We start from the raw sequence: 144,179 nt of genomic DNA, 5'->3' as shown, positions 1-144,179 counted from the left end.
TATGAATTTAAGCGCCACAGTGGGGCTTACTTAAAAAAAATAATAATAATTAAATGGATTTTTTACATTTTATCCTTGGATGATGAGTGGCTGATCTACATAGCCATGCCCACACACTTAGAATAAGGTTGCCTGTAACAAACATGACCTTCAGTAATTACAAAGAGAAGAAGGAACTACTCCAGTGGAACATTGTAACATTAGAACTCCCCAGTGTTTACAATCTACTATTCCTTGCTTCCCAATAGTTAGCAAGGAAATCTTTAAAACACAAAAAGGGCCTGGGTACTTATCTCAAGAAGAGACTAGGAATAGCATGCTAGGGAGATTGCAACCAATTTAGATGGAGGGCAGATGATGTGTGTTAAACAAAAAGCAGGCTCAGTTCCTGGAGCATAAACCAAAAAAAAAAAAGTTAATCAATGGGCCTGGCCTGGACCTAAGAAGGTGCTTTGGTGTAATAAATCAGCAGCCTATCTGGCTTATCAACTAAGAAAACAAGTCCTGTTCATCTCTGGTCCAGCATCTAACCGTCATCCCCAAACTGCCTACCACAGTATGGAAGCGGGAGTTCCAGTAAAACCTTCATACCCAAGTTATCTTGGGGAGTGAGAGGAGGTCGGAGGTGGATCTGAAATATCACCCCCCACCCTCCCAAATAAAAGTTTCTGGAAAGCACCTTTCTCCTTCAATTCTGGCTGAGCTTGGCAAAAGTTACTACCTAGTAAGGAAAGAGACGTCAACAGAGAAACGCACAAGAACCGTTTCACTTCAACACTGATGCACGCATTAGCCATGCCACATTCATGGAGCGCCTGCTATATACTAAGTAGGCGAAAGGCTACATGTCCCAGGGATGCACATCATTGGAAAAACACATCAGGGGCTCAAGGACAGTCAGTCAAATAGTTAACACCACGTAGTCAGCACCTTCACGGACTGGGTCACCAGCTCAGAATAGAAAGGTAATCAACAGTTCCTACAGTCTGGCAGAACTGATCAGAGTTACCAAACCAAGTAGGAAGGAAGAGATTCCAACACAGAGGGATGGGTGCGCAGTGGCAGGCAAAGACACTGGAACTGTCAGAACCACCATGGAGCACCGGCTCGGGCCCAAGGGCCGCACAGCCATCAGCCCAGGCCAGGGGGTCCTCCACCGCAGGCCTGGTCCTGGAGGCCGGGAAGCACAGGGAAAGCAATCCTCGGTCTAGCCAGAGGCGACATCTACATGAGTAAGTCACAGTTCCCATCCTCAAAGACTGGGCCCTTTAGTAGGAAGCTCCCCCTTCACTTCCTGCAGGAAGGTTGCCAGGTTTAGCAAATAAAAATGCAGAACGATCGATTACATTAGAACTTCACATAAAAAGCGAGTAACTGCCGAGTCTAAATAAAATCCGCGCAATATTTCGGATAAACTAAGACTAGAAATTAATCGCTGTTTATCTGAAATCCCAATTTATTAGACGGGGCGGGGGGGGGGGCGGGAGGTTCCAAGCTCCCCCAATACCACAACTCGGGTGTTTTCGAGGGAAGAGTCACACGATCCGTAAGAAGGCACTACGGCTTAGGGCATCATTCACCGCCTACACTGCCCGGGCTCCCGCCGCCCTCCGAGGACCCACCCGGCGCCGGGGAAAGAGGGGCCCGCGCCCACGGCTCGGTCCAGACCCTTGCGAGGCCTCCGCGCCACGCCGAACCCCCCGTGCCCTGCCCGCCGCGCTCGGTACCCAGAGGCCGCAGCTCCCACTACCCCGCCGAACCGGCCCGCCGAGCCGCTCCCGCTCCGAACCAGCCTCGTCCCCCGCAGCGCAGCGCGGCGCCAAGACATGGTCCGAGCGCCCGGACGCCGCGAGCCGAAAGGGTGCGACCGCGGCTGGAGAAAGCCCGCCTCCGCCGGCCGGCTCTGCCTCCGCACGCCCGGCCCCTGCGCGGCCGGTCCCGCCTCTCCCCACCTCTCCCCGCCCCCCGGGGCTGCCCGAGCCGCAGCCGGTCTCCTCGTCGCGAACGCGTGAGTCCTCCCGACGCAGGCGGCCCGGCGGCCGGAGCGCGCAGAGCAGGTGTGCGGGGAGAATGCGGCACACGAGTGGTTAAACTGCCGGCCCGGCCTACGCGGACGCCTCACCTGTTGGCTTCGAGGTCTCGGCCCAGCCCCGCTCCTGTCTTTAGGGGTTAGGGACGCTCATAAAGGCCCACGGGCCGGTGGAAACGACGCGTGGGGACTGTGGCCGACATTCTGGCGAAACGGAGAAAAAAAATGTCCGAAAGAAAGACTCGAAATGCCTGGGATGTTTACATGAAGGTAGTAGCGTCATCACAACTTCCGGTCAGACAGGTGTTTCTGCCGGTGAAGTAAGAGCCTAACTATGTCATCTTAAAATTAGGCGGCTGATCCACAGCCCGTATAAATCGTGGGATTATTAGATTTTACATCCAGAATTAAAAGAAAAAAGTACTCCAACGTAGAACATTCCTTCCAAAGAAAACAAAATTTGTGTTTATAAATGAAAATGCAATTAGAAAATAAAACTTGAACTGGCCCGGAGGAGTTTTGCCATGGCTGTGAAAATAGCTGAGTGCTAAGGACAACATTGTGGCACTCGTGGTAATGACAGGGCTTTGTGCGTCACTATATAAGAAGGGGGGGTAGGTCTTTATTTACTGAAGACATTGAAATCTAATTGTTAAGGTCAGAGGGCAAATATGGTATTTTTAAAATTCTAAACAATTATTAGAACAATCCAGACCTTTTTTGATCCTTCATATTCAACTAGCTAAATTTAAGATTCGCGTTACCAGGTTACAAAATTAGAACGTCTTGTTTCTGATGGGGTTTTTTTCCCCCTATTTTCAAGTGAGTTGTTTCATTACTTCATAAACGGATGAAAGTTAGTTACAAAAACAAATACCCCAAAAGGTGTGAAGTCACTCTTCATAAATCCAAAATTAAAAATTTAAGATATGTAATCTGTAGTGTTGTAGGGTTTAGTTTTGTTTTGAATCAAAGATAGCTATTTAGGAAATTTACTGTGGGATTTTTTTTTTAAGATTTTATTTATTTATTTATCTGACAGAGATCACAAGTAGACAGAGAGGCAGGCAGAGAGAGAGGGAGAAGCAGACTTACCGCTGAGCAGAGAGCCCAATGCAAGACTCGACCCCAGGACCCTGAGATCATGACCTGACCCGAAGGCAGAGGCTTAACCCTCTGAGCCACCCAGGGGCCCCTATTTTTGTTTCGAAGTAAAATTTTACCTTATTGTTGTAAACTGTCTTACAAAATAGAGGCCACTATGAAGTGAAACACTCATGTCACAATTTAATTTCCATATAGTACAGCCTATGTTAAGTACAGAATTCACTGGACAGATTTTGAAAAGGGATTCCCAAATGAAAGTACTTTAAACAAAAGTATTATGTCTGAATTAAGCATAATGTATTTATAACCTTCAATTTCTTTGTGCTTCATTGATTGGGTAGCCGCAGAACTGATGATTCTTGGTCGTGATTGTGAGGTCTATGATAGCGCTTTTACAAGTATGCCTGCTGGCTATTTTCTTAAATGTATGGTGTGAACACAAGGGGGGATAGCCAGTATAGGTAGATAAAGAATAAATTATTAAATACAGTCTTATGAGTTCTATACTTTTTTTTTCATGACTGAACAATTAAAAGAATTAACATATCTTGGGCGCCTGGGTGACTCAGCCAGTTGGGCCTCTGGCTTCGGCCAGATCATGATCCCAGAGTCCTGGGGTCAAGCCACAAGTTAGACTCTCTGCTCAGTGGGGAGCCTGCTTCTTCTCCTTCTCCCTCTGCCTGCTGCTCCCCCTGCTTGTCCTATCTCTCTCTCTCAAATAAGTGCATAAAATCTTTTTTTTTTTTAAAGATTGTGTGTATTTATTTGATAGAGAGAGACACAGTGAGAGAGGGAACACAAGCAGGAGGAGTAGGAGAGGGAGAAGCAGGCTTCCGCTGAGCAGGGAGTCTGATGCGGGGCTTGATCCCAAGACCCTGGGATCATGACCTGAGTCAAAGGCAGACACTTAATGACTGAGCCACCCAGGCGCCCCAAATGCATAAAATCTTTATTAAAAAAAAAAAAAGAATTAACATATCTTTAGATATTCTTTCAACTTGTTTTTTACTGCTTAAATTGTCAAGTAAAGCTCATACCTTTTTTTTTTTTTTTTAAACCTCAGAACAGGTTTATCTCTAGGCTAGGGTTGAAAGCTACTGTTGAAACAAAATTCAGGGGCGCTTGGGTGGCTTAGTGGGTCAAGCCTCTGCCTTCGGCTCAGGTCATGATCTCAGGGTCCTGGGATCGAGCCCCACATCGGGCTCTCTGCTCAGCAGGGAGCCTGCTTCCCCCTCTCTCTCTGCCTGCTGCTCTGCCTACTTGGGATCTCTGTCTGTCAAATAAATAAATAAAATCTTTAAAAAAAAAACAAACACAATATTCAGCTGAGTAAATTTGAAACTAACTGGCTTTATTCAATGATTCATAAATTGGGCAGCATCTTATATAGCAAACAGAAAGGAGCTCTAAGATGCTATACAAAATGGAAGACTTTAAAAGGCAGTGAGGTAGGATAGGAAGTCATAACGAAATGAAAGGAATATTTCAGGCATTATCACCTGTCTTTGGGGAAGAAAAGGTCTATCAAGCAGATAACCTCACTGGTTCTCACCAGGAAACTTCCAACCAGTGGTACACCTGAGTGGCTCAGTCAATTAAGCGGCTGCCTTCAGCTCAGGCCATGATCCCAGGGTCCTGGAATTGAGTCCCACGTTGGGCTCCCTGCTCAGTGGGAATCCTGCTTTCCACCCCCCCTCCCTCTGCATGCTGCTCCCTCTGCTTGTGCTCTCTCTCTGTCAAATAAATAAATAAATATCTTTAAATAAATAAATAAGTAGGAAATTCCCAACTAACCTACTAATAGTATATTCCTGGGAAAGGCTAAAACTGCAATTAGGTTAGGTATTAAGTATTCTCAGTTTGGTGACAACAGCTTAGCACAAGTGACTCCATTTTGGACCTGTGGGGGGTTTTTTGTTTTTGTTTTTTTAAACACTGCTAAGATCAATAAATTAAGAAATCTTTTCACTTGAAAGGGCACTTATGGGAGGTCCTCTATACTGGGTCCAACCTGTGGACCTTAGCCACCTGGGAACCTTTATAAATTCTCCTTCCAAAGAAACTTTTCTAAAAAGAGCATGACTGTGAGCCCTCAGGGGTCAAATATTATATTTGCATCCAAAAGCTGCTGTAACAAATTATCACAGATTTGAAAGAACAGAAATTTATTTCCTCACAGTTCTGCAAACTAGAAATCCAAAATCTGGCAAGGCTGTCTCCTTCTAGAGGCTACAATACAGGAGAATTCATTTTCTTCCTCTTCCACCTTCTGGTGGCCCCAGGTGCTCCTTGGCTTCTCTGACTTACGGCCACATCACTTCACTCTCTGCCCGTATCTTCCCTTTGCCTTCTCCTGTGTCTCTGATGATGAGATTTAGTCCACACTGGAATAATCCAGGATGCTCTCATCTCAAGGTCTTTCACTAAATTGTATCTGCAAAGAGTCAGTTTTCCAAACAAGGTAACATTCACAAGTTCCAGGGATTTGACCTGTTTATTTTGGGGTAAGGACCATGTTTTAGCCTATTACAATGACAATACTTAAAACAGCCTGGAGAAATCCTGATATTCATTAAAGTCTTGGGTATTTTGTTAAATTCTGTGAATGTTTTGTTATAGTCATTTTCTGTTTTTGTTTTACCATATTACTTCATTCCTCCTTTACTATGTCAGTCACTGGTCAGGTATAGGATACAGACTACGTCCCTGCCTATAAGAGATAAAACTCCATCTTTTCTCCCAATTTTTTGAACATGGTGTAAAATTCATGGTTCATAAAGATGTGTCATATTTTGGGGCCCCTGGGTAGCTCAGTCGTTAAGTGTCTGCCTTCCACTCAGGTCAGGATCCCAGGGTCCTGGGATCAAGTCCCACATCAGGCTCCCTGCTTAGCAGGAAGCTTGCTTCTCCCTCTCCCACTTCCCCTGCTTGTGTTCTGTCTCTTTCTGTCAAATAAATAAATAAATAATCTTAAAAAAAAAAAAAAAAAGATGTGTCATATTTTTAGTTTGACATCACTGTTCAATACCCCCATCTGAAAAGATAAAAAAAATTTATGTGCGCCCATGCATTGTTTTAGACTAAACAATGTCTCTCCTTTTTATCTGTTTCCCAAATACACTGCAGCTATAATTAAAATCACATTAGTTTAAAACCATTACTGAAGGGACACCTGGGTGGCTCAGTCAATTGGGCATCTGATTCTTGGTTTCTGCTCAGGTCATGATCTCATGAGTTGTGGTATCCAGCCCCGAACTGGGATCCATGCTCATGGGGGAGTCTGCCCCTCCCACCTAAAATAAATAAATAAATCTTTAAAATATAATTACTGTAATTTATTATAAGCCTTTTATCACTATAAAGTTTCTCATTCAACAAGTACAAAAGTAGAAAAATTAAAACACATGATTTCATAGGAAGACGTAAGAAGGACTGTTTTCTTTTCCAAACAACAGCCAATTTTCCAAAGCTCTCATATCAACTGAGTGTTCGACAGTTCAATTCCATTCTAACACAAACTACCTGGAGATAGTATAGACCCCACAGGTTAAGGGCTAAATCCTTCAACACCAGCCACAAATGGGATGTCCTAAGTACCTGCATTTCTGCCTGGTCAACTACAAATTGGGGCGTTATCATGACCTTCCCTCAGGTTCAGTAATTTGCAAGAAAAACTCCTGAAACTCAGGAAAATGCTATACTTATAATCACAGCTTTGTTATGAAGGATACAACTCAGAAACAGGCACATGCAGGAGATGCATGGGGCAAGGTTGAACAAGGTCAGGTGCAGAACTTCCATATTCTCCTCAGGTGCGCCACCCTCCAGAAAATCAATGTTTACCAACTCAGAAGCTTCCCCCAAACTTTGTCATTCAGGAGTTTTCATCAAAGTGTCATTGCTAGGCATGACTAATGAAATCATTTGCCCTTGGTGCTTGAACTCAATCACCAGTGCCTTCCCCTCCCCTGAAGGGTAAAGGGTAGAGGATGGAGGGAGAATTGGAAGTTCCTTAAGGATAGCCAGCTCCTCTCTTGAAACTAAGGGACATCAAGAATCACTTAATCACCATAAACACAGATACAAGGGAAAAAAGACTTGCTATGAATAATAAGACTCCTCAATCCTTAAGGAAATTCCAAAGGTTTTAGGAGCCAGCGACAGAAAAACCAAGTATAGTGGTGCCTGGCTGGCTCAGTTCATGGAGGGTGCAGCTCTGGATCTGGGGGTTGTGAGTTCAAGCTCCACACTGGGTGTAGAGATTACTTAAAAATTAAATCTTAAAAACAAAACCTTAAAAAATTAAAAAAAATTAAAACCCAGATATACATTTTTATTATACTACAAGGACCTATCTGGTCTTTTTATGGAAACAAAGGTAGTAGTAACAAATGGAGGTGTTGGATATTATTTGAAGTTCTTATACTCAGAAGGCATATAGTTTAGGTTCCTAATTCAAGAATGAAAGGAATAAAAAATACTTTGGTGGGTAGAATATCTGTCAAAATAGTAGGAATGGGGGCGCCTGGGTGGCTCAGTGGTTAAAGCCTCTGCCTTCGGCTCGGGTCATGATCTCAGGGTCTTGGGATTGAGTCCCGCATCGGGCTCTCTGCTCAGCGGGAAGCCTGCCTCCTCCTCCTGTCTCTCTCTGCCTGCCTCTCTGCCTACTTGTGATCTGTCAAATAAAATAAATAAATAAATAAATAAATAAATAAATAAATAAAAATCTTTAAAAAAATAGTAGAAATGGAAAGGATTATCTAAGGATTTCTTCAGAATTTTTAAGTGTCAAATTGAAATATACTTAAATGATCCAAGCCCAGTGAACAGGGGAAGGAAAACTAGATAGTATTATATATCTATATGGAAGAATTGGGAGCAGGATATTCCTGAACTAAGAATGTTCTATATGTATTTATGAAGGAAATGAAAGATATATCATAGATTAGGGGAAGTTCTGTTTAAAAAATGTGGTAAGTTTACTAGCTCAATTCACTGAAGAAATAGCATCCAGTATATTCTAACGAAAATATTTATCTAACAAGTTTTTTATTTTTTACCAAGCACATTTCCTTCCTTTTTTTTTTTTTTTTGTTAAGATTTTTATTTATTTATTTGACAGAGGGAGAAAGATCACAAGCAGGAAGAGCAGCAGGCAGAGAGAGGAGGAAGCAGGCTTCCCGCTGAGCAGAGAGTCTGATGTGGGGCTTGATCCTTGGGGCTTGATCCCAGGACCCTGAGATTATGACCTGGGCCAAAGGCAGAGGTTTAACCCACTGAGCCACCCAGGCACCCCTATTTCCTTCCTTCTGTATCGTTTCTATATCCATAAGATATATGTTCTTAAGTCTTTGGGTCAATAGACTTGGAATAATAAGACCAGAAGATATGTTTTCTTTTGAAGTGTGAGCAAATTACTTTTTTAAAGATCTCGGGTCTGTAAGGTCTGTAAGCCTTGCACTAGACAAATTTATGACTAACTCAGAGTGCCATCTGGTGTTGAACAAAAAGCATTTTGCGATAGATGTTTACTAACCTTTGCATTCCGAAATTTTGTCTCTTCAATCTCTATGAAGAGGTCAATGTTGCTTTGTCCAGTCTTATTTTCTTTTTGTCAAAGGGAGGCTAAAGTTGTGTTTTTATTCTTACTTTTCTTACAAATTCAAAGAGAGAGAATGAGTGGGAGAACTATGTTTTCAGCTTTACTGATGAATATAATCATATTTGAGTCTAAAAATTTACCTAATATTATGGAGAGTTTTAACTATTGATGCAGATGAATAAAAGATGTCTTGCAAAATCTAACACAGACACATAGTAAGTAAATTCATGTTCATAATTTAGTAACATTATTTCGTTCAGACTATAGATTGAGAAATATAGATTGAGAAATTGAAAAAGAAGAAAAAGCTATAGTGGTAGTTGGGTCCCACCAAGTCTCTTTTTAGGATTGATACAAAAGTATTAGGGAACAATGCAACAGAAGTGCATCTAATCAAATTCCCTTAAACCTAACCTAATTCCCCTTAATTTTAGAGGACTTTCCTGCTAAACTTATCCAAAATAATACTTTTACTCTGCTTAATTTTTCTCTGAGACATTTATCACTAACTGGCTTTGTACATGGGTATATATGCATTTATTGTCTCCTTCTCTGTGCGAATGAAGGCAAGATAGGGCAGAAAATCTGCTTTGTTTAGTGCTAAATTTATTTAAGAAACTGTTGTTCTGAGGGCTCCTGGCTGGCTCAGTCAGAAGAGCATGCAACTTTTGATCTCAGGGTCATGAGTTTGAGCCCCATGTTTGGTGTAGAGATTACTAAAAAAAAAAAAAAAAGAAATTAAAAAAGAACCTGTTGAGTTTTCACTATAGTTGCAGGAATAAACAAAAATCTGTACATTAAAAACTTTGTATGATTTAAAATTTAAAATAGTAAAATTAATAAATGTCACAAAATACAGTATAAATAAATTTACATTGGAAATGTAATAATGTTTGGTCAGAACAGTAGGTTGATAGTTTTCAGAGAAGAAAATTATGATGATCTTATTACTCATACTGAATTAGCTAATTTAAAGTTTAATGGTTTCTACAACAATATGATATGGGAGAAAAGAGTCCAATCACTTAGGAAGACATCTAATCAAATTTAAATCAAATTTAAATCAATCCATTCTAGCTCTTTTTTGAATATAATGAAGCAGCTTATCAGAGAGGTCTTCCCCGATAATACTATATGAAATAGTTAACACATCTTGCACTCCCTATAGTTCTTACTGGTTTATTTTCCTTCAGAGCATTTATCATTTCCTGACATGTTATATCTGTTTGTATTTATTATCTGTGTTCCCCCAAAGAAGGTAAGCTCCATGAAGGCAGGGGCCTCAACGATTTGGATTACACCAGATTCCAAGGTGTGCTAGAACAGGATCTAGCATGCTATAGATATTCAATAAATAAATGATAAATGCATGAATTGTTTCATTATATTTGAATGCAGAATATAAAATTTTATTTATATTTTATATAAATAAAATTAAAATTTTATTTATATAAAAATGCAGAATATAAAATTTTAATTTAGTGGTCATTAAAATAAATTCATAGCAGTCTTTTGAAAAATAATATAATTTTAATGATAATAGTTCATATAGTATAGTTATCTCATTATAATTAATCTAATATTTCTACTGTTCCTAATTTACAAGTCATAGAAAAGAAAGTATTTGACTCTAGCATTTCAGAAAAGAAAATCCTCTTATTTTCTCCTCTAAACTAGATCCTCTGACAATTCCCATTTCAGAATGTGCAAAGTGTTTTAGAGCCATTAGTAGCTGTCTGATCTCCTCTTAAATTGCAAAAAATAATGTTAAGAACATACAGTTGCAATATATACATATATCATAGGATTGTATTATACAACTTAAAATGAATACAATATTATTTGTCGATTATATCTCAAATACATATGTACACATTGCTTATTACTCTTCATCATTCTTACCATTTAGAATTGGAATAAAAATGTGATGCTTTAGAAAGAGATTATGATTTTGTTATGAACCTGAAGTTATACTCAAGTGAAAAGATGTTAAGCATATGTGAGATGGGCTCCAGAAGTAAGCAACTGCGTAATTCTCAAACTAAAATCTGCTAGTATGAATAAAATTTCAAGATACAAATTCTTTAGTGATAATAGCAAAAACATTTCATTGTGATGTTTTCCTTTCTTTTTATAATTCTTATCATCACGTATATTTGATATGTTTGTGCATATTTCCCTTCATATAAAGCAAATTAATTTTAGTATGGGCTCTTTATGTATTTCATTGCATTTCCTATGTTTCCCCCAAACCATTTTTCTTTTGTTTGTTTTCCCAAATAATCTAATTTTTAAAAAGTAACCCAGGGGCGCCTTGCTAGCTCAGTCAGAAGATCATGCGACTCTTACTTTTGGGGTCATGAGTTTGAACCCACACAGGGTATAGAGATTACTAAAAAATAAATAATTTTGAAAGTAACCCAAAAAAATAGAATAGAATGAAAACAGTATTTTTTTAAAAGATACAATTATAACTGAAAACCAGTCTGCACTCAGAAAATAATTTCCCACCGTAAGAGTAAATGAAGACTATCCAAATGAGAACAAACAGATGCTATTTATTAACAGTTTGCTATAGTAAGGGAGTGAGCACTTACCACTTTGGCGAAACTCAAAGGCAGACATGGGAGTGGGAAGCTTTGTCATGGGAAAAAAAAAAAAAAAAGGTTTCAGGTGTGCTCTGATTAGAGGTTGTTGCCATAGGGAAACTGCAGGCAGGCTAAATGGAAGCAAGACATGGGATTAGGGAGCATGTCTGGCTTTTCCTGGTTAATCCTAAAGCACAAGTGTGGGCAAAAATTGAGAAGCTGGCTGTCATTAACCAAGTCCTGATTGTTTTGGCTGTTTGCTGCAGTTATAGTTTGACTTCCTGGATTTGGTGTTGCAGAGGTTGTGAGTCAGAGTTCTATTGTCATATATAGCCTGGCCATTGTCCATTTGTATATTCAGTCTCTCATCACTAAATGATGGGAGTTAAACTCTTGTTTTCCTGCACTCAGTACATTTTATGTGCTCATGACATGCCAGGCACTGCAATGAATAATATAGAAATGGTACTAGCATTCACAAAATCTAGGAGTACACATAAGAAGGCAAACTAGGTTGAATTTGAGTAATAGGGAAGGTATACCAAAAGGTAAACCTTCTAATTCAAGGTTTCTTTTTTAAAAAATATTTTATTTATTCATTTGACAGAGATCACAAGTAGGCAGAGAGGCAGGCAGAGAGAGGAGGAAGCAGGCTCTCTGCTGAGCAGAGAACCCTATGCAGGGCTCAATCCCAGGACTCTGGGATCATGGACTGAGCTGAAGGCAGAGGCTTAACCCACTGAGCCACCCAGATGCCCTTAATTCAAGATTTCAACAAGAGTAAGAATTATCTAAACAAGGGGGAGGTGGAAGGGAAATGAAGAAGAGGAAGAGGCTCTAGGCAGTGGAGAAGACAAAAGATACCACATGCTTTCTATTAAAATACTTTTGATATAATCAGATTTGGATTTAGCCATTGTGCTTTATTTTAATATGCTGATTAAAAAAACAAGCATGAGTAGTTTTCCTGTTTGTATATTCCAAACTGCACTGAAAGAGCAATCAAACCAACAAATCCAGTTTTGTCATGTGCCTTACTTTTTCCCCCTCCTTTCTTTTCTTTGTTTGGCAAACACTAGTCATTAAATATTCTTGCTGGTGTGAAAGTTCTGACTGAATTGGGCTTTGCAGCTTCTTCCTGTTGGAAATCCGATACTTCATTCTTTTTAGAAAAATTCATTCTTGTGTTGCACTAGTAACCAACCAGATAGAGATGAGACCATCATCCTCCCTCACCCTCACTTCCAACAGATCTCTGATATTTCTTGGAGCATCCTGAAACAATTATCAATAATTGTTTTGTGCTAGGAGACATACAGTGTGTGCATTTTCATAGCTCAACTCAATTCTGGAAAAAAAATTGTGATGGTTAATTTTATGTGTCAACTTGAACTAGGGCATGAGATGCCAGATATTTGCTAAAAAATTATTCTGGGTGTTTCTGTGAGGGTATTTCTGAATGAGAACATTTATATTGGTAGACCAAGTAAAGCACATTGCTCTCCATAATGTGGGTGGGCCTTGTCCAATCAGTTGAAGGCCTGAATAGAGCAAAAAACTGACTATCCCCAAAGGCAGAGAATTCTCCTGCCTGATGGCTTTTTTTACTGGAACACTGGATCTTCCTGCATGACAGCATTTGAGCTGGGACATCAGCAGTATATATTTTGGACTTGTCAGCCTCCATAATCCCATGAGCTGATTCCTTATAAGAAAACACACATATATTGTTTCTCTGGAAAACCCTGAACTATTACAATATCCAACTGTTTTAGCAAAGATAAGAACATTGTTCAACTCTTTATTAGTTGTTTGTTCAAAATTACTTATGTCTTTATGGTTCCCCAAAACCAAAAGTTTAAATTCAATGAGCCTCATATTCCTTTTCTCTATAAAATTCCTGAACCTTGCCAATCACTAACTATACAAATCAATGAATCAAATTAGAATCCATTCTGCAGGGAATTTTTACAGCACTCAGTCATTTCATTTTAAATATTTTATTATTTATTTATTTATTAAAAAGATTTTATTTATTTATTTGATAGAGATCACAAGTAGGCAGAGAGGCAGGCTGAGAGAGAGGAGGAAGCAGGCTTCCCACTAAGCAGAGAGCCCAATGTGGGGCTCGATCCTGGGATCAGGACCTGAACCGAAGGCAGAGGCTTTAACCCTCTGAGCCACCCAGGCGCCCCTCATTTTAAATATTTTAAAAGATGTATGTATTTAAAGAGAGAGGGAGCATGAACGGGAGGGGCAGAAAGAGAGGAAGAGAGAATCTGAAGCAGACACCACACTGAGCATAGAGCCCAATGCAGGGGTCGATCCCACGGTCTTGAGATCTTGACCTGAGCCAAAACCAAAGAGTCAGATGCTTAACTAACTAACTGTACCACCCAGGCACCTAGTCCTTTCGTTTTAAAAGATAAGAACAGTGTGGCTTAGAGAAGTTGTCTGAGCTACTAATGATCACACACTATCTGGAGGCAGCGAGCAGACTAAAACATCCATGTTCTAATTTCAAGAGCCAGTGTTTCAGCAGTATTCTTAAAACTCCTTTGTTTTCCTTTGAAATATATCTTTTTTTGTTTCTGGGAATCCTCACAAGAGAATACGGGTAGATTTATGGAAGGAAAAAGTTTTCTAAAAAAAAAAGGGCAGCCTCGGAACGCCTGCTTGGCTCTGTTGGTTCAGCTTCTGACTCTTGGTTTTGGCTCCGGCCATGATCTACTTACTGCGGGATAAGGCCCTTGAGCTCCAGGCTCAGTGGGGAGTCTGCTTCAGATTCTCTCTCCCAGGGCGCCTGGGTGGCTCGGTGGGTTAAGCCTCTGCCTTCAGCTCAGGTCATGATCCCGGGGTCCTGGGATCGAGCCCCACATCGGGCTCTCTGCTCAGCAGGGAGCCTGATTCCCTTTCTCTCTCTCTCTCTCTCTGCCTGCCTCTCAGCCTACTTGTGATCTCTCTCTGTCAAATAAATAAATAAAAATCTTTAAAAAAGAAAAAAAGGTTTTCTCTCCCTCTTCCTTCCCCTCTGCCCAACCCTGCTCCATTCTCTCAAGTGACTAAACAATATCTTTAAAACAAAAAAACAAGCAAACAAAAAAGGGTAAAGTCAGTATCAAGAGAGGATACATGTGAGCGAATAGGAACTCATACAGATTCTTAGATTCACAAGAAGGATATTGTTAACTTTCAAGGGATCAAATTCTCATGAATGGTCATGGAAGTAGTAGAATTCAGATCAGAAGAGCCTGATGAAGGGATTGATTGTGAAGGTGTGGATGTAGCAGGCCCAACTAACTGAGGAGAAAGAAAAGAAAAATGAAAAAAGGTAAAGGAGAAAGTCCCAAGATCACTAAGAATTTCACAGTGCTGTATGTCTGACTTAGGATGAAAGCAACTGGAGCCTAAAAAAGACATCCTTTTCTTCCTTTTTCTCCATTAAAGAACAATAAGGTCAATAGGCCTAACACTCTGCCAGGTCCCAAGGAGATTATCAAAAAGCACTTTGGAAGAGGAGGAAAGAACTCATATTTATTGACTTGTCAGATACTGCATTTGAATGATTCACATATAAAAACTCATTTAGCAAACAATAGCTTCCATGGGAATACTCTAGATATTTTTTTATTGAACTTCCTTAGCATCCCTATGAAGCAGGTATGTTCTTATCTCCATTTTACATATAAAGAATCTAGAGCACCAAAAGATTAAGTAGCTTGCCTAAAGTTATACAGTTGATAGATGGGGCTTTTAATCCAAGCAAGTCTGATTCCAGAGCCCAGGTTCTCAATATATTGCCTTTGCCACAAAATATTTCTATCTCTAATTAGGGATGAAATGGAAAGGAAAAAAAAAAAAAAACAACAACTAAAAACTAAAAAAAAAAATTAAAAATAATAAAGAGCAAATGACACAAACAAGGCTACACTTATTAGTTGGTGACATTGGAATTAGACTTGTGGTCAAATTCCAACGTCACCAACTTTTCATTGTGCTGTGAGGGTTAAACACAAAACAAAGATCTGTTTAACTCTTTGCTGTAAAGCGTGTATTTTTTTTTAAGATTTCATTTATTTATTTCAGAGAGGAGGGGAGAGAGCAAATACGAGTGGGGGGATGGGGAAAGGAAGAAGCAGACTCCCCACCAAGCAGAGAGCCCGACTCCAGGCTAGATCCCATGATGCCAGGATCATGACCCAAGCCAAAGGCAGATGTTCAACTGACCAAGCAACCCAGGCACCCTGTAATGTGCATATCTAGTAGGGCATTTGAGAGAGGCAATCAGGACAATAGTGGTGAGAGAAGTCAGTACGGCCTTCTACCTATTCACAAAGAGAAAAGCGCTCTCTCTCTCTCTCTCTCTTTTTTTTTTTTTTTTTGAAGATTATTTATTTATTTGGGAAAGGGTGCACGAGCAGGGGGAGGAGCAGAAGGAGAGGGGAGTAGACGCAGTGCTGAGCTGGGAGCCCAATGTGGGCCTTGATCCCAGGACCCTGAGTTCATGACCTGAGCCAAAGGCAGACACTTAACCAACTGAGCGCCCCAGGTGCCTCGAGAAAAGCTGTCCTTGATATCCAAGAGCTGGATTGGCACCAACAGCTGGGCCCATATGTTCTATCAAATATACAACAGCTGGGCCCATATGTTCTATCAAATATAAATAGTTTGACAGAACATCAACATCAAATGCATCTGACTGGGATGAGTTAAGACAAAACAAGACCACTCAGTCTTCATGTTGAACACATATGCCAAATGACCACTACGAGTCACTGCTGCTCCTTTGCCAATTATAGCTTTAACTTCACTTTGTTTTCCTACCTACTAGGTAAGACAAACTATAGACTTCTGGCCAAACTGGGCCTTGGCTGTTCTTGTACAGACTTTCAGCTAAGAATGGTTTTAACATTAAAAAAAAAATTTTTTTTAAGGAAAAAGAAGAAGAATATGTGAGAGAGACCAGATGTAGCCCGCAAAGCCTAAAATATTTTCCATCTGGTCATTTACAGAAAAAGTTTGTCAACCTCTATTCTAAAGAAAATTGGGATACCCAATGATAAAATTACCTTTGCTTTCTGATAGGGTCCAATAGAAAGCAAAGATCCACATCCTTGAATGCTCCCCAAAATTACCTAACATGAACCCAAAATCCTACACTAAGTCCTATTTAGTACCCTGTGACAGACAGAGATACTTCCAGATACAAATAAGGTATAGTCTTTCTTTCTTTTTTTTTTTAATTTTTAAAAGATTTTATTTATTTATCTGACAGAGAGAGAGAGAGATCACAAGTAGGCAGAGAGAGGTGGAGGAAGCAGGCTCCCCACGGAGCAGAAAGCCCAACTCAGAGCTCAATCCCAGGACCCTATCATTACCCAAGCCAAAGGCAGAGGCTTAATCCACTGAGCCAACCAGGCACGCTTTAGGTATGGTCTTTCTTATAGCAAACAGTCAATAAGTCCAACTTTGTTTGACTAATAAATGTATCAAGAACAATAGTCAGCAAACCCAGAGTCAGCCAAATCCCATATATCACCTGGTTTTTGTATGACAGTAAGAATGGTTTTTATAAATTAAAGGGTTGTTTCAAACAAACAATTGAAGAAAAATATGTGACAGAGACCACATGTGGCCCACAGACCTTAATGTATTTACTCTTCAGCCCTTTACAGAAGAATTTGCCCAGTCTTGGTCAAGAACTGTGAAGAATCATATTCTACTACTGTACTGGCAAACTGACAAGTTAATTTGGAACAGTTTCATGGATGATGACAAACTTATACATGAAATTTCTGGATCAGAGATGAAGGGATTTATTACTGGAAGCAGTAGCCAGAGTATCAGCGTATTTGCTCTGGTTTTCTGAGCCTCAATGCCCAAAGGGAGATGTGGAGGGCCAGATAATACCAGCATCTTCAATGAGTGGCTTTACAGGAGAAGAACCCAGGGCTGAGGGACCAGCACTTTTTGAGCAAGCAGCAAACATTATAGGATGATGCAATTACACCAGCTCCTCTCACCTGGGGACTGAGCAGTGGTCATGTTGCAGTTACCTTGGCATAGTTAGTTGCCTATAGGACTTTCTACAGCAACTGTTCAGGATCAGGAGATGGGCAGGTAAAACTTATAGTTTGACATCCTTAGTAAAAACACTCAGGGATGCTCAGGACCCATATGGACTGCTTCTTCCCCAAATTGGGCTCCAGAGGTCTCTGTTTGAAGGTCATGATGGAAGTGATGTTTCCACCAAGATTCAGCTGAGACCCTCACTGCCACAGACTGGCACCCTTGCCTCTCTAGTGTGGACATCTGAAATCTCTCATGTCTCCCTCTGGTGAAGGCCCTCATGCCTGGAGTGGGTGGGTAAATTTATGTTTAATTGAGCTCTGACATTTTATTGAAGTCCTTCGCATTGAATTTTCTTTTGTTTTTGTTTCATTTTGTTTCTTTCCTTGGGAATAAAGTCTCCTGGGATCTTTCTGTTATCTGACAGATTGCTATTGTTCCTTAGTGAAACTGTTCTCCCTAGCCTTTTAACATTTTCTCCTGTGGTCCGTCTGCTTGTCTAGTTGTTCATTAGAGGACAAGTCTATAGGAAGAGGACAGGCAAAGATCTGTCTATCCTTGAGCTGGCCCCAGGGGCACAGAAATTCAGGTCTTTAAATCAACTTTACTTTGAGTCTCCATTTTTAAAATTATCCAAACACTTCTTCCTTAGTCTTGTCTTTGTGCCCTGTTTTAATGTCATCTGCTTGGAAGCAGGAGTTTTGTCCAACCTGTGTTTGGTGACAGTTAGCCTTTGGCCAACTTGTACAGGTACCATCTTTAGGGAACACTGCAGTTCTCATAGGGTCTTCTTAATTGAAAATTGCTGCTTCCATGCCAAAACACTGCTTCTTTAATGCATTCACACTGTCACATTAACTCATATGCTTTTCTCCCTAATTGGCATAATTGTACCAGAAACATTTGGAATTGTACTGGTCACTTTAGCTACTTTTGACAAGAACAAGATTGTTCATTTAGGAGGTGCTTTGGAACAGAAAAAGGAAGAAACCCTGATGAGGAAATTGTCTTGTGTATACACAAAAAAAGAACTTCTTTATTTCAGGTAAGAAACACCCCCTCCTTCGTATGCATACTTTGAAGATTAATAAAGACTGGCTTTTTTAAATTGTATGGCTAAATATAATTGTCAAGAAGCCAAATTATCCTTTAAATTAACTATAATAGGAGCACCTGGGTGGCTCAGTGGGTTAAAGCCTCTGCCTTCAGCTCAGGTCATGGTCTCAGGGTCCTGGGATTGAACCCCGTATCGGGCTCTCTGCTTGGTAGGGAGCCTGCTTCCTCCTCTCTCTCTGCCTGCCTCTCTGCTTACTTGTGATCTCTCTCTGTCAAATAAATAAATAAAATCCTTAAAAAAAATAAATTAACTATAATAGAACTTGTGTGTATGTGTGTATGTGTTAAAATATTATTTCTATATCAAATTCTTCTTTCTTTGCATGGAAAATATAAATTAGCATTTTACAGTAGTTTTTCAATATTTGTCTGAAGCTGGTTCCTTAACATTTTGTTCTGTTTTTCTCTCTCTTGGCAAATGTAAAGATTAACTGATGGATTAAACAAAAACATTTAGTTATAATGTGCTCATTCTAGAAATATCTAGCCCAGATAAAGTAAAAAAAATCTAAAAGAAAAAACAATTGTCAAATTCTTACTGCTTATTTTGTGAACCCTGAAAAGCATATTTACTGAATAGCCCTTGTTACATAGTTACAAGACAAAATGACAAAGCTTTAGTTAGTTCCAAAATAAAGGAAGAGCTTTTGATATGATTGTTTTTTATATTTTAATTTCCTATATAAAAATTATGTCAATACAGTATTTTGTTTGTACAGGACTAAGGTTACATTTTTTTATGATTTAAGCTTTCTAAATTTCCTATGTTGGTTTTGTAAGTTAAGTAATTTATCATTTTTCTGTAACATGACTAAAATTACATATATGTATGTGCTACACATATATGTAAATACATAAAATACATGAAAATATAAATCTATATAATATATATAACTAAATGAAATAATATCTTTTGAAAGGTTAAATTTTATGAAATTTTTATAATACTATAAATAATGATTTAATGTGTTAGCTAAAACTGTAAATTCCAGATCCTTAACTAATTTTAAGACTTTAAACAAATAGTTAACTAACTAATCTTTTGATGTCTGAGTGGCTCAGTCAGTTAAGCTGCCAATCTTGATTTTGGCTCAGGTCATAATCTCAGGCTCCTGGGATGGAGCCCCACATCACATCGGGCTCCCTACTCAGCGGGGAGTCTAATTCAAGATACACTCTCCCTCTGTCCCTCCCCACTTGCTCACACACACACACACACACACACTCTCTCTCTCTCTCTCTCTAATAAATAAATCTTTAAAAAAGAGAGGTATTACTGCTTATCAAGATGTTAAATTTAATATGATGTATATATCTTGTTCTCAGTGAGGGTAGTGTACTTACATGGTGAAGATGGAAACTTCAAGGCCTCTTGAGGTCTGAACTTCATAACCTGCACAGCACTACTTCAGCCACAATCTGCTGGTCAGACCGTTTGGGAGAGAAGAGATTCTGCCGGAACAAGCTGATGCATCCGAATGACCTTAAACCTCAAAGTCGTAGCAGGGATCCTTCCAAAGGGGCCACATGCAAATGTTGCTGGTCACTGGATTTTGCCCACCATAGATGCTAGTGTCTTAGGTTTCCTGTATTGTTACTACAAGTCAGAGAGCAAATCCTCCTGAGACTGTGTGGAGTCAAAAAGCATATCCACTGGAAATGCAAGCTAGAGACGTGTTTGGAAGCTTCTCAAGGCCCTTTTCTCGAACCCTGCTAGGTGTGTGCTTCCCCCTTGGAGCCCAGATGATTGGCCAGACATCTACCCCAGAACTGGGGCCAGGGTCCTTTCTCTCTTCACTGGCTTCCACCAGCTCCTCTATGTTTCCAAACTTTGTTTTATAATTACAATCCATATGTCCTGGTGACATTGTCCTTTGGTATAAATGCCTGCTTTCCAATACATCAAATGAGTATTAGACATTCTTTTTTTTTTTTTAAAGATTTTATTTATTTATTTTACAGAGAGAGATCACAAGTAGGCAGAGAGGCAGGCAGAGAGAGAGAGAGAGAGGGAAGCAGGCTCCCCGCCGAGCAGAGAGCCAGATGCGGGGCTCAATCCCAGGACCCTGAGATCATGACCTGAGCTGAAAGCAGCGGCTTAACCCACTGAGCCACGCAGGTGCCCCAGAGTATTAGACATTCTTAACAGGGAAACATACTCCGTTTTTGAAACTTTTCTTTTTCCATTTTTATTTGAGGGAAATATATATGTATATAGATGTATATATTATATATATGTACGTATGTATATATTATATATACGTATGCATATATGTATGATATATATACATACATACTATAAATAATAATATACATATTTTAAGGCAATTGTTAACAACTTCAAATATTGGGGTGCCTGGGTGGCTCAGTGGGTTAAGCCTCTGTCTTTGGCTTGGGTCAGAATCTCTGCTCTTGGGTCAGGATCTCTGCCACGTCGCTCTCTGCTCAGCAGGGAGCCTGCTTTCTCCTCTCTCTCTGCCTGCCTCTCTGCCTACTTGTGATCTCTCTCTCTCTGTGTCAAATAAATAAACAAAATCTTAAAAAAAAACACAAAACTTCAAATATTAAGGCACCTGGGTGGCTCAGTCGGTTAAGCGTCCAGCTCTTGATTTCAGCTCAGGTCATGATCTCTGGGTCATGGGATCAAGTCCCCCATCAGGCTCTGTCCCTTCTCCTCTGCTCCTCCCCCCACTGGATCTCTTTCTCTCTCTCTGAAATTAATAAAATCTTTAGGAGCGCCTGGGTGGCTCAGTGGGTTAAGCCTCTGTCTTCCGCTCAGGTCATGATCCCAGGGTCCTGGGATGGAGCCCCGCATCGGGCTCTCTGCTCAGCAGGGAGCCTGCTTCCCCCACTCTCTCTCTCTGCCTGCCTCTCTGCCTACTTGTGATCTCTGTCTGTCAAATAAATAAATAAAATGTTAAAAAAAAAATCTTTAAAAAAAACTTGAAATATGTTAATTATTTGTATATTTATATGTTCATTTGTGCCTAAATACACACATATATAAAGGCATACTTATACATTTTACATTGACAATAGTCATGCAAATAATGTACAAAAAAAGTAATATTAGAATATGGGTGTTTTTTTCTGTAAGAAGATTCAGTTCTTCTGTGCCCAAATTAGTAGATGTTCCTTTTTGTCACCAAAACATTTGTTAATTCTTAGTGCTTTATCACATGTTCTTAAACCATTTAGAATAGACACCTCTTTACTTTTGAAAAAATTCAGCTCCTAATACCATTGCTGTCTATCGGTATGTTTTTACAATGTTGCCTATAAATATTCCTTGTATTTAGATACTCAGAAAATTCTTGTTTGCTCTAATAACTATTCTTAATTTTTCTTTTTCTCAGTTTAGTCCCCAGATTCAGAATAATACCTAATCTCTCATCAGGTCTCCCGAAATGGCCATTAGGAAATAGAAAGAATTGCTCCTTTACCCTACACATGAAAGGGCAATAAATATAATTAGGTTTTTCCAGAATTCTTCAAGTTTTAAAAAATTATTATGAGAAATTATTCTTTATAAAAGTTAGGGAAAGACTGATCATACAAAACAAGGTTCATCTTCTTAGGCTAATTATACATAAACAGAATGTATTAATAAAAATATTTTTGTGGATGCCTGGGTGGCTGAGTCATTAAGCGTCTGCCTTTGGCTCTGGTCATGATCCCAGGGTCCTGGGATTGAGCCCTACATTGGGTTCCTTCCTCAGCGGGGATCCTGCTACTCCCTCTGCCTGGTGCTCCCCTGGTTGTACTTGCTCTCTCTCCATCAAAAAAAAAAAAAAAAAAAAATCCTTAAAGAAAAAGAAGTACTTTTCTATGACTGTGTACTTTTCAAGTTAAAAGATTATCAAAAGATTTTGTTTCCAGGATCCTAGATCAAAAGTCCCTTTTATCTTTTTGTTCATGAGAAGTCTGAATAAGCACTAGATCACTGACTCTTTGGAAATTTATTACTTATTTCAGTCTTTCATTATATTCAGTAGGCAAAGTTAACCTGTCTTGGCGGAGAGCTATAACAATAGTAAAACACAGGAAAGCTTCAGTTAATTGCTATAGGGTCTCCACTAAACCGAATTGTTCCCTAAGCCACTCAAGACTCCCTCATTGACAAAAATCACTCAGCACTTCTCAGGTATAGAACCTCCTATAAAATACTCAGATATAGAACCTCCTATAAAATACTCGTTTCCCTCACACCACACTATACATGACTACAACACTAAATCCAGTTACCCTCTTTCCTTTACCAAAAGAAGGAGAATCTAATCATTGCTTATGTCTGTTAGGAAACTATCCATAATAGAACCCCTGAAACTCTCTTGGATGTGTCTGATTTAATTTTGTTTACCGATGGTTCCTGAATAAAAAGAATGATAAAAAACTTCCAATAAGGCTATGCTATCAAATACCCAAATTTACCCTTAAAATATCAGGCTCTTCCAGAATTAAATTACTTCAGATACCTAATTTCTCTTACCTAAATCTACCAGCTGACAAAAGGTAAGAGTATACACACACACATAAGTAAACATATGTATATATAGAGTTTTATATATTTCAAAAATTATAAGCTTAAATAATATGTGCCCTTCATCATCATAAAATCCTAATCTTCAAGCATGAAAGGTATTTATGTATATATATATATATATAATTGTGTATACATATATACATAGTTCTTCAAGCATGAATGTATATATATGTGTTTATATGTGTGGTGTGTGTGTGTGTGTGTGTGTGTATAATACATTTATCATCCCATGACCTTGGAATGCTTTGAAAACAGAATCCTTAACCTCTACGGTAGCCTCTCAAAATGAAAAAATTACAAATGTTTGGATGCTTTGCTATTATCTAAGGAAAAGATTTTAAAAGTGGATTATCATAATGCCTCATGATTAAACAATATAGCAGGGATAAACTGACAATGATGTGGAACTAACATTAGTGGGGATAATTGTAGAGATATTACTGAGCATGTTTTCAATGTGCATCTTATCAGCCTAAGACATAATCTAGCAGGACAGTAAATGTAGGAAATGGACAGAAGCCAAAGTCTTGATGTCCCTTTGAACACCGCCAAATGGATTTTACACAAATTCCTCTAGTAATGAGCTACGAACATGTTCAGGCTGTTTGTTTATTCTCAGGATTGGGCAGAAGTTTGTCCTTGTTGGGAAGCCATGGCTCCATATCCTTATCTTCCACAAACTTAAGGAAAATGAAACAGAATTAATGGAATCCTAAATTTAAAATTAACAAAGCTCTCAGAAAATTTTGAACTTTCTTGGCCTTAATTTTGACATTGGCCTTGGTGGCAATAAGATTTACTCTCTCTGAAACCTATAGATTATCTCCTCCTGAGTTAACAATTAACCCCGACCCCTTGCATTTGAAACATTTACTTCTAATCCTAGATTCTATCCATTACAGACTAACATGAATAAATACTATTACTGATTTATTGTGCCTCCAAAATGATCATTAGAAAGTTCAAGGTGCATTTCCAAAAACCTATTCAAACATACCCTTCTTAATTTAAAACCTGGATATTAAGTCACCTGCCAAAGCTATCAGAGTATAACTATCCTTGGAATTGATGGAAAGGATCTAATCAGGCAGTTACTGTTAACAATGGACATAGCGGCAAAACTCTAAGGTAATGATCTTTCATCCACGGTTTTCAACTACAAAGATGTACCACTGGGGCACCTGAGTGGCTCAGTCTGTCAAGCCTCTGCTTTCAGCTCAGGTCATGATCCCTGGATCCTGGGGTGGAGTCCTGCACTGGGTTCCCTGCCCAGGAGGGAGCCTGCTTCTCCATCTCCTTTTGCCCCTCCTCCCCACTTATTCTCTCTCTCTCTCAAATAAATAAATAAAATCTTAAAAAAGAATAAAAAGATGTACGTACCACTTTCTCCTTATTGCTAGACATTTATCCTATCAGGATAATTCAAACTGAGAATTGCTAGGAACTCTTTGGAAACTGATGACTGAAGAAGTGGACAGCTTTCACCCAAGACAAAGAAACAAGACTAAATTTTCCAATTTTTTTCTAGTTAGTTTCCTCCGTTCAGCTCTACTAATCTTGCCTTTTATTGTATTTTGGAAAGAACATCACTGAACTAATACTAGTAGGGTGACTGCATGGGATTAAAAAAAAAACACAAAATGATCTACATATTTCTTTAACTGTTACAAACAACAAATTACGAATGTCGTAACTCCTTACATCGAGTTTACAAATCACTACCCTCAAACCCACAATTTATCCTAAAAGAGACTAACTGGTCATTGCTATAGACAGACTGTTTGTGGTCACTCCCTTTTTCTCCCACCATGTGAGCCTGCAATATGAAGACTGAGGTCTATGAACCAGAAAGCAGTTTCTTAAAAGACAATGAATCTGCTGGGAACCTGACCTTGGATTTCCTCACCTCTAGAACTATGAGAAAGAAATTTATGTTATTTATAAGCGTCCCCCGCCCCCCACCAGTCTATGGTATTCTCTTACAGCAGTCTGAATGGACTAAGACAGTCATTGTTTGTGTATGAAATAAAATTAAGTATCATTTAAAGGAACTATGGCTAACTCTCCTACCCATCAAATCTTGAGTTTGTTAAACTCATCTATCCATTTATTAATTTAACATTTTCCAGGAGCCAATAACGTGCCAAATAATGTGCTAGACACTAGGATATGATGACACAGGTCTATTGCCCTTCAGTTTTGTAGGAAGAGGCCTGCAAGTAAATAAGGACCATCAAGTAATACTGGGTGCTCTCATACAAGCATGATTAGAGAGTGCGGGAGATTAGAGAGCAGTTAAGTTCTTTATACAATCTGTTTTTGCAGTGATGTCTACGAAAATACCACAGGGTATTTTCTCAATAGACAAAATAGACAAAATTTCTCAATTCACTTGCAAAATGGCTATAGATAGTATAGGACTCAAACCACACACTTATATCCCTCTGTAGTGCACATAATAAAACTGGATCCCTTTCAAAGCAGGTCAAGCTATTTGGTTATGTCAGTAAAGAAGATGCCTTCCCACCCTCTCTTTTCTGCTACAGTACAAGGAATAAAAAAATTATGGGCCTCACCAGATATTTGGCTTAAGGTATACAGGCCACAGTATATTGAATTTATTTCATTGTTTCCAGCATGGCAAGGACAGCCTTTAGCCTTCTGGGTGCCCAAAATCAATCAATCAATCAAGTAATCTTAAAGTATTCTAATTTTGACAGTTTGGAGTTTGGGTTTTCTAATTTTTTCTTTCTTTTTTTTTTTTTTTTAAGATTTTATTTATTTATTTGACAGAGAGAGAGATCACCCGTAGGCAGAGAGAGAGGCAGAGAGAGAGGGAGAAGCAGGCTCCCCGGTGAGGGGAGAGCACCATATGGGGCTCAATCCCAAAATCCCGATATCATGAGCCAGAGGCAGAGGCTTAACCCACTGAGCCACCCAGGAGCCCCATTTTCTAACTTTTTCATTAGTATCTTTGAACAGAGCCATTTAAACATATCTCTTTGGGGCTGGCAGGGAGAAGGGGCCAGGTTGGAAAAAGTCATCATCTAAAGAACTGAAGTGCAAGATTCAACATTAACGGTACTTTGATGATTTGCTAGATATTTTCTTTCATCTTATTCTCATCCTAACTCCTTTTCTCCAGTAACCAATGAATGCTGTGAGAAGCTAAGTGTCTTAGCCAAGGTCAAACAACAGGTAACAAATATAGGTGCCCGACACTGATCTTTTCCCGACTAGGTCTTAAACACTATGCGAATACACTAAAAACAAAACAAAACAAAACAACCCAAACTACCCCCCCACCAAACCTCACCCTTCTAAAGGGGCTTCATTAGATCACTAAGACTTAGAGGCCACTTAGTGGGTCCCATTTAGTTGGTACGGTAATTCCAGCATTCTGCAACTCTTCTGCCAAGCTCCATTCCCTTCAAGGGAGCGTGCCGTAAGCCTTTGGCTGCAATGAGCGTCGGCGATCACTCAGTGCAAGCTCGAGGGACGCAAACATGCCGCTTCCTCGCAGGTGCGCGCGCACCTGTCGCTAGCCGCGTGCGCGCTGCGAGGGACGAGGTACGTGTCCGTGCGCGTGCGCCCGGCAATATTCCCCCATACACGCGCCGTACGTGGGCGCCGTAACCCTGCGCTCGGAGTTTCGGGCCGCGATTCGGTCCCGAGCCGAGTGGAAGTCTGGGAGGGGCGTGTTCCTGGGCGGTCGCGGCTCCCCCTGGTGGCGGCCGCGCAGCGCTGGAGGCGCGCAGTCAGGCGTTCTCCGCGGGCAGCCGGCGGCGGGGCCTTGCCTTATAGCGCGGGGTCCTCGGCAGCCTGGGTGTCTACTGCCCCAGCTGCTGTCGTAGGCGAGGACCGCTGCTAGTGCGGCTGCTGTTGGTTCGCGGCGGCGGCGGCGGCGGCGGAGGAGGAGGAGGAAGAGGGCGAGGCAACAGGGGAAGAAGGAGGCAGGCGCGGCGGCGGCGGCTTCGCCCGGGGCCGGCGGCGGCGGCGAGGGGGGGGGAAGATGGCGGACGTGCTCAGCGTCCTGCGACAGTACAACATCCAGAAGAAGGAGATTGTGGTGAAGGGAGACGAAGTGATCTTTGGCGAGTTCTCCTGGCCCAAGAATGTGAAAACCAACTATGTAGTTTGGGGGTAAGTCCGGCTTGGCTGTGGCCTGGGGGATGGCCGGGCAGAGTTGGGCGCCCCCAGGCGACCTCTTTCCTAACCCCTCCCCCCGATTCCCTTTGGGGATGGAGGAGAAAACGGGTCCCTGGGTAAAAGTTTTTCCTAGAAAAGAAGTTAAACACTTTCAGGTGAGGAGGGAATAGGAGGAGGTGCGTCTTGAGTAGTCTATTTTCTTTAAGTCTTTGGGACGCCAAAGGGAAAGGTACCAAGGGAGTTTCTGACTTCTCTAGTTCATTTCTGCGGGTGCGTGTCGAGTGTTAGCTGTGTGTGTAGCTGCAGAAAAGGGCACACCGTCCGGTCCTGGAGACGTCTTTCTGTGTTCTTTAGTTTTTTTTTTTTTTTTTTTTCCTCCTTTCTCTACGAGGCTACCGTGTGTTTAACTATCCCTCCTGCCCCTTGCAGCTCCTGGTCTGTTTCTGTTTCTTTCGTAAAATTCCCTAAAGAAGAGAGAAGGTAACCAACTATGTGAAGTGAGAACGGGAAAAAGATTTGGTCACTTTGGAAGAGCCCTCAAAACCCGTGTTAGTTAGGGCCGAAGGCAGGAGTTTCCTCCTGTAACCAGGAGTTACTGGTGAAATGGGGTGAGCTTTACAGATCTAAGTAAGGTACTGAAGGTGTTGTGTGGTTTTTAGGAAATGTGTTTTAAAGAGAAATGTCTTGGAACGTTGGTCCACTCGGGGTTTTCTGAATTTAAGTCATTAAGGAAAATCTCTAGAAATAGGTCTGATAATCGTTTGGGGCCTTTGTAGTGATGTTTCTGTCATTGGTATTTCATTTGGGTAATTGGAAGCTTGGGCCAGAACTTCCATACTCATTTCACTTGATTGAATGGGAGCACTGGGCTTTATGAAGAGTTGATGAAAAGCTAGGGAAAATGTAGTTTGTTGGTTTCTAGTTTTTTGGCCTTGAGGGCTTATGATTCGATTAGCTTTATGAAATGTTGAGGCAGTGACATCATTAAGTTTCCTGCGTTTTGTCCTTACAGAAGAATTTGCACAGACAGTTACATTGATGGGAATTTTAACTGATTTATTTCTTTCTTTAAAAAATGGTTGAGGAATAGTCACGGTGTAGGGTGGTTCAATCTGAAGAATAGAAAAATTTCATAACACCATGGTTCCTGACTCAAAGGAGGTTGACTTAATCAGAGTGGATCAGATAAAACAGATTATTTGGTAAGAATTGCATTCTGGCCTTTAAGAGAGTAATCACTTATAGCTTGGGGTATTAGAATAGGTTTCACAGAAGTGTGTTTGGGATGTAGATGTGCTACAAATTTTTCTTGAACAAATGAATGAACAAATGAGTAAGCTTTAAAGAATGGGTAAAGAACTTGAGGGTGACATGATGGGTTAGGTCTTAAAGGACATGCTTAATGGCATGAGAGCTGGAAGGGAAATGTTTTGATAGTTCAACGAAGCTGGTAGTGGAAAAAGGACTGCTTAGAATAGATTTCAAACTCTAACAACAGTGAATCACACCAATAAATACATTTTTAGTTCATTTATTCATCTCTGTATGCATATGTACATACGTCCATAACTGTAAACAATAGTTATCCTTATTACATGCTGTACATTATGTTACTTTGCTTTTCTATATCATCAAAAAAAGTTACCTATATATTACATTTCATAGTACAATATTTGGTAATGATGTGTGATCTGAAATATATCAGTCTAGAGGAAAAGTGGAAATACAGGCTAGAGAAGTGTAGGTTGGGGCTGATTACTTTGGGCTGTATTCAGATGAATTTAAATAACACATTGACATTTTCAGGTGAGGAGTATGTAGTAGGAAGGGTGAGATTGAACACTAATATTGTTGAGCAAATAGTATTATGTGCTTTCATTAAAGAGCCTGCACCTCTAAACTGCATTGTTTTATCACACGTAGAATTCATTATGGTTTTGCATCATTAGTTTAATTTGAGGGATGTCATAAGAATTATACCTCTGAAATTCATTGTTGTGTTTACTGTAAGAATGTCATTAAGGATGCTGTTCAGCAGTATCTCACTTTAGGAGACATAGGATAAATTTCTTTTAAGTTGAGCCCTGGCAGAAGTTGTATTTCTCCTAATCAGTTTGTTTTCTCTTGTGGATCCTTTGTAACTGATTAGATTCCTCTCTCTATAGACGAAGACCAGAACCAAATTTGGGCCAGTTCTAAAAAGTGTATATAGTACCTTAGAGTATGAATAGGGTGTGCTTTCCTTCTTGCTTTTTGTCATTACCTACCTTTGTGTTCTTTTGCTTTAATGACAGTTCCACTTACAAAATTTCATACTTTATGGATATTTTTGTTAATCATGTTAAATTCATTGTTGGGTAGCAAAGTAAGTATAGATAAATTCGAACGAATAATTAAGTCCAAGGAGTTGAATTAAAATAGAGTATAAATCTTGTTTTAATTATTTCAGGACTGGAAAAGAAGGCCAACCCAGAGAGTACTACACATTGGATTCTATCTTGTTTCTACTTAATAATGTGCACCTTTCTCATCCTGTTTATGTCCGACGGGCAGCTGTAAGTAAAATTCATTTTAAAACTTTTTTTTATTTCTTTTTTATCCTTTTTGATGGTAGGAATCGTTATGTCATTGTGCACTAAGATTGGTGTCTGAGAACTTTATTTCAACATTTGGCGCCCAAACAGGGACCTCTTCAGGACTCCATAGAGTCCTTGTAAGCAGTGTGGGACGACATCATTTGGCATGAATCACTTCCCTCATGGGTTTCAGATCAAAAGAATAAAAGGTTTGTTTGTATGAAAGTCTACTGGAGGGTCAAAATTAGATCACTGTGATTTATGCGGATTTTTAAATCTGTGATTTTCATGTAAAATGTGGGCACTGTTTATAAGAACAGAAGTTTTGAAGGCATTTACAGTAATGTTTTAAGAAATTCATAAGCTTATGGAAGGACCCTGATATGCAGAACTTTAGTTTAATCTCAAGAAAACTTTTTTGGGAGCATCAAAAAGAATCAAGATTAACAGACAACTTTAAAATTAATTTTTTAACCAATTTAATAAACCTTTTTAATACCTCATTGACAAACTCATTTGTTTTCAGTTTTGCCTGCTTTCAGCATCTCAGTATTTGAACACCTCGTTTCTGAATAGGTTATAAATATTCAGCATCTACTACATATTGAAGAAGTGATACATATGGTAAAACTACTTGAGATGTTGGAAATAGTGGGATAAAAATAACAACGTTTCTGTAAACTTACATTACCTCATCTTAAATGTTTAAAAACTGAATTAGGCAGTAATGAGGATATTTTGTTGACTGTGTCCATTCATTTTGTGGTAATAAAGATGATCCAGGTACTAGCTTTAGATTTAGAAATTATATTATTGAGAAATGGTTGTAGCTGTAATTGTTACCTTTCTTCTCATGTGTTTTTCTTAAATACTTCACAGAAGTAAAATACTTCTATAATTTTAGGGTTTTACAAATTTTATTCTTTCCTCTTTTGTGTTATTTGCTCTTTCTTGTGAGCAGACCATTTCTGAAGTAAGTTTTCCTAAGCCATGGCTCCTTTTTTAATGTGTATAGACCTGTATCTTTCTCAGTTTCTTGTATTATGTCCATAATTTATTAGTAACCAAATGATGAAGTATGTTATCAGACTTAGAAACAGTAATTTAAAGAAAATTAAGTCTTTTAAGTATTTATTATATATCCCATGTAGGGTGGTTTTTAAAAATAAGCACACAAAAATCTGTAGGCTCTTAAATATTTATACTCATAGCAGAAATTAAAATTTAGCCTGCTCTTAAAAAAAAGTTAATTTTAAGTGATTCAGTATAGTTTATTTCTGTCATCAAGGAGTGTGTGTGTGCAGAATGGTGCAGTAGTTAGTATAAGATAATTAGCCAAAGGATTCTTGTTACTTCATTTTTGCTTATATAAAGTGACAAAGTGATTTTAATTTATAATCTTGCAGCCACCTGTCATTCCTGTACTCCGTTGTTGATATTATAAAAATGATACGGAAAATTGTGGTAATTACAGGATTTATTGAATTCATGGCCCGAAGATGACTTGGTGACTAAAGTATGCAGTTTTATTTGTTTTGCTTACCTCTTTACAAACTGCTAATATAGAAGCTTAAAGGAAAATTATCCATTTTACCAAAATAGATACATTTTCCAGGTTTAATTTTTTTAATCTTTTCCCCTTTCTTACAGAGTTTTGTATACACTCAAGGATAAAAAAGAAATGTGTAATATGGAAAGTATACACTCAAGGATAAAAAAGAAATGTGTGATATGGAAAGTAAACAACTGCCATTAATGTTTTCTTGTATAATCTCCTCTTAAGTTTTTTTCCCCATGCTTAAATAGCGCATACCTATTGTTATTATGAAAACTTAGGTTAATGGCTAAGATAGTGTATTTTGGAGTTCAAGTAGAATATTTTGAAGAAGTCTGTTTTGCGTTTGAGGCAAGAAGGCACTTGGAAATGTGTAAAGTGAGCAGGCAGTAGGACTAAAAAGATAATTACCTAAAGCATGGAGAGTATCATGAATAAAATAAAAAAATACTTAAGGTAAGCCAAGGGAACAAAAAAGATTGCAGTTGATATTTTGAAGAAGGATGGGTCATTGTTTTATTTCTACTGATTATTTTTTATATATCTTACTTGAATTTTAAGAATGAAGTTATTTAAAGTTAATATTCATAAAAATTTTCAAGACTTTTATTGGCTCTTTTAGCCTAACTCCCTAAAGATAAAATCTTAAATAAATATTATCAAGATATGTTGGAATGAAATTCATACATTACACCATGTTTGTCTTTATTATTCCTTATAATTGTGTTGTTTTGATAACTAATTTAAAATTTTCACTTCAGACTGAAAATATACCTGTGGTTAGAAGACCTGACCGAAAAGATCTACTTGGATATCTCAATGGTGAAGCATGTGAGTAATTTTTAACTTTCTCTCACTTTCATTTATTTATTTATTTTTAAAGATTTTATTTATTTACTTGACAGACAGAGATCACAAGTAGGCAGAGAGAGAGAGGAGGAAGCAGGCTCCCCACAGAGCAGAGAGCCCCAAGTGGGGCTCGATCCCAGGACCCCGGGATCACGACCTGAGCCGAAGGTAGAATCTTTAACCCACTGAGCCACCTAGGTGCCCCTTGCTCTCACTTTTAAATAGCCATTGTTTCTTTCCTTCCCCTGTGAAATAAAAAAGCAATGGGACGAGAATTTGTATTTCCACTAAAAAATTAACTTTCCAGCAGCATATGTTTGCATATGCTCTCCATTCTTTTCTTTTATGGTGAATGCACTATTTTTGCTTCTAAGGCCAGTCACACTTCTCTGTCTATAGACTCCATTTCCTTTCATACTCTGAAAGACTTTGCCTTTATGAATTGTTACTTCTTTCGCATCATCATCTTCCTCTTTTTCTCTGCATCATTCCCTTTACTGTAAGATCTCTCATTGAAAAACAGTTTTTTGACCCCACATTCCTAGTATCTGTTGAATTTGTCTTGAATTCTTTGTTAACAATTGTGTGATCTCACTGCTTCCCTCTTGACTCCACTTCAGTCTGGCTTTCCTACTCAACATCTCTAAAATCACTGTTAAAAGTCAGCACTGATTTAGGGGTTACCAGTTCCTTTCATCTCATATCCATATCTTGGCCTTTCAACAGCATTTGACACTGTTGATGACTCTTTTTTGGAAAGGCTTTCTTCACTTGGCATTTGGGGCACCAGACTCCTTTGATTTTCTTTCTATTCATTGTCCATCTCTCATTTTATTTTGCTTGCCAATCTTCAGCCCTGATCTATTCCTAAGCTCAAGTTATAAATCCACTGTTCACATCTTTCCTTGGATATTTAATAGGTATGTGAAATTCAACATACCTGAAATAGAATGCTGATTTCCTCCTTCCTTTCTCCCCTCAAACAAAACTAAAATAGCAGGTCTGGTCTCCCAGTGTTTCCATCTCAATAAATTCTTTCCCGTTCATGTAGTTGTTAAGGAAAAACCCTAGAAGAATCTTTGATTACTTTGATCAATTTCATGAGCAAATCCTTTTTTTTTTTTTTTTTAACTTTAAAAGTATGACACTTTTTAAAACATTCTATCCTATCCTGTTCCGTTCTCCCCCTTTAGACTTGCATAGCCCTCTTACAGGCCCCCACTCTGTATTTTCTGGTATAGTCTTTGTCCTACCCATTAGAGTGACCTGTTTGTGAAAATGCATATAAACTTAATTGTGTCACTTACCTGGTCAAGCCCATCCTGTGGCTTCCCGTCATACTTAGAATAAAGCTTACACTTCTTGTTCTTTTCTGACGTATGTGATCTTGCTTCTGCCTAAATCTCTGTGGCCTCATCTTCTTCCAACCCTCCTCTGCTTACGGCAGTCCTGTCTTACTGATTCTTTTAAGTATCCTAACTTTTCAAGTCTTTGTACTTGCTGTTTTCTCTGTGTTACTTCTTGTTTCTCTGCATTGTCATATGTCTTACTTCTTACTACCTCATTCACATCTGTGCTTATGAAGTCTTCTATCAGAAAGGACTTACCAGGGGCGCCTGGGTGGCTCAGCTGGTTAAGTGGCTGCCTTCAGCGCTGAGGTCATGATTCCAGGGTCCTGGGATTGAGCCCCACATTGGGCTCCCTGCTCAGCAGAGAGTCTGCTTCTCTCTCTCCCTCTGCCTGCTGCTCTGCTTATTTGTGCTCTCTTTCTGTTAAATAAGTAAAAATCTTTAAAAAAATAAGGACTTACCATTCTAAAATATAAAATAGTGTTTTGCCACATGTGTGCATCTATGTATAATATCTTCCTGATTTATTCATCAAATTCCTTACATTGATTTGAAATTACGTATTTGTTTATTTATATATTGTCTCCCCCAGTAAAGGGTAAACTCTAAGAGGGCAAACACTTGTTAAATACCCAGCATTTAGAACAGTGGTAAATAGTGGGTGCTTACCTGTATAAATGATATATCATTAATTTGCTGTCTTAAAAAATATGAGAATAAATATGTATAATAAATTGATATATAATATAAATTGATGAGTATGAATAAATTGATATAATCTTATAATAGTATGAATAAGTCAATATAATTCTGATTGGCCCTAACCTTTCTTGGGGTGGAGTTTACTACCTTTAAGTCATTAATAGCTATCTTAACACATATTGTGCTCCATGGCTTTAACAGTAAGATTGACTTGCACAGTCTCTTGCATAATGGAAAGACCATCATCAGGAGTGTCGTCTTTTTGTGTTGTCCTCACTGAACATTCAGCAAGCACTTACTGAGTGGTTATTCCTTTACTTTTTTTAGATTTATTTATTAGAGGTGGATGGAGGGAGGCAGCGTGCGAGTGGGCATTAGCTATAGGGAGGGGCAGAGGGAAAGGGAGAAGATCTCAAGCAGCCTCCCTGCAATCGCAATCTGAGCTGAAGAGTGGATGCTCAACTGATTGAGCCACCCAGGTGCTCCTTGAATGGTTATTCTTAAAGGCGTTGCACTTAGTGCTATATACAAAATGCAAAATTCCTTTCCTCAACATGTTTACCATTGGGAAAGACAGATAAAATAAGGGTTAAAATCTTGGGAGAGGATTGAGGAGGGATTCTAATTCTGCTGTGAGGAGGATGGAGTTGAGAATAGGCAAAGACTTTTTTTTTCTTTTTTCTTTTTTAAACACTATGGTGTACTTGTTAGAAAATGGACTTTTTTTTTGCTTCGGAAGATCTGGTATAGATTCTAGGATTTTCTATTTTTAAGTATCTCCGGTGAGCTTGATAAGTAGGCTGGTTAGTGGGGGAGAGTACTTTAGGGCAAATAAATGGTTTTTCTTTTTAGAGTCCAGAAAAAAGTTACCCTTTAATCATCCATGTCATTTCCTGTAGTTTCTATAGGACAAATAAATTTAGTCATCAAGTATATTCCTTTGGTATTTTTAAAACAAATTGTTGAATTAATGGTTTAATGAGCAAGTTGAGGAAATCTTAAGACATTCCATGTTCTTAGACAAGGAGACAGAACAGCTTAAAGATATCAGTTCATAATATAGATTACATATTTAACATGATCCCAATAAAAATCTTTAGTTTTTCTTGAGGGAGGGGTGGAACTAGACATGATGATGTTAAAATCCATTTGGTAAAAGTAGCTGTCATAAAAGTTTGGAGAAGAGCAATGAGAAAATACTGTTTTGGAGTGTAGAACTAATTATAGAGCCCTAGTAATTTATGTGAATAAACTGATAGAACAGTTTTTTATCTGTTAAATGTTAAATTATGTGAATTTGACACAATTAAAGAAGGATGTCAAATCAGTGGGGGAAAGATAGGATTATTCAAGTAATAGGTTGGTAAAAATTCAAGAGTTCTGTATTATTAAAGACCTGACAAGTTGGGAAAAAATATTTCAACTCCTGTCACAGTGAATTGACCGGTCTTACCGATAATATGAAGTGGTTCTATAAATACATGCATAAATGACCAAAAACCCAATAGATTATTGTCATACAGTTCAAAGAAAAAGTGATGAAATCATATAAAAAATGCTTATTTCACTCATAATTATAAATTGAAAGTATACATAGTATTTTTTTTAACCTCATTGATAACAATTTTTCAGTTTAATAATACGCTTAGGAGTCTCTGAGGAAACAGATATCCTAATGTATTTTTAGTTGTAGTGTCACTTGATGAAATTCCCACTGAAAACACTACATCTGGGACTTTATCCTAGAGGTATGATTGAAAATGCATGAACAATGTGTCATTGTTTGTAGTGACAAAAACTGGTTAGAACTGAACTGCCCATGGATAGATAGGGTACTAGTTAAATAAATTATAATTAATCCGTACAAGAAATACTATGTAGATTTAAAAAGAAAGTTAAAGAATGCTCCACAAACTGATATGTTAAAGCTCTGTTACTAGGTTAAAAAAAAAAAAGGTTCATGACAGTGTGTATAGTGTGCTGCCTTATATATTAAAAAAGGAGAAGAATAAAAGTGTATCTTTGTATTTCTTGTAACTAGAGAGAGAGACTAGAAAGATCCACAAGAGACTGACAGTAATGGAGGGTGGTGAGAACTAGATGGATAGGGACTGGTACATTCTTTTGTTAGTTTCATTATTTTGAACCATTCAAAAATTAAATGATTTAATTTAAAAAGTAATTATTATTTTTTTTACCAATTGTAACTAAAAATTGCATTTTTAAGGCGAATGCTAATTTAAAGAGTTTTTCTTTATATGTATATGTTTATGTATTTTAGATAACATTTTGTGTGTATGTGTGGTAATTAACATTAGAATATATGTTCTATAAAGTGACCAGTTGATTTTTCAGTCAGATTATTACAATAATTTGTAAACTAAATTATTAAAAATATTTTGTCCTTTTACAGACTTTTAAATACAGATTAATCTTTTATAATTTTTTAGAAAACTGCTTTAAAACTTATTTTTTTTCCTAGGGAAATCACTGTATTATATACAGTAAGAATTATTATTATAAGAATTATTATATGCAGTAAGAAATAACAAATATTGGGCATTTCTTGTAATAATGTCAAGTGTATGTGTTCAAATATTGGTCTTCTTACATAATTCTTTTTAAATCTCTAGCAACATCCGCAAGCATAGACAGAAGTGCCCCTCTAGAAATAGGTCTTCAGAGATCTACCCAAGGTATGTTTTGTCACATATTTATATTGAACTTTGAAAAAGTTATTTCAGAACTATGTACTTACTTACTTTTTTTTTTTTTCTTGAAGTAAAACGGGCTGCAGATGAGGTTTTAGCAGAAGCAAAGAAACCACGCATTGAGGTAATGGGACTTTATTTTAAATGTGAATCGTAGTATTACTACATTGGGTTTGTATATGAATAAGAATTCTTTTTCATAGTCGTCCTAGGAGCTTTTTTTCTGGAAAAATTGTTGTAGTATAATGAATGTTTGATTAATAGTAGTTTGAGCTGTAGTTTAAGATCTCTTACATAGAAGTTATGTGTTGGACAGATCACTTTTCTTTTATATCCTCATGAAAGTATTGGGCTAGGTCAGGAGTTGGAAAACTACTTCTGTTAGGAATCATTTTAGTAAGTATTTTAGGCTTTTTGGGTCATTTAGTGTCTGTTAACTACTCCACCCTGCTATTATAGTGCAAAAGTAGGAAGAGGCAATACTTACATGAATTGGCAAGGCTGTATTCCAATAAAATTTTATAAACTGGATGGTGAGCCTGCTTTTGGGTTGTAGTTTGCCTACCCCTGGAATAAGATGGTATGAGAATTTGCTTCACTCTTCAGAACTGTGAACATGAAGTGCTTATTACAGTTATTTCTTAAAATATTGGTGTGTATTAATATGCCCACCTGAGTGGCTCAGTCAGTGCTCCTGGTTTCAGCTCAGGTCATGATCTCAGGGTCTTATACTCAGCTGGTGTCTGCTTGAGATTTTCTCCCTCTGCCCCTCTGCCCTCCTCATCCTTGCATGCACCCCCTTCTCTCTAAAATAAATATTAAAAAAAAAAATACTGGTGTATTAGGTTGCATTTTTTTTGTGGTGTTTTATAGCCAGCAAGTGGAATACTAATATTGGTAAATAAGGGTAGGTCACATGAAATAGAAGCTGTATAAGAAATGCAGTTACCTTTAAATAGAAAAGTCATTGAACAGCTAGGGTACTGCATAAGAAAGTTAAGCCTTAGAAATTCTGATTTTATGATTATGAGGTTATTTATTTACATTTTTTAACAAATCCCAGATCAGATACATACAAAACTCCCTGACCATGGAAGATTATGTACAAGAAGTAGCCTTAAAATCTGAGAAATGGGGACGCCTGGGTGGCTCAGTTGGTTAAGCGGCTGCCTTCGGCTCAGGTCGTGATCCCAGCGTCCTGGGATCGAGTCCCACATCGGGCTCCCTGCTCAGCAGGGAGCCTGCTTCTCCCTCTGCCTCTGCCTGCCACTCTGTCTGCCTGTGCTCTCTCTCTCTGACAAATAAATAAATAAAAATCTTTAAAAAAAAAAAAAAATCTGAGAAATGACTGAACTGGTCAATATATCAATTAATAATATAGAAAATAGTAGTCATCACTAATGTTAACATTACTAGAAACCATAATCTTTTCCTTTCACACTTGTATAAAAATCAAATAGTTGTACCTTTTGCCTGCTACATAAACAGCAAAGCATCCATAGTTAAGGATAAAATGGTAACTTTTAAAGGGACAGGGTGGTTGGTAAGTATGTTCTATATAATCATTGACAGAATTTGATGTTAAAACAGTACAATTTTGTTTTAATTAATTTTAAGACAATTTTAATTAAGCATACTCTGAGACATGGACTTGTTGTTTCTTAGTTAATGATCATAGTAATAATTAGCTCATTGTTTTTCTTCTGTTCCTGGTGACTTTTGTATACTTTATGTATATTAACTCATGTAATCCTCAGCCACAACTTCCTGAAGTTGGCAGTACTATGCATGTCATCAATGAGCAAACAAACCCCTCAGAGAGCGTAAGTTACTTGCTGAGGTTCACAGAACCAGAATTAGAGCCCAGACTATCTGGCTTCTAGCCATTCTACATATACTGACTACAAATTTGGCAGCAGTACTACAGAAGTTTTCACCAGCTCTCTCTGTATGAAAGAAGGTTATGACCCACTGTGAACAGTGAGTGAATTTAGAAACACTATTTATTTGGAAAAACCTGAATTTACAGTTAAATTATTTTAAATAAGTAGAACATGTTGAAAGTACTAATTTGCTAGGCTACCATTAATTTGGAACATCAGCAAGAAATAGCATAATATAATTCTTTCCAGAGTATTTATAAAGTTACAATGATTTACATAAACAACTATGTTACATAAACAGTTTTCTGTTTAGTGTATATACTCTGGGCAACTACAAGGCACTGGGCTAGGAGAGAAACCTTGAGAGCAGAGATTCTGATCTAATCTGATTAATTTCTAGGCTGCAGTTGTCTTTAAAATGAGTAGTAGTTTCCTAAGGAACTTGAGTAATTTGTATTATTACTTTCATTACAAATGGCTAAAATTTAATGCAGCTTGCTGAAATACCATCTTTGCATTCATGTCAGCATGTTTTAAATGATGGGTTAGTATTAGAGCATGAATTGGATGGAGCACAACATCGAGTATACTGATGTTTTTTATACAGTACCATATTTTGTTAGCCACAGACACTGACTGTGATCCTTAGTTTTCTCATTTGTTGAATGTGGACATTGAACTAGATCAAGTTTTGTTTTGTTTGTTTTTAAAGATTTTGTTTATTTGACAGAGAGAGACACAGTGAGAGAGGGAATACAAGCAGGGGGAGTGGGGGAAGCAGGCTTTCCACCAAGCAGGGAGCTTGATGGGGGGCTCCATCTCAGGACCCTGGGATCATGACCTGAGCCTAAGGCAGACGCTTAAAGACTGAGCCACCCTGGTGCCCCTCAAGTTTTGTTTTTAATTGAACACTTTCCAGACTAAATTTCATCTGAAATTCTGACATGCAGGTTAGAGAAAAGCTGAGCTACCAAAGGTTGAACTCAGAGAAGTGACCGTGGGGCACTTTGTAGGTAATGCCTAATGTTCTAAGGAACATGCTTTGAAAACACTCAGGTTTTACTTCTTTTTTTTTTTTTTTTTTTTTTTTTTTTTTTTTTTTAAAGATTTTATTTTATTTATTTGTCAGGGACAGAGGGAGAGAGAGCGAGCAAGCACAGGCAGACTGAGAGGCAGGCAGAGGCAGAGGGAGAAGCAGGCTCCCTGCCGAGCCAGGAGCCCGATGTGGGACTCGATCCCAGGACGCTGGGATCATGACCTGAGCCGAAGGCAGCTGCTAAACCAACTGAGCCACCCAGGCGTCCCTCAGGTTTTACTTCTGATCCTCAGAAATCCTGATGGATTCAGGACCTGGGGCAACAGGTGCAAAAACCTATCTCCACAATGAAATTTTTGACTATGGTGAAGGCGTTTCATAAAATTTTAGTGATAAATTTTCCTGAAGAGAAGGAATTTATTTGTGGTATAATACCTTATGAATAAAAGTAGATATGATACATTATGGGAAGAACGTTTAATCATGGAAAAAAGTTGCTGAAGTTCTTTGGTAAGTTTTTAATCAGTTCTACTCTTATGTGATCCAACATGTTAAATACATATTATTGTCTTTCTGTAACTAGAAGTAATCTTAGAGTCGAGCTGACTTAAGGCCAGCAATGCTTGGAATGTTATAGGCAGGAATTTATGTAAGGAAAAGTTACATGTTTTTGTTGTTTCTCTACAAGTTAGGTAAAAATGTAAGATATTTACCAGTGATTATTTTCAGGATGAAGAGTGTGTGCGCCTTGATAAAGAGAGATTGGCTGCTCGTTTGGAGGGTCACAAAGAAGGGATTGTACAGACTGAACAGATTAGGTAAGATTTTCTGTAGTAGAAAGTGTTAAGTGTATATGGAAAAGGAGATATTAATACGTTATCTACATTTACCTTCACCTCTTGCATTCATTATATGGTATTGTGTCCTAAGATCAAAAGATGTGTGGGCATGTTTTATGGTAGAGGAGATTGAAAGTTAATTATGCTTTCTGGAAAGCCTTCTTGGTTCTCTTACCATATTGATCTTTCCTTTTTAAAATTACTCTATAACCAAGCCACTCATTTTGTGATATCTTTTTGATTTATAGCAGAGGTCAGCAAACTTTTTTTGTGTAGTGACACATATTAAATACTTTTCAGCTGTAAAGGTCACATGTGGGTTTGGTTGTTTTGTTTTCTTTTTTTTCTTGGTAACTGTTGAATGCTTGTGGTAGGGAAAGCAGTCTGTGATTGCTTCATTCATAAAAGAATTGGCATGGCTGGATTTGGCCTGTGGTATTATTTGGTGATCCCTGATTTTTACTATAATTAGAATCACTTTATGATTTTTTCTTGGCACAATATAATGCTTTGGAGTTCTATCCAAACTTAAAAATTCAGTGCCTATTTTTAAAAGCTTTATTCAAGGTGACTGACATAACAATAAGCTGCACATATTTAATATAAATTGATAAGCTTTCACGTATGTATACATCTGTGAAACCATCATCGTAATCAAGATAATGAATATAACATCACCCCTATAAATTTCTTATGTACCTTTATGATTCCACACTTCTATCTATCCCCATATCCTAGCCTTTCTAGGTAACCGTTGATCTGCTGTTAACATAAATTAGCTTTTTATAGAGTTAAGTATAAATGGAATTATGTAATATGTACTTTTTGGGGGGGTCTGGCCCCTTACTTAGCATAATCATTTTGAGATACATCCATATTATTGGATGTGTCAGTAGTTTGTTCTTTATTATTGCTGGGTAGTTCATTCTGTTTCATTGTATGGACGTAACACAGTTTGTTTTCCTAGGCACCTGTTTATAGTTATTTCGCTTGTTGCTGTTTTTTGGCCGTTGCAGCTAAAGCTATGTTCATTTTGTACAAGTTTTTTATGGACATATGTATTTATTTCCACTGAGTAAATACCTAGGAGAGGAGTGATTGAATTGTGTACTGTTCTAGATCTGCCTTTTTAAGAAATTATCAAACTTTTCAGAGTGATTGTACCATTTCACTTTTCTACCATTCCTACATAAGAGTTCTGGTTTCTTCACAGTCTTGCAAACACTTGGTGTGGTCAGGCTTTTTAATTTTAGCTATGCTAATAGGTATAGGATGGTATCTCATTGTGATTCTATCTTGCACTTACCTCATGATTAATGATACTATGAGTATCTTGTTGTGTGCTTATTTCTGTCTTACATCATGTTTGGTGAAGTGTGTTCACATTTTTGTCCATTTTTTTCTTACTGGATTATTTTCTTATTACTGAATTTTGAAAATCTGTTGTATATTTTGGTTAAAAATCCTTTTTCAGACATAGGCTTTGCAGGTATTTCTCCCAGTCTGTGACTTGTCTTTACATTCTCCTAGCTCCCTTTTGAAAAGGAGCTTGTTTTGTTTTAATTTTTAAAACATCTCATTTATCAACATGTTCTTTTTTGAATTGTGTTTTAGTGTTATATCTAAGTTATCTTTGCCTGAACAAAGCCAACAAAGATTGTCTCATATTCTTTTGTAGAAAGTTTTTTAGTTCTAGGTTTTATGTATAAGTCTGGGATCTATGTTAATATTTTGTTTGGGTTATACAGCATGGATCAAAATCTATTTATTTTTTTATGATCTAGATACTGAAGTTCAGTTTAGTGTATGTGGATAACCCACTTATTTCAACACTATTGGTTTCCATTGAGTTGTCTTTGCACTTTCATAAAAAATCAGTTCATGTGTAGGTCTATTTCTGGACCCATTCTGTGCTGTTGATCTAGTAGTCTTTTTGCCTATCCCAAACCATTGTAATGACTTTATAAGTTTTGAAATCAGATAGTGTTAGCTTTCCAACTTTGTACTTCTGTTTCAAGGATGTTTTTCTCTGTTTTAGGTTTTTTACATTTTCACATGAGTTTTGGAATTAACATGTCATTTCCTATAAAAAAGCTCACTGGGATTTTGATTGGGATTATAGTGAATCAGTAGACCAGTTTGGGGAGAATTGACATCTTAAAAATACTGTGTCTTCTGACTATGAATAAGATGTATTTATTTCCCTTTCTATTAATGGAAAGATATTTAGATCTTCTGTAATTTAACATTTCATAATTTTCAGTGTGTAGGCCTTATACATCTTTTTGTTGTATTTCATACTTTTTGATAACTATTGTAAGTGATAGTTTAAAAAATATTCCAATTCTTGATTTATTGCTAGTATAGAGATACAATTGATTTTTGGGTGTGGGTCTTGTATCCTGCAATCATGTTAAATTCATTGATTAGTTCTTGTAATTTTTTTTTGTAGCTATCACTAGCTTTTCTACATAGATAATTATGTTGTGTACACATAAAATAAATTTTTTCTATTTTTTCCCCTTTTTTTCTTTCTAAACTGGATTCCTTTTATTTCTTGCCTTACTGCACTGGCTAGACTTGCTGACTCCCCACTAATCCAATGTTGAAGAAGCAGTGAGATCAGACATTCTTGTTTTGTTCCTCATCTTAGGGGAAAGCATTCTTTCACCATTAAGCATGTTAGCTTAGGTTTTTTTTGGTTAGATACCCTTCAGTAGCTTGAGGAAATATCTTTTTCCTTATTTGCTGAGAGTTTATCAGAAAGGAATGTTGCTCTGGTCACTTCTGATTCTACTGAGATAATGGTATAGTTTTCTTGCTGATAATGATGAATTAAATTAATTTTTTGATGTTTGCATTTTATGGATAAACACTACTTCAATATTTTATTAGTTATCTTGCCGTATAACAAAATTTTTTTTAAATTTATTTCTTTTCAGCATAACAAAATTCATTGTTTATGCACCACACCCAGTGCTCCATGCAATCCGTGCCCTCCATAATACCCAACACCTGGCTCCCCCAACCTCCTACCCCCCACCCCTTCAAAACCCTCAGATTGTTTTTCAGAGTCCATAGTCTCTCATGGTTCGTCTCCCTTTCCAACTTCCCCCAACTCCCTTCTCTCTAACTCCCCTTGTCCTCCATGCTATTTGTTACGCTCCACAAATAAGTGAAACCATATGATAATTGACTCTGCTTGACTTATTTCACTCAGCATAATCTCTTCCAGTCCCATCCATGTTGCTACAAAAGTTGGGTGTTCATCCTTTCTGATGGAGGCGTAATACTCCATAGTGTATATGGACCACATCTTCCTTATCCATTCGTCCGTTGAAGTTGCCGCATAACAAATTAACCTGAAACATTGGCTTAAACTACACATATTTATTATCTCATGGTTTCTGTGGGTCAGGAGTCTTGGGGTGATTTGCGTATCTTCTTTGCTTTAGGACCTCTCACAGTGTTGCAGTTAAGTTGTTGGTCAGGGCTGTGTTCTCAGATGTAGGCTTGGTGGGAGAAGGATCTGCTTATAAGCTCACCCATGTGGTGGTTGGTAGAATTTAGTTCTTGACAGGTTGTTAGACTAATACTTTAGTTCCTCAGGTGTTATCTAGAGGACTCTTTTGGTCCTTTGCCGCCACATTTGGTCTCTCCATGGATTATTTCACAGAAATTACAGCTTGCTTCATCAAAGTGAGCAAGCAAGAGTGCCAAGAGAGCTGTGAAGCAAGATAGAGATTTTTTTCTTTTTTTTTTTTTAATATTTTATGTATTTATTTGACAGAGAGAGAGATGCAGGGAGAACACAAACGGGGAGTGGGAGAGGGAGGAGCAGGCTTCCCACCAAGCAGGGAGTTTGATGTGGGATTTGATCCCAGGACCCTGGGATCATGACCTGAGCCGAAGGCAGACACTTAACGACTGAGCCACCCAGGTGCCCGAAATTATTTCCTTATAGCCAAATCTTCAGAGTGACACCCTATCATTTGTACATCATTCTATTTGTTAGAAGCAAGTTAGAAGCAAGATTTAGCCTCCCCACTCCCACAGGAACTGGATTATACCTGGACGTGAATGCCAAGAGGTGGATATTATTAATTATTTCAGTGGCTGCCTACACAATCATACTGTATTGTTGAATTAGAGTTTTTAAAATTTATATAGAATTTTGTACCCATGTTATTGAGGTCTGTCGTTTCTTTATAATGTCTTTATGTTGTTTCCTATCAAGATAATTCTGGTCTCAGAATGAGTTGGAAAGTACTTCCTTTTCTTCATTTTCTGGAGAAGTTTGGAATTGGTATTTCCTCCTGCATTTGGGAAAATTTGATGAAGCCATCTGTACTATAGTTTTACTTATTTTCATGTATTTCAGGTAAAGTTTTTAACTGCATATTCAACTTGTTTAATAGTAATAGGTCTATTCTGGTTCTCTCTCTTTGAATGTTTCTTTGAAGGAATTTGTCCATTTCATCTACATTGACAAATTTATTTGCATAATGTTCATAATGTTCTTTTAAGATGTCTATAATCTGTAGCAATGACCCCTCTTTCATTCTTTGATATTAGTTAGCAGTTGATGTTTTCTGTTAATTTCCTTATTGCCTGGCCAGAATTGACCAGTTTTATTGATTTTCTCAAAGAACCAGATTGGGGTTTTCTCTTCAGTTTTTGTTGGTTTTTTTTTTGTTTGTTTGTTTTGTTTTTTCTTTTTTTCTTTTTGACTCTTCTGTTTCTGCTCTGATGATAACTTCTTCTGCTTACTCTGGATTAATATGCTGTCTTTTTTTATGGTTTCTTAGAGGGAAATTAATAATCTCAACTTCCATTCTAAGAACTACTTAATGGCATCTCATATTGCTATGTTGTGTTTTCATTTTCATTCAGTTCAAAATTACTGTCTAATTTTCCTTTTGATTTCTTCTTTTACTCATGGATTATGTTCAGTTGAGTTATTTAATGTCCAGGCATTTAGGATTTTCTAGAGATTTTTGTTACTGATTTCCAATGTGTTCCAAAGTATGGTTGTGTTTTATAGGACTTTGAATCCTTTGATAAGTATTGAAACTTGGTTTTTGGCCCCAAATAAGGTCTGTTCTATAGGCATTGAATGTGTATTCTGCTGTTACTTTGGAGTGTCTTAGTATAGTCAACATGGTTGATAGTGTCAGTAGAGTCTTCTATATCCTTACTTATTTTTTGTCTTATATTGTTAATTATTGGGATGGAATTACTGAAATCTCTGGCTCTGGATTTGGCTATTTTTCTTTGCATTTCTATCAGATTTTGTTCTCTTTGAATCTCTGTTATTAGGTGTAAATGTTTAAGGTTATGTTGTTATGATGAATGGATCTTTTTATCATTATGGAATGACCTTTACCTCTGGCAGTATTCTTTGTTAAAAAAATCTACTTTTTCTTGTATTGACCTAGACACTCCTCCAGCTTTCTTTTGGCTTGTTACCATAGTATATGTTTTTATCCTTTTACTTTAAAAAAACAAAATATGGTAAAAAACACATTACATGACATTTATCATTGTAGTGTTTTAAATGTGTAGTTCATAGCCCTAAGCTCTTTCATATTGTGTAACTGAAAACTGGAATCCTTTTACTTTTAATCTATGTGTCTTTATAGTTCAAGTCCTTTAATTGTATGTGTGGATCTTTTATACTTAATGTGATTATTGATATGGTTAGTATTAGTCCATTTTGCCTTTTTTTTTTTTTAAAGATTTTATTTATTTATTTATCACAGAGACAGCGAGAGAGGGAATACAAGCAGGGGGAGTGGGAGAAGGAGAAGCAGGGAAGCAGGCTTCCCACTGAGCAGGGAGCCTGATGCAGGGCTGGATCCCAGGATCCTGGCAGACACTTAATGATTGAGCCACCCAGGCGCCCCTTGCTTATTGTTTTTTATTTGTCTTTTCTTTGTCCTGTTTTTGGGCTTTGTATTTGGAATAAGCAAATATTGGTTATAATTCTATTTTTTCTTATTGGCTTATTGGTTATAACTGTCTTGTTATTAGGGCTTTAGGGCTTTTAGTATGCATGGTTTATAGCATCACAGTCTATCCAGAAGTGTTATACTCACTACTTCCTGTGTAGTATGGGAACCTTAAAATGGTACACTTATACTGTGTTGTAAGCACCAATATGCATTGTTCTTTAAAGTGTTATCCTTTAAAGAGCTTTAAATAAGAAAAAAATCTTTTTTTTTTTTAAATTTTATTTATTTATTTGAGAGAGAGAGATCACAAGTAGGCAGAGAGGCAGGTCGGACGGCGGCGGGGAGGGGGAAGCAGGCTCCCTGCCTATCAGAGAGCTGAATGCGGGGCTTGATCCCAGGACCCTGAGACCACAACCTGGGCCGAAGGCAGAGGCTTAACTTAACCTCTGAGTTAAGCTGAGCCACCCAGGCGCCCCAAGGAAAAAATCTTACGTATTTACAGATACCATTTCCATTGTTCATTTCTTTGTTCAGATCTATTTACCTAATTTTTTCCTTGTTCCTGAAAGATTTCTTTTAACATTTCTTTTTGTGCAAACCTGCTGGTGATTAATTCTTTGAACTTTTGTGTTGCTGAAAAGCCTTTATTTTGCCTTTTTTTAAAAAGGAATTTTTACTGGATATTAAATTTTAAGTTCCTTTTTTTTTTTTTTTAAGATTTTATTTATTTGAGAGAGAGAGAGAGAAAGTGAGCATGATTGTGGGGAGGGGAGAGAGAGAGCAAGAGAAGCATGCTCACTGCTGAGCAAGGAGCGCAACCCTGGCCTTAATCCCAGGACCCTGGATTCATGTTCTTTCCTAAAGGCAGATGCTTAACCAGCTAAGCCACCTAGGTGCCTCTTAAGTTACATCTTAAGTACAGGTCTTCCTTTTTTTTAAATTTTTTTTAATTTTAAAGATTTTATTTTTTTGTCAGAGAGAGAGCATAAGCACAGGGGGAGTGGCAGGCAGAGCAGGCAGAGGAAGAAGCAGGCTCCCTGCTGAACAAGGAGCCTGATGTGGGACTTGATCCCAGGACCCTGAGATCATGACGTGAGCCAAAGGCAGACATTTAACCAGCTGAGCTGCCCAAGCATCCCAAGTACAGGTCTTCTTTGACTTAAGATGAGTTACATCCTGATAAACCCATCCTAAGTTGAATATATTGTAAACCAAAAATGTATTTAATATACCTAACCTTCCAAACATTGTAACTTAGCCTAGGCTACTTTAAATATGCTTAGAACACTTTCATTAGCCTATAGTTGGGCAAAGTTATCTAACACAAAGCCTATTTTGTAATAAAGCATTGAATATCTCATGTAATATATTGAATGCCATACCAAAAATGTAACATAGAATGGTTGTATGGGTACAGAATTATTTTGAGTGTATTAATTATTTATTCTAGTGATTGCGTGACTCACTGAGGTCTGTAGCTTGCTTCCACTGCCAGGCATAATGAGAGAGCATTGTACTACATACCACTAACCTGAGAAAAGATCATAATTTCAAGTATGGTTTCTTTGGAGTGCATATCACTTTCATACCATTGTAAAGTTGAAAAATGATAAATCAAACCATTGTAAGTCAGGACCATCTGTACTTATTAAACGTTATACCGCTGCTTTCTCACTTGCATTGTTGCTGAGAAGTCTGCTGTCATCATTTTCTTAAGTTTTTAAATTTTTTTATGAAATGTTACCTTTCTCTTGCTGGGTACTTTAAAAGTTTTTTCTATTATAGGTTTTGAGCTGTTTATCACATAACTTGGCCTTTTCTTCATGGCTCTTATGTTTGAAGTCCATTGAGCTTTTGGAGGGAATTTTTGTGTTCATAATTTTTACTGAGTTCAGAAAGTTTTTGGCCTTGTTTCTTAAAATATTTGGGATCTTTTTTTTCTATTCAGTGGATAGTTTCTGTAGTTGTGTCATTCACTAATATTTTTTTCTTTAATTATATTTGTGATGTATTTATAGTCTCCATTGTAATATATTTTTTTTAATCTCTGCAGTTTCGTTAAATGTATAGTCCATATCTCATTTAATTTGTTGAGTATATGGAATAGAGTTACAATAATTATTTTAATGTCTTTGTTTGCTAATCTTGTATCTGTGTCAATTTATAATTGAGTTTGATTTTGATTTTTCCTCATTCTGGCTTATTTTTTCCTGCTTCTTTACATGTTTTGTGATCTTTGGATACTAAACATTTTGCATTTTACCATATTGAGTGCTAGGTATTTCTGTATTTTACAAAACTGTTTTGGGATATAGTTAAATCACTTGGAAACAGTTTGTTCCTTTTATGTCTTGATTTAAGATTTGTTATTTGTGCAGGATTCAGTTAGGGTAATTATTCCCCACCATTGCTTACACAAAACCATTCTGAGTACTCTACATAATGCCCAGTGGATGTGAGGTTTTCAGTTTGGCTAGTAGGAATAAGAACTTTTCCTCACCCTCTGTGAGCTCTGGACATTGTTCCCCTCTAATCCTGTTGGATGGTTTCTATACCCAACTTTTGTTTTCTCATAGTCCTGTGCTAATCAGTATTCTCCCAGAATACTTGATGGGCATCTTCATTGCAGCTCTTTCTTCTCAGGTACTTAGGCCTATGAATTCCAGCCACCTTGGTTTTGCTGGACTCTCAGCACCATTTCTCAAATCAGGTAATCCACTCAGTTTTGCCTAGATTCTCCTCCCTTTGCCATTTTGAAAACTTACAAGGCGGCAAACTGCAGCATCTGTAGGGCTCACTTCATCTTGTTTCCATTTGTCAGAGATCATAGTCGTTCATAGCTTGATACCAGGTATTGCGTAAGCTACTCTTTTATGTATTTTGACTGGCTCTTTGGAAGCAGGAGAGGTTAATCCAATCCTTGCTACTTCCATTTTTTAGCTGGAAGTAAAACTCCCAATGATTTGAAGGTCCAATTCACATTTGACTATGATTTAGAGAAGTATTTTAGTTCTATTTAAGATATGCCAGTTTGCTGTAGAGTTTAAGGAGAAAATGCATAGCATTATATAAAATGAGTCAAATACTAGATGTATATTGAGTATCTACTATAAAGTTCCTTCATACCTTATATAAATAAACTAGTATACTATATAATACTACCATATTTAAACCTGCAGGAATTCCTGTCCTTTTTCCAGATGTTGTTTAAACATATTTCAAGATTGTCACCTTGTGATTAGAGTAATAATTTTGTCAACTCTTAAGGTACCCAAACCCTTTTTATTTTTATTTTTTAAATATTTTATTTATTTGAGAAGCATGATCAGGGAGAGAGGGAGAAGGAGAGGGAAAAGCAGACTCCCTGCTGAGCAGGGAGCCCAACATGGGGCTCAATTGCAGGAGCCTAGGATCATGACCTGAGCTGAAGGCATATGCTTAACTGACTGAGCCACCCAGGTGCCCCCTCCTAAGCCCTTTTTAACTTTTCCTCATTTTGTGAAAAACAAGACTAAACTTACCTTAATGAAGTTTATATTTTGTGTTAAATCTTTTTTTTATACTTCTCAAAGTATACTCCATGTTTGCTATTTTGCCTGTTATTTGAAAATCAGGTAAAGAAAAGAAAAAGAAAACTGCAAAATACGGTTTTATCTTACAGATAGTAAAAGGAATATATGTTGATACGGCATATAAAAGCCTCCTTCGTGTATAAAATGGGTATGTTACGTGCATTATGAAGGTGTGACACCTTGAAATAAAATTTCAAGGAAAAGCTAAGCTTTGAATTCTTTACAGAATGAGATTTCCACACACAACCCCCCTAGGTGGGGTGTGTTTTTGTGTGTTTGTATGTACAGTTTGTGTGGATAGAGAGGCATTGGCAAATAAAAGTCTGAGAAAACGTTAAGGAAAGCAGCTATATTAATGGATTCTGCCTTTGGGGAAGGGAGCAGATAAACACAAGTGCAGGGATTTTTGTTGCATTGATCCTTCTAAGAAGTTACTGATTTGCTTATAGAGTAATATTTCTACATGGACTCTTGATCTTACATGATTATTAAATCTCAAGTATGTAAGTTTTAGATAAGAAGAAAATCTTAATTATTGCCACTTAAGGTTATTTTTACCAAGAACTTATAAATGTAACAAAATATATTTATGATGTGCTTGAGATCTTTGCTATGAAAATTTAAAAAAAGGAAATTGCTTTCAGGTCTTTGTCTGAAGCTATGTCAGTGGAAAAAATTGCTGCAATCAAAGCCAAAATTATGGCTAAGAAAAGATCTACTATCAAGACTGACTTAGATGATGACATAACTGCCCTTAAACAGAGAAGTTTCGTGGATGCTGAGGTAGATGTGACACGAGACATCGTCAGCAGAGAGAGAGTATGGAGGACACGAACAACTATCTTACAGAGCACAGGAAAGGTAATCAAAGTTTTTCACTCCTTCATTAGAGTATGAATAACTTGTCTGTGAGTGGTTACAGAATTGGCTGAAATTTGGTATTACTAGCAATTTTCAAGTTTTATCTCCGAAAGATCAGTAATAATGTAGATTTCTAAGTGGCCATATTTACCATTTAGTGGTTGTTGGTCACCAAAGAAACTGATGAAAATGTCTGAATCACAGTGCAGACCTCTTGATTTGTACCTCATTTGTAAATCCAGTGAATAGCCCAGTTTTCTTGTTGATGAGATTTTTGCTTCAACCTAATGAGGAGGGAATGTTGATGGCCAGCTTTGTGGTTATTAATATTGTTATTAATTTTTTTCCCCACAAAGTAGGATCTTATGAAAATCAACATTTATTTATGTATTTTATACATTATATTCTGTTGTGTGGATGTAGCAATATTTATTTATTCTTTATTAATGGCATTGGGTGGTTTATTTGTTTTTATAGTTATAGGATTGTGGAATTTTTTTCCTCTCCCTTTTCCTCCTTTCTTCCTCTCTGTCTCCCCTCTCTATTCACAATTACAAGTAATGCATTAAAAAAATCCTTATACATGTACCCTTGTGCATTTATGTGCATACAACCAAAAGATTAATTCCTAGAAGCAAATTTCTGGTTAAAGGTGATGTGTACTTTAAATTTTGAAATATAAAAATTTGGAAGATTCTGGATATTTGGTATCCTAATGCATCTCCAGAAGATTGCTTTGGTTCTCTTTCACTGCCATATTTTCATCTATCTTTCCCTCACCTCCCAATTTTCTCTGAAAGAGTGTTGAAGTATGTGAGGTTACCAATGAAAGTGAACTTAAACTTTGGTCAAGACAGACTGGTTTTATTTGTAGATCTGGATTCTGGTCTTAAATTTACTATGCCATGTTAGTAGGATTCAGGTTACTTGAAAAGAGTAATATGAGGGAAAGAACTTTCCTCCTTTTGTACTTTGTCCTATTTTACAAAGTATTTGAGGTTAAGTTTAGGAATTATTCCTCAGAGCTTAGAACTAGAGAAATCTGAGGATATAAACTTCAGTTTTTGTATTTACAGTAAAGTGATCTGTTGATACTCATTTCACTGCATAATGTGGCTAATAGTTGAATATTACAACCTGCTAATGTTCTACCAGTGTTCATTATAATAGCCCCCAAATTTGAATCTTATAGTAAAGGAATAAAACATACCTTCTGTGCTCCATCTTACTTTTAGACCAAACATTAAATTTTCAAAATCTGAGATGAACAATTTTCTTTGAGCTCTAGGTGGCAGGGTTTTACCATCATTTCAAAACTTAGTGCTCTAATTTAAGTTAGTGTTGTTGCTATCACAGTATAATTTAAGAAATAAATTATAGTTTAAGAACTGTTTGGTAGCTGTTTGGTTTACTTCTGTGAGCATTAACATTTTTTAAAACCAGAAACAACTGTTTTGACTGATAGTCTTTCTGTATATGGTTTTCATCTCCTGAACACTAAAAACCCTTTTAGGTACTCAGTCTTAATAGATCTTATGATTTTAGATAAATGTTTATTATTACTGGGGATTAGGACCTTCTTACCTTCTAAATTTCTGGAATAAAAAGTTGATGAGAAAAATAAGTATGTTCCTATATAATTATATTATTGTTGTAAGCAACCCATATAAAGCAACCCAGTTTTATAATGTCATTAAGAGTGTGACTTAAGGTAGTGTTCCTTATTGAAAAGTTGATTTAAAAGAGATCATTAAAAGGAAGATTATAATCACCTGTAATTCTACCACACAGAAATAGCTGATAACATGGATTCTTCTAGATTCCGTGTCTCTTACACAATACTTTATTATTTTTAAAGTATGGGATTTGATTTTCATACATTTTTAGTGATTTTCATAGTAGGATTAAGACTTTGTTTGCATTTCACTGTGTTGACTTCTGTCCTGCTGGTGCAAAAGCAGTGGTTGGTTAACTCCTGGTATTTTGCCATGAATCAAGTTTTTAAAAATACTTCCCAATTTGAAAATCTTTTAAAAGTATGCAATAACTCCTAACAAAGAGTATTTTAAAACCTTCCACATCTCATATAAATTGTAGCAATCTGAGATTAGCACTAGAGTTTATTATACCTAGAAGAAGATAGAATTGATTTCTTTAAAAATTAAGAAGCCTCTTGTGACAACAAATCTCATTTTTACTTCAATAGCTTGTTTCCTAGCTACATATTTGAACAGATGCAGAATATGAATACATTTATAGCCAATTAAACAGTTTAAGTAAAATAAAAATAAATGGATAACAGTGTGTTTATCATATTTGGTTTGGGGATCAATTTTTAGTGGTAGATCGATTTTTATTTGTGTGTATAGTAAAGAACACCTCAGTGATGTAGTAGAGAAGAACTAAAGGAAGAAAAGTCTGAAATTATTTATTAAATAAACTTACTGCCTTGAATACTTAATTTTAAGTGGACTGATTAAGATCCGTTTATATTTTAGAATTTTTCCAAGAATATTTTTGCAATTCTTCAGTCTGTGAAAGCTAGAGAAGAAGGGCGTGCGCCTGAGCAGCGACCGGCCCCAAATGCAGCACCTGTGGTATGTTTTACTGCTTATATGTTATTTTTAATGAAAATGACTCTTGTTTTTCAGTAATGTAATTTTGAAAACATCTGATCTTAAAGTTCTTAAATCAGTACTTTTAAACCTTTTCCTGCTTCAGTATTCTTGAAATATGTGAAAATTTTCCCCACCATTAAAGCTTATACAGTGAGATCTCACCTCACACAAATTAGATTGGTCATTATCAAAAAGACAGAAAGTAAGTGTTGGCAAATATATGGAGCAGAAGGAACCCTTGTGTACTCGTGGTGGGAATGTTAATTGGCATAGCCACTAGGAAAAACAGCATGGAGGTTGCTCAGGAAATTAAAGAAAGAACTGCTGTATGAACCAGCAGTTCTCCTTCTGGGTATTTATTTGAAGAAAATGAAAACACTAACTTGAAAACTAACTTGAACATCTTAATGTTCACTGCAGCATTATTTACAGTAGTCAAGATATGGAAACAAGTGTCCATTGATGGATACATGGATAAAGAAATTGTGGTATATACATACAATAGAATATTATTCAGCCATAAAATATAATGTAATTTTGACCTTTTTTTTTTTTTTTAAAGATTTTATTCATCTATTTGACAGAGAGAGAGAGAGAGAGCACAGCTAGGCAGAGCGGCAGATAGAGGGAGTAGGAGAAACAGGCTCTCTGTTGAGCAGGGAACCTGATGCGGGGTCAATCCCAGGACCCTGGAATTATGACCTGAGCCCAGGGCAGCCTCTTAACTGACTGAGCCACTCAGGCGCCCCTAATTTTGACTTTTGTGACAACATGGATGGACCTTGAGGGCATTATGCTAAGTGAGATAAGTTAGAGAAAGACACATTCATTACCTTGCTATCTCTTTTATATGTGGAACCTAAAAGCAAAGCAAACTTACAGATACAGAGTACAGATTGGTGTTTACTAGAGGTGGGGGTGGGTGAGCAATGTGAGAAGTAGATAAAGGGAGTCAGAAGATAACCAACAACAACAGTAACAATTAAAAAAAAAAAAACCAAAAAACGAAGCAACCAAAACAGGAGAAAAAAAGTTACTTAAGCAATAGTTCTTAGAGATGTACTTGGATGAGAATCTGAAAGGGGTAAGTTAGGAAAAGCCCTCTGAGAAGTTGTATAAAGTAAGGAACAGACCTATTACTCGTTGTTGCTTGGGAGAATCATTACCATTGTTAGAGATATGAATGTTACAGTCCATTTTGGAGCTTTTTCTGAAATCATTGGTATCTGTGACTTCCTGGTAAATGTGTTTCTCCTCATCTCATAGATCATTGGTTCTTTCATGGTACTTTAGTTTCAGCCATTTGGAGAGTTGGCTGCCTCACTCATTATCGAGTTGCCACTTAGGACCCCTCCAAAGTAAATTTCATGTATGACATATAGCCTATATTTAAACTCAAACATGTTCTCCAGTTTTGTTGAAAATCCTTCCAGCTAGTTTCATAGCATCCAACAAAGGTAATAAACATAAATAAAATTGTTTTTATGTTATATAGTGTTTTTTTTTAAGTATATTAAAATTTGGAAGAGTGCTAATATACTCTTTGCAAAATCTAGTAGTTTTACTTGTTCATAAAATCATTAGTATGTAATTAAGAGGTAGGGGACTTTTATTGGTATTTAGGTTAATACTTTGAGTATTGTAGGAATGTACAAATGTACAAATGTAGGAGATACCTGTCCTCTTTGAGCTTAAAGTCTAGTAGGACATAGAGATGAGTAAAAAAAAAAAAAAAGCGAAACATATACTGTGATGGTAAAACATAGGGTGCTTATGATTATGAATTGGTTGATTTGAATAGCATTGGTAGGAAACTTATGTCAGATCTTAAAACAGTTAAACCATTATCCTTGTGATTGAGTTTTTTCTGTATTTCTGTAATCATTAAGATACATAAAAATTTTGGGCGCCTGTGTGGCTCAGTGGGTTAAGCCTCTTGCCTGCGGCTGGGGTCATGATCTCAGGGTCCTGGGATCAAAGCCTGCATTGGGCTCTCTGCTCAGCAGGCAGCCTGCTTCCCCCACTGGAGCCCAACGTGGAGCTCAGTCCCAGGACCCTGGGATCCTGATCTGAGCCTAAGGTAGATGCTTAACTGACTGAGCCACCTGGGCACCCCAGACTGAATTTTAGATAAAGTATTTGTGAATTAAGTTGACATCATTAGATTGACAACTTATTCTAAGTATTTTAACAAGTAACATCTTTATTAGCTTCAGTCTTATCTTGTGCATTTATAGTGGGTATATTGTCATAGTTGTCATATTTATTTAAGTATCAAGAACAATTTGGAGAGTAATTTTGTTAAAACGCTCTAAAATATCAGTTCAGTAAACTTTGAATTAAGTTTTTTTTTAAAAATAATTCATAATTGGGGATTTATTATTTCATGAAGAAATTTAGGTAATAAGAATGAAATTATTAAGCACACCTATTTTATTTCTGCAGTTTTGTGTTTTGCCATGATACAGGTTTATTTGGAGTCCTTTGCTCTTGTCCCTGATGCAATGATAATTTTCTACCAGTAAATAATATCTTGAAAATAAACATCAAATGACTCCCCACTTTTGTCTTATTGCCTAGTGTAAGGAAAAAGCTTAGAAAATAATACACTTATTTTTGGTTCTTATTCTGAGTTTTAAGTAACAATTTAAAATATTAACATGTAACTCATAATTAATTTTTCTGCAGGATCCCACATTGCGTACCAAACAGCCTATCCCAGCTGCCTACAATAGATACGACCAGGAAAGATTCAAAGGAAAAGAAGGCAAGTTACTTAATTTTTTATTCCCCTTAACTGTGGTGGTGCTGAATGTGAGAGGTAGTATAGCTTGATGTTTACTACGAGCAGGTGTTGGCAAACATCTGCAGGCCAAGTCTGGCCCAACACATATTATAAATAAACTTCTGCTAGAACACAGTGGCATTCATTTATGGATTATCTTTGGTTCCTTGGTGCTGTGACAGCAGTTGAGTTGTGACAGAGATTGCGTGGCCTGCAGAGCCATCAAATACTATCTGGTCTTTTACAGAATAAATTTGCCAACCCTTGGGGTGCCTGGGTGGCTCAGTTAGTTAAGTGTCTGACTCTTGATTTCATCTCAGGGCGTGATCTCAGGGTTCTGAGATTGAGCCCCATGTTGGGCTCCACAATGGGTGTGAAGCCTGGTTGGGATTCTTTCTTTCCCCACCTTCCTCCCTCCCTTATCTCCCCCACCCCCACCCATGCTCTATTGTGCGAGTGCTCTCTCTCTCTATCTTTCAAAAAAAAAAGAATGCCAACCCCTGGTTTAACTTCATGGATTCTGGATCCAGATTGCCTGTATCACAGTTAATTTTTGCGTGAATTTCAATAAATTAACTTCATTCTGTTTTAATTTCTTCGTTGTTTCATTGCAATACTACTAATAGTGGTAGTATCTATCTTTTAGTTTCATTATGGGGATTAGACTAGTTAATAATGTGTCTAGAATAGTGACTGGTATATAATAAGCTATCTATAAATATTTCCTGTTATTTACTGTTCTGCTTCTCAGAAGTTCAGACTGGAGATTCTGTATATCAGATCATGTTTCTGAAGTTGCAATGTATACATTAATGTACACATTAATGTATACATTAAGAAGTTGGGAAGTGTTGATTTTCGTAACTATGTGAGGGCTTATTTTGGGGTAGCCTATGTGGTATACTGGCTAATGCAATAGTGAATCATTTCCATGTTACTGTGGTGGTTAGTGAAGTGGTACTAATGTCATTGTAATTTCTCTTGGGATCTTCATTTATTTTGATTTGTGGGAAAAAATGAGGTAGAAGCAACTGGAAGTTTAACTTCTCCATTTAACTTTCATTAAAGGATATATTGCTTCTGTACTTTGTGTGCTGACTTCGTTTACTGGTTAAAGGCATGTTCTGTGAACACATGCTGTAGAAATACAGTGGTTCATTCTTTTATTCACTGTAGTTTTTCTTGTGGAATGAATTATGTAAAGTAGGGTTTGGCAAATTACAATCCTCTGTGGGTCAAATCAGGCCATGCCCATTTGTTTACATATTGTGTTTATCTTTTCCACTTATGTGTAAAATCAGCAGTTGTGATAGAGACATATAGCTTGCAATGTGTAAAATATTTAATATAATTGTATTGATATAATATGCCTTTACAGAAAGGCATTTTTAGACTCTGTCCTGGAACCTTAATCACTATTTGCAGCATTGCTTTTATACAAATTATGTGTCATATGCCTATGATTGTAATTTTAAAACAGAACTTTTCATAATTTAAGACCTTCTCACGATACTAGAAGCTTTTAGTGCTACTGTGAAGGAGTATTAGAAGTAAATAATTTAAGGTTACAGAGTACTTTATTCAGTCTAATTTTTGATATTCCCAAAATATCAAAACTTTTGAACACAATTGTAGAAATAGTCTTAACCAGCTTCTACAAAAGGCCTCACTGGCATGTATTGAATATATTTTTGGGACTAGTACTGCTTTTAAAGTTTTTATCTTCATAGGCATGTAATTTAATTTTCTATGAATAGTACATTTGATGCTTTGTTACATTATTAAGATGTCAGATTATAACACAGATTATTACTTTAGTTTTGTTATTGATCACGAAATGCATAAAATCTAATAGCAAGCCCCCTTTCTTTGTAGAAACGGAAGGCTTCAAAATCGACACTATGGGCACCTATCATGGTATGACACTGAAATCTGTAACGGTAAGTCACTTTAACTGCAGAGGTTCTTTTGTTCTGGGCATTTTATGTGAGTAGCAGATGTTGAAGAAAGTCTTTGTTCTCCATTATTTTCTGTTTCAGACATTTATCTTTAATGAATAATTGTGCTGATACATCTGTAGGTTGGTTGGTTGATTTGTGGATATCCTTCTTTTGGTTTAACTGAGTTGAGTTTGTTTAAATAAAAGCTGTTTTGGTTAACTTGCAAGTAGGATGGATGCTCCCTGGTTAGAGTATTTAATGCTAGGGAGGAGTTGCAAGGTCCAATTTGGAATTATTTTCCATAGTATCTTATGTTTTTTTAAAATGTAATGCCTTATGCTCTTTTAAGAAAACAGATTGTAATGGTTGATGTAATATTTACAAAATGCGTACTTACCAGAACCAGGTACTTAGAGGTCCGCACTTAAAAGCCTTTGGCTCACTTTTGGCAGACTTTCTTTTATATATATTTTTTTAACACACTGAAAATGGTTATTTCCGGATATTCTGTTTAGGCTGTATTTAACACAATTTTTATTTAGTCAGTGATAGATAGGACTTGGTAATGTAGAACAGGAATTCTATTAACCTTATTTTGAGTATTTATATTACAGATTATTATTATACTTGAAAATACTGTGTGTATGTATTAGAGTACCACTAAATTTTAAAGCTAATACCAGACTTACTTTGTCTTTGTTTACGAATCATCAGATCTTTGAGGACTCAATATGACATGGAATCTTCATATATTTGCTGTGATATCTCAGAATTAAGATATATCTTGCCATGCCTTCCAGAGCAGATAGCAAATAAACGTGGAGAATCTGTTATTAAAAGTTGACCCTTTTTTTTTTTTTCCTTCTCCTGGACTTCAAATTGGAATTGAGTATTAGATATTTTGCTAATACACTTGTTTTTTAAGTTGTCGTCATATTTGTTTTTGTGTGATTGAAATTGTATGTGAGCTCATTAATTCATTTAACAAGTACTTACTGAGCGCTTGTGTCAGACTCTGTTCTAACTGCTGGGATTATAGCTGTAAATAAAGACCAGACAAGGGTTCTGTAGAGAGAGTAGTCAGAGAGGCCTCTTTGAGCAGGTGACACTTGAGCACAGCAGACCTTGCAGAGAACATTCTTGGAAAGACTGCTCAAGAGTCAAGATTGAGGCCCAGTAGAACATAAATGAAAGCCAGTATCTCCAGTGCATAGTGAATGAGGGGAAGGTGGTAAAAGATGAGACAAACTCATGAGATCTGCCTAGTTCTTCTGACTTCAAAATGTAGCTCATGGCTGTAAGATTAAATTTTTAAAAGATTAATTTATTGACCTTTTCTTGGGAATAGAACTTGCCTACTGGCCATTCCCTAAGTGAATTATCATGGAACTGCATTTGTTATCCTTAGGTAACCATCAGGGGGACTTTTTTGTGGTTGTGGTCATTGTTGTTTTAACTTTTGTCTCATCTCAAATGCCATGAAACTGGTTTCACTACTGAGCTTCCGTGCAAATAGTAAAATCAGTGATAGTTTTTATAGTGATGCTTTTTACAGAACAGTCTTTCTAGAATCCAAGGACAGCTTCTTAATTAAACAGAGTGATACGGCTCTGCTTCCTCATTAGACTTTGCTTCTAAATATACTTACAATAGAGGTGAATTTAAACAAATTTATGGCGTTTGTTTTTACAGAAATAATCACATACAGACATTGTGTGGGAATGCAACAGAAAGACTGAAAATGATCAAATTGTTGGTACTTCCCATATTTTAATACCCCGTTTGAATCTCTGTACTGTTTGTTGTTAGAGAATGCATGCAGAGGTTGACCTTGAAAGCTTTGAAGTTGTTCTGATAATTATTTCTTTTTACTTGAATCTCAAGCTTATGCTTCCAGTGTAATGTTTTTTCCTTGTCTTTTTTTCTTTTGAAATTACTAGTTTCACTAACTTTGTCTTGTTCTCCAAGGAGGATTTCTCTTGTGATATCCACCCAGACACACAAAAGCAGTTAAAAGTATGTTAAAGGCTTTGTTGCACTGATGTGACTTCCTTTCTAGTTTACATATGAGCTCCTTTTAGGTACCACTGTTTTTCAGGGTTTTGACATGTGTAGGTGATCTGCATAGTTACTAAAATTGTACCAGTCTATATTAGGATTGGTCTGTATATCTTTTAAGTTCAAGACACCAGAGTCCTGTTAGATATAATATTAAGTTAATCAGGTTGTGCAGATGTTTAGAAAATTTTTATGTAATTGATTTTTTGTCTTCATTTGTTATAGAGAAAGGGAGTATGTGATTTGACAGTATTTCATAAGAGTCATGTTATTGAAATTTATGTTTATGAAGGCAATAATTTATAGAAGTTCAATATATGAATAGAAGCCCAGGTATTTTTAAAGTTACAAGTTTATATAGTTGAATCTGGTTAACTTTTGACATAGGGCAAGAAATACAGTAGCATAAGACATGGATGTTGGAGTTGCTAAAGGGCTTTACGAAGTTGGTAGACTTTCCCCAAAATGTGTTAGTTGGGTTATATAATGTTTAAGAAATAATAGATTAAATGGATTTTTGTGGTACAGGAATTTTGTCATTTCTAATATTGTATATCTAAATTGAAAAACAAGAGTATGCGCTCTTTCTCAGGATTGTTTGTCCCTTTTCTTCCTCCTTTTGAGAACACTGGAAAGAACTAGAATTGTGTAGAATCAGTTTAAGTGAACTATTTTAGTCATTATGGGTTGGGATCGGAAACCATTTAGTATGGGGAATACCAGAATGTATTTGCGAAGATACATTTTGTGAAAGGAGCCATCTTAGACTAAGAAAGTGCCACTTGACAGTGCTTTTCGTTATATATCTCTGTGTTGGCAGAGAACTTATCTGTGGTTCCACTAGAGTAGGAATAAAAAGATACAGTCACAGTGCACTCTTGTTATTTGTGAGGATTTGATAATTGAATTGAGGACTACTTCATTTTAACCTCCTAATGTAGCTTATTAATGTTCAGGTAGGAAGGTAACATACTCTAGCCCCCACTTATTCTTTTCTTAGTTCTTACTGAATATCACTGACTCTCAGTTACCTTGCTGTCTTCATTTTTGAGAATATTTTACACTCTGAAATTGTGCAGATCAAAAGCTTTCCTTTAAGATTGTTCTTTGATTTGACTCCAGTAGAATTATAGTTTTTATAATAAGCCTTTTCTTGGGAGCCATTTTCCCAATAGTAAGTACAGTTGGGTGGATATTCAGTATTTACAGTAGAGGTATAATCATCATCAACTTTCACTATTAAATAATATCCAGAATCTCAATCTCTCAGTATAAAGTTATATTCTTAAGCAGGAGTGCATTTATTAGTAACCTTCCAGTTCCCATTTTATAAAGTTTCCATCATTCTCATTTGGTTTTTGATTAATTTGTTCATCTTTGCTTGGAGTGTTATGGGAGTGCTCTAGTAGTAGTAATGCTCTAGAGTTGTGTCTAAGAGTCCAGGCTAGCAGGAGATGGAGACAGTTGATTAAGACTTGACTAGTAAACACTCTTCTTTCCTTCCCTTCTTTTCCTTTAGCAAATATTTTTTGAGTGCTTATTATAATAGTTGTTGTGTAGATTTTAAGGGTGCCTATGGGAAAATTTCTTCTCAGAGTTAGATGCAGCATGTCTGTTTATAAATGCTAGTGCACTGACATCATATGCCTCTCTTAGCATACTTCTGGGATTATTCATTGTGCCAGTCTAAATGTGGTCCCACATATGTTTTATTAGGCATCTGCTATCATTTAAAATTTTATTTTACGCAGTAAGATTTAAAAATAAAAATATGTCACAAAAAGAGTCTGGATTTTCAGCTTCTTTTGAAAAGATATCTGGCTTTTGGTAGCATAGTTAAGTCCTGGGTAGTCTAGTATAGTAAGAGTCACATGGATCCAATGACTGCCTTTAGATGGGATGTTTTCTTTAGGTGGTCCATAGACCTCACTGCCCTGTTGTCTTTGATAGTCTTTACTTATACAGTTGACCCTTAAACAACACTGAGGTTAGGGGTACTGACACCCCATACCCCCTGCAGGCAGTTGAGATTCTGCATATAACTTTTGACTTGCCTAAACTTAACTACTAATAGCCTATTGTTGAATGGAAGCCTTATAGGTAACATACAGTCTATTAACACATATTTTGTATGTTAAACATATTATATACTGTATCTTACAATAAAGTAAACTAGGGAAAAGAAAACATTTAGAAATAAAAGGAATATATTTATGATACTGTACTACTAAAAAATCCACATACGAGTGCATTTGTGCAGCTCAAACCCATGTTGTTCAAGGGTCAACGGTACTACCTTCTTAGACCCTACTGGCCTTTTAGTTTGAAATCCCTGATCTGAATAAAGGCGGTGTTATCTTATTAAAGAGAAGGTAATCAGTTGAAAGCAGTATGTATTTCAGGGTTCGAAGTCAGTTCTGGCTTTGAATCCCAACTCTTCATTCATTATGCCACTAATGAAGGTGAGATTATTTAACCTTTCAGTGACGGGTTTTGTTTTTTTTTTTTTAATAAAGAACTCACATCATAGTCTTGTTGAGGACTAAAAGACACTATGTAAAATGCTTATTAGCACAGGAAAGAACAGATAAATAATGGTTACTTTTATTAATGAATTTATGATTTTATATATAATTTCACCTTAAGTGCAGCTTTAGTGTCACAGGTGTATTTATTATTACATGTTTAATGATACCTTGTTCATTCAAAGTTATGAAATGAATTTATTTAAATATTACGAAAAATCGGGGCACCTGGGTGGCTCAGTGGGTTAAAGCCTCTGCCTTCAGCTCAGGTCATGATCCAGGGTCCTGGGATTGAGCCCCACATCGGGTTCTCTGCTCAGCGCGGAGCCTGCTTCCCTTCCTCTCTGCCTGCCTCTCTGCCTACTTGTGATCTCTATCAAAAAAAAAAAAAAATTACAAAAACTCTTTTCTTCTATAGTAATGGGAATATTTTTACTGTGGCTGTGTATGTTTATCTTAGTGTTCTTTATCCTGTGAGAGAAAATTGCTGCAAAGAAGTTATCTGGTGGGTAAGAACTTAGCTAGGTTAGGCCTTTCTGTCTACTTGTTGAGACCCATATATAAAAGGAAATGAGGGACGCCTGGCGGCTCAGTTGGTGGAGCATGTGACTCTTGATCTCAGGGTGGTGAGTTCGAGCTCCACATCTCTAGCATAGATTTTACTTAAAAAATTTTTTTAAAGACATTTATTTAGATTTAAATTATTTAATTTTATCATAAAAGTATATGGGGAGGATGGGTGAAATGGTTAAAGGGGGTTAAGAGGTGCAAACTCAGTTATAAAATAAGCCACATGGGATGAAAACCATAGCATAGGAATACAGTATTGTAATACATATATCATGGTGAAGTATTTCATTGTATATATAATTATCGAATCACTATTTTTTATATTGAGACTATATGAGCTATACTTCAATAAAATTTTTTAAAAAATCAAAGAGCATAATAAGTATTGGGACATTAGTATGAGGTCATAATTGTAAATAAGAATATTACTTTTATAATTCATAATTGTCTGTATTCTGTATTTATATTGGTATATTATTCTGCTTAAATATTATATTGCCCTTGAAATAATTTTCAAAACTTGCTGGCTGTCTTGGTATTTCAGGGAACAGGGTGGTTCTGTCCTGTGTCAGCCTGAGCAGTATAAAGGTGCATCCCCTAAACAAAACAAAATATTATTTGGTTCTGTCAGTAACTTGTTCTATGTCTTAAGCTTTTGAAAGTTAATTTTATGTTTATTGCCTGTTGCATGATGTAATACTTAAGTATTAACATGCTAATATTTTTTACAGTTTATTTCTAATATTTGCATTTTTATAGACTTTTCTAAGAGTTCATCACTTAATTAGACAATATTTTTTCTTGGTACTCAAAATACCTCTCATATTCTTTTTACAGTAGTTTTGCCCTAGTGATTTTTCCAGCTTTTTTTCTTTTTTCTTTTCTTCTTTTTTTTTTAATGTGTTCCTTATAGATCTGGGCTCTGTCTATTTACAGGGAAGATAAGGTACAAGAGTGAGCTTTTTTTTTTTTTTTTAATTTTTTTTTTCTTTTTAAAGATTTTATTTGTTTATTTGGCAGAGAGCGATCACAAGTAGGCAGAGAGGCAGGCAGAGAGAGAGAGAGGAGGAAGCAGGCTCCCTGCCAAGCAGAGAGCCCGATGTGGGATTCGATCCCTGGACTCTAAAATCATGACCTGAGTCGAAGGCAGAGGCTTAATCCACTGAGCCACCCAGGCTCAGTGAGCTTTTTGTTACGGTTTTTTTGAGCTGTTCGTTGCAACAAATTAGACATCAGTTTTGTTCATCTGAAAAATGGTATTACAATAACTTCTCTGGGTCTTTGTTTTGAGGTTTACATGTGTATAGGCATACCTTGTTTACATTGATTTACAGTGCTGTTCACCTGTAGCATTGAGTTATTGAGGAATATTTTTATATTAAATATAGGCAATATTTTGTGAACTTTTCTTACTGAATAATACAGAAAATACCCTCCTCTCCTTTTTAAAGTTAGGTAGTATTTAGACGGAACACTTATTTAGATGGGTGTCTATCAGTCTTCTTGCAGTGATACTCCTTGTGGTGAGAGATATTAAAATCTAATTTTACCTTATTATTTTGTCAACATAACCAATATATGATTCTAATCTAACTCAAGAAAAATGAATTATAAAAAATCATTAGGTGTCAGGAAATTTTAATGCATATGAAGTACATTTTTATAATATTACTTTTTTGTTTCTTTTAGTTTATGTATTTTATTGAGCTTTATTGAAAATCTTTTGCACAGTGGATGGTACTTTTGGTGTAAGCCTATACAGTTAAACTCTATTAATTTAGCTTTGCATTTCTTTTAAAGAGTGATTATTGGCTTATCCAAAGTGTCTTAGAGATTTTAATAGTATCTATAAGATTTCTTTAAAATTAATCTACTCATGACCATGTAGTTAAGATCATAGTCGCAGAACTTCTGAGACTTATTTTGAAAGAAATAAAGTTTATGTTGGCACATATGTCAGAAGTAGCCTAGAAACTCTTGTGTAATTTTTAATAACAATGTTAATGTCACCTTTTTTCCAGTGTCTTAATATTGATCAATGTAAGAACTGGGGAAAATAGAAACCAGTTTGGAAATATAATAATGTTTGCTAACAGCATGATAAAAATTTATACTATAAAATTTCATTTTGATCATACAAAATCTTTCCATTGTAATTCCATGTGTAATGCTGTAGTTATTCATGACCCAGATGTGCACAACAAACTTCTTTAAAAAAAAAAATCTCTCTTGGACCTACTATATGTTATCATTTTATTCCAGTTTCTATTTACCTTCATCAGTACAACTTCAGTATCTTGAACATACTTTATCACTTGCAAATTATAACTCCTCTCAAGTATATTTTTAGGCTACCATTGTTTAATATAGGCATGGCTGTATTTTATATATTATGTATTTCTCTTCATTATTTTGAGGGAAAAGTGCCAATATTTAATATTTCCTTTATTTCATGACATGATTTGAATCAGTTTGTTCATATGAAAAAACCTAGTATATTTGATAACATTCTGTAATTAGATGTTTAGGTAATTCCTTGATAGGTACTTTTCTGTTGGTGGTTGTTGACTGAGTTTTAGACTGCTGTATCAATTTCTAGGTCTTCATAAATTGATTTAAATGTTCAGTGAATTTCAATCTTTTTTATAAACTTTACATTCAATCTTTATTTTCTTTGTTGTCTTAATTATATTTGTCTTAATATTCATTGCATTTCTAGTTAGTTCATCCCCTTCCCTTCCCTTTCCCCAACCCTGCCAAACCTCATTTGATCTTTAATTCTGAGTTTTGGTTTCTTTTCCAGGTCTTTTTCTTGATGGATGTTTCTTTTAGTATTGTTCTTCTTGTCTTTCCTGCTTCTCATGTTCCTCTGTGAGTGACTGTTCCCACATTCATTTTAAGTATCTGTTTTTTAAACTCTTACTTCTGGTCTGGACAAATCTTAGTATTTAGAAACTAAGTTCTTATTTGAAATTTCAGAATGGTGCTTTGCTGTGAATAAGTTAAAGACATTCATTTGAAATGCTAAGGAATTAAAGTTTTTTTTTAAGATTTTTATTTTTTACTTCATTGGAGATAAAAGGCATACCATAGAACTCAGGTAATTATTTCACTATTGAAGTTGTCATATTTTATGTTGTCATTAAAAAACATTTGCTCTTTGTATTTAGATTTAATAGTTATTTTGAAATCAAGTCAATTTAATATTTTACAAAATTTTAAGTCAGAAATAACTGATTTAGTATCATTATCTACAAACAGTGAATTGTGGACACTATCCATCTAATGATTTACCATCCTAAATTCGATAGATGCTTCAGTCTTTCAGTGTCTTTTTGTCTTATACGTGTGTTGCTGTAAACATTCTGGAATTGAATTCCTCATATATTTTAATATATCAAATTTGAGAACTAAAATTAAGCAGTTCTTTGACCTTTCAGAAGAATTTGAACTCTGTTATACAGAAGGCTTTTATTTTTTTAAATATTTTTTATTAAAGATTTTTTATGCACGTGTGCACGAGTGGGGGAAGGGGCAGAGGAATAGGGAGAAGCAGGGACCCCGATGTTGAGCTTGATCCCAGGACTCTGGGATAGTGACCCTAGCTGAAGGCAAACACTTAACCAGCTGAGCCATCTAGTTGCCCCTATAGAAGGCTTTTAGTTTTCTTTATTCAAAAAAACAAATTCAGCTTCTGATATGATTAAAATATAATTTTATCTTAAAACGTTATACAAAATATTTAAGTGTCCTTAGGAATTGAGTTTTAACGTAGAACTACATATTTTTTTTTTTTTTTAAAGATTTTTATTTATTTGACAGAGAGAGAGAGCACAAGTAGAGGGAGCAGCAGGCAGAGGGAGAGAGGGAGAAGCAGGCCCCCTGCTGAACAGGGAACCGGATGTGGGGCTTGATCCCATGACCCTGAGTTCATGACCTGAGCTGAAGGCAGATGCTTAACGGACTGAGCCACCCAGGCACCCCTAGAACTACATCTTAATAACCAGCCATTCTGATAGTAAATTTGTGGGTGCATTGTAATTCATCAAGAACTTGGGTATATATTGTCATATTTTTTTTCCCCTATAAAAGTTACTTTAACAGGAAAAATAAACATTAAAAGCTTAATTATTTAAATTTATATTGGTAACATTTTTTTCTTTATCTTGACTAAATGTAATAGATATAATTGATCTAATATCTTCCAATAAATTGGTTAATACCAAATTTGGGGAGGCCCATAGTACACATTTGATTTATTTCTAAACATTCAGAGTCATTAGTATTTTTGAAGTTTGTATAATATATTTTTTAAAGCTTTATAAACATTAGCATGCTGATGCATCATGCATCATTATGGAATACTGGTCGGATTACATTTATATTTTATATTGGAACCCTCCTGTAGATTACTCAATCCAGTCCATGGTCATATAATCTGGTTCTAATTGCATTCAGAATTTTCACTATCAATTTTCTTATGTAACAGATTAAAGCATAAATAACTGCTGCTGATGAACAGTGACACAGAAGGGGAAGATTAGTTGCATGGATCCCAGGTTGCGTAATAGGGTGGCATTTCCTTATTAATATGCTGTGGCCCAGAGAAAGGCTGAAAAACTGGGTAATAATACCATGAGAGATTTGTTACTCAAGCTTATGAGAGTAGCATTTGAAATGCTAAATGCTGATTTATTAATTTACACTGAGGAATGTAATTGCCAAGAATGCTGGAGAGTTTAGAGCACATATGCGTTCTCTGTGTAAAGAAGCTCATGGGAGATGATGGTATAATGGTAAGTTTGCACAGTGACGTTAAATTATATCCTTCAAACGTTTAATGGTATTAAAGTAAGACTGCTTGATATTTGCATCTCTTCCATAAAGACAGACCTATTTGCAAGGCCAGGGAACCTTTCTCCTTGATCACTGCTTAGAGGGGCTTTGTCATCATTCGCCATTGTGACTTCTCTTCTTACTGGTGTGTCTGACTAATTTCAAGTGAATATGATGTATTTCTTTAGATGTATAGATTACCGATTCAGATTTAGGACTAATATCTCATTCTCTTCTGTTTGATTTATTAAAAAGTGTTGATTTGGGACTAGGTCTTTTGAATTTAAAATTCATGATGTTGATATCCAAAGGTTCTGATTTGTCACGAGAGAGTAGGCAATCATACATGACCTGGCTAGAAGTCTGAGCTGTAGATCTTGGCTTAGTCTTAGTTTTGTTGATTTGGAAGGGGACACAAGGAGCAAGAATTCCCTACAGGATTCTGGAAAATCACCTATTTCTATCTTCCACTTATTCTCAGAGTAATAAATTAATGAGGTTACTTAAATCCCACTCTACTAATTAATCAATAATTTTAGTGCTACAAAGACATTACAATTTAAGTGTTTCTTGCATTCTATTTAAGTATTAAGTATTTAAGATTTAGAATGCAGTCAGAATGAGTACAAAAACAAATATAATTAAAGTTCAAATGGAGAAGTACTGATATGAATACCATTGTAGAAGACTGTAAGTAGATACGTAATCATGCTGTCTTGGAATGAATCTTTTACCCATCTTAATGCTTCTTTGGCATATTTATTTGAAAGATGTACATATATACATCAGGTAATGCTAAGTACTAAGGATTTTTTTAATAAGGATAACTGGTCCTATAGAAAATTTTCCGTATTTTAGTTCATGATTTATTTAGTTATACTTCTTATATACAATTCAGTTAGATAAATTAACAGAACTATTTTCTTTTTTTTTTTTTTTTAAGAATTTATTTATTTACTTGACAGATCACAAGCAGGCAGAGAGGCAGGCAGAGGGCGGGGGGAAGCAGGCTCCCTGCTGAGCAGAGAGCCTCATATGGGACTCGATCCCAGGACCCTGGGATCATGACCCTGAGCCACCCAGGTGCCCCAGAACTATTTTCAGTAATAGGAAAGTGAAAATTGTTTTCTCTTACACACATAAATGACTACCCCCCCATATAATCTGCCCCCTCATAAATGCATAAATAATTCTGATAAAAATGTGCTTGAAGTCTTCGTTGGTACGCTTAAACTAAGTATGCTAACTGTGTTTGGTCTACAGTGAAAAACTGCTATTTTTATTTAGGCTTTTTTTTGTTTGTTTTAATGCTGTATTGATTTTTGGTGCTTACCTATAAAAAAGTAAGCAAGTCATCTTTTACCCTGCAATAGAAATTTCTCATATAAACTCTGTTTTGCTTTGTAATTTTAGGTTGAATTCATTGAACAATTATCAAGTCTGTAGGGAAAGCTAATTTCGAAAACCACTCAGTGTTTGTTATCTGAGCTGAATTCTTAGAAACTATTGTGAAATTGTTTTTAATGAGTGTAGAGGAATGTAGAGTTAGATATGAACAAAAGTAATTAATGTAAAGGAATTTGTATGGTTTAAGAGTGTTTTCATTATTGCCTTACATTTTCTAGTTTGTAATTATTTAAAAGGCTTAAATGTAATGATTAAAATCAAGGGTTGGCAGACATTTTCTGCAAAGGGCCAGATAGTATATATTTTAAACTTAAGGGTGATAGGCAAAATCAGAGATTATAGGTAGGTGCTTACATAACGGGAGATAAATAAAATCTCCACAAATTTTCAATGACAAATATAATAATAGTAAATGAGTAAAATTTTGTATAATACTGATCTAATGAGAGGAATGGAATTTATTTTGGTGGCAGGATAACATTTTGTGGTTCAAAGTTGGTGTTCTGTATCACCAACATTGATTGTAAATGTTCTGTAAATCTGTAGGCCTGGTCTAATGAAATTTTATGTATTTCATCTCTGAAAAACTGTTTTCATACAAATAGATACTGGCAAGTGCTTATAACAGCACATGAGCATGTGATACTAAGCGTATCTATCACTTGGAATGTGTTTCTGGAATTTTGTTAGATTATTTTCTTTATATTTGCCTTTTTAGCATCTCATTTTGGATTTATTGTTATCAATTGAAGGGTAGTTGGAAGTTCTAAACTTGTAGTTAAAATTCTAATGTTGCTGTATGGACAAATATGGGACACAAACTGCTGTCTTTTGCATTCGTTCCACCAATATTTATTGTGTGCTTGCCATATGCTGGGTAGTAGTATAGGTTATGGGGATGCAATGCAATGATAAATAGAGGAGGAACGAACAAATAAAAGATCAGTGATACATGCTTTTTAGAAAATTAAAATAGGATGAAATGATAAAACTGCATTCTTGCTGTGTGCCACTCACCGGTGCTAAATTATGAGAGGTCTTTGTCTCAAGTATGTAACTGCTATGGTGTGGAGGCAGTTACAGTATATAATGAGTGAATATGGTTACATTCCAATAACTGTAAAACTTCCTTTATGGATACTGAAATTTGAATTTTGTGATTTTTACATGTCGAAAAATAGTATTATTGGGGCGCCTGGGTGGTTCAGTGGGTTAATAAGCCTCTGCCTTCAGCGTAGGTCATGATCTCAGGGTCCTAGGATTGAGCCCCGCATAGGGCTCTCTGCTCAGCAGGGAGCCTGCTTCCCCCCCTCTCTCTCTGCCTGCCTCTCTGCCTACTTGTGATCTCTGTCAAATAAATAAACAAAATCTTAAAAAAAAAAAAATTATTTTGATTTTTTTTTTTTTCTCTCCATCTTAAAAAAATGTAAAAACCAGTTATGGCCCATGGGACATAAAAAAATAGAGAAGGGTCTGGATTTGATCCACTAAGCTATAGATTGTTAACTTTAGGCTTAATTTTTTTTTTTTTCTTTTGCTTATAATTTATTGTCTCAGTTCTGGAGGCCAGAAATCTGAAATCAAGGTATCAGCAGGGCCATGCTCCCTCAGAACCCTTTGAGGGAATCCATCCTTGCCTTAAGTTACATTTTTATGAACTGATGTAGAAGGTAGGAATGAATTTTTATACTGAATCCAGCAGTCAATACTTGAGTTGAATTTTATGGGTTGAGGAATTGGTAATTAAATGAATTTTAGGAAGTATGCTATTTAAACACACACATACCTAGTATAGTCATTAAGTAAGAACACTAACTTTTAACGTTATATGTGTAAGAGTGGAGGCATTTCCATAGTGGCTATTGCTTGTGTAGTGTAGTTAAAACTATTATTTTTGTCTTAGGATATGAAAGAATATTAAATGAAAATTGCTAATGATGGACTTGGGTTTTAGACTAAGAGCAATGAGAAAATTATAAATTTCCTACTACTGAAGAAATTAAAATTTTATCAGTCTTTTATAAGGAATTTTTTATTGCTTAAAGCCAAATAAAATGGACTTTTGGGGTTTTTTTGTTTTGTTTTTAAGAAAACTCATAATAAAAGAATGTGTCAGATTTTGTTAACACATTCTCCTGGTGTGTGAGAATGTGATATTTGGGAAACAAAGATAATCCTTTTTGATCTGACAGCCAGACTGAGAAAACACTTCTGCAGAAACAGAAGAGCAGTTGATGAGTCTGTTTAGTGAGGAGAGCAGAACAGAGTAAATGGCATGGGTAAGAAGAGAGGATTAGCAAGCTCACCTTCCTGCAGACTGCAGAGCCCCCTTAGTGTTCCTACGTTAAATATGCTAAGCTGAAGAGCTGTCTATAGCCTATTCCAATTACAAAAATGGAAAGGGTTCCTTTTCAGTTAGTCATTATTTGGCATCCTGGGAACCATTTTGTATAGTCCAGGTGCCTAACTACAGCATTCCCCTACCCCCATCCAGATTTTTTGCTTTCTAGCAATCATGAAGATTGCAGTGATCTGGCACTGCATTGGTGGTTAGTAAAGAAGCACAAATTACCTAGCTACCCTCATTCTTCTCCTACCCTGTTCTTTCAAATGTCAGGTTCTCCTAAGTGTGAAGCCTAAATGTCATTAGTACTTGTTAGCTTAAGACTGTAACTTACTATTTTTTTTAAACCATTACTATTTCCAATGCTAAGATGTGCTGGTTTGATCGGAGACTAATTTTCTAGGACCAGGCAGCTGATAATAATGGCAAGTTTGTTTTTTTCTTTGAAATGAGCACTGTTAGACAAAGGAGTGCATACTCATAAGATATAAATGGTGCCAAAGCTGTTGTTAATAATGCTGCTGTCTTGCCTGAACATTGTGGGGGAAAATCCTAGTTAGCTCGCACCCTCAAGTCAGATGACCTAGGTAGTCTGGGATATTAGTCTAATAGACTGAAGAAAAGGGCATCTTTCTTTATTTGTTCTTCAGACAACAGTGCTTCTTTGTAAATTTTTTTTCACTCTGGGGACTTCTTTTTGCAAAGCAATCAGTGAATCCCTTCCCCCCTTAATTGTGAAAAATTATAAACATAAATACAATTAGAGAAAATAGAATTTTTTTTCTATCTGTCCATCACACAGATTTCTGTAATTATTTTTAAACCACTCTTCATATGTTCCACATCTCCTTTTTCCTGAAGTATTATAAGGCAAAACCCAGACACTGTTCCTGCATACTTTGTACTTCTAAAAAAATACTAAATTCTTTTTACTTAGACACAGAGGCATTATTGTACATTACCAAAGAAAATAACTTATCCTCTTTCACCCATTTCATTTTCCATTTTCTTTGATTTTTTTTTGAAAAATTTTTTTTGTAGATGATTCATTGGAAATAGGGCCCAAACAAGTACCAAAAGTTGCATTTGGTTGTAAGGAATAGTAGGTGTTTTTGTTTTCCTGTACATTAGAGGTAATAGTCTTTTTTTGGTGCATGGACCCATTTGTTGGACTAGTGAATCCTGTGAGCCTGTATGAGTCTTTTCTCTAGATAACATATATTTTTTAAGATTTTATTTATTTATTTGAGACATAGTGAAGCACTAGTAGGGGGAGGAGCAGAGGGAGAGGGATAAGCAGACTTCGCACTGAGCACGGGGCCCTATGTTGGGTTTGAGCTCACCACCTTGAGATCATGACTTGAGCTGAAATCACGAGTTGGAAGCTTAACCAACTGAGCCATTCAGGTGACCCTGAATAATATTTTAATGTATAAAATAAAATACATAAAATAAAGATGTTCAATTATATTGAAAGAAAATTATCAAGAGACTTTAAAAATACAAATATATGGCATGGTAATTTGGGCTTCTCTACTAATGCATTATATTAAAAGATCTAGTGACAAATCTAATAAATGCCAGAATTTTGGAGTATGAGGAGTGTACACAGTATTTCAAGATGTCTGTAACAGTTGTAATGTGATATCAAAACACCTGATTTCTTTTGGTGACAAAGTCATGCCAGTGTGAATAGTACTGTGGTTTAAGGGTATGTTAATATTTCTGTTAGATGTTGGTGAAAATAAAGTTGTAATTTTATTTTTGCCCCTTCCAGATTAAGGACCCACAACTCCCTGCCCTACAGTAAAAATTTTAAGAAAGGTCCTGGCTGCAATTCTGTTTTATTGTTTATTTTCTGTTTTTCTGCAAAATTGTCAACTTTTTCAAAACTCTTGGCCTTTGTCTTTGCAGTTCTGTTTTTCTCGATCATTCTTCCTCTTGCTCTTTATAAGACTGGATCCTCATAATTCAGATCTTAGTGCAAAGGTCACTTTCTCAGGAAGACTTCCAGGTTTTTTCTGGTAATCCTGTTTTATTTGTTTATCTTGACAATTTTCTTTGAATACGAGGATTTAAAGGTAGGAACCACATCCTTCTTGCTGTCCAGTGTAGTTCTGAGAACAGAGTATCTGGCAGAGTTGTTGCTTGAAAAGTATTTGTTAAACTAATGAATATTTCCTAAGCTCATATTATACATTGTATTTTTAGTTAACTTTCCATTCTTTCATATGTGTGCAGAGTGGTAGTTAAAATTCATTATTGTCATTAATGATTTTGTAATATGTTGGCCCTCAGTTCCACTTCACAGTCCTTTTATATATTTCTTGATGGCCCTTTACTGTGTCTTCCTTGGTCAGTCAGGATCTCATACAGTGTTTTTTTTCTCTCTGTAAACATGGCATCATTATCTCCTCTGTGTGCAGGTGAGAATTTTAGGCATCATCCTTGCCACCTGTTGCCCTCTCCCTCCCCTCCAATATCTAGACATCGTGCAGACCTGTTGACTTACTTCCTAACATCTCTGGAATTCTTTTTCTCCGTATCACTGCCATGCTGTGCTCCAAATTATTTTTTTATCTTCCTAGGATCGCGCAGTAGTCTCACAGTTGTTATTCTGCTGTCAGTGTATTTCTCTTCAGTCTGTTCTTCACATTGTATCCAGTGTGTTTCAGAAACGGTTAGGACAGAGGCCATTAGGAGCACCTGGGTGGCTCCGTGGGTTAAAGCCCCTGCCTTGGGCTCAGGTCATGATCTCAGGGTCCTGGGATCGGGACCTGCATCGGGCTCTCTGCTCAGCAGGGAGCCTGCTTCCTCCTCTCTCTCTCTCTCTCTCTCTGCCTACTTGTGATCTCTGTCTGTCAAATAAATAAATAAAATTTAAAAAAAAAGAGGCCATTAGACATGAAGTAGCCTCAACTTTTTGTCTTTTTTCTAAATATTGCTGTATTTTCAATAGATTTTTTTTACTCTTAGGATGAAAAAACCGTAACTCCTTTTTTTTTTTTTTTTTTTACTTGACATATAATGTATGATTAGCCCCAGGGGTACAGGTCTGTGAATCGCCAGGTTTACACACTTCACAGCACTCACCATAGCTCATACCCTCCCCAATGTCCATAACCCAACCACCCTCTCTCAAACCCCCTTCCCCCAGCAACCCTCAGTTTTGTTTTGTGAGATTAAGAGTCTCTCATGGTTTGTCTCCCTCCCGATCCCATCTTGTTAAAAACCTTACTTAATATGTGCTATGTCTTAATGTGGTTTTACCTGTTTCCTCTGCCCCCAACCCCTGCTCCTCCTTTTTTAACCTTTCTAGCATCAGCTCTTAATCTTTCTCTTTATTTTTGTCTTTGTTTTTTCGGTCCTTAGGGCCATGGTACCTGTTGTTCCTTCTTCCATGAACTGTTCCCTCTACCTGATTAACATCTAATATCTCTTAGACATTAGCTTTAACAATTCCTCTCAGAAGGCTCTCTGACCCTCCATAACACATACTAAGTCAGATCCCCTGTTAGATACTTGTGAAGCATTGTGCATTTTTCCTAAATGATAGATACACAGTTGTCCTTCCCTTTTTTTTTTTCTTTTAAGATTATATTTATTTATTTGAGAGAGAGACAGTGAGAGAGAGCATGAGAGATGAGAAGGTCAGAGGGAGAAGCAGATTCTTCATGGAGCTGGGAGCCCGATGCGGGACTCAATCCTGGTACTCCAGGATCATGACCTGAGGCCAAGGCAGTTGCTTAACCAACTGAGCCACCCAGGTGCCCTGTCCTTTCATTTTTATGAAGATTTGTTAAATGGATATTTTTCTGTCAAAGGAGTATTACCTCAACAACTTAATGATTATTTTTGTCCATTGTTGTATCTATAGCTTATGAGTCAATGCCTAGGCTATCAAGTAAGTTAACAGACTTACAGATGTTTTTTCAACGCTAAAGAGGACCGGACTCGAGAATTTTATTAGCCTAATGTTGGAATTCTAGAATATAACATGGTCAGACTGGTCTGTTTGGGATATAATGCCCAGCAGTTTCATTTGTTTTGAATTTATTATTGAGAAAAGTTAAACCTCACTTTTGTTCTTCTTAGGCATCATAATCCCTGGTTAGAAATGCAGTGATATGCAGTCCTTTAAAACATGTGGCTTTTTTTTTTTTTTTTAAAGAGTTTATTTATTTGTCAGAGAGAGAGGGAGAGAGAGCGAACACAGGCAGACAGAATGGCAGGCAGAGGCAGAAGGAGAAGCAGGCTCCCCGCTGAGCAAGGAGCCCGATGCGGGACTCGATCCCAGGACGCTGGGATCATGACCCGAGCTGAAGGCAGCTGCTCAACCAACTGAGCCACCCAGGCGTCCCAAAACATGTGGCTTTTGATAAGCTTGATCATCAGCACTTTCACCATGGCGTCTCTGTTTATGATTAAGTTTTGATAGGCAGTTTGTAAATCCATTCTGTATAATCTAAGATGATTGCGAGGGATTTAACGTTTGTATAACTGACCATAGTTGTTATTTCTAGGATACTCATACTTTCTTTTTTTATCAGTTTGTATTGAAATCAGTAAATGAATCTTACCACTATAGAGAAAAATTGATCTGATACCTTAAAAAGTTTTCCTTTCTAATAAAATAAAAATTCTATAAGCTGATAGGGTGGTTGGGTTTATGGACATTGGGGAGGGTATGGGCTGTGGTGAGTGCAGTGAAATATGTAAGCCTGATGATTCACATACTTGTACCCCTGGGGCAAATAATATATGTTAATAAAAATAATTTTTAAAAATGCCGTAAGCCAAAAAGGTGAGGTTGTTTCATTGAGTCAGATTTCAGCTGAGTGTTTCTAGTCTAGGATTTGTTGCTGCTGTTGTTTATTGCCTTAAAATTAATCTTGAGGAAGAAGGTAATTTATAGAATAAAGTAGAATGCACAAATTGGACCAGACGATTGGTTATAGAGATTATTAGCAAGGAGGAGACCCATTTATGGATCTTGTAGCTGGCCAAGGATTTCAGGGGTTTTGTTTTTTTTCCTAAGAACATTGGGAAGCCTTTGAAGCACTGGAGTGATGTGAATAGCTTTTTGTTTTGAAAGTACTATTCTGGCTGTAGAATGGGAAACATTGCATGAATATGAGGAAACCCAATTATGAAGGTATTGCAGGATCAAGTGAGAGATACTCATTTGAAGTACTAGAGGAGTAAGATGAAAAGTGGGTGGATTCCATTAGGAATCCAGGTTTTAGGGATAGCTAGGTATGGTGATAACAAGAGAAGGCAAGGGTGACTTTTGGTATTCTCATGTGGCCACTGACTGGGGAGGGCCATTAACCGAGACATGAAATGATGAAAAGGTATTAAATTTAAAGATGAGAGAAGATAACTTCAGTTTACACATACTGTTAATTAACAGTAGGTGTACTTATAGACACTCAGACCATATAAATAGTTTAAATTTGGGGTTAATGCTTATGAAGTTTGATTTAAAGATTCATTTTATTTTTGTAAAAATTATCTTAATTTTACTTAGCTATTAGTTTTCTCTCTTCAGAGTAGAGGAGTCATTTATTCTCTTCTCCTGAATAAACCTACCAGGAAGAAGGTTGTAGCTGTTTTTAGTTTGTTTTTTGTTTTTGTTTGTTTTTTACCTTGTCAGGAGACAGATTTTTTTAATAAAGAAATAAAACTTTAAATAGCAAATGTGAAATGGTATAGTCCTGTCCTCCCTGTTCATTAGTTTCTAAGGTCAGACAACGTTTTACAGTTTATCAGGCTCAGGCATTCAGTTTTTGTGGTTACTTTCCAGAAGTGTTGGCTCTCCTTCATGGTGGTATGACTTTAGGAAACCGAGTCCCAAACCCTGTTTTCCTGACCTCTCCTCAGTAATAAGGTATTTATAGCAATATAGTCTAAGTTGGATTTTTTAGAGAGGGGAGGATGGGCAGAGGTAGAGGTATTAAGAATTCTCAAGCAGACTCACCACTGAGAGCAGAGCCCGATATGGCGCTCACTCCCAGGACCCTGAGATCATGACCTGAGCTGAAACCAGGAGTTGGACACTTAACTGTTAACTGACTGAGCCCCCCACGTGCTCCTCAGCTCGCTTTCTTTAACAGAGAACTTGTTCTTGTACCCCTTTGTATTCCTGATTTGTTCAGATGGCAGAATACATAGAGGGCATGGTCTTATGGAGCATTATGGAATCATCATAGGAGCTAAGAACTATTTTATTACTTCAAAATTTGCTGGTGGTAGGATTTCTCTCAGTTACGATTCTTTGGTTATAAGCAAAAGTGGAGTCTTAACCATAGCAAAGAAAAAAATGTATTGGAAAATTATGGGCAAGCTCATAAAATCAGAGAACCAGTTGGGAGAAGAAATAGTAACCATAGCAGCTTTAGGGATCTGGGTAACAAGAATTAATGGATAATTTCTTCATGGTACTGAAGTTTAAGTAAGTTAGCTACATTTTCTCTGTATGTGGGCATACATTATTTTCCCTCAGGATTCAAATTACTAGAAGAGAGGGTCTTTGCTTGACTAGTGCAAGGCAGGCTACCTTGACTGAAAGTCTTCTAGAACTTTCTAGATTGAGGGTGGAAGGTTTCCACAGGAAATCTTTCACTCCTGGGAATTTTCTGGAATTTTTTAAAATCATGATTCTTTTTTAGGAGTATACCATTTTCAATGGCTGGAATTCGAGTTTTCTGTAGGAGTAGAGTTTAAGAATAACTATACACAGTAGTAACTCAAATCTGATACTCTCAGTTATAACCGTTTTCTTTTTAATGCTTAATAAGCAGCTCCTCTTCAGTCTATATTCTGTGCTTTTACATACATCCTAAACCAGAGCTTTTGTAAGTTTGGTACTTCAATGATGGTTCTCTGTTTTCCCCTTCTTGAGGCACAATGGCTATCCAGATCTGAGTCTGATGTTTTTTCTTTTCTAATGTTCAGAGTTCCCCATGATTCTCTCACTCATCCTTTTTCCCTTTCTCCACCTACCAAATGTATGTATGTGTGTGTGTGTGTGTGTGTGTGTGTGTAAAACCAACCTGTATTCATTATTTACATTTATCCTTTTTATGGTGGTATCCTTGAGAATAAATAATCTTTATTCTTTTTCAATAAACTTGGTTTTCCACACCTGTTGTATGGAGATGTGCATAAACATGGGTATATCTGGATAATCAGTAGAAAGAAGGAATTCTCTTAAATAGTTCAGTTCATAGCATTTCCTAAACATTTTAGCATAGTTTGTTCGCTCTATCTGGTATTTCAGTAAAAATTTCAGAATAACAATACTAATCTTACTGTTTACTATAAAGTATTCGGATGCAATTTTTTTTTTTCCTTAATAGACTCTATTCCACTAGAGATATATAGTCCCAATATGTTGTAGTGTACCTTGGTTTATTTAACCAGGCCCATATGGATGGACATTTAGGTTGTTTTCTGTCCTCTGCTATTACAAATCATGCCTCAGTAATTAGTTTCATGCTTGCTTTATCTCATATTGTTATCACTGTGTTTTGGGAAGAGATTCCTAGACGTATAGAATCGATAAGTAAGAGGTAAATGGTTCTGTACTTTTGCAGGATGTTAACCAAATTCTTCTCCCAACCCCCCCACCATTAGAAGTTGTACCATTTACGTTTCCACTGGTATGTATGAATGGGTCTATTGCCCCACAGGTCTATCAACAGAATATAATGTCAGGCTTAACTCTTGTTAATTTGATAGGTGAGTAATGGTTTCTTAGTGGTTTTTGTGTGCGTTCCCAATAATATGGTGATGATTAAGGGTCATATCATTTCTTTCTCTGTTAACTAATATTTTCCCCCATTTTTCTATCAGAATGTTGGTCTTTTCTGCCTTCTTTTTCGATCTCTTTATCTTTTCAGTATATTGAGGATAATACATTTTTATAGGTTGCAACTATCTTTACTCAGATTGTCATTTGTCTTCCCATTTTGCTGATGTTTTTATTGCCATGCAAGAGTTTCTTTCAGAATCTTTTGTAATCATATTTATAAATCTCTTATTGCTTCTGGGTTTTGTCGTATTTAGGAAAGTTAAGTCTTCTCCCAAATTACAAAGGTATTCACCCCCCCCATAGAACTGGTGTCTTTATTTATGTTTAGATCTTTGATCCGGTTGGAAATTGTTCTAATATATGATTGAAGAACAGATCTGATTCTTTTTTATTGTAACTGTTCAAGTAACCAAACATCATTTATTAAAGTTAGACCATATCTTACAGGTTATTGTCATAGTGTCTCAAATTGTAAACTCTAAAAAATGTTTTGAATAATTGAAAAAAGTATCTCAGAGATCTTCTAGTCTGGTCATTTTATTAAAATTTTGATTATCATCTATACTTCTAAAAAGTTATTTAAAAATGTTTAAAATTTATTAGAGTAACTTCAGTGAAAATGTGCTAATAATGCAAGATAAAGTACAAACTTTGATATGCTCATTGGCTTCTTAATGACTATTTTTCATTCATTTTAAACCTGGAAAGATTAAAAAATACAGAAATACAGAAGAAGAAAATACCCATTTTTCCATTTTCCAGAAATGACATTTATTTTTTAACATTTTCTGGGGTTTTCTTTTGGCTGGGGGGAAAATGTGTATTGTTGTGGAATATGAACCATACTATATTGTTCTGTTTTGTTTTTGCTTCATAAAGCATATGAGTGTTTTTCTGTTATTAGTCTCTGAATTCAGGTTTTGAATGACTATAATATTCCATTATATAACTAGCACAGTTCGTTTAACATCTATTTTGGAAATTAAAGTTTTTTTCCATGATCAGTTTAGCCTTCTAATAGATTTGGACTAATGCCTCAAAAGGTCTTAGTTTTTTTTGTTTGTTTGTTTTGGGGGGGTTAAAAATTTTTTTTAAGGTTTTATTTAGTTATTTGATAGAGAGACAGCATGGACGGGGTAGGAGCAGAGGGAGAAGCAGACTCCCTGTTGAGCATGAACCCCACCCCCCACTCCCACCCTGATGTAGGGGCTCTATCCCAGGACGCTGGGATTATGACCTGAGCCAAAAGCAGACACTTACCCTGCTGATCCACCCAGGCGCCCCTGGTTAAAAATTTTTAAGTTGCTTTTCAGAAAGTCTGTACCAATTTATACTGCCTCTGTGGGGCACTTTCTCATTTTCACTACCTGCATAAACTATTATTTAAAAAAATACCTTCCAGTTTAATAAAGATGGGACCTAGTTTCTAAGTGTGTTTATAGGACTACTGATGAGTCCGAATGTGTTTTACCTAATGGATGATTTCTTTGTTGTTTTTGATTTATTTATGGTTTATGGTCTGAAATCTTTTGGAATATTGATATTTTCTTACTTGTAAGAGTTTTTTATATATCAAAACTATTTTCTTACTTGTAAGAGTTATTTTTATATTAGGAACTTGTCCTACCATCAGTTTTGTAAATATTTCCTCAATTTATAGATTGTCTTTGTCTTTTAATTTTGTTTATGGCAAAAGCTAATTTTATGTAGAGGTTAGTATTATTATCTTTTTCTGCCTTGATTTCTTTCTCTGTGTTTGATTTCTTTTTTAGTCTTTGATCAATAAAATTGTCCCCATAATCCCTCATTAAAATGCTTAACAATATCTGGCATGTGGCAGGTTTGATAAGTATTAATAGAGTATATATAGTACTTTGCTCCACCTGAAATTTGTTTTTGTAATAGTATAGGACTTGACCTGAATCTTAAGCATTAAGTCCTAGACATCAACCAGTTTCTATTTAACAGTAGGGGAATATTAAATTCTAACATGCTCATGATGTCAGGTTGCTATAAATGTTAGGATCTCTTTCAGGTCTCATTATTTTTTCTTTTCTTTCTTTTTTTAAAAAAAGATTTTATTTATTTATTTGACAGAGAGAGAGATCACAAGTAGGCAGAGAGGCAGGGAGAGGAAGAGGGGGAAGCAAGCTCCCTGCCGAGCAGAGAACCCGATGAGGGGCTCGATCCCAGGACCCTGAGATCATGACCTGAGCCGAAGGCAGAGGGTTAACCCATTGAGCAACTCAGGCGCCCCTCATTATTTTTTCTTGATTTAACTACCTAATTATTATGTTAGTATAAACCAAAATCATTGTTGCTTTATAGTAAATTCTTTATGATCATTTTGAATATTTTCTTAGCTACTGATAGCTTTTTTCCATTTTAACATTATATTCATATAATGATTTCCATCCACACACTAAAAACTTCAAAAAATATTCATTAAGATTTGATTGGGCTTATACTGACCCTTTATATTACAACAGTTTTTCTCCTAGAATATTTAGAAAATGTAGCTGAAGAAAACTTAATTGGGGAAGAATAGCCATTTTTATTAAAAGTAAAAAGAAAATGGTCTGTTCTTAAATTGTCAGAATTTTTATACCTCTCGGTAAAAGTCTGATTTTCTTCATAAAATTCATTACTTGTTGTGATCATTCTTTATTTTTAAATTGTTGGCTTTGTGAGTTAATTTTTTACCGTTTGTATTGTATTATATATATATTATATATGTATTATGTGAAAAACTCTTGGATTACTATTTTAGTCTTGCTTTTGTCTGATTATCTGCATTCCTTTTATTCTTTGAGTTGATCTATTGAGCAAATATATGTATTTTTCTGTTTTCTGTAGTTATATTTCAGTTTAAGAATCACTGAATTGAGTTCTCAATGAAAAAAACAAAAACATTGGCCCTCTTTTTAGATGAACTTTGTCTTGGAATCTTTTCTTATAAAACATGAAAGTGCGGTTGTATTAAAGTGAGGCAAGACCCTAGAATACTGCTTTCCTAGTTTTACTAATTATTACTGAGACACCTGAGGAAACTAGTTTGAAAACTATTATTGAACCATAAAACAATGTCTAGTCATGGATTCGTTGAACATTTTTATTTCTGTTCTTAATTTTGTCTGAAAATAAGTAGATTTTTGCTATGGCTTACAGTAATTTCTTCTAGTTTTAATTTTCTTGGTAGTATTTATTTTTTAACTCATAAGTGGAAACAGTTGTTTTTTTTTTAACAGTTTTTTTTAAATTCCTTTAAATAAACTTATTATGTTTATAGTGTGTTTTCATTAACTTGTTTTAAACCTTGAGTGTGTTAGAAAACACACTATGTCTTGATTCATCAGAATCTCATGTTAATTCTGTTATCTATAGTCTAATATGTTTTTATTAGCATTTTAGTTATGACAGATACCCTTAATTAGTTTTATTCTGTTGTATAAATTCGTATTTTACTTAAAAACTCAAAAGCATGAATTTAAGATTTTGCATATAACATTAGTTTTCTGTTGTTTAGTATTTTTTTATAATGCTCTTATCCTGTTTTTTCACTGTTGAGGATACTGATGAAAGTGAGATACTCAAATTTAGATCTGTAGAATTCAGCTGGAAATTGAAATAATTACATTAATAAATAGACTGAGGCAATTGCTTTAGCTCCAGTTGTTCTTTAGCTCAGACATTTGCTCTGGTAAAGGGAGAGAAAACAATTCCTATAGGTACAGAAGTGGTTTTTTTTTTTTTTTCCCTTCTTCTGATATATTGTATCTTGAAAGTAGTAAGATTTATAGTCATATCATGCTTAGAGGAGGGTGTGTTTTGTGTATTGATGAATTGCAGGACAGGTTTCTTCCTAAAACTCAAAATGTCACTTTGTTTTAGTATTTGTGTGCATTACCTGTCTTCTGAGAATAATGTTTAAGTGATAAATTGATTATTTTTTGAGGTATATTAAAAATGTATGCTAAGTAGCAATATTCTTTTTATCTTTTTAAACATATGCTCATTTAATAGTTAAATTTTGTAGTTGAGCAGTAGAAAATGGAAAGACAAACCCAAAACTTAAAATCAGCTAGGTAAAAGGGTTTTAACCACCTCATCCCAAAACAGTAGGGAACTAACCAGTAGAGTGAGTAAATGCAGTGTCACTTTTGTTTGTTCGAAGTGATCCAGTTGTGCTTCAGATAGCCACCTTTTTATAATTTCTAACTGCAACATTGCCTGTTGTTTAGATATAAATATAATGATCTCAGTGTCCGAAGAAGCAAGAGATAAGCTGTAATGCTTAAGAGTTTTCTAAGGTTTTGCCCAACAGATATAAATAATTGAAATGGAGAAGAAAATAACAAAGGGAACAGATTTCCTCTCTTTACCCTTCACTTTATTTGCACCTAACATCAGGTGCTCCTCCAGTGTAAGAAAATGGTTTTGAAGTTCCTGGGCAAAAGATGAAGATTTATCAGAGAATAGTAGAATAGAGGACAGGCTGTTTTTGCTAGCTCTTTAGACTTTATAACAGGTGTCATATGTGCAATATACAGCAGAATAACATAGTGGTTGAGAACATGGTCTTAAAGGTAGAACTCTGCTGCTTTTTACCAGCTGTGTGATCTTAGCTATTTAACTTCTTGAATGAGTCTTCCTTTCCCATCTCTTAGTGTTATTTGTAAGGATTCTATGAGATCATGTATGTAAAGTGGTTTAACACAGTACCAGGCATATAGTGCATGCTTTATCAGTAAATAGTTTCCTCCTGCCATTGTTGTCATTATTTTTATAGGGTTTTTTTGTTAATAGATGTCAGTAGGATTCCAGTTGAGATTATAGGATTCTGCTACATACTAAGAGGTGAGAAATTTAAATTATTTGCTTGAACTAGAATTTCATCACCTATAATCTTGATCAAAACAAACTAGTATAACTATTGAGAGTTTTGGTATTTTTATCACTTTAAATATTTATTAACACTTTGTTCATAAAAATTACATATTTGTTCCTGAGTTTTTTTCTTTGACCAAATGCAATGCAAATATAATTTAAAATTATAATTTCATGGATAATAAAAAAAATTATATAGTACTGGGCGTGAATAACACACAGTTAATACTTGGTGAGATGTTGATATTATAATGTAAAAATTCATATTTTCTGAAGAATTAATCTTGCATATTGAGAGTGGAGGGACAAAAATAAATTAATGAAATATTTATTTTAAAATAAAGATTTTCAGCAGTATTAGGAAACTTTATTATTTGATCCAGTGTTCTTTGAGAACAGAGTGTTACCAGCTTACTGTCAGTTCTTAAGATCGTATTCTCGGGGATATTAAAATTATTTGAAACTGATGTCTGTGCTGGGAGAAATTTAGTTATCTGTTACGAATTCTGTTTTTCATAAGTCATCTTTTTAAACTTGAATTTTTCCAGAAGGAATATGCTATCTTTTAAAGATCCTAGTCTGTAATCATAATTTAGGCAAGAAGTGCTTGGGTTCTGTTTCTGGGTGTGTACCTGTGCATGCATACATGCATACACGTATACTTTCCCCCCCTTTTCTAACTTCTGAAATATAAATGAATTACTCTACATTGAAGGAAGAGTTACTTTTGTCTCTCATCAGATTTACTTACCTGATTTGGAATTACCCTCTTATGTGTGACTTTTATTTGGTAACTTTGGCATTTAGTAATTTTAGTCTTTTTATAATCTTATAGAATAAATTAAGTGAAAAATGAACTTAACCAAGAGCTGGGGGTATTATATAGCTTAGCTTTCAAAATTATTCTATGCAGAATAGAATATTTAGATTACTAAATTGAAAATGGGAGATAAATTCAGTATAAATAGAATTCAACATATTAAATGGTAAGTACTTAAATAGTTTATGTGAGTCCGAACTTTAACAATTATAAAAATTCTGTTTAGGTACAATATCTCTTTAGAATAGAATCAAGGATAAAAATGGTTGTCATTGGAATTAGGATGAGTAATATCTTCATTAGATTAAGATTAAGTTTTATGTACTTTTATGAAATAAAGACACTTTTAAACTTAGTAGGTTACTATTTCTTGGTTTTAAAATTTGTAATGGAGCCAAACAAAATTATTTGTACTGTAACACTCAGTAAAGATTTCTTCGTTTACCTTTTTTTTTTATTAAAAACTTGGTAAAAGTGCATTGTATACATTGTCATCCTAGCATCAAGTGTTCATCAAACATTTGTAGTTTTCCCCCATCCCTCCCCAAAAAAGGTTTGAAATTGGTGACGAAGAATCATTGTCATCTACCGAATTAAAAACTGCAGGTTTGTAAACTTGGCACTCTGAGAAAGAAGTAAGTGCCATAAAATGATTAAGTGTTGGCATGTGTACACCTGCTGTCAGGAAATAAACTTCCCATATGTTGCAGTTTGGCAGATATGCATCTTAAAAATGTATCGAACGAAACTGCTGCTGCACTCTATCCTGTATCTTTTTTCAACAGTACATTCTCTTTTTGCCTGTAATTACTTTTGCTTCCGTTAGAGGAACATGATACATTTTTACAGATATGCTTGAAGTTAAGTGGTAGTACTCCTTAAGAGTGCAGTAACTGATCTAATACAATAACTCATTGAAATGCTAGCTTGGCCCTTAACACCAACCAGGAAACAAACTATTTTGAAACATTTACCTTTTTTTTTTTTTTTTCTTATAAAAACTTGAGCCTGAGACACATTGATTTTTCACATTTTATCACATCATGTCAAAATAATTTCCCCCGATATATGTACTAATAAAAGAAAATGAATGTGTCAGTTGTTTTTAAAAGGTAAATACTTAGATGAGAATTGCATTGACGAAACATCTGAATTTCATAAGTGTGTTTTATGGAATAATGCAACTAAATCTTATTGCGTAGAATATAGTTTTAGAACCCTAGAATAGTCAGGTCAGAAAATTTGTCCTTTGCACAATTACGAAGTTTCCTTAAGATTGACAGTAATGTTTTATTTACATTTAATTATATGTTAAAATGAAAAACTAATTCTAAAATGAAGGGTCTTTTGACTGTCTCCATTTCTTAAATTAAAATTTGTGTGAAAAATATATGCAAATACATCTTATTGGCCCTTAACATAAGCCTCGAACCATTGATGTATGCATGCTTGTTATTGCATGTTAATACACAGAATCCCTTTATACAGTTTTTTTAAATAGATTCTTTTGGGATACCTTTCTGTTATATAATGTTGTATTTTTGTATTACCTTCAGAAATTAAAAAAATAATTTTTGAATTCCTTTATGTGATGAGTTTTAACTAAAACTTGTCCTATGGATGTAATCAGTTTTAACTATACATGCTTTTAGCAATATTTTACAGATTGCACATTTGAAAAAAAAAATGTCTTCTCTAGTGTAATTTACGGTGGCGATACCTGCCTGCCTTTTCTTTTGCTGCGTTGGCACAAGCGTTGTGCTTATTTTGTTGTAAGTGGTTCCAGTATTTTATCAGTTCACTAGGCTGGAACTGATGAGAGGTAATTAGGTGGCTGTATTTACAGCTTGAATAAGAAACTCGCCAGTGATTGAACACAAACTCATTGGGAGGGGGCACAGGATCAATTCTCAACTTGGCAAGACAGATCCCTACATAAACATCTTCTAAGTGCAAACGACGGATACTTAAAGAAACTTTAAATATCTTCTCTGCCAGATCTCCAGAAAAAACATAACCAGTCCCAGAACAAAAGACAGGGTAGCGTTCACTTGGGTAGAGGTCTGGTGGCATGTACCACTTGCTATCTTTGTTCCGATTGGGTGCATATCCTCTCATTAGGTAACCAGTAAAATAGTTATGTCTGGGAGGCAGGTCTGGCTTCAATAACTTATGTATTAAATATTCAGTGTTGACAAACATGTCACTGTCAGTTTTCATAACGTATGGAATATGTGGACAGTAGGTTGCAACCCAATTCATGCCCATAAGTGTTTTAATTGTCAAATTGTAGTATGTATCTAAATATTCCTGTTGAATTATATCATGATATTGTCTGCTTTCTTCCAGTATTGCACGTTGAAGGTAGCCATTTAACTTAATACTTACGCCCAACAAAAAAATTCGTGTGATTTGGATACCAGGTGCTAGACTTTCATTGCCCCACGTTTGCCGAATAGCTCTTCTAGCTTCTATTTGTCCAGGTTCTGCAGCTATTAGCAGTATTAAAAAAGGGCTTTTCTCCTGGCATTTTTCAGGTTCATTGATAATATATTTGAAATGGTAAGAATTTGGATGTCCGATACCTTTTTCATTGTAAATACTTCCATTGGCACTAAGTGTATTCTCCAGCCCTGTAACTCCTTGTGGCGACAGGTCTGTGTTATTGGAGTTAGTTGCTGTTTGAGGCCTCAGAGTGTGAGGGACTGTTTCTTTCCAAATGTTCCGGAGAGAACTGTGGTTTGTCTCACTTTTTGTAGAACGAAATCCTCGGAAAGTATATGTCACAGGGTTTTCTTTAAATCCAGCTCTGCCTGGCAGCCAGTCATGATGATTGAAAAATAAAAACATAGCAAAAAGGAACACTAGAGAAAGTACACCAATAAGATGGGTACGGAACAGAGACCTCTTGGCATTCCAGCTCATCTTTGCAAAGCAGCAGTGTCTTCTCCTCCACTGAAGCATGTTGTAAATATCCAGTAATGGGATATGAGATACTACCGGTGGCGGAAAATGTTTCCTTCTCCTGAATCAGTACTATTCTTTGGTAATCATTTTTAAATTCAGCCACGTTGTCTCCCATGCAGTCATTCTGTAAAGATGAAACATAAAAATTTACAAAATGCTAAATATTTACAGAACTGCCTAAAAAGAGACTTCAGATGTTAATAATATTAGGGCAAATAGGAATTTTGTAAGTTGTGAAAATACGATAACCCAGGAATGAAGTTTATAATTTGCTTACCCTTGGTAACATAACATCACTGAGGACAGGACGAGCACTTCAAAGAGAGAAGTGATGGATTAATTTTCTTCAGTTATTTCATTGTCTGAGTAGCTCTGTCATTTGTACTTTTGACCTGAGTTAAAGATTTAGAAGTTGTATGTCGGAAAAAAAAAAAAATTGTATGCTAGTAGAAGAGAAGAATGTTACTAGATTCCTGAGAGAGGCCATGTAAGAAGGCCTGAGAGCAGATGGAAAATTTATTGGCATTAATTAAAATTGATTTGACATACCATTGGTGGTATGGTGCACAGTCAGTGGCCTTTTTTGTAAAATGGTCGTGTATCAGTTGTGGGACAGACGGTGCAAGGTTGATTATGGCAGAGTTCCGTTAGTCACAGTACACTGCTTGGCATGTTTCCACTGGCCCCTACTGTGTTGAGAAAGTCAGTGAGAAGATGCACCTGTCAAAATTAATTTTCAGGGTCCAGTAACTTCAGTAGAGGATTTTAAGACAGTAGTAAATGATGAACATTTTCAAATACTCTTTCTGATTTTAACCTTCCACTTCAAAGATGAGGTATTTAAATCATAGTCCTTTCTTAGACTTAAGATTGATTTTTAAAATACAGCAATTATCCTTTAATTATCTTTGGCCTTGGCAGAACACTATCACATATCTCAGTTGAGTCTCCATGTTAGAATTAAACAAAGAACTACTTTGAACAGTCCTTTCAGATTTCTTACAAAATATAGGCACTAGGTACTGTCATAGCCAGCTGTTTAAAATCTTAAATTTTACAAAATGCCTTTTAAAAGATTCTTGAATTTTGCTGTGTTCTACATTTGTGTGCAGAGAATTTGTACATTTTTAGGACTTCTGGTAGCATGATACTTAGAACCCTAGATTTTTAAAAAGAATATGAGATGTCAGTATAGGAGGTTCGTGATGCTACATATTAAAAACTGGTGGTGTTATCTTTGAACAAGATTTTTCAGTACATAGCACAAATTTGTTCATGTTTTTTGGTTCTTAGTTTTTCTGGATCAAGATATGAGGGTAGAGGTGGGTGAAAGGAGCTGTACTTGATTTCTGTTTAAAGAGAAAAAAAACTTGTTGAGAAGGGGGCTGATAACTAATTTTAATTTTTTCAATTTTTTTGATGAAAATTATTTCTTACACAAAAGAAAACTAGTCAGTTAAATTTAATGTAGTAACGTTTATTTAAAATTCTGTGCCTGTATATCTGTTTGTGTGGCCTATGGTATTAAGAGATTCAAGCTTAATGCCAAATTTGCTTAACCTTGACATGAAATTTAATTATCTTGGGGAAGTGGCATTTACATGGAAGTCCTCATATAATTGAATAATTACAGGAAAATTCACGTGTATCATATGAAGTATTTGGAAAATATTGATTGAAAGGTTTAGACATGTATGAATGAAAGTACTATTCTAGCAGCAGCCACTAGGAGGAGCAAGTAGGTGGGAATTGGAGCAAATTTCCAAAAGTATAATAGTAAAGGGCGCCAGCTTTTGATAATTTCTAGTATCTGAAATTATGTAGTACTTTTAGAAGTTATGGTTCTCAAATGTAAAATATTGTTCAGTCATTGAGTATGATACAAACTCTTTTAAGTTTGGTGTTTTAAAAACGTAGAACCTAGTTTGTTATTTATTAGAGTTAATTTACATGAATTTTAATTTCACGTTACTATAATAAAGACCAAGGATCTTTACTGTACCAACCAAACATAGTTCTGCTGTGAACTAACCTGAAAATAAGTGAGTGTTCTGATTTAGATATTCAGATTTTTTTTTTTCCTTCCTGTACTTGCAAATAGTTGGCCATTCTATTTAGACCAGAAAACTCTTTCTAAGCTTTTATTTTCACATGAAATATTTGATAAGTAGTAATGATTCTTCTTCCACTCCATAAAGAAGCCACTAGATATAAGGGTTATGTATATAAATCTAAAGGAAAAGTTGTTTTTTAAAATTTATTTGGTAATCTATTTTAAACATTCCAAAACTAAGTTAATGTGTCACTTCTTTTGTTGCTATATGCTTGGTATCTGGTTGAAGTCCCATCATTTATGTCTTTTAAAAGTGTAAATTCGATGGTTTAAGAAGCAGTAAATATAAGGTCAGACTTTTGAATAAGTGACTGAAGAAATGAATGAAGGCAAATACCATAATAATAAATTATAATATTTTTTGAAAGAAGTATACCTCAAATGATATCTCTAAAGTATTTGTATGTTATAGAAAATAGCGTATTATTATATATGGTGATCTAGCATAAATATATAGTTTACGGTCCTATATGATTTTGTAGCAATAGGTGATGGAGATGCATCTTAATTTAAATTTATTATATTTGTATGTTTGTAAATATTAAGCTCACTAGACTTTAAATTCATATATACTCAGTTGGTAATCTCCCATTGATAAATGAAGTGCATGTGTCTAGCTTTAAACATTTCTTTATTAAAAGTTTCTCAGGTAGTCATTTTTCTGTTAAAGAGAAAGTAAAATTAAAGTAACTATTCTTCCTCTTATTAAATGTTAAAATTATTATCCAGTTACTGCCTGTTGTGTTTTAATTCTTAAAAAGTGGGAACATGAAAAGAAAGTTAAAATATTGTGGCAGTCTAAATAATTTGCACTTCTGCATTTTCAGCATAGAATTATGTTTGATTTAGCTTAGGGTTTTTGTGATGATTTTTTTCAAGTTATTAATGTGTATTTACATCTTATGAATTGAAGTTCGTGGAGAGATTGTGAAATGTTCAGTTACCTCTCACATACTCATTCTCTCTCTGTCTCTCTCTCTCACACACACACAGTTTTTTATCATTTGGCTTTTAAAAGTGTTGTTATTTTGTGTTGGCACAGTCATAGATTTTATTGGTGCTTAAATAAAAAAATTCTGCGCTTTTGAGATATCTAGCTTATAAAAATGTTTAATTGATGCTGTTAACATTGAGAGAAAAGGCTCTAAGAGAGACTTGAGATTTTTCAGAACTATATTTTTTTACTTAATACCATCTGATTTCATTCTATAGTGGAATAAAAATTCATGGTATGGCAGTGAGATGTGATAGTAATAGGGCCTGATAAACTTGTATAATTTTAATTTTAGAATGTAATGCTTATATGTCTTTTACAATGTTTGCCTTTTGTGATTATTAAATAATAGCTTATTGAGTTGTGTTGTGAGGTTGAACAATATCAGGATCTGTGATAGATCTGTACAAAATTTTTGAATTTCAGTTCCTGAGCCATGAGTTGCTATTCTGTGATTGTTGTTTAGTTTATTAAATTTATTTCTGCCCAGCACACACATACCATTGATGGTAGTTCGTTAGTACATGTTAATATAGCCTTGAGGCACAGTAGCTACGTTTAGATTTAATTTTTGTCCTTTTATTGCTGTTCATGAATATTTTTATATCATTTTCATATTCTTTTGAATTTCACTTTAAAAATTATCATCAAGAATAATCTGACATTTGATTATTTAGAATCTGTCAGTTGCTTAAAATGAAAGGTCACTTTTTCAAGTGGAATTTTTACCAACTATTGATATTTCTTTGTTTAAAGTTGCATTCATGGACACTGTAATAACATGCAAATCTACTGTGGTGGTGTGCTGTGCATAAAACTCACACTGCCTTATGTGATCCTATGCAAATGCTTTCCTTTTAGTATTCTTATAGCTCTATAATAGTATTTGTTGATACTCTCTTAGATTGTTATCTTTATTTGGGGAGATGAATCTCGGAGGGAAGATTTTTGTTAGTAAAAGCTGTTATATATTAATAACGTGTTTTTAAAAGGACTTTGAAAAAAGCTCTTAATATTAAGACCATCTTTGATACTATTTAATATAATTTTACTGCATTGTCTCTTTTGATAGCTGCTTTTAAGAGATCACTTTAATTTACTAGATAATTCATTTTGACCTAATTTGATAGAGGCTTGCGGTGCTTTCTTTAGAGGGCTACAGTTTTTTTCTTTTTAAGTTTTTTTCTTTTTAAGTTTAATTTCTCAGAGAATCCTTTAACGTCTTGTTACTACTATTTGCCTTTTCTCTCTTTTATACATTCTTTTCCTTTTCTCTCTTTTATACATTCGTAATCCAAAATTACTTCAAACTACATATTTACTTGAATAAAGCAATGACAGCTTTCACAATGACAGATTTTAAAATCATCTAGTTTCAAGGACGGTGAACTGGAGGAACTTGTTTATCAGATATTAGTGCCTCCTCAGCTATGAAAAGGTAACAGACATTTAAATGAATATTACACACAAGATATCGACATACCTTCCTTGGTCAGGCCATTTATGTGGAGAGGATTATGCCCACTGAAAATACTTTTGGCACGCCATCACTTCAGCAAAAAAGATGCTATCGAACATGCGCACATCCCCCAATAGTCTGCCTCCTGCGATTGCTTTTCACAGTATCCAAAGTGTCCATCTGTCTGCTTGTCTTCGAGTTACCCTCCTTGTTCATATGGATCCTAGTCGTCTGAGATTTTTCCTTTCTTTCATTTTCTTTCTCGTTCTTTAAACAAAAGAGCTCTAGTTGTCCGCTCTATTCGGAGCACTGTTGACTCTTGCCGACAGTTGATGCATTGAAGCTTTTTACATCTGCCGTTTTCCTGGCCGGACAATGCAGTGCTGTATTCTCTTCTCAGTATCCATATTTCTAGTAATAACACCGAGCTGCAATGTAAAGCAGCCAGAGCTAGAATGTAGTGCTTCGATTGTATTGGAATAGAATAGGATTTAACTCTCTTTCGCTGTTGCCTGGCAGCTGCAGGAAGGATTTTGAGCAGTTTTACTGAGATTTTAGTCTGTAATATGCAATCCACGGTTCCTCAGCTGCTGCACAGGCAGGCAGCAGTTTAAATGTGGGCTTGACAGATGCTCTCTCTGACAGAGCAGAATTTAACGTCACTGCTTGGCTGAGTCCCACGTGATTGTTTGCATTCATTTTGACTAAAAACCTAAGGTAGGGAGAAGCTTAGAGATGTTGCTTCTGTCTGATAAATTACATACATTCTGTGTTAGTGTACTGATGAGTGCATCATATGAAAATGGGATGATTATCAGATGGTTATAATTTTATTTTTTCCTTTTTTTTTTTTACTTTATGCTTAAGCACAGGCTTTCTAAATGTTTCAGTGTTAGATGTTGGTTTTCATGTTTCTTACATGATTTTATAGGACCTAAGCAATATAAGCTTTTATATGTAACTTGGTGCAATTTAACCCCTTCAGTGCACTCCCTTCTTTTGAAGTTTATTTTCTCAAATTGCTCCAGTTTTACTAGTCTCTAGATAAGACTCCGATCATTTTTTTTTAATTTATAACTAAAATACTCCCACACCCAATTTTCTAGAGTTTATAAATCAGCTAGAGTGGGTCACTTAATGACGTGTGATGGGATATAGCTCACTTCTTTTTTGCTCTTAAAGTACTTTCTAGTGTTCTTGAAAGCAGCAAAACTTTTTATTCTTCATCACCTTTTCGTGTCAGCATTTATTTTCTATTTTTCCTTTTTTTTTAAATTAACATACATAAAATTCAACAAAATGATATAGTGGATATAACACACTTGTACAGGATCTTCTTGGTGAAAAATAAGGTTTTATTAATTGTATGTATTTCTCCTAATATTTCAGGATTGTTTACTAAGTTGCCTCTAAGCACATTTTTTTAGTAAGCACTAGATACGCTGAAATATTTCTTTGTATGGTTAGTCTCCTGGGCACCTTGCTTTTTTTCTGCAGAATACTGGGGCATTGTCTTTTTTTTCCCCCCCCTTAATAGCCTGAATTATCAGTTTTTCCTGTGAGACTTCAGGGACATTAACTCCTAAAAATTTATGGTTTTAGAACTTAAGCTATGTATTTGTAGTGATGTGTACACTTTATCCCACCTGTCTTCCCCCGTTAAATCTGTTAGTTCAAATACAGATTTACACTTTCTCTAATACTTTAAAATTTTTTGCCCTCATGTTTTTTAGTGTAGCTAATAAAATTTTTCTGTAGTTGGAGGAATCCTATGATCTTTTCTTTTCTTTTTTTTTAAGGAGTATATGTGACTTTCCAAGAAATGTTAGAAGGAATATTAAGAGTTTTATAATTGGGAAACCCAAGGTCAAGAGCTTTGTCTTTTCCTGGTTAAGTGTGAAGAGAAAATTGAAAGCCAGTTTTTATTTATGTCTACTCATACTTCATGCTCATTACTTTTTTTTTATATTACATGTAGGTAGCAGAGTAATGCTAAAGTGCCTACTAAAAATAATGTATTTTACAAAAGTAGAGGTGGATTTTAGGAGATCAGTATTTATCAGTAATTCCTTACGTAAGATTTGACTATGCAGCTAGCAGCAGTGACTTATGTACCCAAAATCAGACTGGATGCTAAGCTTACTAAGCTGTTAGTTAAATGACTTTTTTCCCTCATAATGATAGTGTATTATACTACCCATTTTAAAGATGAGGAACCAATGCATAGAGTTTTAAATAATTATCCCAGATGTCAGCTAACTTGTGGCAAGAGAAGCCAGCTGGGAATTAAAGCAAGATTATCTAAGTCTTTATGCTCAGTTCTTAACCATTTTACTAGGTAACACTGCTGGAGAAATTGTGGGAATTCTTTTGTAGGACTGGCACAGCATACCCAGAAATCATTCATAGAATTACAAATGGATGTTTATATTTTCACCTTACTCACTTGTCAAACAAATACATATTGATCATTTACTGTGTGCCAGTATTTATAGGTAGGCACAGTTTATTAAATGTTAGGGAGACAGAAATGGTTTAGATACCTTCCCTTCCCTTTCTCTAGGAAGGATAAAACTATTATTTTTGCTAGTTCCTTTGTTTTGACTCTTTTGGGGTCCCACTGGGTTTATTGTAGATCTTGATTATTAAGAGAACTCCCATCACATAACCTGCTGGTTAATGGTTCCCCCAGTATTGGTTTGAGCCCCTGAATTCCCAGTGGACTGTTGTTTCAACTGTGCTTGCTATGAAGCAAGGGTTAATACAGCAAAAGAGACTCCTAGAAACTAATAAAAAGGTGCCTGTCTACTTAATCAGAATTTACTTTAAACTTTTAGATACACTTGCCATCAGTTTCTTAAATTTAAATTAAGCTGCCTCAGAACTTTACATAAAGTACAGAAAAACAGAGCAGACACCAGATAAAAGTTACGTTAGTGACTTTTTCTAACAATCTGCATATTTCCAGCCAAGAGAAACTGTAAAAATCTTATGACAGGCAAGCCTGTAGAAGTTCTTCCTTTAGTCTCGTTTCTTATAACATCTGAATTCTCTGGTTAAATTTTCTCAGTAAATGTGACAGATTTGTCAGACTCAGGAAATTGGCAGCTATTTTGTTAAGTTTTATAGTTATAAATGTCTTGTAATTTTTACTTGCAAAGGTCTACTTTTTAACCTTAGAACATATCTGATGGGAAAAATAGGCTATTAACTCTAGATTTTGGCCAGAACTGTCCAGGTTGGTTTTGGGATTTTCCTGGGCATGTCTACAATAATCCTCAAGGAGGCAGAATTTAAAGACAGGATTTGCATAGCCACCTAACTCTTAGTTTCTGTTGTGTACAGAAGTAATTATTACTTTATTCATTTGGCTAGTAGTTTCTGAGTCACTATAACATGATGAATCAGATATAGATTTTCTCACTAATAATAAAGATAAATCATTTCTGGGAATTTACTACCTATATAACTTCAACTAAATGCCCTTGGTAAAAAGAATGAGGGAGAAAAGGGTGTGGGGGATAACACTTCAACCTACGGCAGGTGGTTTACTGAGAATGAGCAAATATCCTTGAAAAATTTGAGAAGGGGAGACATGAATCTGGTTTTTCCTACATTGGTCTTCATTCCTGTTGGTGCTTTATTATGAGTAATTGGCCTCTAAATGCAAGCCATTTTTTCAGTGCTGGAGAAAAATCTTAATGTTTTGGGTCACATGTCATTTCCACCATAGTACTCTGAAAAATGCCATTTGACATAATTATTTAGAGACCAGCTTTAGTTTTAATTGAGATCAGTCAACAATTTAGCATAGAGTAATGTTTGCTTAGAGTTTATATCTTTTGACTTAGAATCAGATGAAATCTTTTTCATATTATAAATACGTGGACAAATAGCGCATTTTTGGCTATTTAATAGTAGTAAGTTTTCTCTTTTTAAAGAAAAATGACTGTGTTCATGAAGAGTTTACAGTTCTCCTTTGAAGTCAGTAGATGATTTATGAACCAGTTTTACTTTTCCTGGAACTTACTACAAACCAGGAATTAGCCTGATTTCGAATTAGCAATCTCAGAATGACCACAAGTGTCAGTGTTTGCCTGCCTTATTTTTCTTCTTCAGTTTTCACCAACTTGTACAGCAGATACTCATACTATTTAAGAATTTCTTTTGACTTGAAAGCAGAGCTAAATTTAATTTTCTCTTTCAGAACTAATTTTTAACACCCTCATCAGTTTTAATTCATAGAAACTATTAATGATCCTAAGGGAAAATATAAGCATTAAGATCAGCAGTAGTTTTTATTATGCTTGTATGTTCTTCAGTTTCTTAGTATTGTAGCTGCTTCAGTGTAGCATAAATTACCTATACTCTTTCATTTGTTTTTTGGCACACAGGGAATATTCTTCTGAAGAGCTTTGGTTCTCAGTGGGAGAAATGCTATTTTCTAGGAGGTGTTCTAGAAGTTTATGAGGTTGTTTTTAGTTGACAAAATAATTGAAGGGCATTTAGTGAGTGAGGCCAGGGAAGGAGGTCTATAGTGGGTGGGACAATTTTAAATGAACCTAAAATTTAATTAGAATACAAAGTATATTTTGTGAAATTTTAACATATACTGAATTTTTCTAGGTATATAGTCATAGTGTCCAATAAAGAGGGTTGTACCCAACTTTGTTCTTAACTTGGCAAGTAGTTCACCATTTTGAAAAATCCTATTGCCTGTGGCAGTCATGTTTGTAGTAGATGACTTATCATTAGAGTACACCAGTCTGTGGACATTAGTAATCGTTACATTCACTGTGATTTTATGAATAGGTACTAGCATCGGATTACTTCATTATGTCTTCTGGTGTAATTGTTTCTGAGAGTAATACTGAAATACTTGTGTTTATCATAAATTTCTTTTAAAATTTCATTTTTGTATACGTTAAGATACTGATTTCCTTTAAAAACAGTTACATACATAGGTTGTTTATATTACCTGTGCATTTCATTTTAGATTGTTAAAAGGAATCAGTATGAAATATTTCCTACACTCAGTAGACATACTGAGTTTGATAAGAGTGTGAAGCCCACTAAGTATCTTTAAGTTCTCAGGCACCTTACTCCCTACTCCTCAACACACTGATAATATTTAAAAATGTAAACACTGTTAATTCATTACAAAGTGTAAGAAAAAAATTTGTAGATTCAGGTAGATGTAATGTGTTGAGGATTAAAACTCTGCTAAAACGTCACAGAAGTATTATTCACATATAATTTATTAGTATTAGAAAATGCTTTTTATTTAATAGCTTTAGTAGCTAAGGAAAGAAAGGAAAAAGTCAGATGGAAATAGAATGTTTTCCCCAAAGGGCTTTTTTGAGAAGAGCTGGAAGTATAAATATGCTTGATTCTAAATTCATGGAACTCTCTTCAGAATGATTATTTATGATCTGATTGGAAATAGGAACTTAAGTATAAAGAAACTTTGCAAAGCAAGAAAGAGGCAGGCAAAGGTTATAGGATTAGGAATGGGTAATATTTGACTTCAGGGTTTGATTTTCTTCCCCTTCCCCGACTCCTTAGAGGATACCTAAGGGATTCACTTATATTCAACAAATACATTGAACGTTTCTTACATGCAAACTGCAGAGGGTATGAGCTTTATCATTAGGTTCCTTTTATTCAAGAAATTGATAGACAGGATACATAGATCATTCTATAGATAGCAAAGTAACTGGAAGAAAATTTAATTTTTTTTATATTTATTTAAGTTTTTTCCCTTCAGTTTCAAAACATTTTCTATAATTCATTATTGTGTCACTCAGTTTCACTCTTTTGATACTTTTGATCTTCCTAATTGCAGTTGGTTTGCATTACATTTTTATCATCTTAATTTTTCACGCTTTTTGAATATTTTTATTCCCTTTAAATAACACAGTGTCTCAAGGATAATACAATTCCTGAGTTTTAGTGAACCAAAATTTTAAAAATCAAAATATTTATATTTTTATTATATTCTCCATTTTCTTTTATCATCTCCCTGATTACTTACTAACATATTGAGTCTGTTTCTTTTCTATATCCTCATAGTTGACTTTGAATTTTTTCTGTATTTCCTCTGTAACTTTTGACAGATTTTATACTTATTAATATCTCTGGCATTTATAATCCAGAATATTTCATTTAACTCTGTGTTTGTTGGGGGCAGGGGGGTCAAATAGTTAAATATATACAGGTCTGTATTTATTTTAGCTTCCTCATTCCATTTATTGAGTTATATTAAATGGTAAAACATTGAATGTTTTCTTTTAAAGCTTACAATTTGTTATTTTCCTTTCTACCTCTGTTGCCGGTACCTATAATTGTGTGATTCTCAAAACAGTCAAATTTATCTAATTCCAAGCATATACCCTTTGATAGAGGGAGATGGGCAGAAGAATATTGTGTTTTTATTCAGTGGAACAGAAGAAGAGCAAATTTATATGGCCATACCATCTTTGAAGAAACCTATATTGAATTATGCCTTTAAACTCAGTTAGTTGGACATTAGAGGTCGTACTGCAGTGGCATTGTTCCTAGTGACAAGCTATTACTTACATTAAAGTAATGGACTTTATGGGGGAGAATTAGACCCTTCTAATCATCTAAAAATCTAGTTGTCTCATTTTGGTGGCAAGATAATCAAGACCCTGAGAGGTTGTGATTTTCTCTTAGCTCCTCTCTTTAATATGTCAGAGTCAAAGCTAGAACCTGGGGTTCAAGACTTTTAAGTGAAGTTTTTTGCACTGATTTACACTGCCTCTGGTTACATCAGTATATTTGTTTTTAGTCCATGGACCCATAAGGTACACAAATGATCACTTAACCCTCGCCTTCTGCCACTATAAAAAATCCTGCCAGTTTTAAATAAGAAAAGATTGTGCTTTTATTAAACCTCAGTGACACATATAAAAGAATTGCTCATTTGTGCCAGAAAGTTATGTGGCCATTATAGACTTTGGTATTAAAGGAGATCAATTTCTATGCTTTGGTTTGTGTCTAATGTAGTTTTATAATTAAACATTTCATCTACATTTATGTGGATGTAATTTTTAAATCTGTCAATAAATAAACGAAAATTTTTTTTATATTTTCCCATTATGCAAGAATACCCTGTTAAAGATTTTGTATTCTGTCTCACTCTCTTTTCCTCTCTTTCAATCCAAATTTCACTTGCTGTACTAGTATTAGTCTGGATTCTCCAGAGAAAAAACCTAATGGATGGATGGGTGGGTGGGTGGGTGGATGGATGGATGGATGGATGGATGGAGAGGAATTGGCACATGTGATTATGGAAACGGAAAAGTCCCAGGATTTTCAGTCAACAAGCTGGAGACCCGGGAGAGTTGATGGTATAGCTCAAGTCTAAGGCGGCCAAAGGCAAGAGAATATGGATGTCCCAACTTCACAGCAGCCAGGCAGAGTGAATTCTTTTTCACTCTGCCTTTCTTGTTCTGCTCATTTCTTCAGTGGATTCAATGAGGCCCACCCACAATGGGGAGAGCAATCTGCTTTACTCAGTCTGTTGATTCAGATGTTAATCTTACCCAGAAACATTCTCAGGGACACATCCAGAATGATGTTTTAACAAAATTATCTGGGTGCTCCATTGCCCAGTTAACACATAAGATTAACCTTTAGAGTTACATTCTGAAAACATCTTAGAGAATGATGAATGGAAAACTGGTATTTAGTTTTTTAATCAGTGAGTATCTTCTGATGTTATTCACAAACACATGTATTCCAGTTTTGTCTGTGACTGTAAAGTTTTAATTCTGTTAGTGGATTTGTAGGAATAGATTTTTGTTTTATCTTCTCTGAGATTAAAATATTACTTTAGTCTCTGCCTCTTTGGTTTCAAGTAGTAGAAACTTGCTCAAGTCAGCATAAGGAACAAAAGGAAATACGTTATAATGGTATAGGAATATTCTGCAGAATCCAGGACTGAGAAATATAAATTGGTCTTAAAAGAACACAGTGAGACATTGGAAGACTATCAGGAATCAAGGAAGCTTTTCTGTTTCTGTCTGATGCCATATGATTACTTGTCACTTTTTCTGCATCTGTACACCAGCTCTCTGGTCCTTTGTTAGTCCTCCTTAAAGCCAGCCCGCTACAGATAACTGTAGCTCCCATTGCTGGGCATATCTCTTAGTATGGATTTTGAAATCCAAAGGAGAGAAGATATGATTGGGTCAGCTTGTTCACAAGTTTATCCTTTGTGGGTATAGTCCAGCTCTGAAAAGGGGAAATAGGATGTTCTCTGAGTAGACATCCTTTGAAAAGTCTGCCATCATTTGTAATTAGACTGTGTTTATTCTTTTATGCATATTTTGTGTTTTTTAGAAAAGATTTTTTATTATTTATATATATGAATTATCATTTTAAGGGTATAATTCAGTGGCATTAAGTATATCCATAATGTTGTGCAGCCATCACCACTCTGTATCTCCAGAACTTTCTCATCATTCCAAACTGAAACTCCGTACACATTAAACAGTTGCCTGTTGCCCTCTCTCCAGCCCCTGGTGACAACTACACTGCTTTCCATTTTCATGAATTTGACTCTTCCAGGTACTTCATAGAAGTACAGTCATGCAGTATTGGTCTTTTTGTGTCTATCCTACTTCATTTAGCATAATGTTTTCAAGGTTCATCCATGTTATGGATATATATATATATATCAGAATTTCATTCTTTTTTTAAAGACTGAATGATATTCCATTGTATGTATAAACTGTGATTTGTGTATCCATTCATTTGTCAGTGGACATTTGGGTTGTTTTTACCTTTTGGCTATTGTGAATAATGTTATGCACATCAGCATACAAATACCTGGTCAAGTCCCTGCTTTAATTTCTTTGGTTATATACCAAAAGTTGGAATTGCTAGATCATATGTAATTCTGTATTTAGTTTTTTGAGGTACAACCATACTGTTTTTCATGATACTTAAAATCTTACATTCCCACCAGCCATGCACAAGATTCTAATATCTCCACATCCTTGTCACTACTTGTTAATTTCTGGTTTTTGTGTGTGTGTGTATTTGATAATAGCTATCCTAATAGGTATGAAGTGTTATCTCATTGTGGTTTATAGTGATGTTTGAGCATATTTTCATTTGCTTGTGGACCAGCTGGAGAATGGTCAGTTTCTCAGGAGAAATATCTATTCAAGTTTTTAGCCCATTTTTGAATTGGGATGTTTCTTTTTCGGTTTTGAGTTGAAGGAGGTGTTTTGTTGGTTTTTTTTTCTTCCCTGAGATTATTTGAGAGAGAGTGAGAGAAGGTGCACTTGCGAGAGCAGGGGGAGGGATAGAGAGAGGGACCATCAGACTCATTGCTAAGTGTAGAGTCCCCTGTGGGACTCAGTATCACGAGCAGAAGATCATGACCTGAGCTGAAACCAAAAATTGGACACTTAACCACTGAGGTGCCCTTTCCCCCCCCTCCTAATTTCCCTGGCTGAAATTTCAGATGCTATGCTGAATCAAAGTAGTGAAAGTGGTCATACTGTTCCTGATCTTAAGGGGAAAGGTTTCAGTCTTTCCCATTGTGCATGTTAGCTGTTGTGAATTTTTTATATTTATTTTTAATTATGTTAAAGAAGTTTCCTTTCATTCTTAGTTTGTTAGTATGTGTTTGATGTTGTTTTTATTCATGAAAGGATGTTAAATTGTCAGATCCTTTTTATGTGTCAGTTGAAATTATCATCTATTTGCCCTTATTTTGTTAATGTGGTATATTTCATCTATTGATTTTCCTATATTGAAACATCCTTGCATTCCAGGAATAAATGACACTTGGTCATGATGTATTCTATGAACTTGGGTTGCCAGAGACTGTTTTCTTATGGAAAGAAGTTAGTTTAATAAATACTAATTCCTCTTTATTTTGGACACTAAGTTGAACATACACATACTTACAGAAAGTATTTATGTGCAAATTATAACTAAATACATATGTAATTCTTTATAATTTTTAAACTTTCATTTACTTATCCTCCATTAAATTACAAAACTTGATTAAGGTAGGGATCCCTTTGCTCTTGTTTATACTGATGCATTCCCAGTTTTTTGATACTTAGTGCTTTGATGAATATGTATAGAATGAATAAATTAATGTTTAAGTCTCTCAGTAATTCTTTATGATATTTCTACCATTTTTATTTAGCAGATTGAAACAGTTTAACAGTGGTGAATCAGTAATACTAAGGGAAATGGCTTTGTTTTAATTAGTTAATGTATTTTTTTAAGGATGTAACTGGCATGGAGACATAGTGGACAGTCCCTGACCTAAGTTAGCTTACAGTCTGGTTGAGAGAAGCAGACAAATAAATAGAGAATTCTGTAGCAAATGAGGGATTTGATAGAGGTATCAAATCTATATATTTTATAAATACAGTATATTTTAGGAATGTGTTAACTATTTCCTATGTTGGCTGACATTGTATGCATATGCCCCTGGGTTATGGCAAATGAAAAAAAAAAGTTGTGCTTATAATTTGTGTTTTGCTCTTCAAATCTTCTATGTTTTCAGCCTCATTGTCATTTGTCTACAGAGTTGCAATTTTCTTTTTCTTTTTTTTAAAAAAATATTTAATTTATTTATTTATTTGACAGAGATCACAAGTAGGCAGAGAGGGAGGCAGAGAGGGGGGGGAACCAGGCCCCCCATTGAGCAGAGAGCCGGATGCAGGGTTTTATCCTAGTACCCTGAGATCATGACCTGAGCAAAAGGCAGAGGCTTTAACCCACTGAGCCACCCAGGAGCCCCGCAGTTTTCTTTTTCTACATAGTTTTTAAAAAATTTTTTTATTTTTAAAAAGACTCAATGTACTTAAAATTCAGATGCTTTTTAAAAAAGCTTTCTGGTAGTTGGGGATTCTAAATATCAAATCCACATTTCATGGGAGTGTATTACTATAGAAAGACAAAAGCATATAAGGGTACAGTTAGTATTTCATTTTTAAAACATGTTATTTTTGCTGTCATAAGTACAGTAGTCAAAATGATAGATTATAAACTGAATATGTATTGTGTGTTTTCTTCTTTTAGAATTTTCCATTATTTATGAAGTTACATATAAGCAGCATTTTTCCAAATTAAGTAAATATAATGTATTCTTTTTCATACTGACACTTATTACAAATATTTTTTTCTTACGATATTACACATCATGGTATTATTTCCTGCTCGTGTAAAGCAGCAAATAACTAATATCTCTCCCAGTACCAGAAGATTTTTAGATTTTCTCATTTGCTAAAATAAGGCAAGTAAGGATTATAAACAGTATAGTTTGTTTTGCCTTGTTATGTTTTACAAAAATGATTCTATCACTTCTACCATTCTTATCAGTTATTTCTTTTCTAGAATGCCTCAAGTCTCAGTGGAAATTGTAATTGTTCTGACTTTTCAAGAGAAAGCAAGTTTTCCTTTTCAGTTAGCACAGCTTGTCAGCTCTTTCAGTTGTTGGGTTTTTTTTGTTTGTTTGTTTTGTTTTGTTTCTTTGCTGATACTTTATTTTCCCAGATGGGTATTATTTTTCTTCCCCCGATCCAAATATCTCTAAAAATGTAGAACTGTCAGTCTCTTCCCCATATTAGTGCCAAATTATTGTTCCTTTTTCTAAACGTATGCCAGATACACCATTTCGTAGCCTTTGAAAAACTTCACCTTTGTTTCTTCATGTAGGGTTGATTATATGGTTTCTGAGGTTCTTTATGCAAGGACTTCTATAATTTTATTTCAAAATAGTACAGATTGGAGTGGAATGAACTTTTAGCCCTTAGTATTGGCTAGGGAGTCCTGAACGGGCTGTACACTGACATGATCAGCAAGGATCTCCCCAGTTCTTTTTTCAAGGCGTCCACAATCTCCAGTTTAATAGCTGTATAGCTTTGTGTGTGTGAGAGAGTGTGTGAATGTGTGCTTGTACTTAACACTTATTTGTGTTTGTTTACTAACTCCAAAATTAAACAAAGTTATACTGTATTGACTCAAATTTTCAGTACATCTGAGGAGACAAAGTTAGAACTCTTCCGGTTGCAACTAACAGTAACTCTGCTCAAGTAATTAGATAAAAATGTGTGTGGGAGTACATAATAGTGAGGTGAGGGATTTTAAAGGCTCATATAATCAAGAAGAGGTAGGGGGAGACGAGGCCTTGCAGGCTATTGTAACTAGATAGGTGTTATAAAGGATGTTGTATTCTGCCTCTTTATTTTGTGCATACTAGTGTCATTCTGTCCTCCTCCAGATGGGCTTTCCCCAGGAGTCAAGAGATACATGGTCATCTGTAATTTTTGGTTTACCACCTTGCAGCCTTGTAACTAGAGGTGTAACATGCTAGTTCCAATTTATAAAACATACAGGGGAGAACTCTTGATTGACCTAACCTAAGACTTATGCCTCTTCCAGTGACCAAGGGCTAAGGCTTATTCCCCAAAAGGGATAATATGGAGTAGGAGAAGGTCATCAAGTAATGATAGCTTACTTTGTAAACAGAAAATACCCAGTTTTGAGTTTACTCAAAAGTATATAAAAACACTTAAGGGTTAGAATTTGTAATGGAAAAGACTTTTTTTTTTTTTTTTTTACATATTGCTTCTATGTGCTTGTACCTTTTGCTGACCCATGTTATTAGAGCCATAATCTCTTCATATGGTATAGGTATATTTTAGTAATCACATGAATTAGTTTTGGTTCTGATAGTTCTCAATATGCACGTAGTGCTGTTTTGTTCTTGTGATTTTGAACTTCATCTACTCTTTTGAAAAGAAGGGGCTTTGATTTGGATCCAGCCAACCTTACAGTCAAAATGTAGACAGAAATATATCTGCATATGTGTGTGCTCATTGTTCTTCTTCTCTCTCATTTCTTGTATTTTTTCTGTTTCTGTGTGTATTTAAGTCACAGTCCATGACTCAGTATTTACATATAAGGATTTCTTAAGTAATATGGGTAACATTTATTTTATTTTCATGTTTATTGTATAAAACCTAGTTGATTCTCTTTATGGAATAACATGAGATGGAAAGCTAAAATGTCTTTGATTCAGTTATTTATTTAAAAAAAACTGTGGTATAGCCTACCATTCAAATTATTTTACTATGAAGAGTCTCAAGTTTTGAAGACAATGTAATATGGTTAAAATTAACATTATTTAGCAGTATTTCTTTAGAAATGTTTCTGTGATTCTAATACCGATTTTTATTATTATGGATTTATGTAGTTTCCCTGATAGTTACCAAATTTCATTCAGTTGAGTACTACTAGAGTCATCGTACTAGTTGTTTTGAAATTTACATTTGTAGCTTTTTTTGTTTGTAGTTTTCTATTAAGTGTGAATATGATTAAAACCGTTAAACTAAAAAGACAGCTTTTTGAGTATCTTAAGCATTTCAGAAGCATTTACTCCTGAATATGTAATTGATATATTTCAATACTTAGCATATTTTCTTCTATATATTACATGCTTAGTAATTAGTTGAGATTGTTATTTAGTTAAAATTTTCAACCACTCTTAAATGTAACAAAATTTGTTTTTATAAATGTGATTATTTCCCTGAATATTTTAAAGGCATTTAATTTGAAATGTTTGTGGGATTTTTTAATGCACTGTAAAGTAACATCATTTACATCTTTCTAATGTGAGATTATGTATCATCTTTTCATTTTGAGACTGTTTGATGGAAAAAAGATTGACTTGATTTTAAAATTGGTAATAACATTTATGCAAATATTAAAATTGTCAACAATTAAGCATATCAAATATTTGAAAAATGTTATATTCTTAGAATAAACTGTATGATAACAGTTTAAATTTATTTTCTACTAAAGAATCCTTTTATTACCTCATGACCAGTAGCATAAAAGATAAGGAAGGTGTTTTTGTTTTCTGTGGGGTTTGTTTTGTTTTGCTTTTTGTTTTAATGCTTAGGATCATAACATGTTTAGTGGAAGGACTGATTGAATGAGAGACAAGGAGATACAAAATTTCTTTGCAGTAATTAAAGGGAAGTGTTTATTATATAAAGGAATTCTAATATTATTTGTCAATTTTTATTCTTTTAAAGGAAGGTGCATCGGCCCGTAAGACTCAGACTCCTGCAGCACAGCCAGTACCAAGACCAGGTGAAATACAAAACTTCAGAATTTTTTGTTTGTTTGTTTTTTAATTGTCACAAATTTTTTTGATACTATAGTGCTTTGAAGGAATTGAAATTTTACTTTAATATAAAGTAATATAGGAACATTTACTTGAACAAATAGGTAGAGTTGAAGGGTTAAATTTTTTTTTTTAGAAAATGTTTGTAAGATCTTAGAAAAATGTTTTAAAAAGCTATGTATATGTACACATCCCCTCACCAGTTTCTTGTTCGAGGTACATATGGATATGATTTTTCCTCCTCTATTGGAAGCACAGCATTATAATTTTAATAGACTGTTCAGCAGCTTTGATGCTTAGAATTTCAGATGTCTGTGTTTTTGAACATAGAAGATTCTGTAATCAGTTCTGTAAAATGTGTGGTAAGCATAAGCATTACTGAAGCTATTTCGGAAATATTTTTCTTCCCTCTTCCTAATTTCTAAAATGGTTGATCTTTATAAATGCATGTAGAGACCAACAATATATTCATTTTAGGTGTTTTGGGTTTGATTTTGGTGTTTTTACATTTAGTGTACTTAAAGTGTTAGGCTGTACCTTTTCTTCTTTTACCTCATCAGTGGTTTTGAAAATGGCTATGAAGAAAATGAATAGGATTGGAAATGCACAGGCAAGAATTTAATTGGGTGATCTTCCTCTTAAATTTGGCAGTATCAATAGTGCAGAATTGGTTGTCTTTTTATTCATAGTATGTTTACAAGCTAACTCTAAAATTATGTAAATTATACATACTAAATACTTCTGGAAGCACTTTAGAAGTACAGTATTATGAATATATGTGGCTTATAGTGGGATGATTTTATATCAGAATGTGTCCTGGATGCATATATCTGGATTTTGACATGAGTAGTATTTACTTTTTCTTTTGCTTGCTTGCTTGCTTGCTTTCTTTCCCTTTTTTTTTTTTTTTTTTTTTTAATGACAGTGGATTTGTTTGGAATCTTTACCATTCCTGTTTTTGAGGATGAGTGGAGAAGAGAAGGACTTCATTAGCCGTGTGTTAACTTTGGAGCACACTGGATAAATTTATTTCAGATAACAGGACTGTGGCACTGTTTTTTAAGTACAGAGGACCTTAATCAAAAGCCATATTAAGAGTATAAGGAAGAGCAATTAAATTCAATAAATGTTAGTTTAATGTCTTCCATGTATGACTCTGGGCCAGAAACTAGAAAAAGCTAAAAAAGGAGTTCTTTTCAGGAAGGAAGAAAAAGGGAAGGCAATAGGAATTGCCATACTCAGTTGGGCCCAAACAATACAACCTGTGAAGTAGAGGGGTATTGTAGACACAAATGATTGATACAGAACTGTGTTTCTTTGGAAGGGTGGGATGGGAGGCTATAGTTGGTCAGTCTACAGAGGATCACATTAGAAATTCAGAAATGGTGTAATAGGGGAGAAATCACCACTGGAGATTTCTAATGCACTTTTGTGTTGTGTAGTGTAAAATTGTCATTTCACGTTTTCTCAAAATCATTTGGTAGACAAGGAAAGGGATAGGGGAGGCACTGATATCTAAATAAATCAGGTTGTTCAAATGTACCATGTGATAAAATGAAGTTAAGGGAGCTGGATTCTATCAGTCAGTTTTGTGACCTTGGGGAAGATCATATGTAAACTATGGAGCTCTGAGTCTTTTGAACTCTTAATATTTTATCGTTCTTTTTCAACTGTTCTACCAAGGTGCCCTGGTGATTAAGCTGATTGAAATTAATGTGAATTAATATCTCAGAACAAATATTCTGATGCCCATCCATGTGAGAAGATCTCCTCTTCCTTTTCCACAAGTTTTTAGCACTCATCTATGAATAAAAACTGATTTTAGTGGATGTTCAGCAGTTTGTCACCTTTGTCTTGATTCGTGAATTTTTCTTTTGCTGTAGAAATGTTTTTTGTATTTGCCTATGGGATGCTGCCCAGTTTTGAAGACATACTGTGTAATATATGACATATTCACTTATGCTGTCTTTTCAAAATTAAAAAATATATGAATGCTCAAAACCTCTTTGGCAGTATAATATGTTATAGATGAGAAATTAGCCATTCATAACTTATTTGTAGGTAGAGTTCGAATCATTTGAAAATGGAGGACTGAACCACCGTTTTGTTTACCTCTTCAGTGGGGCGACTCAAATTCTGAGTTCCATTAGTGATTACTTTTTTCCTTTTTATTATTCTTTCACCACATGTTTATCTAGCACTAATTGTGCCAGGCAAGTCCCTGGGTAAATTTGGTATTTGAAAGTGTCTACAATTATTCTCAACTTCTAAATATTTATTTGGAGAATGTAACTAACAAAAAGCACATGTTTTTCAGTGGATTAGGAAGGATAAGCCTTTGATAAGCCATAGTCCTGTACCTTACTGTCATTTTCTTTCTAGGTTAAATCTCTTTCCCATATCCTTGCTTCCTTCCTCTTTTTTATGCATGTACAGTGCATATTTCATTTCTCCAGCTTTAATTTTTTACTTTTATTTCATAGATTGCCTGAAATGGGTAGGTGAACTGTAGCTCTAGTTTGTCTGCTTTACATATAAGATTGATAGAGAGAATTAGCCATTTGTATATTTTATTTATTTATTTATTACTTATTTAATTTTTAAAATATTTATTTACTTGAGAGAGAGGGAGTGTGAAAGAGAGATCACTAGCAGGTGGAAGGGTAGGGGGAGAAGCAACTCCCTGCTGAGCAGGGAGCCTGATGCAGGACTCGATCCTGGGATCATGACCTGAGTCGAAGGCAGAGGCTTAACTGACTGAGCCACCTAGGTGCCCCACCCCTTGTATATTTTAAAAAGATTGTGCTGGTTCTAGTATCTCATTCCATAGTTTTACGTCTATGCTGATGATTTTCAAATTTGTATCTCCAAATCAGACATCTCTTCTTATCTCTGGTATCTTGTATAAACTAATATTTGGATATGCCATAGGCATCTTAAAACTGATGTAAAACCTCTGTTGCCTGAACTTTTCTCCCAAGTGTCTTCTTCATGAATAAACGGCACCACTGTCAACTCTGTTTCTTGAGCAAAAAAATTCAGACGTTACTCTTCATTATTCATTTTTCACATTTGCTTATTGCTCTCATCTAATAGGTCAGTGACTTCTGTCAAATTTACCTTTTCTGTGTTTCAGATTTGTCTCTTTATCTCTACTACAAGAATTTAAGTCTAAACCATTATCATTTCTCTAGACCAGTGCTTCTTGAAGTGTTAGTCCATGACCTATTTCTGGCTTCCAACCAGATACATATAGAAATTGAGAGTACAGTACTGTCACAACATCCAAGTCCATGATCATTTTCTAGTAACTCATTGTTACTGCATTTTATTCACTTGACCTTGGAAATTTCAAGTAAAAAAAAAAAAAACCACTTCTTATCTTTACACTTAATTTGAGTAGCACCACTGTGTGGACTATTGTTAATAATCCTGAGTTTTCTGCTTTCATGCTTGTCCCCTTTTGATCCTTTATCTAAATCTTTTGTTTTTCCTTTCCAGAAGATGTGAAATGCAAATCAAATTATGTCACTTTGTGGCTTAAAAATTAAAGGGTTTTCCAGTGGCATTTACATACAAACCTAATGTTGCCTAGAAAGTGTGTGTGTGTGTGTGTATGTATATATTTTTCCATTTGAAAGCATATATTTTTAACCTCATTTCCTGCCACTCTTTCTTTTGTCCCTGTAGTCTATACATTTGCAGTTCTTTAAGCACAGCAGTTTCTTCCTGTCTTTTGCATTTGCTCACATTCCTACCCCTCAGCGGGCTGTTCTTCACTTATTCCTTGCACATTGGCTCCTTTTCATCCTTGAAATCTGAGCTTAAATGCCACTTCTTTGAGAGGCTTTCTCTACGCATTCTTTTCAAAGGACACTTCTGTTAGTTGTACATGCCTTTGTTTCTTAATAATTGAATGTTCAAACTTGTTTAAATATGTTTGTATGCTTACTTATGGTCTGACTCCCCTACTTTACTGAAGGGTTTTTGAGGGCAGTGACTATTTCTGTTTTATTTACAATATTAAGAGGGCCTTGTCCATAAGGCTCTGAATATTTAAGTGAAGACTAATTATATTAGAAATCATACATAGCAATCAATAATAATTATTCTCAGCTTGTAAATTTTCAGTCATGGAATTTGCTGAAGGTAGTGGTAGTATTAGTGGTACTAGAAGCAGTAGCATTTAGGATGAGATGCTATAGCCACAGGGTTCACTAAATATTAAATATGAGCCAAGATCTGATTAAGGACTTAACCAGTATTGTTGTTTTTAAGATTCTTTTTTTTTTTTTTAAAGATTTTATTTATTTATTTGAAACAGAGAGAGAGATCACAAGTATGCAGAGAGGCAGGCATAGAGAGAGAGAGGAGAAAGCAGGCTCCCCGCTGAGCAGAGAGCCCGATGCGGGCCTCGATCCCAGGACCCTGAGATCATGACCTGAGCCGAAGGCAGAGGCTTTAACCCACTGAGCCACCCAGGCGCCCTGTTTTTAAGATTCTTATAGCAGTTTCGAGATGTAGAAACTATTATTACTGATTTATAGTTGAGGACAACTGAGACTGAATGAATGGTCTATCAATTCAGCTTGCAACGGTAATTTGCCCAGGAAGTGGCAAAATGTAGATAGGAATTGAGATAATCTGAGTACAGATTCTTCCTCTTAATCACTGTGCCTTATGAACGGTGTTATTCTGCCCCTTCTTCCCCTCTCCCACTTTAAATCAAGCTTAGTATAGTGTGTTTGTCATTGTGTCTGGACCTTGGTCCTTATTTAACCAGGAAACTTACTTATATTCTTATGTAACTATTTTTTTGCTTTGTCTCTAAATTTTAATATGTGTGCTTTCATATTTTGTCTTTTTCTTACATGGGGTCTTCTCACCCTTGAATTTAGTGATCTTTTTCTAAATTCCTCAGTCCATTGTGGGCTTCTTTAACCAAACCAGTGGTGTTTCAGGCAAAGATTTCTTTTTTGTTGTTCCCCTTAACTCATTTTTTTTTCAAGCAAGTCCTGTCTCCTGTTTACCCATGTATCTAGCCATCCTGTCTTTACTTTATCCCTCCAACAAATACCAAATATTTACTGAGAATATATTATATTCCAAATGATGCTGTCTAGCTAATCAGCTAATCAGGTGTTTTCCTTGAGTCCTATATTTAAAAATGTTTGAGAAAGCTTTAGTATTTTTTTCTTAGCAAGTAGAAAGGTGAGAACACTAATAAATATGTATATTCATGAACTTGTATTTAATATATATTTCTCTGCCTTAAGGGACTGGAAAAATCATACTACTGGACTCCATAAAATTTTATCACAGTAAATAGCTATAGAAAGGAGTACAAAGTATTAAGTTAAAATGTAGCATTTTACTGCCTTAAAAAAGAACACATTCCAAAAATGAGTGTATCCCCTTTAAAAATGGTAATCTGTTTTTAACAACTGATGTTGAGTGAGAATTTTAAATCTCCTAAATTTTTATTTTTGTGATTTCAGGAAGTAGAAATTTTAATACAGTACATGACACATAGAAAGCCATCAGTAAATTCTTTTGTATGTGTAAATTCTGAAAATTGAATGTACAGCATTTTTAGATTCTAAAACATACTAATCTTGAACCAGGCTGATGTTGCTATCATTATGCCAACACCTGTTTCCATTATAAAGTCTATTATATAGATAAATAATGAAAAAAATGAATATTTGTATTTTTAACATAATATTCACAATTTTTTAATTTAAATTCAGTTAGCTAGCATATAGTAAGTACATCATTAGTTTAACATAATATTCACAATTTTTTAATTTAAATTCAGTTAGCTAGCATATAGTAAGTACATCATTAGTTTCAGATGTAGAGTTCAATAATTCATCATTTGCATGTTACACCCAGTGCTCACCACATCATGTGCCTTCAATGCCCATCACCCAATTACCCCATCTCCCCACCCACATCTCCTACATTCACAATTATTAATAATATGGGCAACTGGGGGCACCTGGGTGGCTTAGTCAGTTGAGTGTTCGACTCCTGGTTTTAGCTCAGGTCATGATATTGTGGTCATGGGATTGAGCCCCACATTAGGCTCTATGCTCAGCACTGACTTCTGCTTCAGTTTCTCTCTCCCTCTGCCTTCTGCTCTCACTCGATTTCTCCTCCCCCCAAATAAATAAATAAAATCTTAAAAAAAAAAAAAGGCAATTCAAGATAATATAGACCTGCACATGACTCATTGCCTATAATCTTCTTCTAATGAAAAAACAAATATGAGGGGCGCCTGGGTGGCTCAGTGGGTTAAGCCGCTGCCTTCGGCTCAGGTCATGATCTCAGGGTCCTGGGATCGAGTCCCGCATCGGGCTCTCTGCTCAGCAGGGAGCCTGCTTCCCTCTCTCTCTCTCTCTCTCTCTGCCTGCCTCTCCATCTACTTGTGGTCTCTTTCTGTCAAATAAATAAATAAAATCTTTAAAAAAAAAAAAACCAAATATGAAAAGAGAGAGACAAATGGTAAGAAGTATTTTAGGTCTTAGTTCCCAATAATCCCTTTCTTTTCCCTCCCAGATAGTTAAGAACTTTGCCTCCTTCCAGCCTATCCCACAGTGTTACATGTTTTTGCATTTACTACATTGGCTATCATTTAATTAAGAAACTATTTGCTGCTTTTGCTAGACTATAATATCTGTTAATGTAGATACTCAAGAGTTTAGCAGCGTAGTATATCCACTTTGTTACAATATATTGTTATATAACGGTAAGGCATTTTAATGTTTTTGTGAAACCGAGAAATTGAGAATATTGGTATTATTTGAGAAGATTGCAATATGTTTTAAAACTTTATAACTAGTCATATGTAATTTAAATTTTTAGGCCTTAGTTGCTTTGTAACTTTGAAAATAAGAATGCTATTTTGTAACATTCATTTTTTTTCTTCTCTTAACAGTTTCTCAAGCAAGACCTCCCCCAAATCAGAAGAAAGGTAAGGTTATGCATATAAGTTTAAACTTTTTTTTTATTTTTTTCTTTTTAAAGATTTTATTTATTTATTTGACACAGATAGAGAGAGAGAGAGCAAGAGAGAGAATACAAGTTGGGGGAGTGGGAGAGGGAGAAGCAGACTCCCTGCTGAGCAGGGAGCCCAATGCAGGGCTCAATCCCAGGACCCTGGCATCATGACCTAAGCTAAAGCCAGACCCTTAGCATACTGAGCCACCCAGGTGCCCCTGATTTTTAAATTATTTTATTTTTAAGATTTTATTTATTTATTTGACAGAGAGATCACAAGCAGGCAGAGAGAGAGGGGAAGCAGGCTCCCCTCTGAGCAGAGAGCCCGATACAAGGCTCGATCCCAGGACCCTGAGATCATGACCTGAGCAGAAGGCCGAGGCTTAACCCACTGAGCCACCCAGGTGCCCCAGATTTTAAACTTATTTTAAAAAATAAAAGTAGGGATACCTGGTTAGGGATACCTGGTTGGCTCAGTCTGAAGAGCATTTGACACTTTTTTTTTTTTTTTTAAGATTTTCTTTATTTATTTGACAGATCACAAGTAGGCAGAGAGGCAGACGGGGGGTGGGGGAGCAGGCTCCCTGCTGAGCAGAGAGCCCGATGTGGGGCTCGATCCCAGGACCCTGAGACCATGACCTGAGCCGAAGGCAGAGGCTTAACCCTCTGAGCCACCCAGGCACCCCAGCATTTGACTCTTGATCATCATAAATTTGAGCCCCATGTTGGGTATAGAGATTACTAAAATAAAGATAAAACTTAAAAATTTTAAAAATAGAAAGTAAAAGTGAGTAAGCCAGATTACAAAATGAAGGCTGATGTTATGCTTGTGCAGTTATATCAGATGTTTGTGCATGGTCTCCATTCTGATTAGTCTGTACTCAGGTCATATTGATTACTAAATATTTTGAATATTATTTTGACTTAAATATTTCTTTAGCTCAAAGGAGTTGGTTATAAATTTATTAATTACAAAAGTAACTATATTTCTTTTAATAATAATAACATTTGCTACTTTCATAATTTTGTCTTTATAGGATCTCGAACACCCATCATCATAATTCCTGCAGCTACCACCTCTTTAATAACTATGCTTAATGCAAAGGACCTTCTACAGGACCTGAAGTAAGTAATTTGTTAAAGTGTTGTTTTCATTGGATATGGAGATGTCTTTGAGAATTAGTAGTTACGAATCTGGTATTCCTTATTTGGAGAAAACGATTTTAGCTTCTGTGCAATAGGCTTTATAGATAGTCTGAAGTATACTTTTCAGAGTAAAGTACAGAGTACTTGAACAGTGCAAGGGTTTTCGGTACCGATCCCCCACACAATCAAAAATTTACATCGAACTTTTGACTCCTGCAGAACTTAACTCCTAATACCCTATTGTTGATGGATGCCTTAATGATAACATAAGTAATATGTAACATAACAGCCTATTAACACATATTTTGTATGTTATATGTATTATATAATGTTTTGTACAATAAAGTAAGCTAGAAAGAAATGTTAAAAAAATCACAAGGAAGAGAAAATACATTATTGTATTTTTTCAAGAGATTTTGCTTATTTATTTGAGAGAGAGCAAGCATGAGCCATGTGGGATGGAGGGCAGAGAGAGAGGGAGAAGCAGACTCTGATCAGGGAACCCAATGTGGGGCTCAGTCCTAGAACCCTGGGACCATGACCTGAGCTGAAGGCAGATGCTAATCAGCTGAGCCACCAGGCGCCTGAGTACTGTGTTGCATTTATGTGGCGGGGGGGGGGGGGGGGTGGTAATTGAAATCCTGTGTATAAGTGGACCCATGCACTTTAAACCAGTGTTGTTTAGGGGTCACTGTATATTCTTTTCTCTCTGGATCCTTTAGGGAAAATACAGAAATTTTTGGCAAAAGTTCTAATGAAAAGGATACTATTATGTTAATTTTTAATATGAATTGTTTTGACTTTTTTCTGAAGAGCTTGAGGAAGTTCTAAAACAAATTCCAGTTCTCTCCCTCTCCCCTTTTCTAAGTTGTAGTAAAGAAGGGGAACAGTGGGGCACCTAGATGGCTCAGTCGTTAAGCAGCTGCCCTAGGTTCAGGTCATGATCCCAGGGTCCTGGGACCTGGGATTGAGCCCCGCATCTGGCTCCCTGCTCAGAGGGAAGCCTGCTTCTCCCTCACCCACTGCTGCTGCTTCTGTTTCCTTTCTTGCTCTGTCTCTGTCAAATAAATAAATAAAATCTTAAAAAAAAAAAAAAAAGATTGGGAAGAGTGATAAAAACTTCTGTATATATTGTTTACCCTGGGTGTAGGGGATGGTGGAGGTTGGGAATATAGTTTTTTTACCCTATAAATTAGTAAAATTTAATTGAAGTTAAAATGAAACCTATATCCTATGTTAAAATTCCTAGATACTTAGCTTCCAGAAATTTTTTTTATTGAGATATAGTTGATTTGACATTTTTATTAATTCTGGGTATATAGTATAAGGATTTAATATTTGTATATATCGCAGAGTGATCGCCACAGAAGTCCAGTTAACATCCATCACCATACATAGTTGCAAAATGTTTTTCTTGTGATGACAACTTTAAAATTCCATTCTCCTAACTACTTTCAAATATGCAATGCAGTATTATTAACTGTAATCAATGTGTTGTACTTTACATCCCTAGGATGTATTTATTTGGTAACTAGAAATGTGTACCATTTTCATTTGTAACTGGAATTTTGTACCTGAAATTTTTAGTCTTTCTCTTCCTTCCTCATTTCCTGTTTAAAATGAATATAATCACAGTTAAACTCAAACTGCTCTAATAAACACACATCATGGTGTGTACATAATCTCTCCCCTACTCAACCAGCTTCAGACTTTAAGTATTTTCTAGAAGTATTTATTTTTTAGTTAGTATGAATAGGTGTGCCACTTTTAGAGATCATGATGAGTTTTTTAAAATCTTTATACTTATATTGGCTGTCATATACAGAAGAAAAATGGCAGTGTTAAAATTGTTTTAAATAACTTTCAATTATATGTACATTTGCAGGGCTCAAAACGAGCCATGGTTAAGTGATTTTCAGAATGCTGTCAAGTTTATGAACATTATTACTAGCATGGCAAATAATAAGTGGTTTTGCTAGTAATTTCTGGATGTCTACTTTTGCTCATGACAAGGATATCCACCATGCTTGCCTCTCATTTTAAATTTCATATGCTAGATTCTCATGACAATTATTTATGCTATTGGTGTTGTGTTGTTTGCATCTGTGAATTGTGGGTGGACCTTGTTCTAAGTCATTACAATTTTATATAGTATACATTATCTTGAATTAACAGTCTTTCATTTAAAACTGAAAAATGTGTGTGGGCAAGGCACTGTGTGCGTGTATGTCTGCATGGGGGCAGTGGCGGCGGCACAGGTGTTTTCAGCCACCTTGCTCAGCTAAGCTATGCTTGTCTCCTTTTTAACAAGTTCATTTTCTCTTTGCCTATGTGATACTAGACTTAATAAGTTAAATACAATCATTTTATTATTATTTTTTTAACGACTTTTTTTTTTGTCCGAGAGAGTGACTGAGAGAACACAAGCAGGGGAAACGGCAGGCAGAGGGAGTAGCCAGGTGTCCCACTGAGCAAGGAGCCCAGTGTGGGTCTTGATCCCAGGACCCTTAGATCATGACCCAAACCAAAGGCAGATGTTTAACCAGCTGAGCCACCCAGGCATCCCAAAATACAGTCATTTTAATAAAATACTTTCAAGGGGAAAATTTGTTTTCCCTCTTCCCACATACAGGCCCATGAGTCAATACAAGAGAATAATTTCTAAACATTTATTGCAGAATTCATATAGTTCAAATATAGTAAAATGTATTTGAAGAAACAGCAGTCACCCTATCCTGTAGTGTTGTCTCAATTTTTTTCAGTCATGCTGATTATTAAAATGGGTAAATTGTTTACAGACTCACTTAAACACTGCTGGATATTTAGCATTTTAAAGATAGTTCATTCTGCTTTTCATCAGGTAGGTGAAAGAAAATGGAGAACCCAACATTATATATTCTACATAATGTTTTAGAAGATAAGAGTGGTGTGTGTTATGGTCATTAGTTGGAGAGAAAGGTCTTAAAGGTATTCTGTTACAACCTTTTCCTAGTATTTGGTACTCTGTTATGGTGTTTCTTATTAAATAGGAATCGTCAGATTGTCCAGTTACCTTATGTAATTAGTGATTAAGTGTTGGCATTTGTTATATATTTAGAGTTTTGCTCACTAAGTTTTAATTATTTGAAGAAATTCTGGATTGAAGACATCCCTTACTTACAGAATGATTTTATAAATTCGCTTTTGTTGGGTGCCACAGGGAATATGACAAGTCCAAAGTTGATTTATTTTTATTTTTATTTTTTATTTTTTTGAAGATTTTATCTATTTGAGAGAGAGCATGAGTGGGGGTAGGGGGAGAGGGCAAAAAGCAGGGATCCCAAAGCGGGGCTGGATCCCAGGACCCCAGGATCATGACCTGAATTGAAGGCAGACTCTTAACCTACTGAACCACCAAGGCACCCCTTAAAGTTGATTTTTATGTTAAATTCTCAATTCGAGGATTTCTAGTCCACCAGCATAGCATAAATTCAAATTCAGAGTAGACCAGAGTGACATTGGGGTAGGCTCTTGGCTGACAAATTATTGAGGACTCCATTTTCCTCCCCTACTCTATAGCCAGATCAAGATGGATACACTTCCTTAAAACTTATTTGGAATTTTTTACCCCTAGTTTATCCTTTTGTTGATTGTTTACCTCATGTAAGGTTCCATTTCTAGTTCTTTGTGTCCATCCTTTGTGTGGGTGGTAAAAACCAAGTCTCAAGAAAGTGTTCCTGTCTTCCGTTTTCATCCACTGCAGTACCAGTGATTTCTGGCCCATGACTATTTTCTTTCCAGCTCAGCTATACATTTCAGGTATTTGTTATAATTTATCTGACATTTCTTGGAAGTGTTTTTATAATTATTGGAACTGGAATTTTATAAGGTGTATTTAATCTGTCTATACTGACTTTGTTCATTTAACACTACAGAGCAGTAACTTAAAATCAAAGTGTTATGTAGATAAATATACTGCAAGCTCAACCTTATTGGAGCTCACATGATTGTGTTAGGAGTCATTTGTTGTAACTGATGAGAAATAAAATATGTTCCAGCAGTTAGTATAAAACCCAATTTTAATGCCTTATTATTGAGAGTACAGTGAAAAGTATAATTTTCTTTGACACTAACGTATAAACAAATCACATCTTGAAGAAAAGTTCAGAATCAAATTAGACTCAGCAATAATATACCACCCATTAAAAACTTCATCTAGTTCCTCTCACAAATAATGTGGTGTTAGTGAGACCGTATATAACCATAGTGATTTTTTTTTAATAATCTAAGGAAATACTTGAAATTTACTATTTTCTAGATTTTGAGACCCAAAAAGGGTTGTCAGAATACACTCTTACCTTAAATGAAAATGCCGAGAGTTAAGCGTAGACTACTCTGGTTGGTGTTTGCAGAGCAGGAAATACAACCAGGTCTCCCAAGGACCAGTTTAGTTATTTTAACCTTTGATAATGGAGGTTCTTAACAAACATTCAGATTAAGAAATCAGGTTTTAGGGGCACCTGGGTGGCTCATTCAGTTAAGCACCTCTTTTTTTTTTTTTTTTTTTTTTTGGTAAGTGTTTTTGTTTTTTTTAAGATTTTATTTATTCATTTGACTCAGAGAGAGAGAGAGTACAAGCAGGGAGAGTGGCAGGGAAAAGCAGGCTCCCGCAGAGCAGGAATCCTGATGTGGGGCTTGATCCCAGGACTCTGGGATCATGACCTGAGCCAAAGGCAGATGCTTAAACCAACTGAGTTACTCAGGCGCCCTAAGCACCTGACTGCTGATTTCCACTCAGGTCTTGAGATGGAGGTGGAGCCCAGCATCAGGCTCTGTGCTCTATGGGAGTCCTCTTGAGGACCACCCTCCTCTACATGCGTGCTTGCACTCTCTCTTTCTCTAAAATAAATACATTTTAGAAAAAGAAATTGGGTTTTATTCTGGAACAGAATACTCTTCTGCAATATTCAGGGCCTTATATTCACGTTAAGTACAATAACAATATTTTGTAGTTTGGTCTAACATTGAAAATTCTTGTTAAATATTTTTGGTGGTAACTAGGAAAATATTTTTAGGCAATAAAATAATTAGTGTCCAGGAAAAGAATGTGAATGCTCTGCCTTCTTTCTCAGTAAAATAACAATGACAATTCTTGAAGAAAACAAAAGCAACCTGACCTCCAAAAAGAAAATCATACTGCTTCTACAATAACTTATGACTAATTAAAAATGAGATACAAAATAAGTTACAAAACTTGATTTCAGGTTTTAACAAATGCAGAATTGAATTTAAGTACCTTATGACTTAAATAGCTATAAAAACATGTAGGTAATGTGGCACAAATATATCTATACAGTATTTTTTCTTTAGTACTTGAATGAAATTTTTGCTGAACTTTTTTTTTCCATTAACAGTAGGGAAAGAAGGACTTCTTACGTTTTATACTTTAGACTTTTTTCATTTAGTGTTTTTACAGTGTTTTGAATTACATGAATTACTTCCTCAAGTCACCTACAGTTGGGTGAATAAGAAATACAATCATTTTGGCCCTCCTTGAAATTTGATAATGTAGCTGAAACTGTGTCAAACCCATGCAAAAATGGATTTCATTAACTGCTTTAAAAAGGTTTTTTGGTTTTTGTTTGAGCATTCTTGTGTCTTCTTTCCACCTTCTAATGAATACACAAGTGCATTTTTTTCATTGTTTATATTCTGTGAAGTATGATATGCATCTGTATTTTTGTTTTTGTTTTTGTTTTGTGATGCTTTGTGTGTTTTACAATCTGGCACCCAGTTGGAATTCACAGTTCCAACTAAGTTGTGACTCATTAGAGAAAAGGGCTTGTTACTTTGTTGTTATTTGGACCTCCATCTTTGAAAACAGTGTTTTATTAAATAAATGTCTAAGAAACAGAAAAGGAGGGAGAAACACATTGGTAATTTGGAAAATGGCAGACTTACATACTTGAAATTTAGGTTTTGTTTTTTGTGTGTGTTTGTGCATTTCATTTAGTGTATGTCTCATTTCACATTCCTTCTTTGATAGTTTTATCTGTATCTGGGATTTGATTTTAGTTCCTATGAAGTGTCATTATACTTGGCATTGTATTTTTTGCACTTAATTGTATTTGGATCAGGTAATTTTTAAAGCCCTTTGTAATTCTTTGATTTTTATGATTTGTAAATTCAGTATTTCCAACTCTCACAATTTTTAGTAATTGACAGCTATTGACAGCTATTTATATATATTTTTTATAAATATACCTTAATGGTTATAGAAAATTCACAGTAAGTTTTTGGAATGTTAAACAACAGATTTTGCCTTTAGTTTTTCATTCTCCAGAAACTTACGGTGCTCATCTGAAGGTATTACAAATTTAAATCTTTAATATTATTTATAATGGAAGATAGTAAACAATGCAAAGAAATCAGAAGGAAAATTTTAGTGGTTTTCTCCTTAGACTCACAACAGAGAAACCAAACAATTAAATAGACTACATTCTTAGGATAGACTGAGCCTAATTTTTCTTCTAAGTATAAAACACTCCCTTCATTGTTTAACACCTCATTGCAACTGACATCTCCCCTACAGTTTGAGTCAGCTGGAGGTTTTGCTATGTAATTAATGCATAATTGAAACCTCCTCCACACAATTATAGTACTGGCTGTACCCCATAGCTCATTTTGGCATAGATTTTATTTGGTCTCATTTAAAATTAAGGATTTTTCAATTTTTTAGCCCTTCAATAAGTAAATGAAACAAAACAAGACCCACCTTAACTTTAAATATCCCTAAGTAACAAAGTTAAGGTTATATTATGAAAGTATTAAAAAGTACATTTTACGTAAAATTATAAATGTGATCTTGAGAGGAGTTTTAGTAGGACTATAAGTTTATTTAAATAAAGTGATTGGATGACATGATTCTAGCCATGATGATAGCATCCCAGGACAGAGGTCCAAAGAAGAGAGATTACACATAGAGAGTGCTTCAAAAATATCTAGAGGGTTCCCCTCACATTAGTCAGATACTGTTGAGCACATTCATATGAGAAAACTACTTGAGGCCTTAGGAAGAAGCAGGCAGAACAATTACTGGAGTTTACTCAGGACCATGAACAATTTATGTTCCCAACAGCCACAGGTAATGCAGAAGGATTCAACCACTTTGGAAAACAAATAAAGGAATTTCCTTTTTTTTTCCCCCCATTACATTGAGGATACTGTTGCGCTACATTCTAGCTTCCTGTGTTGGTTCCATAAGTCACCTACTAGTGTGATAACCAATCCTATGAAGGAAATCTGCTTTACCTGGTTATTTTATTTTATTTTATTTTTTTAAGATTTTATTTATTTATTTGACAGACAGAGGTCACAGGTAGGCAGAGAGAGAGGAAGAAGCAGGCTCCCTGCTGAGCAGAGAGCCCGATGCGGGGCTCGATTCTAGGGTCCTGGGATCATGACCTGAGCCGCCGAAGGCAGAGGCTTTAACCCACTGAGCCACCCAGGCGCCCCTACCTGGTTATTTTAAAGACCATTTTAAATTTGTTCATCTGTTCTACCTAGATGTAGATCTCTTATATACCCCCCTTGAGGACTCATTATAATTAAGTGTATAGATCTGTGGGACACCTGGGTGGCTCAGTCGGTTAAGTGTCTGCCTTCAGGTCAGGTCAGGTCATGATCCCAGGGTCCTGGGATTGAGCCTTGCACTGGGTTCCCTGCTCAGCGGAGAGCCTGTTTCTCCCTCTGTCTGCCCCTCTTCTTGTGCTCTCTCTCTCTGTCAAAAAAATAAAAATAAAATCTTTAAAAAAAAAAAAGGTATATGGATTTGTGGGGTTTTTTTCTCAGTTCTGAGTCCTGGCCCTTTACGTGTCTATTCACACCTACTCCAATCCCCCTTCTCTTCTCTTTCTGGGACTTTTTCAATTTTAGTGGTTCTGTTTAGTACTTTTTCAAATCTTTGATCTTTTTATTTAATTATTTATTTTTTAAGATTTTATTTATTTATTTGACAGAGATCGCAGAGAGAGAGAGAGAGAGAGAGAAAGGAGGAGGAGACAGACTCCCCACTGAGCAGAGAGCCTGACGCAGGGCTCGATCCCAGGCCTCTGGGATCATGACCTGAGCTGAAGGCAGAGGCTTTAACCCACTGAGCCACCCAGGCGCCCCTCTTTGGTCTTTTTTAAAGTATTTTTTTCCTCTTGTACATATTTGTAGTCGTGTTTTATAAGCTTTGATCTTTGATAATGGCATTATTAGAAGTCCTTAGTTACTTTTTCTTTTGACAGTTGTTTCTTTCATGATACCTCTCATTGCCTTGTGTGTTTAGTTTTTTTAGTACATTTAATGTTTTTCATTGTCTTCATTTACTGTTCACTGTCCTTAGAATTTTTTCTGTGCAAGTTCTTTGAGTTCCAAAATGAAGGTGGGCAGGGGTGGGGGAAGGGGTAATCCAGAAAAGATTTTATATTTGTGTATGCTAAGTACCTGGGAGCATTGCCAGTTTTACATCACTTTAAATTAAATTCTCAGTTTGAGGTTTTTAAACATCCAGACATTGTTGCTTTTTCTTTTCTCTACTTTTCAAATTCCAACTTCTTTTATTAGGAAAAAGGAAAACTATATTTTTAACCTGGGAAATAATTCATAAATTTGCTGTTTTTAAAATAACATAAAGTCTGTAATTTATTTAGCTATATCACTTATTTGGATTTTATTCTTTGATAGTACTAATATAATTATTTCAGTGGAACTATACTTATTTAAATAGTAATAACTTTAGTTATATCATCACCCACACTCCTTTACTCATGGAATGTAGAGTGGAATAAATAATTGCAAATATTGGATAAGTAAATGGACATAATAATATTTCTGCAAATCACATACATTCATCCATCATACCCATTGTGCAATTCCGGTTATATTTGTTAGAACATTTTTAGTTGTAAATGATAAATACCAACTCAGAGTAGCTTTATCAAAAAATACTTTATTGACTCAATGTGACTGAACAGTCCTGGCTTCTGACACAGCTAGACTTAGTGTTGAAATGGTATAATCAGGAGTTGGTTTCCATCTCTCTGATTCTCCCCTTTCATAGTCAAAGAGAACTATCAAAAACTCCAGGTTAGTGATCACAGTAGAAGGATAGTGCCAGTTTCCCAATAACTCTAGCAAAAATTCCAGGTTTGAAGTCTCATTGGCCTGGCTTGGATAATGTGTTTATTTCTCAATCAGTCATTGTGGTCAGGGTGCTTAATTCTTGCCTCAAATTCAAGTGAGGGCCAATTTACAGTTCTGAGATTTGATTTTCCTTGCAGTTGCCAGGATGTTGATAACGGCTAGAGGTGGGGGTACAGAAAAAAGATTGGGTACTGGGTTTATTTCAAGCTTTATGGTAAATTTAATCCCTGAGAGTCCAGACTTTTTGAAAGAAGGAAAATTCTGTTAGATTCCCTCCCTTGAGCAGAATTTGGGCTTTATTTCTTAAATCTAGGATCCTAGTGAAATATAGTTTAAAAAAAACAAACAAAGGAAAAGAAAAAAGTTTGAGTTTAGTTCACTTGCTAGTGCCTTCCATGGATAGAGAAGTCTACATTGTTTTTTGGGGTTATTTTTTGGAGGGGGTCGTTTTTTTGTTTTTTGTTCTTGTTTTTTGCTTTTGGTTGTTGTTTTGGTTGGTTGGTGGTGGTGGTTGTTGTTTTCCTCCATTTTATTTTATTTCTTTTCAGTGTTCCAGCCTTCATTGTTTATGTACCACACCCAGTGCTCCATGCAATATGTGCCAGGCTCACCTAACCCCCTTACCCCACTCCCCTCTAAAACCCTCAGTTTGTTTCTCAGAGTCCACAGTCTCTCATGGTTTGTCTCCTGCTCAGATTTCCCCCAAATCACTTTCCCTCTCCATCTGCCAGTGTCCTCCACAGTTACTCCTTATGCTCCACAAGTAAGTGAAACCATCTGATGATTGACTCTGCTTGGAGAAGTCTACATTGTTATTCTAACTTTAACCTTAGGAGAGTAGGATAGAAGATCTCTCCTTATGTTACCACATGAAATCAAGGCTGAAAAACATTTTGGAAAACAGCTGCATTTTACTACAGTGAAGGCTTCCATTCTAAAGACCTAGATATATTCAGAAATTAAAATACTAGAACATTTAAAAATTATAAGATGATAGTTAAAGAACCATGTTAATGACTCAGAACTTTGTTGAAACTTCTATCAACAAATATGTGAACATGCAAATGCTATGTAACTCATTTCTTAATGCATTAGAAGTTGAATAGATGTTTATTAGACTTTTTAAATTTGGATATTATAGATCACTCTTTTGTATGTTTATTATGATTCATTAAAGATTATAAGTAATTTTGCATAAGTAATTTTATATTTTTACATTTAAAATTTCAAAAGCTGCAAGAGTGAGATGCAATATTATATTTAAGAATATAAACATTTTAATCCCATCTAGAAATAGACTGAGATAAAGCATCTTTCTCTTGGCAGTGAGACCACTTTGTTTTGGAATGTAAGCTTCAAGAGGACAGTGACCGTGTGTTTTGTACAACTGTGTATATTGTGTAACTAGCACAATATATTACTGTTAAGTTGATACATTTTTGTTGTAGTTATATATGAAAACTGTTTCCAACAGTGCATGTCAATTTTAAAGTGTTTAATTATTCAGTGCTACTATTATATTTGGCATTTTCTAAGTGGGCTTGATTAATAAATAACCAAAATCCATAGGGAGTAAAATGATTATCTGGAGGAGGTTTTTAAATGATAAGGAAATCTTAACTTTTCTATCAGATTCTGATATGGATATGAAAACAGCTCAAAAATGAAGTTCCAGGGCGCCTGGGTGGCTCAGTGGGTTAAGCCTCTGCCTTCAGCTCAGGTCATGGTTGGTGTCAGGGTCCTGGGATCGAGGCCCACATCCAGCTCTCTGCTTGGCGAGGAGCCTGCTTCCTCCTCTCTCTCTGCCTGCCTCTCTGCCTACTTGGTGATCTTTCTCTCTCTGTCAAATAAATAAATAAAATTGTTTAAAAAAAAAATGAAGTTCCATTTATCACAATCACATCTATTAAAAACTTCCATGAGTATAAGACTAGTATTACTAATGATGAATTTAGCATGTGATATTGAAAGTTTTCAAAGGACTCTACCAAGTGCAAGCTCTTGTGCATCCCCTCCACCCCCATTTATTTGCCTTAAACTTTAGAAGGGGAATGAGTCTCAGTGTAACGATTGCATTGCCCCTATTTAATTGGCAGTGCCAGACCATAGCTAATAAAATAGGCCAACAGAGTGTATATCTGGAGTATGCATGTTTTTTAAAAGAAGACCGTTTGGAAATGCTTTGTGAACACCAACAATCTAGAGCTGGCAACAGCCCTGCACATTGCTAAATTGTTTTTGAGAATATCTACTGTTAATACAGTAGAGAATTGAATCCCATGGTAGAGTTGGTAATTTACAAAATTACTAGCAGTGTTTATACTAAGACAGTTGGCATACACTTATTTAATTCCTCCTTGAAAATTTGCAAAGCAACCCTGAAATTAGATAGCATTTTCTAATTTTGCTAAGTCATAATCCATGAAAAGGGGTGTTTTGTGAGGCTCTTGGGCTAAGTCACCTATCTGTAAAGAGGCCATATCATCACTTCAAGTGACGTTTTGATTTATAATAAAATTTCTTTCTACTAGCATTTGAAAAATCAAGGATTAGTATGGTCTTTTATGTAACGTTGGAAGATGCTAAGTTCTAGATGAATGAATATAAATTGTGTGTGTCTGTGTGTGAGAGACACAGATACAGACATATACATCAATTTATGGCCTATGTGAGCTGAGTACTCTCGTGGAAAGGAAAGATTATACTCTCCATACATTGTGATCTATACATGCAGAGCAGGTTCATTAAAAAAAAAAAAAAAAAAAAAAGGTTTGGTTTAAAATTTTCAATATAATGTATTTTCCTTTTTGCATCACATTGAAACATTTGACCTTTTCTCATCTCTGTTTTTTCAAAGATTTGTTCCATCAGATGAAAAGAAGAAACAAGGCTGCCAACGAGAAAATGAAACTTTAATACAGAGAAGAAAAGATCAGATGCAACCAGGGGGCACTGCAGTTAGTGTCACAGTTCCTTACAGAGTAGTAGACCAGCCCCTTAAACTTATGCCTCAAGATTGGTAAGATGATCTATACTTTTATTGTAGTCCTTAATCTTTTTTGTATAATTAAAAAGTATCAAATTTTGTCATGAGTTCTAAATAGAAACTATCCCTAAAAACCGTGTTAATGTCTAAGTTGGTCATTAATAATGTTCACATTTTAGTAATACCTAAGTAAAAATGTATTTTGGATAGCTAAACTTTATTTTTTACTTAAAAGAAACACTAACTTCAGGGGTCCTGGGTGGCTCAGTTGGTTAAGCATCTGACTTCAGCTTGGGTTATGATCTCAGGGTCCTGGGATTGGGTCCTTGTCAGGCTCCCCACTCAGTGAGAAGTCTGCTTGTCCCTTTGCTTATTCCCTACCACTCGTGTGCCCTCACTAACTTCTGGAAAATTTAGTAAAAATTCTTTTTACTGTTTATTTTTTCTGAGTCAATCTTTCGAGCAAAATTTCCAAATAGACTAATGTTGTTTCAAGAGCTATAGTTTCAGATTTTTGATTTGGAGAATTCACATTTTTGGGTAAGAAATGATAAATGAAAGAATTGTTACTTTTATTGTAGGGAATAATTTAATGAAAAGAATAACATGATTACTCTGGTTTAGCTCTTTGATTGCGTTAAATTGTCCTTTAAAGAATATTAAACTACTTATAACAGAGTGCCTATAAACTCAGATATGTGAATTATCTTAAATTATTTTATTAATCTAAGCTGGAATAAAAATACAGAGTTTGAGAGTGCATCTCTGTGACATAGAGAATACAACACATTGATGAATTATCTGGTTTACCTTTGAAGTACTCATTAGTCTTCACACGTTAGGAAGTCAGGGCATTCAGAGTATAAATATGTTAAAAATTTAAAAATTTATGTTAAAAATTTAGCCACCTGGGTGGCTCAGTTGGTTAAGCAACTGCCTTCGGCTCAGGTCATGATCCTGGAGTCCCTGGATGGAGTCCCGCATCAGGCTCCCAGCTCCACGGGGAGTCTGCTTCTTCCTCTGACCTTCTCCCCTCTCATGCTCTCTCTCTCTCTCTCTCTCTCTCTCTCTCTCTCTCAAATAAATAAAATCTTTAAAAAATTTTATTATGTGAAGTAAGATGAGAATTTCAGATACCAACTTTAAAAATTGTAGGAAGAAGAAAAGCTACATCATTTGTATTGTATGTTTGCGGTTATTTGCAGAAAAAATACGGTGTGTACAGGTGCTGTCACCGTGCTACAAAACATTGCTCTTATTTATGAGCTAGGTCCCTAATCATTAATTTCATAACTTAGGAATAATATTTTCCTTAACTTCCTTCTTTCTTTCTCTGTTAATTGTCTTTTTAAGAACTCACTGAGAGTAGTATTTCTATTATCCTGCTTACGTCTTAACCCTGTGAATCCCAGCAGGATCTAGGTGATGTCTCTCCAGCAAATTTCCTTTAGTACGGCAGGTGCCTTGGGGTTTCAGCTATTGTATGGCACAAGCTATGTCATGAAATTAAGAGGCCATTTAATAGTGTGCTCTATTACCAAAGATAGTTTTTGCACTATGGACCATATGTCCTAAGCAAGGAGGAAATTTTTTAAGATTTAATGTTAGCCTTAGAGATTTTGCGTAGGTTAAGAATTTTAAGCTGTGGTTTTTCATAGTAACTTGAATGGTTGCTATAGGTCTTTTACTTGAATAGATCACCCTGGTTTAATGCTTTGTTGGTTCTCTCTTCTAATGCACTGGTTATCAGAGTATCGTCTGCTAACCTCTGGGCATTCCTAAGACCATTTCAGGGAATTGTGAGGTTAAAACTATTTCCATTATGGTACTGAGATGGCTGTTCTCATGATTTCTCAGTCCTCACACAGGAACAGTATAGCATAACCAGTGCACAAGAGTAATCATTCCGTCTTTCTCCTCCTCACTCCTCTTCTTCCCTCCATTTCTCTTCTGACTAATGGACTGTCTATATACTTCTATTTCCTCATCTGTAAAATGGGGGTAATAATAGTACTCACCTCATTGGATCGTTTGGAAGATTCAGTGTATTAACATATGTACTGTGTAAGGTGCTTAGAACAGCACTGGCACATAGTGAATGCTCATAGTACATCTTAATTAATGTTAACTATTATTGTTTATATTATAGTTTTATTCTCACTTTAGCTCTAGGCTTAAACTGTCTATGGTTTTTATACATTTAATTTTTCAATTTAAATATTTTCTGAGCTAATGAAATATGAGGGCCTAGAGAAGGATTTGTTCTCTTTAGGAAAACAGTTGAATGGTTGAGAAGATAAGTTACTTTAAAAAATGCTAATAGGGAGGGGTGCCTGGGTGGCTCAGTGGATTAAAGCCTCTGCCTTCAGCTCAGGTCATGATCTTAGGGTCCTGGGATCGAGCCCCGCATGGGGCTCTCTGCTCAGCGGGGAGCCTGCTTCCCATCCTCTCTCTCTCTACCTGCCTCTCTGCCTACTTGTGATCTCTGTCAAATAAATAAAATCTTAAAAAAAAAAAATGCTAATAGTGGTGCCTGAGTGGCTCAGTCTCTTGGTCTCTGCTCAGGTCTTGATATCAGAGTTGTGAGTTTAAGTACCATGTTGGGCTCCACACTGGGCATGGGGCCTACTTAAAAAAAAAGAAAAGAAAATGCCAATAGAATTTAGGTGAGTGAAATGTAAACAATTGGAAAAATTAAAGTCTGATGGTTTTTATACTCAAGATTACTTTCCAAATAATCAGAACTCAAAAATAAGGCCTTGGGGGCTTTATAAAATGGTTGGTGAGTTACTATAATTTATAATGTTTTTAAATTAAAGTATTTAAAACATATTTGAATTTTAGATGATTTTTTTTTTAATTTATTTATTTGACAGACAATGAGAGAAGGAAAGAGCACAAGCAGGGGAAGCAGGCTCCCTGCTCAGCAGGGAGCCCGATGTGGGACTAGATCCCAGGATCCTACATGACCTGAGCCAAAGGCAGAGGCTTAACCCACTGAGCCTCCCAGGTGCCCCTAGATGATTTCTTTTTAAAACCAATTTTTTCAGTTAATATATCAACTCTTGTTTCCCATTGCATTGTTGAAAAGTGGACCTTTATTCTAGTAGAACAGCAGGTCAAAAGGTTAAAGAGATTACTTATAAGGATTGTGTATGTAATTATGTTTGAAAGACTTAGGTGCAAAAACAGATGCATGGGAAGTGTAGCAATCATTAGTGTACTCTAATGATAGTGTTATAACAAAGAGTTATCTAATTTGCTTCACAGATTTGTTGACGGTAGATTATATCACATGAGTAATTGAATCCTTTCCTTAAGGATTTATAGTAATCAGAGTTCATGTTTGAGGTATTGTCTCAACCCTGGAGCTCTAACCCTGCCCCTTTTGTATTTATAGGGATCGGGTTGTAGCAGTTTTTGTGCAGGGTCCTGCATGGCAGTTCAAAGGTTGGCCATGGCTCTTGCCTGATGGATCACCAGTTGACATATTTGCTAAAAGTAAGATTCTCTTTATTTTTACTGCTTATCCAATATAGAAGTGGTCTTGCTTTTATATAAGAGAAAGCCATCTATGGCTATGCATATATGATGTGTATATCAAATGATTCCATTAACATATGCTAATTTTTAAACACCAGTGAAATATATTTTTGTGTGTACTTATATTTAAAAGTGAATTATCTCCCATTCCCTATATTAGGTTACTTAAAAAGCATTAATAGTTTTTACATCCACACATTTTTATTAAAATTGATGACCAGTTTTAAATGGGTTGACTTTTGCTGAACATGTGTAGCTAGAACTTAAAGTACCATATGACTTTTACCAGCTATTTCCATTGTCTGGAATGATTGTAGCATGTTTGGCTTTTTCTTTTCATTCAAGTCTAAGTTCAAGTATTTTCTCCTGAGAATCCTTCTCTGGCCAACCTGGAAACAACCATTACTTCCTTCCAGTTACTCTTCAAGCTCTTCTATTTTCATGATAGTACTTACTGTTGTTTGATATTATTTATATCTTTATTGTAAGTCTTCCCTGGCTGTAAGGCCAAGTTCCTTGGTGGAAGGAGCCTTTTCTGCCTTGTTTACCCTTGAATTGTTATCACAGAAGAGTGCCTGGCACAGGGGAAGCATTCAGTAGATATCTGTTAAATGAATGTTTCATGTGGCTTGTATCTATTGGTATATTGGTATAGTTAGATACACTAAACATAGATTAATTTAGTCTGGTTTTTACAGTAGAGATACTCCAATTATTATTTAATTCGAGTACCCAGTTAAGTTAGTACCATAGTAAAATTGTTTTTTAAAAAGCTTTCTTACAAAACAAGTATGTTTATTAGAAATGACTTCAGTTATTATGAATATAGATTGTACTACTGTAAAATCCAGCCTTTTTTTTTTTTTTTTTTTTTTTTTAAAGCAACTTCAGCTTGCTTAGTGGTTACCACCATTCTTCCAAGATGGAAACTCCCCAAGCTTGGAAGTTTTAATCATTTATTCTCCTCTACTTTAATTCATTTTAGAATGTGATTCTAATATAACTAATATTGTGATAGATTTTTGTGTTATTCCTGAAAGTTGAATAACGCGCAGTGTTGATAAATAGAAAGATAGAGAAAATGGGAATTTTAATAAAAGTAAAATGTCCATGAACACGAATGTCTTACCTAGTTGTTTGCCTTTTTGAATAGTGTTGTAACAAGAAAAAAAAATTATACTCTCTTCAAGATGTAAATGCTGCCTAAATTTCATTCAGAATGTAATGATATTGTAATTGTTTTGTCCAGATTGGTGGTCTTAACAAAATTTAGATGAGACTTTTTTATACAGTTACAAATTATGATTTTCTTCCATAAATTATTCTTTGTTTTCAGTTTTCCTTCCTTAATGAATACTTTGTATCAGCATTTAAAATGAAAGTACTCTTGCCCCTTCCATCTTAAAACCCTTTCTCTTGACCTCAACTCTAGCTCCTCTTTTTCCTTTTATGAAACTTCTGAATTGTCTATACTAATTTTTTATTCAGTTCTTAGTTTGCTGTTTGGCTCTCTTGCTCTTTACTAAACTATTCTCACCAAACTTACCAGGGACCCAAATATTAGATACTTTTGACCTCTTTATCCGAATTTGATTCTCTTCACTCATTTCTTCTTTTTTAAAATGTTCTTTTCCAAGGATTTGTTACTCTTTCTCAGATTCTCCAGCTACTTGTCCTCTGGCTTTCAGCTACCTGTTTATGTCTTGTTTCTCTTCTCCTTTATTATAGATAACTCTCTCAAGGAGGTCTGATAGCTTTCAATTACCATTTATAACCCTCCCCTTATTCTAAGTTAAGTCTCTAGCCTTATATTCTGGGTCTGTATATCTCACTAATTACTCTGTGAGGTCCTGTTGGTACATCACACTCAACCTGTTCCAAAGGAATTGTCTTGTACTCTTCCTCATTCCCAGACTGTTTCTTTTTCTCAATTAGTTTTCTTTTGTAACTTACCTTAGCCAGAAATTTAGGAATATATTGTCTCTTAGCTCTTAGTTGGTCTCCTTGCTTTTTAAAACTATGCCTTTTCTAGGTTTACACCCTTTCCCCCATAACACACGTAGAAAATAGTAGCATCTCTATAGCCGGGGGGAAACGGAAGGTATTTAGGAGCACCTGTATGGGCCCTGGTAAAAAAAAACAAACTTCTGTTTTCTTCACAATGCACAATAGAATACAAAATTTTAGAAAAGATATTAAGTATTGATTTGTATAAAAATGCTAGTATCCATTGAGATTTTTTTCATGAGTAATCTATTGATGTAATCTATAAGTAATGTATAATTATGTTGTCCCTCTGTTATCTGACATGCCATCATTGTGCTACTAAATATTATTCAGGAGCATTGTCTATTTTCTTTACTTCCTTGTTTCTGTAAAATAATGTCAACGAGATTCATGCAGTTTGCCAAAAATGAACAATTCTGAATTGTGTGAAGCATTTTGCTTTATTATTCATTGTGCCACCAGATAGATGACTGGCTTCCTTATAAAAGAACTTCATTTGTTCTATTTTTTGCTGAGTATTAAAAACTAAAAGTCTTTCTCTGAATAAGAAAGATATTTTATAGTGATGTCATAGTATAAGTTTGCTTGCCACCATTCCTTCATACTAATAAAATACCTTGTATGATTAGAGAAACCTTATGCTTTCTCATTTGTGATTTAAACTTTTTGGACTTTCATGTTTCACCTTACATTTTAAAAGTTGTCTATTCTAGTGGAAAAATACATACTATATAAACTAAATCTATTAAAATTAGGGAGTGGGGGATAGTAGGCCTTTATAACTTTAGATAAATCATTTTTAAAAAATATAACTAATATATTTTTAAGAATGATGGGCATCTGGGTGGTTCAGTCAGTTAACTGTCTGCCTTTGGCTCAGGTCATTTACCTGGAGTTCTGGAACTGAGCCGTGCGTCGAGCTCCTTCCTGAGTGGGGAGTCTATACTTGTTCCTCTCCCTCTGCCTCCTCCCTGACTTGTGCACTTGTATTCTCTCTCTCAGCTAAATAAATAAAATCTTCAAAAAAAGAATGATTTAGGGGCTCATTTGGTTGGTTGAGCTTCTAACTCTTGATTTCGGCCCAGTTCATCTCAGGGTCGTGAGATTGAGACCTGTATCAGGCTCCTCACTCACCTGGGAGTCTGCTTGAGATTTTCTCTCTTCTTCTGCCCCGCTACCTCCCATCTCTAAATAAATAGATAGATAGATGAATATTTTTTAAAAGAATGATTTAAAGTATATCCTATTGTGAAAATTAAAGTGAAACATGAGGTAAGGAAAATAAGAGGTATTGAAATGTTGACTTTATTTAATTTAAAAATTTTAAAAATTAAGATTTTTTATACTTGTAAATATTTTTATATATTTATTATATATACAATTATATAATAAATATATATATACTTGTAAATATAGCTTCAGAAAACCCATTTTTTCTGGTTTTCTGAAGCTATAATATATAGCCCTTTTAATGATTCAGTTTAAATTCATTACATTGAATTACATTACATTACATTACATTACATTACATTACATTGAATTAAATTCAAAATGAATAATGTGTCTGATGAGGGGATCTTTAATTATATAAAAGCATAATAATTCAGAAGTAATGTTTATATGTTTCTTTTTGTGTGCACAAATGATTCATTTTGGATTTCCATCAAGAATTATACTTTGGGGGCACCTGAGTGGCTCAGTTGGTTAAGCATCTATCTGCCTTCAGCTCAGGTCATGATTCCAGGGTCCTGGGATCAAGCCCTGCATTGACCTCTCTGCTTAGCAGGGAGTCTGCTTCTCCTTCTCCCTCTGCCTGATGCTCTGCCTACTTGTGATCTCTCTCACTCTCTGTCAAATAAATAAATAAAATCTTTTTTTTTTTAATAAAATCTTAAAACAAACAAAAATAATTTGATTCATTGTTAGCATCAAAAGCTAGTAGGCCAACAAGCAGTGTGGAACAAATAATCCATAAAGTAGCTATCAAAAAAATTGTAACAAAGTCTATCATTTGTATCTTTAGAGACTCTAATATTAGATGTTGATGATAGTAACAATTATATCTTACATGTTAGATAAAAGGTAAATTGAAAGGAAAGCTAAACATCTTACATGTGTATGTGTAAAACAAAGACTTCACTGCTGGGGTGCCTGGGTGGCTCAGTGGGTTAAGCCGCTGCCTTCAGCTCGGGTCATGATCTCAGGGTCCTGGGATTGAGCCCCGCATCGGGCTCTCTGCTCAGCAGGGAGCCTGCTTCTCTCTCTCTCTGTCTCTGCCTGCCTCTTTGTCTACTTGTAATCTCTGTCAAATAAATAAATAAAATCTTTCAAAAAAAAAAAAACAAACCAAAAAAAAAAAAAACTTCACTTCTGGTAAACTGATTGCACAGTAACCTAGCCGGGATGGTTCAACTGGATGATCAGGGAGAGAGAAAGATTGAAAGTAATACTTACTTAATGGTCCATTTGTTAACCCTTCTGCAATATACACTACTTGGGAGGTTTTGTCCTAGAGTCTTTTATTTGCCCAACACCCAGAATTAACTATTAAAAATGAAAACCAGATAATTTCACCTTCTAACTGTAAACTTTCTAGTGGCTTACTATCATATATGGAATAAATTCATATTTTTAACCATAGCCAAATTCTACTTATAGGACATTGCCTGCAAAAGAAGTTATACTTGTTTATAGAGTATGCCAAGCTTGCTTTCATTTTAGAATCTCTTTACCAGCTGTTCTGTAAGCCTGAAATCCTCTTATGGGCCTTTGCTAGACTCACTCTTTATATCCTTTAATTATCTACTTCTAGGTAACGTTCTCACAAGGCTTTCCAAATTTTTCTTTTTCCCTTTTCATCATTTCTTATCAAGTTCCATTAGTTCTTACTCCTTAATTATTTCTTGAATCTTTTTCTTGCCAGACATATATCTTCTCCCAAGTTGAGCAAATGTCTTCTCTAGGTTACTAAATTATATCAGTAGTTGCTGCTAAACACTTGGAAGTGATTTCTCTCTATCTCTTAGATAAAAGTCCATGCTCCTTAATATGACCTACATGGCCAAAATTGTTCTGAATCTGTGGTCTTACCTTTTACTCATTTTTTACATTACTTTGTATGATGGAGTTCCGTTAATTTTCTTTAGTTCCTAGCTGAAACCATTTTCTCCTTGAGCATGTTCTTGGCTACCTTGGTCACTTTTGTTATGTGTTTGCCTAATCTAACTCAACCTGTAGATCTTAGATTAGAGATCATTACCTGTGTAAGCCTTCTCTGAATTCCATGGTCTGGGCAAGGTACTCTTTTATGTTTCTGTGATATACTACATTTTTATCATACTGTATTTGAATAGGTGCTTCTTCTTCTTAACTTTCATCAAACCATATGCATTTTATCCTGCCATATTCCTCATTTCAGTCCCAGTGGCTGGCATGTATAAACCCTCAATAGATAGTTGTTGAATTGAATGTTTTTGAGGATGTCACAGTACTTTATTAGCATCTATTTCAAAGATCACTTTGGTTATAATGTAGCTTCATTTGGTTGAAGAAAGTTTGATTTTTTTTTTAAGTTTTTTGTTTTGTTTAGTTTTTTGGTTAATGTCTGTATTGGCTATTTTTATTCTTTTGTAAAATATTTTTATAATTTTGATTGCAGTTTGAATAAAAAATATTATTTCCCCCCATATAGTTAAAGCCTTCCATCTCAAATATGATGAAGTTCGTCTAGATCCAAACGTTCAGAAATGGGATGTAACAGTATTAGAACTCAGCTATCACAAACGTCATTTGGATAGACCAGTTTTCTTACGGTTCTGGGAAACATTGGATAGGTAATTCTGATCCTAAAATGCACTTACTTCTGCTTTATTTTAGTAATTTTCCTTTCTCCTCAGTTAGATTTTAAGTTCATTAAAGTATGTGAACATATTCTTCAATTCCCCTTTTCGAACATTGTCTGATTTGATGCTGATCTCCAGTAGATAATTAACAAATATCTTTGTTATATTGATTTTAGAAACAGATGGAGAAAGGGTATATACCTAGATAGAAAGAACAGTAGACCCTGAGTCAGAAGACCAAGATTTTAGTTCTGATTTTGTGATCTGGCTCTAATGAACTGTGACCTTTCTGAACCTTGTTTTCTGTCTCTCCAAGGGGCTTAGATTAAGTGATCCCTATAGTTTTGTTTTTGTTTTTGTTTTGCATCAAAAGGTCACTGACTGGATTTGTTATGGGTAGCTTGTGAAAGGAATTCAGTTTTGAATTCATTTTAATTACTGTTATACATAGGATTCTTAAAACCCTTTTAACAATCGGAAAATTTAAGAATAGCATATGATCACAATACCGTTGAATTTATTCTCATTGAGGTGCTCTTTAAAATCTTCCTCTTTCTTGGTATAAGTCTCTTGCGGAATATTAAGGGTTTTCCAAAGTCAGAGATTGACTGAGGTAACCCAGTGATTATAATTGATAATATATTAAAGAGAAACACTTGTTATTCTAGCCAGAAGCTCTGAGATTATAGAATTTAGTAAGAAGAATGTTTCTTCTGGCTTCAAAAGTTGTTATTCTGTATTTCCAAAGTGTAGTATCAGGTTTCCAGTCTTTTAGAAAACAAAAAACATCCTGTTCACTTTTGAATTTTAAGTTTAAAAAAATGTTAACTTATTTTTACATGTAATATTCTAAAAATTCTACCATTCTTGTAATCATTATAACCTATTATAATATTATTTTTCAGGTACATGGTAAAGCATAAATCCCACTTGAGATTCTGAATTTTACTTGGTTTCTCTTTTTCTGGAGATCTGGATTAAGAAGCCTGGATATACCTTGACCTAAAGACTGAGACTCAAGCTTTATGAATTTATCAAGAATTTACGAATGAAGAAGGTCACAGATCGATCTTTTTATAAGACCTTATTTGATGCTTTATGCTTCAAGGGGATGATGCTTGTCATCCATATAAGCAAACTTTTTGGCTTACAACTATTTTTTTAATATTAGCCTTCTAGACTGTAATGGAAATTGTATATTTTGATAGAAGTTTTTTCTCCATTGGTTAAATTAGCATTACTTAAAATTTGTTTCTTTAGAAAATAAATACAGGTTATAAAATGTGTGTATATTTAGAGGTTATAAGGCTCTCTAGGCCATCTTGCTTCTGATTTTTCATTGCTCTATAATTCCTTTTACTGAAAATACTGTGTTATGAATGGTATTAAATTTTAGTCTCTGAAACTTCGAAAACTAGCAAAGGGATGTGACTTGAATGAATCAGAATGTCAACTGTATGGATACTATACCTATACTGATTCTTTATTTAAAAAAGAATAATGAAAAATCAAGAACAGTCTTCAGCTGGTTGAACTGTTCAGCCTTTTCAAGACTTCTTCACTTGTAAAATGAATACGTTTAATGAATGTACATTCTTCTCACGGACTTTGGTGATTTTAAAACTTAGAATGATATATTTCTATCTGTGCTATCTTTCCACTTGAAAAATCTCAAAACACAGATTAAAAACCTGATAGGCTATAGTACTTTTTATTTTGGAAGACAGAGTATGTTTGGGGGAAGGAAATGTATTAGTTCTACTGCAATGTAACTTTAACCTTCTTATCTTTTCTCCTAAGTTCACCTTTGATTCTTACGTTATATGTATGACATAGGATTTTGAGTCTTCTATTTCTAGGCATGTTGATCTTGGAGTTCTTATCTTCCATTATCCCTAAATATTGATAAACTCCCCCAGACACCAAAGAACACATTTGCTTAATTGTCTGAACAGAAACAAGATAAAAACACTGGTATTTTTATGTGTGTGTTCAATATCGTATAAAATATAAAACCTATATTTTAACTTAGTAAAATATTTTACTACTTCTCTACTTTAGAGTATTGTATCCAAGATACAAATGAATGAGCATTTTCCTTGAGTCTTGATTTCACCATTTATTACCTAAAATCGACTTGGAACCTCTACTCCCTTAAAGAGTTTTTGCCATGAGAATCCTTGCTGATCATTCATCTAGTGTCATTTTTTTCCTCCATTCCCTCCCCCCAGTGATCTCTCGTGTGTGTGTGTGTGTGTGTGTGTGTGTGTGTGTGTGTGTGTATATGACAAAATATATATATATATATTTTTGGTAAACATCTAGCTCCTTCTTATGTTATGCTGACATTACCTAGCCTCATTTTGAAATTTAATGCTATCATATAAATGAGAAGCACTTATTATTTATTTTTAAAGTAGTCACCAAAGTCCATACCAATAGTAAATAGAAAAAGTATTTATTCATGTGGAATAAATGGTTCTTAAGAAAAGCAGTCAACATTTTAAATTATTAGATTGTAGAATATTTATAAGGTTTGAACAGATTCTACCCCCTTCCTTCCTTTCTTTGCATCCTCTCTTGAAAACAAAAGAGAACTCAAATTTGTTCACTTTAGAATTTCTCAGCATATAAACTGTTTTCAAAATAAATTATGTATTGTATAAACTTTCTCCATGATGAAATCGTCGAGGACTAGAATCTGTGATATTTTAATGTAAGATTACTTAAGACTACTACAAGTGGACAAGAACTACCTTTCTATAAAGATTTTTAGTATTTATACTTATGTCATATATGAAATTTACTTGATACAGAGTGTGGTTAAAATTGGGAACATCTACTTTGAACAGGGTTTATTTTTCTATCTTGAATTTGCCTTACGTATATTCAAAGGCTTCTGGAAATACTACAAAGGAACATTAGGGAAAGTACAAATATGCTACGCTATTATGTATTTTAAAATCAGTCCCTTAGTATGTGCTTATTTTCTTTTTCTTTTTTTCAGTAGTTCAGTCCCTTATTTAGGTCCATGTAATTGATTTAATAGCCATTAATTCCAAAAACAATTTTCTTTTCAGCCAGTCATTATCTCCTGATTCCTGAGTCCTACAGCAGCACCTATAACTGTGCCTTGCACATAGTAGGCATTCAGTAAATAATTTATATGCATGAATTAATGATCTTTTCCGTGTGACTGATTTATTACAAAAAGTACTTTGGCTAGATGTTGGAATTTGAAAGTATGGAATTACAGGGAATGAAGAGATACACACAGATATTTTCATGGAAATGAGGTATGCATTAGTAAACCTGACTTATCCATAAGTTACTGTTAACTGGAGACACCCTTGTCTTGTCCCCCTGGTAAAAGAAAAATTTCATTTCTTTATTCATAGGATCCTCTTCTGAGTCAGATAACATTAAGAAGCTTCTAGGTTTCAGCCAGTAACTCTCAACCCTGACAACACATTAGAATCATTTGGGGGACTATTTAAATACACTATTGCCTGCTTCCTGATTCTGATTTAATTTGGGCTGAGACCTGATCATCAGTATTTTTAAGAAGTTCTCAAGGTAATTTCATGTTCAGAAAGGATTGAGAATCACTGATTTAATTTGTTACTGAAAACAATACCAGTATTAAAATGTGTTTCCTCCTCACCTCTCCTCTCTTTTTTTTTTCTTTCCTGCTTTTTTTTTCTTTTGATGACCAACCTTTACACTAGACCATCCCCCTTATTGGGTATTGGCCTATAGTTCCACATGACAAATTCAAGTCTTATTTATTTAATATAGGAGTATTTTGCTGTTTAATATTTAAACAATGTTTAATATATTTCATTATAAACTAGTATTACAGTTTATGATTTGTTTCCCATGTGTCCATATCTTTTACTAACTTTTATTTTAATATCAGCATGACAATAATCCATACAGAAATAACTAGTTCATAATGAGGAAAATTTCATAATTAATTTTTAAGGTAGAAGACAGTAAAGTATTAATTTCTTATCTGCCATGCAGAATTAGAGTTTGCTTATGAAAGGAAAGAGGCATACTTTTTATTTGGTCTGCACAGAAAAGTAAAAGTAAAATTATTCATTTAAATAAAATTCATTATCAAACATTGAAGGAAATATTTTTCCTAAATAAAAATTTTTGTGACTCCTAACAAAGTTAAAGCGATATACATTCTTTTTTGGAGGGTGGGGAGGGGGTATTTAGTTGGCATATTTCTTACTGTATAAAAATTCCATTTTATTGATAATAACAATAGAAATGATGATATGATATACATATGTGGCCAAAATAAAGTGCCACTTTGTCAGATAATGATTATCTGAGTCTTAGTTGTTGAACTAATTAGTTTATGAAGCTTTTGAGACCAACAGTGCATTTTATAAATATTAGAAAAGCTAATCAAAATTAAAACGTGAAAAATAAATTTAATTACATGAGCCTTAATATTACTTGACTGAATTTTTATTCACTTGGATTTGATATGCAATTGGTTACCCTACCCAAAGTAAATTAACTTTATAAAAGGGCAAATGACTGAATTTGACTTAAATTAGAATTGGATTAGGAATTTGAACTGCCGTGTCCTATATATTCTGGCTTGTCCATTGCCACATTTGGCTGTATAGTGGTGCCATCATGGTTTCTATATTAATATGTTGGAATAATTAGGGAAAAATTGAAAATGTATAATAGGTGTATAAAGAATTATATTTAGTAAATGCATAATAGGCAATAATACATTCAGGTCATTGATCTGTTTGGGCTTATATGTATTATTTTAGGTAGTGTTTATTATAGTATCTTGGGAGTTATAAGTGTATACCATTTAAATGAGTAAAGGTAATGAAATTTTATTGCCAAAATTCAAAAAGTGGGGTGATAGTATGTCACATTTAAGTGAATGATGTACTGAGAATTTTGTTTGCTACTGAATTCCCTTTCTATCCAGTTTAAGTTTACTAAAATTTACTTAACCTCCAAGTGTGATTATAGTGGTTTATATATAATGTAGTTCATTTACATGGTGTAGGCATTATAAATGATTGTTTACCCACCAATTTGTATTATTTCTCAAGCAAAGTGTTTCTTGAATGGAGCTTAAATTTGGGCCATGTGACCTGATAAAATGTTCTAGTCATTCTTACGCCATTTCAGTGAATTTTTAAATTTCAAGTTTAATTGTAAATAAAACAGTTTGTAAGACTTTACTTCAGCAGTCTTGGGGACATTCCCACTCCCAGTTCTACTTGGCTTTTTGTCCCTCCAACCAAAAAATCACATCCAACCAAGAACACAGAAACTGTATTTTGGGGTAGGATATGGATGATGACCATCTTTCCATAAAAGGATTATGAGATTATGAGGCGTAGTATTTCTCTGTTTTGAAAATAAATGCAGTGTGAGTTTTCACTTTGAAAACTAATGAGTTAAGTACATTTATAGTTTTCTGTTAATGAGTTAAATAATGTAGAGAATCATAGTTCTTCCTAAAAGTAACAAGTCACATGCTCTGTTGAACTTGGTTTGCTTATAGTCCAGTTTACTATGTCCTTTATTGTTTTAATAGAATTAAGAATGTATCTGGTAAATTACATCATTTTTACAGTTTGAGTACCCTGATTTTAACATTTTATAGTTTGAAAACAAACTGTACTCCACATATAATCAGATCATTAACAGCATCATCATATTGGTTGTGCCAGTGATAACGTGTGACTCTTTTGCAACAAAATTTCTTTAATGAAGAGTTTAATGGACCCTATTCAAACTTAATTTCCATTCATTTTGTAAGTGCCCACTTAATATGTGTTTTATCTTGCTCTTCTATTCATTTCATCATCTGCTCTTAGGCAAATGAGCAGTCACATAACTAAAATAGATACAGCATGAGTTGTAAATGCTGTTGGACTTTTTTTAAGGCTCAAAGGTGCTAGTATATATATATAACAGCACATTGCCAAATAAGCTTGTTTCTCCTCATTTTCTAAAACACTTCCCATTTTTATTTAATCATGTAATCATCAGGTATTTATGGTAGCTTGGAAGACTTCCTCTTAATTTTCTTGAGTGACCATAAAAAAACATAAAAGCAGCTCTAGAGAAGCCTGTGTTGAGTCTGTCATAATTATTTGTAGATACTTTATCACAGAATTAGAGTTTATAATTCATCATCCAAAGAATGTTGATTTTTATTACATAACTAATGTAAATAGGAATCAGTATAAGAAAGAAGAAATTAGAGGTTTGATTAATCACACTTGAATATTTTTTTGGACTGTACTTCATTTACCAAAAATTTCCAAATGGAAACACATTGGGTGGTTATACAACATTCACTGTGATAAAATGTAATTTACACTCACAGAAGAACTACATTCATGGAGTTTACCATACTAAAAATGTAAATATGGTAATGGCATCAATTTCTCTTTTTAAAATTATTAAATAATATAAATATGTTTATCTTTAAAATGGAATAGTTTGAAATTTTATCAGGTTGGTATATGTAATGGTTGGGGGGCATCAAATGAGCTTGCTCATGGCTTATTCAATTATTTTACCCCAGTTGGGCATCACTAAAGTTTATGGTCATTTTGACTGTAAGACAGTTTTAAAGTATTATATTCTTACTATTTGTTTATTTCATAATACACCACTGAGTACAAAAAAGGAAGGGTAAGGGTTACTGATGATGAAATAAACTGGGGGGCATTAATGGTAGTTGATGTAGGAATTGGAGGAGAAAGAAGAAATTATATGGGAACTCTAACTAATTGGGAAAAAATGTAGTAGGATTTAGGCAGTGATGTATCTTTTGGGGGTTTAGACATAAACGTAAGTGAAACTAGACAAACCTGTGGTATGATTTTTCTCCAGCAGCATGTAGTGGCTTGATTGCGGGTGTAGAAAAAGCAAATAGATTTTCAGCTTTTGATGGAAGTAGAAGCAGGCCAGGGAGGTGAAGTTAAGTAACAAGTGATTATAGTACCAGAACATGGAATCTCAGCTCTTCAAGGAATAAACAATGTAAAGGAGGTCATG

At 35.3% G+C, this 144,179-nt stretch overlaps 3 protein-coding genes across 4 annotated transcripts in view; 1 reads left to right on the top strand and 2 right to left on the bottom strand.

Moving 5' to 3' along the window:
* GLRX2 (glutaredoxin 2) overlaps window positions 1-1,904 on the bottom strand; it is a 7,203-nt gene extending 5,299 nt beyond the window's left edge. The window contains exon 1 of the mRNA XM_032872893.1: window positions 1,728-1,904. Coding sequence (XP_032728784.1) covers window positions 1,728-1,828 — 101 coding nt within the window. The 5' untranslated portion in view covers window positions 1,829-1,904. The remainder of the gene's footprint in view (window positions 1-1,727) is intronic.
* A 24,948-nt stretch (window positions 1,905-26,852) lies between these two features.
* Window positions 26,853-139,337, top strand: CDC73 (cell division cycle 73). 2 transcript variants are annotated; one of them, XM_032872890.1, is made up of 17 exons: window positions 26,853-27,197; window positions 29,653-29,758; window positions 32,096-32,165; window positions 36,868-36,930; window positions 37,017-37,069; window positions 40,594-40,682; window positions 50,874-51,090; window positions 53,589-53,687; window positions 56,397-56,475; window positions 58,369-58,433; window positions 107,329-107,386; window positions 114,361-114,396; window positions 115,460-115,547; window positions 127,594-127,755; window positions 131,123-131,223; window positions 136,964-137,105; window positions 138,020-139,337. In XM_032872890.1, exons 1-17 carry the CDS (start codon window positions 27,067-27,069, stop codon window positions 138,054-138,056), a joined length of 1,596 nt encoding a protein of 531 aa, XP_032728781.1. In that variant the 5' UTR covers window positions 26,853-27,066; the 3' UTR covers window positions 138,057-139,337. The 2 variants fall into 2 exon arrangements, with proteins under 2 accessions (XP_032728781.1, XP_032728782.1); XM_032872891.1 differs by lacking the exons at window positions 127,594-127,755; window positions 131,123-131,223; window positions 136,964-137,105; window positions 138,020-139,337 and adding an exon at window positions 116,922-117,003.
* B3GALT2 (beta-1,3-galactosyltransferase 2) lies at window positions 86,143-93,877 on the bottom strand. The gene is made up of 2 exons (XM_032872892.1): window positions 93,254-93,877; window positions 86,143-88,787 (listed from the first exon to the last, which is right to left on the bottom strand). The coding sequence occupies exon 2, from the start codon at window positions 88,658-88,660 to the stop codon at window positions 87,392-87,394; it is 1,269 nt and encodes a 422-aa protein (XP_032728783.1). The 5' UTR covers window positions 88,661-88,787; window positions 93,254-93,877; the 3' UTR covers window positions 86,143-87,391.
* Window positions 139,338-144,179: the final 4,842 nt, after the last annotated feature.

Source organism: Lontra canadensis, unplaced genomic scaffold (genome assembly GCF_010015895.1).
Source record: "Lontra canadensis isolate GAN:19392208 unplaced genomic scaffold, GSC_riverotter_1.0 scaffold46, whole genome shotgun sequence".
Taxonomy (NCBI): domain Eukaryota; kingdom Metazoa; phylum Chordata; class Mammalia; order Carnivora; family Mustelidae; genus Lontra; species Lontra canadensis.
The sequence above is the reverse complement of the archived record's forward strand: the minus strand, read 5'-3'. Positions and strand labels throughout refer to the sequence as shown.

Bases quoted from the DNA above. Each gene is read 5' to 3' on its own strand.
- CDC73 (XM_032872890.1), top strand. From the start codon at position 27,067: ATGGCGGACGTGCTCAGCGTCCTGCGACAGTACAACATCCAGAAGAAG. The intron at 51,091-53,588 runs GTAATCAAAGTT...TTTATATTTTAG, and splicing joins TCTTACAGAGCACAGGAAAG to AATTTTTCCAAGAATATTTT. The intron at 127,756-131,122 runs GTAAGATGATCT...TTGTATTTATAG, and splicing joins AAACTTATGCCTCAAGATTG to GGATCGGGTTGTAGCAGTTT.
- B3GALT2 (XM_032872892.1), bottom strand. From the start codon at position 88,660: ATGCTTCAGTGGAGGAGAAGACACTGCTGCTTTGCAAAGATGAGCTGG.